This window comes from Sebastes umbrosus, chromosome 16, assembly GCF_015220745.1.
Source record: "Sebastes umbrosus isolate fSebUmb1 chromosome 16, fSebUmb1.pri, whole genome shotgun sequence".
Classification (NCBI taxonomy): domain Eukaryota; kingdom Metazoa; phylum Chordata; class Actinopteri; order Perciformes; family Sebastidae; genus Sebastes; species Sebastes umbrosus.
The window spans coordinates 16,426,055-16,543,579 of NC_051284.1; the positions used below are offsets into that span (position 1 = coordinate 16,426,055).

The 117,525-nt window shown below is 38.4% G+C and overlaps 5 protein-coding genes and 1 long non-coding RNA gene across 11 annotated transcripts; 3 read left to right on the forward strand and 3 right to left on the reverse strand.

The window, feature by feature from the left end:
• Positions 1-9,211: 9,211 nt before the first annotated feature.
• grhl1 (grainyhead-like transcription factor 1) lies at positions 9,212-27,244 on the reverse strand. Of its 3 annotated transcripts, none has more exons than XM_037747419.1 (16): positions 27,073-27,244; positions 24,093-24,282; positions 23,098-23,171; positions 22,179-22,309; positions 21,854-22,089; positions 21,250-21,332; positions 20,789-20,942; positions 20,578-20,689; positions 20,397-20,491; positions 17,870-18,113; positions 16,119-16,246; positions 13,962-13,990; positions 13,660-13,745; positions 12,108-12,193; positions 11,547-11,611; positions 9,212-10,617 (listed from the first exon to the last, which is right to left on the reverse strand). In XM_037747419.1, exons 1-16 carry the CDS (start codon positions 27,090-27,092, stop codon positions 10,503-10,505), a joined length of 1,848 nt encoding a protein of 615 aa, XP_037603347.1. In that variant the 5' UTR covers positions 27,093-27,244; the 3' UTR covers positions 9,212-10,502. The 3 variants fall into 3 exon arrangements, with proteins under 3 accessions (XP_037603347.1, XP_037603345.1, XP_037603348.1); XM_037747417.1 differs by having other exon boundaries at positions 13,962-13,993; XM_037747420.1 differs by lacking the exon at positions 27,073-27,244 and adding an exon at positions 26,527-26,977 and having other exon boundaries at positions 13,962-13,993.
• A 15,452-nt stretch (positions 27,245-42,696) lies between these two features.
• On the forward strand, positions 42,697-64,302 carry LOC119504343. The gene is made up of 3 exons (XR_005210544.1): positions 42,697-42,707; positions 60,245-60,252; positions 64,172-64,302. It is a non-coding gene; the product is annotated as an uncharacterized LOC119504343 (long non-coding RNA).
• A 1,590-nt stretch (positions 64,303-65,892) lies between these two features.
• Positions 65,893-75,974, forward strand: LOC119474292 (14-3-3 protein beta/alpha-1-like). Of its 2 annotated transcripts, none has more exons than XM_037746234.1 (6): positions 65,893-66,047; positions 67,792-68,204; positions 71,889-72,012; positions 73,448-73,608; positions 73,700-73,795; positions 74,919-75,974. In XM_037746234.1, the coding sequence occupies exons 2-6, from the start codon at positions 67,911-67,913 to the stop codon at positions 74,982-74,984; spliced, it is 741 nt and encodes a 246-aa protein (XP_037602162.1). In that variant the 5' UTR covers positions 65,893-66,047; positions 67,792-67,910; the 3' UTR covers positions 74,985-75,974. The 2 variants fall into 2 exon arrangements, with proteins under 2 accessions (XP_037602162.1, XP_037602163.1); XM_037746235.1 differs by having other exon boundaries at positions 66,023-66,043.
• Positions 75,975-77,706: 1,732 nt separating this feature from the next.
• On the forward strand, positions 77,707-97,597 carry LOC119474360 (disintegrin and metalloproteinase domain-containing protein 17-like). 2 transcript variants are annotated; one of them, XM_037746357.1, is made up of 20 exons: positions 77,707-78,012; positions 79,664-79,796; positions 81,689-81,822; positions 82,154-82,242; positions 83,945-84,134; positions 86,529-86,659; positions 87,362-87,448; positions 88,695-88,817; positions 89,303-89,447; positions 89,532-89,623; positions 90,031-90,183; positions 91,732-91,931; positions 92,068-92,171; positions 92,315-92,449; positions 92,660-92,790; positions 93,096-93,174; positions 93,384-93,472; positions 93,651-93,710; positions 94,671-94,707; positions 95,635-97,597. In XM_037746357.1, the coding sequence occupies exons 1-20, from the start codon at positions 77,907-77,909 to the stop codon at positions 96,018-96,020; spliced, it is 2,604 nt and encodes an 867-aa protein (XP_037602285.1). In that variant the 5' UTR covers positions 77,707-77,906; the 3' UTR covers positions 96,021-97,597. The 2 variants fall into 2 exon arrangements, with proteins under 2 accessions (XP_037602285.1, XP_037602286.1); XM_037746358.1 differs by lacking the exon at positions 94,671-94,707 and having other exon boundaries at positions 77,711-78,012.
• A 9-nt stretch (positions 97,598-97,606) lies between these two features.
• Positions 97,607-104,429, reverse strand: iah1 (isoamyl acetate hydrolyzing esterase 1 (putative)). Its single transcript, XM_037746360.1, has 6 exons — positions 104,215-104,429; positions 104,055-104,107; positions 103,704-103,864; positions 98,524-98,685; positions 98,288-98,409; positions 97,607-97,979 (listed from the first exon to the last, which is right to left on the reverse strand). Exons 1-6 carry the CDS (start codon positions 104,275-104,277, stop codon positions 97,803-97,805), a joined length of 738 nt encoding a protein of 245 aa, XP_037602288.1. The 5' UTR covers positions 104,278-104,429; the 3' UTR covers positions 97,607-97,802.
• Positions 104,430-105,842: 1,413 nt separating this feature from the next.
• On the reverse strand, positions 105,843-115,302 carry senp2 (SUMO specific peptidase 2). Of its 2 annotated transcripts, none has more exons than XM_037746944.1 (17): positions 114,885-115,302; positions 112,817-112,878; positions 112,611-112,723; positions 112,215-112,281; positions 112,020-112,101; positions 111,727-111,901; positions 110,423-110,529; positions 110,243-110,325; positions 109,908-109,956; positions 108,992-109,067; positions 108,729-108,872; positions 108,511-108,642; positions 107,685-107,909; positions 107,350-107,429; positions 107,156-107,234; positions 106,975-107,070; positions 105,843-106,862 (listed from the first exon to the last, which is right to left on the reverse strand). In XM_037746944.1, exons 1-17 carry the CDS (start codon positions 115,037-115,039, stop codon positions 106,800-106,802), a joined length of 1,788 nt encoding a protein of 595 aa, XP_037602872.1. In that variant the 5' UTR covers positions 115,040-115,302; the 3' UTR covers positions 105,843-106,799. The 2 variants fall into 2 exon arrangements, with proteins under 2 accessions (XP_037602872.1, XP_037602871.1); XM_037746943.1 differs by having other exon boundaries at positions 108,729-108,875; positions 114,885-115,301.
• Between the last annotated feature and the right edge of the window lie 2,223 nt (positions 115,303-117,525).

Consider the following 117,525-nt stretch of genomic DNA (forward strand, 5'->3'; position numbering starts at 1 on the left):
TAACAAGGCCTGGTTGTTACATAACATTTGATTATGTTTTAGGCAATTAGAAATTGACATATTCCCCTTGATTGATAGCATATAACATCTTGTTGCCAATGTAAAGTTCGATCCAAAGAAACCTCAAGCCTCAAGCTGTATTGTCAAAGCGAGGGAAAAGTCATTTGTACCACCTTTCCCACAATCCTTGAATGCAACACCAGTGTCCAGATAAAGCAGGGGTTTCTGTCTTGTTTTTAGAGCTGTTTGTGCAACTTTCTCACAGAAAAAGCAGACAAACAAGTGCTTAAATGTCATCACCTTCAAATTTCATAGCATAAACACATAGTCACCAAGCTACAAAGTGAGTAAAAAAGCTTTGTTTTATGCATGTTATCATTGTAGCCCATAACCACACATAATAATGTAGCATTATCCCTTCAAAAGTTTCAATGTTGTGGTTTCGCAGCAAACAAGATCACCAATTCAACTTTATAAATGAGGTAATAATATAACTTGTGTACCCCACTCTTGGTCATGATCTTGACACTTGTTTTGTCTGTGGGTGTTGCCACTACGGGGTGGAGACGACCTCAATGCCCCTTTATATATATATGGGATACATTAGATTTTTGATTTATATTATTAACACTACATTTGCAGACAAATTAGTTTTCATAGGCATTCATTCGGTGCAGAGAAAGAGGATGTTGTGGTTTGTTCTCCTGATACTAAATACATTCTTTAACTTTACATACAGGTAATGTATGTTGGGCTGTTTTTTCCTGTAGCCTATTGTCTGACAATTTCTATGAGATCATTCCCACAACCAGAAGTACATGTAAGAGAATTCAAATGGGTCTTGACCTACATATGCCGTTATATCACCAACTGCATTTAGACAAAGAGGAAACGTGTCAGAAGCATAGTTCAGAAGACCCGGTGAACTCTGGAAGCCATGATAGGAAAAAGAGCTCCAAGCAGAATTTGGATGTATTACCAAATCAATATAACCGAGATGCTTTGTAGGTCATTTTCATGAGCAGATCTTTCATATATTGTGTTTCTGATATTTCCTGCTCTTATATAAACAAAACTAATATGACCACACTTTCACACTTTGTGTGAAATTGGTAAATAGGTGTTTGTTTGCAGCTCGCTTTCAGCAGAAGGGAGTGTGTAGCAGGTGTGTTGGCCCGGCCCTGGCGGTGCCTGGCTGCTAACGGAGGCAGCGCCTCAGTATGACTCACATAAGCATGACCTCAGGGGGCAATGAGGGCTTGGAACTGTGGCAGTGTAGCTGCAGTGCCAGCAGTTAGTGAGAAGGGAGGGGTTACGAGGAAAACGAGTTAGCACACCGGCATGACAGGCAGCCGGGCCGTAAGCACAGCAGCCTGTTTGTGATATAAGTGGGGCAGGCCGCTTCAACTTAGTTAGGGAATCTGGAGGAAAGGTTACGCTGGCCCTATCTGGGCCTCCACATGCACAACTCCCCTGTCCGGCCAACTCCCCCAACTCAGGAACTCCAGGAGCGAACTCAAAAGGGGGGAGTTGCCCCAGCAGGGTTAAATATAACACCCAGGGGCTATATTTCAGCTCTGACAGGCTGCCATAGGCCGTGTCATCTAGACATGAGTGTTATTTCCACATGAAGTATAAATTTAAGACGTTGTCATATAGACTACATGTTTGACCATAATCAACATAACTATTGACGTTAATGATATTAATTTGAAAATATCCGTCAGATTGATCCTGAGAGGAGTAACATGACATCTTGAGTTCATGAATTCACAAGTTGTTTTGCATTCATGTAAGAGCACACATTTTAGTCTCAACTCATTTTTGGACCATCTAAACTCACATTGAGGACTGAAAATGCACGGCATGTTTGCAAAGACTTTGATCAAATGTTATAAGAGAGCTGTCGAGGTGCGCAGTACTTTGATGAGATTATTTATGTCTGGTTTTATGTTACATATAATTCATATTTAAAGCTAAAAGCTTCAGTATCCCCAAAAAAATCCCTCTTTATTTTATTTATTATTTATCATTTTATGCATTTGTTAGGACAGCAATCAAGGGTTGCTGCAGAGCCAAACTGTATTTGTGAGAGTATTGTTGAAGATAATATAGTAGCACTTGGCTCATTATGCTTCTGAATTGCTTTTTTCTTTATTAGAACTTTACAAGGTTTGGTGATAAGATTTTAAACGCACACACTGCCAGTGCTATATAAATATCCAGAATGCTTTGTGAGCTCAGTTGAATTTGTGGAAAACATTTGTCAGTCAGTGGCTCCTCCTCACTACAAGCTGGCATCTGGGTGAAAGGACACAGCAAGCAAAGAGATCCCAAGCTGTGTAGAAAACCTCTAAAGAAGGATCATTCATCTTTTTTTCCTGCCTTCCTTTTGCCCCTTTTTTTTGTTGCCTTCTTTGATTGCTTTTATTAAAATTTCAGATCGATGCAAATACTGGACAGGAAACGGAAAAGAATAGGAAAACTCTTACTCTGCTCTATGTATAAGTGAAAGATGTGATGGAGGAGCACATAACATAAAAAAGACAATGGTTTACTATTATGAAAAACTATTACAGACGTCTGCTGTTCAGACACACCATGTTATGCAAAACAATAATGACAAGTCAAAGCATGTGGATGTCATGTTTGACATTCAGTCTATAATTTATGCATGGGAGGAGTCAAACAGTCACGGTTATGTGAAAGTGAAGTATAACTGCAGGAGTAAAGTGCATGGTAAACATTTTAATGGAAAACTTCAGCTTCAAATGGAAATCCCATCTTTAATTATACTCACTTCATTGTTTAAACCCATTTCAGCCTTTACTTCAGCTCCTAAATGTTAACACATAGTAGTTCAATAGTTTGATCGTTGATTGTCAATGAGTTCACAAGTTTCACGAGTTTCATGAGCAGTGAATGACGGCTGCTGTAGAGTCTCCTCGGCTCTGATTGGTTGTTTTCCTCCGGTCTGTGAAATCTTGCAGATGCCGTTATGAGCACCGGAGGACACAGAGGAACAGGATTTTTTTTTCAGATTACATTTCTCATGCATTACTGTCAAATATTTTGTTTTGTATCATATTTGCTCCAGCTTACCAACTTTAGCTTTAAAGTGTGGAGGTTTAGGCTTTCATCAAGGGGTTAATAGATCATGTCATTTTAATTTTGCTGAGAGCAATCCCTTTAATACTGAACTGGTTTATAGAATGCCTCTGATTCTTAAAGGTCCCATATTGTAAAAAAGGTGCTATAGGTGCTATATAAATACTGTGAAAGTATCAAAACGCTCAATATACGGAGAAATACACACAGCCAATATTCAGAAATTGTGCATTTGAAACAAGCTGTCAGGATTTCTGCCTATTCGTGATGTCACAAATATACAATATTTAGACCATTACACGGTTTTAAACGTAAACATTCTAAATGTGTCCCAGTTTATTCCTGGTTGCGGTCTATGTGAATGACATCAGCTGACAGGAAGTAAACATGGACCCAAACTGTTGCCAGGCAACGTAATTCTGTTGCAATTTCGTTGAAATGCACTAAAACGGAGCGTTTCAGACAGAGGGTAAAAACAGGTGTATTCAAGCAGACAGTACGAGGAAAATAAAGTTGTTTTTAACATTACAGCATGTAAACATGTTCTAGTAGAAACACAAAATACAAGTATGAACCTGAAAATGAGCACAATATGGGACCTTTAAATATGGACAAACTGTGGCGTGGCTTCTGTGAAATACACTGAAAGTAGCATGATAATGTGAATCTCATTGAAATTCTGTCTCAGTACTTTGAAAGAACAGAAAAATAAAACTTTGAAAACACAACAAAAACCCACTGTTCAATGTCTAAATGCTATCCAGTGGTACAAAAATCACACCCACTCTGTCTGGCAGAGGTGTGACAAAAACTTTAATTTGCTGTTCCTGATAAAAAAAATTGCTAGCCTTCTGTACTTTTGTAGTACATTTTGTGTTAAATTGATTTCAAAATACGTCACCATCAGTTATTGCTGGAACAAAACAGAGATTTTTGATCAATGAAATAACATATTTGTGCAAGTGTGTGTGTAATATATAACCACAGATTGCTTTGTCTGAAGCCATCTCTTATAGTCAACACTGCACTGAAGGATGCTTTGTGTACCACACACACACCACGCACGGCCCCACCCACTCTCCTCCTACACATTAGATTGGAGCTACAACAGGGATTCCTCTACAAGCACCTGGCTCCTGATTGGTCGGAATGGGATTCTAAAGCCAATCTGTTGCTATGAGACACTGACTTGTGTGCTGCCAGCTCGCTTTCTGTTGTCCTGGCAACATGAGGAACAGGAGGCAGGGTTGCGGGCACCCTGGAGGAGCTCCCCTGGAGACGGTCTGAGCATGTGCGGTGCCTAATGATGAAGCATTGGAAATCTGGGATATTATTAAATAATACACTTTGAATAAATTTCTGTCTGGTTGTCTGGCTGCAAGGAAAATGATATTTTTCTGCGATGGTTCGCCATTATAATGCTTTATGAAAGAAGCACATACTGTTCTATTCATCATCTCCTTTCAGAGACCTACAGTAGTAGCCTATATTGAACTGTAATCCTTTTTTTTTGTCATACTCTATGAAGTGTTTTTAATTCCTTCAAACATATCATTCACAAGACTGCTTTTATTCACAGATGGAGACTTGAAACCTACTGAACTTTTTTCCGTGTTCAGCAGTTCTACTTAATTCCATCAGACAAAAGATCACTCAGCTAATTTTGTTGTATTGAGCTGTGTTACGACTCGCCTCGTTAGCGGATGGAAAAAACGACATAAAACCAGATGGAATTGGTAAAATAAAGTTATTTATAGAGCCTGTGGGTGCTGTTCAAATCAAATGGACTCTATGGGTAATAATCTCCTCCAATCACATGCAAGCGTTCACCCACTGAGATTTGCATAAACATAGCCGGCCAATCAGGAAAAAGGAAATTAAAAATTATAACAAACTGTAAACAATAAATCAGCACACAAGAGAAGGGGCTAAGTAGGAAACAAGTGTAAATGTCCAGTAGTTTGATGCTTTATTTCACCAGACAAAATATAACATACATATGTGGTTAAAAGTCAACGGATGCGCCCCCAGATTATTGTACTGCCCAAATTATAACTCGACCATTTGGCCTTCAATATTTAAGTGTATTAATTGTGTGCTTGGGTATATGCACAATAATATTCAATAGGCAAACAGACGAAGGTTTGCGGTGGTAACCTAATGGCATTTATTAACTGGCTAATTAGTCTGAGTTATTTTTTTTAATTTAAATATAATCGTATATATAATATATTTTATTTTATTTATATTTTTCTAAGTCTGCCACATGCAGTAGGCTACTGTACATTTTGCTTTATTGAGATGGAACAGAGCACTAATGGCTTTGACGGGTTTGGTGCTTGAATAAAACTGTGTTGGAGAAGATGATTCTTGGAGAAAATGTAAGACACTTCATTCATGCAGCACTGTCAAAATTAAATCACATTAATTTATTTCTCATTTGAGTGCTTCTGCATCAGAAACTGGTCTTTTAGTGTGAACTTGGAAGGAGATATTATCATGTTTATCTGCACTCCAGCCTGATAGCAGATATGGAACAGGACAAATCTCAGAGGTAACTTGAGAAGGATTACAGAGCTGAAGGAGGAATGTGTTTGGTTTTCTCAAAGTGCGAAACTAGAGCTGTGGCTATAGAGCTGCACTTGGGATGTTTGAACAGCACCAAAGTAGGTCACTTGTGGTCTGGTCTGCCAAGAGTACACTATACTGTCATAAGAGTGTGCAATTTAAGAGGGCAGAACCCAAAATGGTGCAACATTTAGCCTCAGAAAAAGTCAATTTTGACTGAATATACTATAGCTCAGTTACCATGTGAGGTTCTTTATAAGTAGTAGTCTCAGTGAGACATGATATCATGTAACGCCATCAAGAATGCAGAGCAAAAACGCCTATACTCATGAAAAACATCATTTACCGGCAGTTTGAATGATGAATCAACTTCCTCTGAATCTGCATGGTATTGCCACATATACTATATGTACATTTACACTTTGCAACTCTGCTCCAGTTATGTGACATGAGATAACAGCGAGTCAAGTAGTTCATGGAAGCTGAATTCTCAGTGTTGGGTTGTTTTTTCCTGCTGAAAATCACTGAATGGTGAAATGCAAAAAAATCTCTGAAGTGCAGATTAAGATCTCCTATTTTACCAGATGTTACCCTAAAATATTGAAACTCACTGGACTCGTGTTAGTTGTGTTTTAAAAATAAACAATAATGACATGGTATAGATTGTGTACTTTTAAACTAGGTTGCAAGACAGGAAAGTAGTTTGAAAAATCATTACTGTAATTGCAATCACAAAAGCAAAATACAATAAAATCTGCACATTATTTTAAATGCATACAAATTTTCAGTCATTAATCTTGCAAGGCAAACTCAACTAAAATGCTGTTTTGGTAAAGGAGATTGTGCTTCAACAATTCATGGTGGAGAGCTAGACCCAAAGTCAAATACGGATAGAAATGTGATAGGGTAGCAAATCCCAGATTTCAAAGTCAAGGAGGACAAAATACTAACATTTCATTTGTTAAAATTGGCTCACATCATATGATGTGAAGATGAATTTGTGATGTGAGCCACAATTGAAATGTTGGTATTTTTTTTAAATACTGCTTCTGTTTATAGGTATTCCAGTTATTAGCCCCAGTGCAAAGCATCTGTGCCGACACAAGATCACACTCGAGGGTTTTGTAGTCTGATGGCATAGGGACTACAAAAATGGAGGAAATTGGATAAGATATGAAGATAAGGGAAACACATTTGAATATTACAAACAATTTCCATGCTCTATACACAACAATGCAATGAAAAACACCAGACAGATATTGTCATACCTTAAAAAATACCATCACTCACATGTAAGTCCAAATAAAAAAATGTATCCAGACGAAACAGCAAACATGCAGGCAAATTAGCAGAGAACAGTAGAGATTCAATGTTTGGACATATTATTCTGTACCTTCTATTCTGTTGTTAGAAAGTGTTTCATGTCCGCCTTTATCCTGATCCCATCTGGTCGTCCTCCTGAAACCCATCACTCCAAATATGCTCCTGATGGGGTGGCGGGATACTTCACTTCACTTCACTTCACTTCTTGACACGGTGTATGACAATGAGGAGCTCAAGGTGACAATGTATCATGGACATGAACACAGGAGGCGGCAATGTTGGAAAGTCTTTCATGTCTGCCTACATCCCTTATGAGCTCTGAGAGCAGCCACCAGCTCACCTGTGCCTATAGTTGCCTCTGAACAGCACAGGTGAGCCCAATCTGAACACTCAATCAGTACTCCTATTGACCTGCTACCAGCCAGACCTGACCCCCAGCATTCAAGTGCATCTTCTAAAATGAAGCTTATGTGGAAGTTCAGTCAGGAAGACTCTGGTTTGACTCTCATTCATTCACATATATCTCTGTCTCTCTTTCCCCCTGGGCTCCTACTCTATCAGCTGATTATGGATGGTTCACTCGTAGTAACCAACCAGATCTGGCCACGATCTCCCTAAACCAATCACATCGTTGCTGTCAAAAGTTTAAAACTGTTCTCCTCTCTGCTGCTGTCAGTTGTCATTACAGCACAAACCGATGCGACCCTCCTCCCACCCCATCACCTCCAGCCTTCATCATATCAGTGCAATCCTGCTCCACTTCCTTAATCGGATCTTCAGCAATTCCCTTCACTACCACCACCACCACCACCACCAGGGCCATATACCTATTCTTAGTCCAACCACGACGTCACTTCAACCTTAATACGTCACAATGGGTCTAAATCACCAGAGTCTTTTCTCTATTCATAATTTTGTGCTCTATGTAATAAATTAGAGTCTCCTGATTGAAGTGAGTTGTGCTTCATGCCTTTGTGTTCACTTTATGACTGCCCATGTTTAACTGGTATATTGTTTGATTAGACATTATCTGGATTTCAGTTAATCATGATTGTATTGAGCAAATGCATGTGCAAGGCAGTTTATGTCATGCATCGTCCTTTGTTTATGTATTAATGCAGATAAACCACTTGCTGAGGTTGAAGGGGAAAGTCCTCTAAATAAAGTCTGTCTCTCTCTCTCTCTCTCTCCGTGATTCTGGTGGCCTCACATCCATTGTCTAAATGTCGCCACTTTGGTCACCTTAACAGTAACATTTGACTGTTAATAGGAAAATATGATGGAAAACAAAGAGAAACAATAGTTCTGAGTTTCCTCCTTCATACAGAGGACCGGAGATTTGTGGGTTTAACGAGGACATCTCAGGAACAAACCAAGAGAATGAGAGAGACGGTAAAAGAGAGACAGACCAGATGGCCCTTGCACTAAAAGGCAACGGGGCAGCATGGCAACGTTGGCGTGGCCAGTTGGTTAAATAATAACTAAATGAGTCCTCTGAGGCCTTTCTGTACCTGCACACCTGAAGCTTTAGAGAGTGTCATGTGTGCTACATCATGAGTCCAACATGTGACAGTTAGTCGACAGTTTATTTTTTATATTATATATATATTTAATATATTTTTTAATATTTATATACAATTATTAGACAGTTAATAAACACATAGCCAACTTGTGCCTGTTACACTGTAACTGTCACTTCTAAAAGTAAGGGCAATGTGATATGTTATATTTGCTGTGCTTTGAGCTAAATGCAAACACACCATCAGAGTCATTAGGATGTCTGTATGAACATTTTATGGCAATCCATCTAATAGTAATGATTGACTGTAGAACAGTGTAATGTAATGTGTCTAAAATAACAAATACTACTTTAACCAAAGGGTGTATGCAGGAATTTGTGGCCAGCAGGTTTCCGACAGAGCACCAGGCTATCCTATCATGCCTGTTTCCTGCGCATAAGGTTAGGGTTGATGCCCAGACATCTGTTCTTGTGGGCAGACAAAAAAAACTGGCATATGCACAGTTCATCTCTGTTACAGCTCAACACATCAACCAGACTATTATTTAATTAAACCATTTCGTATTCATAGGTTACAAGTCTGGTTGTAAAATGGACAGTCTGTACAGGCTATATGTGTGAAAAGGAATAGAATAGGTCGAACAGCAGGCTTACGACAGAACACCAGGTAGAAAAAGTCTCCGACAACCGAAACAGAAGCTACTGGAGAGCCTTTATTGGGCACTTTGTGCATCAAATCCTTTACACAAAAAAAACATGTAAATAACTTTTTTACCCTTGACATGTAATGTTAGAATAACTTCATATAAAAAGGGAAAAAAAACATTATATTAATAGGAATAATAAAAATTTGGATATATATGGTAATAAAAAAAAAAAACAATGACCCACATCCATCTCTTAATAAATATATACACAATAAGTATTGAGATACAAAAGGAGGGATCATAAAGATCCGTTATTTCAGTGGATATATACAAAAATATTTCCATTTAAAAAAAAAAAAAAAAGTTTTATCAGATAATATGTATATCGGCCTGCTGTAGTTATGGCAATAGAGGAGTTTTTTTTTCTATATATGTCTGAACCTAAATATCATATTGCACTTCCAAAGCAGCCTGCGTGGACCGTACTAGACATTCATTGACCTATTTCATCAACATTAAGAAAACTACTCTACAGGGGAAGGGTAGCTGCGTTTTAACAGTATTATCAATATATTTAGTGATTATTTAATACTTACAAAGAGGCCATTATTTATATTGATCTGATGAAACCACATATTTAAAACTCATTTCATTCACAAACAACATGTATCCTATGCTAAAAAAAACAAACATTTACATTATTCTACCCTAATTGTATGATGGTTGAAGAGAGTTTTACACACTAAATACTGCCATGTTGTTTAGTATTAATACGCAGAACCACTGGGGCTCCATCAAAAGATTTGCTGTCTTCATTTTGTGCGTGAAATACCCAACTTTACAGATTGTAATCATCAGTGCTATGGCTTTAGGAAGGGAAAGACGAGCCGTTTCTCCTCATAAAAAGAAACACTGCTGCTTGCATAGCGTGAGGTATAGCAGCACCACAAATGCTCTGCACAAACATTTACAAAAGTAGGCACTATTATCTGAGGTGCAACTTAATGAATACAAAATAAAGGCGTCACAACAATCAAACCTGTCCTCACTTGTTGATTAGTATGCACAAAAAAAAAGTTTTTTTAAAATTAATCAAAATGTATAACTTACATATCTAATCAACATTGTGGTCTATTAAGAGCTATGGCTTTTCTTTTCTTTTAAATACCTCTTGTGGGACTTTTAAAATCTGTTTGACATTAATACAGCACAACAGACGACATGATGTAAGTCCACAATCACTGCATAGCTAGACATGTAAACCACTACTCCTGACGGCTCTGTTTTATTCGTCCTCCATCCCTCTGGTCTGGGTGATGTCACCTACTCTTGTCCAATCAGATTTCAGTGAGGGTGAGTTTGTACATGCCGCCCATCTCCTCCATGGTGATCTGGAAGGTGTCTTCGTTGGAGTAGTGTTTGATGATGTTGTCATCCATGTGGACTAGGATCCTATTATAAGACAGATATGGGTGTTAGTGACCTGTTTATTTCATCTAAATGCCAAAAAAAATCCTTTAAAGGTCCCATTTTGTAAAAAGTGAGATTTTCATGTCTTTTTTATTATAAAGCGGGCTTGAATGCTATATAAATACTGTGAAAGTTATCACTCGATCCATGGAGAAATACACACAGAAAACTGTAAGAAACTGTGCTTTTGAAACATTAGCATTAGGATTTCTGTAATTTTGTGATGTCACAAATTTACAATATATATAGTTTTGAATGTAAACACTCTAGATGTGTCCCAGTTTATTTCCGGTTGCAGAGTATGTTAATGACATCAGCTGAAGTAAGTATTGGTAACTTCTTTAACACTAGACCATGGGAAAAAGTTGAATCATGCACTTCTAGGGACTTTTACTTTGGAAAAATGTTTGATTTTGAAGTAAAATATATCAGTCATTGTCAGGAATTATTTTTTATTTTCCAGCAACCCAAAAATCAAAGAATAAAAACATTTCCCTCATAAATTAGTGGTATTTTCCTTTTAATTTATAAGGGACATGCAATGTTTTATACTTCTGGTGAATATAATCCAATCAATGATATTTCCATATATGTATTAGTCCCTTTGTTAACACCTTATTTTGAAAACCGGACGTAGTCACATGTGTATACTTACGCTAATTTCGCCAAGTCTCTAGTAAATAAAAGCGGTAACTTCCTTCTACCTCCACAAAGACTCAAATGAAGCAAATATATAGATTCTGGCATTAAAAAAATCTATTTCAAAATTAAAAAAATATATATATATATTGCGATACATAAGTGAATTGATTTTTTTCCCACTCCTAATATACATTTGATTATTTGTTAATGTCAGGTTTGGTCCTTCACAAATTTCAGACATAGTGTAGTGCAGTATTGCTAATACTCACCCTTTCTTGCACTTCTTATAGACTTTTCCAACCTTGTCCAAAGGTAATTCGTACTTCTCTGAAATCTGGTTAAAACACAAATAAATCAATGTTAAATTATTGAAAGAAACATAGAAGTTTGAACACTTGTTATAGCTCATCAACTCCACTGTTGGTTCTCCATAATCACTGTACATGACCCTTGAACCCTATAGTAACCTGCCTCCTTCTATTCTTCTATTACTCTTTGCAGTTTACACACCCTTTTCCCACAGTCTCCTCTCCCCAGGACGCCTCCACTTCCTCTTTAACACAACTTTTTCTCCCATCCCTCCCCTCCATTACCGACTTTATCGTCCCACTGTGTCCCTTTTTAATCCACACACACCCCTTCTCTCTTTCTCAATTGTACTCATTCCTCCCTGTATTATTCCTGGGTCCCATCACAGCTTATTTAAACCTGCCATAGTTGCTTGAACACACAGAGAGAACTTGGTCTCAATGCACGGAACGAGACCACCAAACAGAAACATGAAGTGCAATACCATTCACTACCGGTGCAATGAACCGGGGACAACTTACAGCTTCCACCAGGCCTTTCAGCGTGGGATTCTTCAGCATGAGCGCATCAAACACCTCCTCCGTCTCTTTGCGCACGTACAGCAGGACTGTGTGGTGAAAAGAGAAAGTAGAGACGGGATGGCGTCAAAGCAAATCGCGTATGCTCGTGGGTCGGACACAAAAAAAACAAACACGAAATCTGGCCTCAGACAAAAGTCACTGGCAGGCGTGAAGCGTGCATTTGCGTCAGTCTGACTGCTGGTTTCGTTCATTTGTGTGGGTTTGTGGCTTTACTGCATCCCTGTCTCGATTTCGAAGCAGCAAAGCTCAAGCATATGTTTAATCTATTAGTAAATTTGAAGATGTACTATAAAACGTCGCAGGATATTTTACATAAACACCCCTCTCTGCCAGACTTCATCCAGACTCAAAGAAATGGCGCTGGGCCCAGACAAAGCATACTCATCATACATGGACAGACCCACCTCTCATTCACAACCCTCTCAAAATAGATCTCGCTCTAAATAGATTTTCTCTTATTGTTTTGCAGGAGCTTGTTTGTTTCATAATACTACAGTACATATAGGCCACAGTTCGTTGTGGTCTGGAGCTGCCGCGGATAACTTTGTTTCACCGACGTCATTTCAAGGAGGCTGTTCAGCAGCACGCTGGCAGATTGGCAGTCCTCTCTTTCGCTCAAACATCAACATGATTCCTTCCAAACCATCGCACGACTGCCAATTTTCTAACTGGAAAACACATGACAGCTGTCGTGGAAAGATTATAAAAACTTCACCTAAACATTCAACTGGATTTAGTTTGATTTAAAGACAATTTAAGGTGACAAATTGGCTTCATTTTGGATTCATAACACCTACATCAGAGGTCATGGCTACTTAAGACCACCAAAGACTGATTTTAGATTTGGAGATTGTTCAGTTGAATGACTTTTAGAGGCCCGAGGAGGTGAAAGTATGCAGTACTTCACAAAAAAGCAAAAATTAGAGATTAAAATATACATTGTTTTGTGCAACAAGAGCATCTGGTGACGCCTTGACACCTCACTGTGGTTCACTGATTGGTTTGGTCTGCATTTGATCAGGTCAATCTGTAGATGCTTTCCAGACTAAAATCCTGCGGCACAAACGCATCTTGCAAGATCTAGTCTGGCTTTGTGCAGCTGTTGACTAATATGCAGGTGTAAAGCAAAGCCCAAAACTTTCCCCTTCTGGATATAACAAATCGTAAAGCTTTTATTTACATATTTTATGACTGGAATAAGCTTGCTGTGTGCCTATGAATAGGATATAGGGTAAAGGGCATAGACTTGTTTGCATGAGTGTGTGCACGTAGTTATCAGTGGTATTTTGTTGGGTCAGTGGAGGCCTCGGACTCGTGTGTCTGTTTTGAATGACCTGGAATAATCACATGGCCCAGAGAGTGTGTGTGTGTGTGGTTGCCTTCCGGGGGCGACCACAGCAACACACTTTAACACATTGATTTGTCCCCTGAGAAGAGCATAACTCACCCGATCAGCACGTGAACAGTCAACACATTAAACACACACAAGTACCTTTCTTTGGTTCCTCTCCTCTCGCCATCTTGTTTGGAGGCGAACCGAACTCATCATCACTGAAGGGTAATCTCTTCATGCCCGAGCTGCAGTGGCCACACACACACACACACAAATCATAGGTTAACAACCAGCTAACAGGCTGTAAAACTCACATGTATGCACACAAAGACCCCACAGGCATTTCCTAGAAACAACAGATGTAGCTCTGTATTTCTTTTTACTGGGAAGGTGCCAAAGGTTGTCTCGGTTCACTTTAAAAGCGAGTGTGAAAAGAGCAAGTATGAAATCAGTGAGCTCACCTGTCCTCTGCATCTTCTGTCGGGAAAGGCTGCTGAGGAAACAGAGACAGGGATTGTAACTCATATGGAAGGTAAAAACTAAAAAACAACCAACTATATATAGTATCATGACTTTGAATTGGGAAATTGAAATTGGGTCCTCAATATTTAAGGCAAAACCTGACATTAAGATGCAGTTAAATATGATATTAACATATATCATGTTTAAAATGTACTACTTTACAACTGCTGCAGTACTAACCGGCTTAATCAGTCAGCCAGGTCAAAAGTAAAATCAACAGCTAAGTCCAAACTTTTTCCTATGTTGACCCATTTATTCTTCCTTTATCATTGTGAACTGAGCCTGCTCAACCCAAACCAGCTACTCAGCTGCGTAGTTATAATATGTGGAGCAAAGCTAGTAGCTAGTAGTTGCTATGGCATCGTCTTTTTAGGTAATAGGCAAAGTTTTTATTTAAAAAAATACAGTTATGGTGCAGGTACACTGCAGTAATAAGATGTAAGTTGCTAGGTGTAGGCTGTGTTCTGTTATACCGTAAATACCGTGCATGAAACCCCTTCAACCAATTCATTATTTTAAACCTGCAGTAGGCAGAATATATTCGACATCATTGGGCAAAAATACCATAATAACCTTTCAGCATATTGTAATTTAAGTGTTCTGAGAGAAAACTAGGCTTCTGCACCTCCTCATGGCTCTGTTTTCAGGCTTTAAAAAATCTTGTAGTGCACTGTTCAGCTGTAAAATGAGAATGTTTGCTCCAGCTGGTGGGCGGTGCTTGGTATTTCCTCAACAGATCTCAACCTGGCTGCCGGGTCACAAACTTTCTCATTTTACAGTTAAACAGTGCATTACAAGATGATCCTGAAAACATTTGAGTCCAGAAATAGACATTACAGTAACAGAATATTGATGTATATTTGATCACCGCTGCCTAGTTTGACCGTTTGATCGGAGTTCACGAGTGATTGACAGCTGCTCAGAGACGACAGGCTCCAGCTCGGCTCTGATTGATTGTTTTCCTCCGGTCTTTGAAATCCTGCAGATGCCGATAGGAGCACCGGAGGACACCGGAGGACACCGGAGGACACCGGAGGACACAGAGGAACATGTTTGTTTTTTCAGATTACCTGTCTCATGCCCTACTGTCAGGATATAGTGACCGTTTTTTTTTTTAAAATAACCTTTTTTAATCACATTTGCTCCATTTCTACCCACTGCTGCTTTAAATAATGCATCAAAAATATGTTGCTGCCTCTTTTTTAATTCTTGGAAAGCTGCTGTTTTATTGGAGCCTTTTTGCTCTGCGGATGTATTGATCGCAGGCGTTGCTGTTAATAGAATTCTATACTGAGCGGGAACCCAGAGTTTATCAGAAACTGATAGCAGTTCAGTCAGGTTCAATGTCATCGGCTACACCAAAAATAACCTCCTGTCCCTCCCTCGGCCTCGCTGGTAGCAAAGTAAACTCAGTTAGAGTGAGAGAAAGGGAGAAAGAGTACTTTTTTTACTCAGCTCATAATGTGACCAGCAGGGGGCACTCAAAGGTCATAAGTAGTCATTTTCACTCTAAATAAAGCAGCTACATGTCGAAGAAAACATGAAATCAGCTGCTGTGTGCAGGCCATGTGTACATGCAAGCACAATTGATGTGTTCATTCTGACTGGAAGAAGCAAAGCTCAGAGTCCAGCCACAGAGAAGATAAAAACCTGACAAACTGCATGCATGCTTAAAAGTGGGTCCGCTAAAGTCTGCCACATCTACACATCATTAACAAAACCGCAGTCCTCTCTCCCTCTTTAAATCTACCTCTTTATTTTCCTCTGAGCAAGTTGGCAGTACAGGTAGTATCTTCTGAAACCCCCGGTTTGTTTTGAGTCACTGGTAAATGATTCATCCTCTGAGTAAGCAGCCTGAAATAAAGCCATCGGTACGTAGGATTCCTATCAGAGTTCAAAACCAGAACTCACTGTTCCTGCCAACTGGCAAGCGAGCAGGTCACTTTGACCCAGCTGGTTGATGAGTGGTTGAAAGCAGAAAGGAAAACGGACCATGTAAGATGCTACGAATTGTTACGCAACTGTAGCAAAACAACATGTTCATGCCAAGAAAGGGCATTGTTGATCCGAGTTTTGTGTCTGTGACTGGCACTCACGTGGCGCTGGAAGGTAGAGAAGTGGAGGTCAGGAATGAAAAGGACAGGCTGGGTCTCGTGGTCGTTCATCATCTTGAAGATGGTCACATCGTTGCGTTTCTGGAGGATGGGAACTTTGACATCCACATCTGGGAGGAAAAGACACAACAGGGAACAGTTTAGTCTATAATTAAGTGTCCATTAAGTGTCTATTAATGCGGGAGGACATCTTCAAAGTCTTTAAAGGGGACCTTTTATGCTTTTGTGCTTTTAACCTTTCCTTTAGTGTGTTATATAGTTTGATGTGCATGTAAAATGTCTGCAAAGTTACAAAGCCCAAAGTCCAGGCCAAAGGGAATTACTCTCCCCCACAGAAACACTGCTCCTGAACTGCCTGAAACGCCTCGCTTCAGGTCCCGCCTTTTTTTCCGTAACGTGATGATGTCACAATTATTTGCATAAGGAGTGGGGGGTATGAGAAAAGTAGAGCGTTTTTTGAAGATTAAAGCATATAAACATGTTCTAGTAGAAACCCCAAATAGATGTATGCACCTGAAAATAAGCATAATAGGTCCTTGTTATGGCCACTTGGGGGCAGCACAACACTGATATAGTATCACCTTATAAGGTTGTTACAGCAAAAAGTTGGCAAACACAGAGTAACCTGCACATCTGGGCACATGTAAGCCCAATATTCACGCTATTTTTAGCTGAGTTTTGGTTTCTAGTAACTCCTGAAGGAAATATCTGACTCTTTAGCTGCTAAATGCTTCACTATGTTCACTAGCAAGTCGCTAATTTTGCCTTTGTTGCAAGTGTTGTGGGTGGGTTCATCACTACGAGCGTCCACTTTCACATTACACAGGCATTAATTTCACCCATTGTTAATATAAAAATATTGATTACTGCAGCTTTAAGCCAAAGAAAAGATCATCTTTTGACACTGATATAGGTGATGTGGGGTGAGAAAGAGGCCAAGTGTAGTATTTTTTTCATCTGTAAAGAAGTGTAACCGGTTGTATTAGTACATCAAATAATCTAGATCAAATAACAGTAGTTTTAGTGTAAGCTGAAATATTCATAACAATTGTGCATTTTGCGATAAAAGCAACAGATGTAGGTTTATATGTTATGAAAAGATATAGATATCGGGGTACTGCAAATTTGGTCCCTGAGGGCCATGGCAGCTGTTTTTAAAATTTTTTTATTAATGGTCTGTTCATTATTCGGTGTGAATTTGGATGCTTGCTCGGTTTAGCTCACCCTATACTTACCTGGTCAGGTAGGTGAGGCTGAGAAGATAAAAAAAAGATAAATGCACTGATGGAAAGCTGAAGATCTTGCCGTTCTATAGATTGTACAGCCTCTATTGGTTGTCATTCTATCATGAAGGCAAGAGGGTGAAGTTTGACCCTGTAGTGACCTTCATGCTCCTTTTATTTGGTTTTCACGATTTTATCAGGTTCTAAAAAAGCACCTTTAAAAAATATAGAGGAAAAAAAGTATGCCTGTGATCTTCTGACATCTGATCTAATCAGCTTGAACACACCTTGGAAATCATCAAGAGTCTTTAAATCCGTTTTCTGCAACATTTAGGAAGCACCTATTTGCCACGGCCCCCAGGGGCCAAATCTGCAGCGCCCCGATATCTATATCTTTTCATAACATATAAATCTGTGCCAAATTTGTTGATTTTATCGTAAAATGCAGAAATGCACAATGCTCGTGCTTGTTATACAAATGAAAGTACTCCTATGTAGTAAGTGACTCACAGGCCAGGCCGGGGTTGAGCTCGGCGACCTTCCCTTTCCTGCGGGACTGCTTCCTCTCCTCGTCACGGATCTTCCTCTCGGCTCCCTTGTCGCAGAAGACTTTGATCTGGCAGAAGGCGCGGTGGATGGGCTTGTTGCTGCGGTTGTTGTAGCTGTAGGTGTCGATCTGCAGGTTCAGAGGGAGACCCTTCACGCCCTTCTGGGAGGAGAAGTCGGTGCTCAGACAGTTGACGGAGATGAAGATCTGAGGAGGGGAGGAAGGAGGAACAGTTGTGTTTAAAGAACAGAGGAAATCTTCATCTGTACAGAGTTGGAGAAACAAACATAAAAAACATCTACTTCTGTCTGAAACACTGAAGGCCTTTCTGCAGTTCAGTCCTCAGACTCCACTCAGTGTTCTGTGTTGCCCTCTACTGGCCAACTCCACTAATCACATATTCTTTCTAACGTGGAGATGCTCCTTTGTCCTCCTGGTGCTTGTATTGAAAACAGGTTATCATTGTGTCAACAAAACACATGTTTGGAAGCACCTACCAGAGAGGAACCAAGGGGAATTCAATATAAATATTATTAAAAGGTAGAAAAAAAGGTACCTTTGTGAATGTATTTGTGTATTCATGTATTTTAGTTTTAGTAATCAGACTTTATCATGAAGCTGAATGTGCTAATCTCATTTATGTCTGTCAAGTTGGAATAAAATCACTTAACATGAAAATAGACTGTATTATAGTTTTATTTCTCACATTTTTCTGCTGTGTTTATTTGTATAAATAGTATGACCGTATTTCCTACAACCTTGAAGTGTTCTATGATAATATTCACAATGATTATCAGTAAAGATTTGTATATTTTTAAATGCAATTGTTCTTGTATTTTGAGTTTCTGGCAACGTTATACTGAGCAGAAAATAGAAATCTTCATAGTCATAACATCAGTAAACTGCCCCAGAGCAGGTAAACATAAGGGAGGGGCTGTCTTTTTTAAACACACCGCAAATACATATGCTGCAGAGCAATCACCCCGGGGGCAAGCCACACACACACACACACAGACATCTTCATCTGTTCTCCAACATCGCATTGATGAGATGCTCAAACAACGCGGCAGGGTGGTGCTTCCAAAAACACACACATGAACACACAAGGATGAACATCCTATAGACACAGGCCTCGAGTCATGAGACAGTTAGACCCACATCCTGGTGTGTGTGTGTGTGTGTGTCTTTATTTAAGTTGTAGCCTACAGAGAGAAAGATGGTGAAGATGAGCCGTGGCGCCATGTTGTCTGTTCGTCTGTTTAGCTTGTCAGTCGTCCTCCATCTCAGGCTGACAGTGGATCAGTGCCAGAGAGCGCTGACATGAGGGTCAACAACAAATGAAAAATGGAAGTGGAAGAGAGGACAGGAGCTCCTCCTTTCAACCACCTCTCCTACCCGTTGAGCAGGATTTGTATTTGTTAACGGTCCGATCCGGTCCTCGCCCCCCCTGCTGAGTTTCCTCATTCCTGCACTCTTTGTTGCACCTGTCTGACGTGCAGAAATACCTTAACACGCCGCATCACAATAGGGGTGACAGGCAGGTTAAACGAGTCAAGAAAACTCAAGCCTCCATGTCTCTACGCAACAAGACTAAAACACACCATGTGACGGCATCCTCGCTCTTCTATTTAGACTTCTATTCTCTAACGACTGTTTTGTCGGATCACTATGAACAAAGCCGCTGATGATCACCGACAAAGAGGCGTCAACACCTGAAACCTTTAATTCTGGTCTGCGGCAGAAACCAGACAAGACCTTAAAAAAAAGGGAGTCTATTTTGGGGCTTAAGGTTTTAAGTGTGTTGATGTGAAAAGTTCAACACTCATATTGAGAGTTCAAGACAAGGAAGTACATGGAAACACACTGTTCTCATATGAATGATGTTAGAAGCAGCCTTGTGATTGGAAGATGGTGTCAATCAGTTAGAGAGGCGAAGTCACGCCCCTTCCCCCCTATGGGACCTTATTTCGGAAAAAATATGAACAGTAGTCGAATATTTTTTTGATCCCGTATGAGTTGCACCATGAATCACACGTAGGGTTTTTTACGGTAACGACCGTAACGTTACATACTTTTTCCGAAATAACGTTTTGCAAATCGCATACATACTTTTTCCTTTTCCTTTTACTGCAGCTGCCCTTACAAAGCACGTACTGTTGCATGCAATATGCATACAATTGGGACATACTAATTTGTCATAACATTGTGCCCTTGACCTTTGACTCTCTTATATTTGCAGAGGATTAGGGGTCAGAATAGCCAGACAAGCATGCTGGCTTGTATACTGCAAAATGTGACCAGATGTACTGTAGTAGGACATCCTGGTATTCTTTAGGCATACTGTATTTGACATACTATGTATTGGGACACGTTTTTCTGGCATACTAAATAGCATGGTAGTACAGAAGGTCCCATGGTAGTCCACCAGAAGTGGCGGTACTTCGCCTCTCTATCTGTGAAGCTGTGTGTGAGTCTCCCTTATTGTCTTACTTTGGCCTCCTCATTGGTGTCCCAGGTGAAGGAAATGGCGTTGTAGGAAATCTCCTCAATGTTGCCAATGGTGTTGAAGCTCTCCTTGTAGTCAGCTGTGACAATAAAACAAGAGTTTGGTGACTAATAGCAAAAGAGTGAGGAGGACAGCTGAGCCAATCACAAAAAAAATGTATCTTACCAATGTCCAGACACCTCTGTTTGGCAGTGTGCTGTCTGGAGTGCCAGTACTTCCAGTGCTTCAGCTGATCATCTCTGCACTTCTCCTCTCCAAACACCACCATCACTACACTCTGGCAATGGATTAACACACACAGAATATGTTATAATGATAATTTAGCATGTGATTTGTGCCAATAATCCTATGTTGTTGCTTGTTTTTTCTTTCTTACCCTGACTTTGGTGATGGGTTGCTGTATTCCTTTGTTGTCGGCCTCCCTGAGAGTGATCGGGTAAAACTGGCCCTTGTTGAGGTACGTCATCGTCCCGTCACCTGTCTTCTGACGCAGAGACTTGGACGCCTCGAGAGTGTACTCAAAGTTATTCCTGAAGTAGCAGCAGAATAAAGTAAATGTGATGAAAATGCACAACTTTTTGTAAAAACTGGATAATAAATAGCATCCAAATGCATAATGGTGCACATTTTGTTTATCCAGCTAAATCGCGACCTCAAAATCAGTGTGCGGGGTGCCAGATAACGCCGCCCGTGTGTGCAGACTCTCGTCTTTCACACGGAGGGGAGTCTGGTGTCTCCCCTGTGACTGCCATGAATGAGGCCATGAATGAGGCCATTCTGCGGCGTAGTGTTAAAAAGCTGAATGGTGGACGGTGGGCAGGCGGCAGCGCGACTTACCCCGGCACGGTGTTAAAGTGAGTGTAGTCCTCAGGCGTCATGGAGGACATACGTAACTGGAGATCCCCTGGGAAGGAAAACACCTGCAGCGCACAAAGAAAACAGATAGATAGAGTGTGAAGTGAGGCTCAGCAACGAGAGGATATTAAACAGCTACTTCCAATAATTAATAAATGGATCTCTTTCTTCCATCACTTATATGTAGATTTTATTAATCTGTTCTTCCTCTTCATCCCCATTTCTTTCAGTTCAAATGGCTCTTCCCTCACCCCCTCCTGTACAGGGGTTTTGTTAGGTTACTCTATTCTAAGGTAATTCCCCTCCAGGTTAAATAGAAAAAGAGGAGAGAGAAAGGGCTTTGGCTATTGTAGGAGAAAAGTACAGCACTTTATTGTGTTGGTGAGACAATGGGATAATAACACACTGGCCGCTATTTTGGCATGTTCAAATAAAACCAGGGAAGGCTGAGCCCACCGCTGGCTCCATGGGATCAGGTGAATATCCTATTGTGTGATGGGAGAGATCTGAGAGGAGAGGAGAGGGGGGGGGCAGTTGTAGGGAGAGCATTAGCGGGGTTTAGAAAGAGGGGGATCGAAACACACACCTCATGGGAACCGTCCTTGTAGCTCTCGGAGAAGGTGGAGTCGGGGGGCGTGCGGGACTGGGTGCTTGGGCTGAACTGGACCCCGTTGTGGGTGAGCTGGCGGTCAAAGACGCCCACGTGGCCGTCGGTTTCGGCACAGTTGTTTGGCACGGTCACCGAGAAGCCGTGGGTGGGCACCTCGGTCTTGACTGGCGGGTAGTTTGGCACGGCGGCGATGGAAACGGTGACTGTCGTGTCTGAGTGGACAGAAAATCAGCAAACTGATAATCAGGTTTTCTGTTTTTGAGCTGCTCGTGTCTGTTTCTGTTGTTGAATGTGAACAGACCTGGTGAGGGGAAATGGGACCTCTTGTCCTGGGCCAGCTGAATATTGAAGGGCCCCTTGAGGACCTGGATCCGGCTCTCCATACCGCCCTCCTGAAGCTGAGCTATGGAGTGTCCGGCCTGGATCTGGTGTCTGCAACAAAGAATATATAGTATTTAAAGTGTTATATGAAATATTGTGAAACCAAAACTCATATTCTAATTTATTCAGTAGTTTTTACTCATATTTGTACTTATTTTTAGTTGTTATTTTACTGGTTTTAACTTTTACTTTTGTGTTTTTTTTCCTGTTTTGTATGTGTTCATTTGTGTTTTAAATTTGATGTTTTCACTGCTGTGCAACCAATGTATTTATTACCCTTAGATAACCAAGACGTACACATTAATCTTGGATTTAGATACTACATTTTGTTTAAAAGGACAGCTCTCTCAAATTCATTTATTTTATCCTCCTTTGAGGTTTTAAAGCTTTATCTGTTATTTTTATGACACGTATGACTGTTTTATTAACTCTTTTTGTGTCACTTGGTCGTGTGATTGTCTGACTGTGAATGTTTTTTTTTACTCTCTCGAAAAATTAGATCTCGGTGAGATCACCTGATGAAATAATGTTGAGTTTTAACTTTAAGAACAAATCTAGTGTTTTAGACTCCTAAATTGTGTTCAAGCTACAAAAACAAGGCTGTTTTTCTTCCTGAAAAGACGTTGTGGAGAAACAAAGTTCTCCTCCACAGATGTGTGTAAACAAATTTTAATTAATGAGGCTACTATCTGATATATATGCAAACGTGCACACAAAATTCAGAGAATGTGAAGGAGCTCGAATCTCTCCGTTCCCTCCATGCCGTGGTTCCCCTCAGCTTTCCGTGCTCTTAATTTTTTTTAAAGGGGGGCTGGTATTAGGAGAGGGCTGTTGCTTACCTTTTGTTGGGATCCACATCACAGACCAGGGATTCTGGCTTGCTCTGGGTTATTGTTCTCTTGTCCCTGGGCACCTGTATGGGAGGGTAAACACAGCCGCTCAGCATCTGACCACATCACATCCAACAAGCCGGGTCATCCTGCTGTCTATAGATCAGTTACACATGAGACATAAGCACTGCCTCACAGATGTTGCCTCATGGTCGGATGTCAGTGTGGCGAAAGCTCATGTAAGGTAAAGCCTGTAAGGATTTGGTAGCTGACACAAAAAAGATTTTGGCCTTTTGATTGCTTCCAGATCCACCGCGAATTCATGACAAAAGAGCTCAGAAAGTTGGAGAATAGGGCTGTGTATTGGCAAGAATCTGGCAATATCATACGTATCATGATACAGGGGTAACGATTCAATATATTGTAATACTGTAAGCAAGGCGATATATTGCATTTTTTCAAATTTAATTATAGGAAAACTGTATAAAGAACAGCCAGAAATACACTATTTAGAAAAGGCAAAAATAACACATTTATATTGCAAGCAAAAGAATGCATGTTTTTTTGTCCCAAACTGCATATGATTATCATAAAGTGGGCATGTCTGTAAAGGGGAGACTCGTGGGTACCCATAGAACCCATTTTCATTCACATATCTGGAGGTCAGAGATCAAGGGACCCCTTTGAAAATGGCCATGCCAGTTTTTCCTCGCCAAAATTTGGAGCATTTTTTACCCTCCTACACAAAAAGCTATAGTATGACATGTTTGTTACTGATGGATTCCTTAGGTTTTATAGTGTCATATGATGCCATCTTCACTCTACCTTTAAAAAAGATCGAATAGCGGCCGTGCCTGATGGCGGGCCATCAGATTTTTAAGAGGTTAATTAAAAATCGATAGGGTTTTGTAGAATCGATACAGTATCGCAAAACATAATATATCGCGATACTCAAGTGTATCGATATTTTCTTACACCCCTAATTCCTACGGTTTTCCTGTTACCTTGTAGTAGTCGTAGAGCAGACCGAGAGCTGCGGCGCTGTCCTCGTCTCCGTTTATGCTCATCATGGCCTTGGTGGCTGCCGTCAGCGGGTTCTCCAGAAAGGATTTCCAGGCTTCATCTTCTGTGGTGAAGGAGCGACGCTGGCCTCCATAGCCCGGCTCGTTCTGGAGAACCAGGACCGCACGCTTACTGCGAGGAGACAGAGTTTCATAAGTTAAACATGTACAAACCAGTTATTAAAGATGTTAAAGGTCTTATTGATAACATTTTAAAGTATATCAATCATTAAAAAAAATATATACATCCACACAGCCTTTAGAAAAGTGCCGAATAAAAGTATGGCTTTTCCTGAAAAAAATTATTCTGATTTATGACTTTTTGGCGGGTCCAAAATTAATGTTTTGTTTATCTCTGTGGAAGATATCTGACGTTTGGCTCCCACTTCTAACAAGGTTTGTGAGCCAATAGTAAGACGACGTTGGTATCACGTAGCATCTCTGGGTCGTCATTTATGGTGCCTTCAAATGGGGTCGTGTTTACCGTGTTCACGAGAAGAGTCCGTATGTCCGAGTTCACAAGTTGTGACGTGTTTGTTGACGTTGTCAGAAATGGCGGAGGCCATGGAAATTAATGTATTGTAATTTTAAACGTATATTGTTTTTCTTCGTAATTTACAATATGTCTGAGGAAAATGTTGATATTCCCAACGGCATAATATTTCTCCTCTGTCATTATGCATTTGCATTTCCTGCATTATGTTACCCACTTACTAGCTTGCTAAATTGTTAGCCTCTGTGGCTTCTAGACGCCGACAGTAACATTAATATTGTTGTTGCTTATCAGCGGTGTTCTCACGACTTAACCACTTGAACGCCAAGCATATCGTGTACACGACTTCCCGTGTTGTAAACACAAGCTCATGAGTTTCATTTGAAGGCACCATTAGTGTGGAAAAAGCGGATAAATGGCTGAGATTGACGGTGAGTGCCTGGCAACGACTTGTTGTGAAGTGAATACAATGAAACAAAGGAGGGATAATGCGACATCTAGTGGCTGAATGTAATCAATAGCACCTTTAATGCTTTCTTTCCATGCATTTAAAAGTCTTTATCACATGATCTTTCAGTTGTCAATGACTGAAGACATTACTTGAAGTACGGACTGTACGCATGTTTAAACGAGCAGGATTAATTAATATTCTCTTCACCTGACTTCATACGAGCTCACAAAGCCAAGACCTGCAATCACAACTTGGTTCAGAACAGACAAACAGGTTATAAGAGTGAGAGATCGACCGCGTAGGTGTTCTCTATCTGCAAGACCTGTTGTTCGAGCTTTTCAACGATTATGCAACAAATCTCTTCCATCGAACCGAGCGAGCGTGGCTCTACAGGCTCGTCCGGTGCGACAACTCTGGTTCGGGAGCTTCTCATTGGCTGAGAAGCTGACCGCAAGTGACGCAGCTGACCCGGCCACATTCCAGCGCCAGTTTTAGTGTGTTAGTGTTTGTGAATCACGAGTTTTTAATTCAAAGTCTTTCTCCTCCTCTTACTCTTCCAATCGCGTGATGCCTTTAGAGTCATTGCTTTGTAAACAGAACTGAGTTGTACCAATAAGAACACACCAGCTTGTGCTTCTATGTGCTTGTTATAATGGTCTTAATGTGTTAATTTAAGCTCCTTGAACTCAGGTTAACACCTTACATTACATCACAACAAGTGCAGTTTCAATAAGTGAGAAACATTTCAACACTGAACTCATTTACAGTAAATTGTAATGTTGTCATCTTACATTAAGTTAGACTTGTTAAGCCTGTCGACACGATTAAAACAAAGTTATTAAAGTTTCATCTAGATCATTAGCTTTTCTATGCAGACTAAATCCTTTCTGCTTGATTTTGTAAGCAATTATGAGAAAGTGTAAACGGACTGGCTCAGTTTCCATGTCGAGTATCTACAACAAATACAGCTTACTTTTTCCTCTCAATGGTCCGAGCAAAGTGATAATTAGTAATCCTATATCTAATTGTTCTATTCATAAAAGGGGCAACCTGATAAGATCCAGTATTTACTGGCAATAAAACTCTAAGGTAATCCATTAACAAAACAACAACAAAGTTTCAGAGAAAATTATAGATTTGCAGCATGAATTCACTTTTAATGTACAAGAGCATTAAAAAGCACTTTTAGATAAGTTTGCATGTATAGTCGCTAATTTTTGACAACCAAAACATTAAGAGTAAAATCCATTAAATCCTCATATGGCCCCTGTGCTTGTCAGGCTTACTGTCTGTGTTAGTAAAGTCGAGCCAACGCCTAGCAGGTGTTCAGTTTCACTCCCCTCAAAAACTCTCCTTGTCATTGCCCTCAAAAACAAAACATACAGAATATAGCCTATATAAGCATGAAAAATATTCATCTTTTTTGATCTTACATGATTATAAAACCATCTGCAGAGTTTCTTTATAGCTGACAGCTCCTCTGCTGCAGGTCCGTGTTTATCCGTTGAACAAACATTATTAAGACTATCCACATAACTGTTAGAGCTTAAAGCAAAATCAAACACTAAACCGCCCCATTTCTATCACGGGACTGTTTTTCTTATTCTAGCAGAGAGAAGCGCTTCTGCTCGCACGACAGGTGGAGGGAGATACACCTGTACAGGCTGCAACATGACAGGTGAACTAGAAAAACAGTTACATCATGGGAAACTAGGAGATACAATCCAAGTCGAGTCTTAAAGTGAACTTTAAGAAAGAAAAAAAAACAGAGAGAGCTATGATAAATAAAAAATAATAAATATAGGCTATGAGAAATAGAATATGAGGCTGCAGGTCAGAAGTGGACCACAGCTTTTAAAATCCACCTGTGCCACAAAAAAAGCATAAAAGTCCCCAAATAAAGTATTTAGAGTTAGTATTACAAGCTTATAGTGTGTGGTGCTCGCAGTGCCTGTGAGGGGAGAGTCAGGACAACTTACTTGTCATGCTCCTGTGACATCTCGGTCGGTCGAACTGGACTTTCTAGTTGGTACTGAAAATCCGATCCGTCTTCTTTACCTGTGGTAGAAACTCCTGGATGAGGGCCGCGGCAACAAACAAGGTGTCCTCTACTGAGAGAAACGGGTTTTGTCGGCTTTTCTCGCTTTATTGGGGCAATGCAGAGAAATTAAGGCCGGTTTTACCTGTGACAGGCGCGCGGATTGGATTACAGGTGGACGGGTGGGCGTGGCCTCGCTGTCAATTAGCCGGCTGTGATTGGCTCTCCTGGTGGAACCTACCTGAGCTGCTGTGGAGGGACTCAGGGCTGAGAGACAGAGGAGGGGCAGGGTAGCTCAACAGCTGTGATTTTATCAGAGGAATAGGGAAAGAAATATGTGTTCAAATACTTCATTTATTTTCTTTTTAAAGTGATTAAAGGTAAAAAAAAAAGAAAAAAAAAAGATGATTAAAAGACAAAAATGATAAAACACTGGAGGATTATAATTGAATCACAGCTGATAAATTCATTTAGAATACATTTTTTTGGGGCAGTGCTGCATTATCAGTGGTGGAGGAGTACTTAGATCTTTTACTTCAGTAAAAGTACTAATACCACAGTGTAAAAATACTCTGTTACAAGTAAAAGTACTGCATTCAACATTCTACTTAAGTAAAAGTATAAAAGTAAAAGTACTCATTATGCAGAGCATGCATTTCATAAAATAAATGTAATTACATAATAATAACAATAACAATGAAAGACAGGGATTTCAAAATGAATACATAGGTAAATAGATAAATGGAATTATATAAATCTAGATTAAATAAAATGAATAAATAAATACCTTAAAATAATATATACATATATGTAAATAATAACAATAATAATTATATATTATACAAATATATATTTTATATATATATATATATATATATATATAATGAGTTGGCTACTTTTACTTTTGGTACTTTACATATATTTTGATGCTAAAACTTTTGTACTTTTACAAAAGTAAAATGTTGAATGCAGTACTTTTACTTGTAACAGTGTTATTACATTGGGATATTACTACTTTTAATGAGGTAAAAGATCGGAGTACTTCTTCCACCATTCCATCACTGGATTATAATTATTGATGCATTCATGTGTTCATCACTAATAAATCGCTGGTAAAGGTGGAGCTAATTTCAACTACTTTATACAATAATAATAATAATAATAATAATAATAATAATAATAATAATAATAATAATAACTTTATTTATATAGTACTTTTCAAAAATAAGTTACAAAGTGCTTTACAACGACATAATAAGCAACACAAATTAACAGGTAATAATAAATAAAAATAGAGTTGATACAGCAAAAATGACAAGCAAGGTATGAAATACTAAAACCCAGCAACAAGTAGAATAACAGCAGAAGAATAATCAATATAGAGAAAGCAATTTTGAAAAAGTGTGTTTTTTAAAGAGATACATATACTGCTGGGAAGCTTAACCTATACACCATAATTATTAGTTGATTAATAATCTAAATCTGTAAAGTAAATAATGTTGTCAAATGAATGTAGTGGAGTAAAAAGTACAATGTTGGATTCTAAAATGTAGTGCAGTAGAAGTATAAATTAGCATAAAATGGAAATACTCATGTAAAGTACCTCAAAATTGTACTTAAGTACAGTACTTGAGTAAATAGCACCACTGAGCATTATGTTCAGTAATATATATGTAATGTTGATTGATGAAATGTTATTTGCGTCCTGCTGTCCAACGGGAATCAAACTTTAAAAAAAACTCATGGGTATCTACAGGTATTACTGTAATACCAATACTCTCTTTTACCCTATAAACTTCACTGCATGGAGCTCATTTTAATCATTTCAATGTAGGTGAGGCTAAAAATGACTAATGACATAGACAAAGAAGTTCAGCATCATTAGTTGGGTGCCCACATGAACATTAAAACAGGTTTTACCTGCTGTGGCCATTAAGAAATCCCTCTCTAACAGGTTTCTAATGTTAAAGATGGGGGGGGGGGGGGGACCCACAGAGCATGTCCTAACTTCAGTAGTCTGACTTAGACAAATCAAGAGAGTATCTTCTATAGTTTCAGTCTTTTTAGTACAAAATTCAGAGACAGACTTTGAAAAATTGTGTACCAATACTTTAACGTCATGGCCAATACTGAGTCTGCTTAAAAACGTCAGTATCAGAACAGATATCTTTCTAACCAAGACCATGAATATGTTTTAGAGATTTACAGTGTCTGTGGTGGTACTACTGACTGTACAGTGACCTCATTACTTTTAATTGCTAGAAAAAAATGGAAATCTGAACATCTATAATTGCATCCAGTCCAACATCTCCTGATACAGATCCTATGATATGGTTGAAAGCTCCAGAACAGAGAGTTTTCCATTAAATGGACCTTGTGGAGAGACTGTTTTCTCAACGCCTGATTTAATAGTTTCAAAACATGTTGCAGGACCGCTTGAGTTTCATGAGAATCATGAACACATATGTTTTTTAGAAATGTTTATCTTTAACTTGATATGTCCGTTTACATCGTTGAGTATTTTGTGAGAAAAATCTACTTCTATCTATAAAATGAAGTAAAATATAATGTAAAAGTTGGAAAATGTAGTTCCTCCATTACATTCATGGAAGAGACTGAATCCTAAATCTTGTTTCATTTTGTGATGCAAACTGACAAAATTTAGGATAACATTTCCCGCAACCTGGCTTTGAGTCAACCTTTATCCTCATTTTATGAAGAAATACTCCCACCTGTGTCACTGTTACAGGATGATGACACAGGTAGTTGTTTACATTCTCCTGGAGGAACGATTACCATCAGCCTGCACCGCCGCAGGTAAGAAAACAGGCAAATTAGTCTCCCAAAACCTCCAGAGTCATCAAAAGAGTGCAAATGAAGCAATTAGCATGCAACCAAATCAAGGGGTTAACGGTTAACATCTAATCTGCAGCATCCTGGAGCAAGTAGCATGAAACAGGAGCAAATTACTGTCAATGTGGGGTTTCATAAAACGGGGAGTTTTTCTATGGAAGTCTGGTATGGAACACATAAACAATTAGTTTGCCTATCTATAGTATATCAGCTGTGAGCATACTGTATTTGCATTGCTTCTACTTTTCATAACTGGCTGTGATGATTGTGATAAAAATAAAAATTTACAATCAAACCTTAAAACCTCAAAACAGGAGATGAAAAGAAACACCCTGAGTGAAAACAAACAGCTTTGTTAGAGACAGTGGGAGCTTAAAAGATGCTATCAGCAATATTCAAAGTTTCTCCCTACAAACACACACTGAGACAGAAACTAACAGTAATACCCCCTCCCCCCCTCTACACACACACACACACACACACACACACGCACACACCAACACACACTGACTCAACCTCCTGCTCCTGGATCCTGGTTTATTGTTTATTTATCCCAGTGGAAAGACACCTGCTTCTCCTGGAGCTTGTTTGTGTTTGCACTGAGGACGTGGGATAATACAGTGAGGGAGGGATATGAGGATGCGTGTGTGTGTGTGTGTGTGAGGCTTGGGAATATGTGCCCGGGCTGCTGATGGTGGGTCTGACTCGATGCTGACTTGACAAAGAGTCGAGAGGAACAAACCATGAGGGGGAAAACAGACAAACGAGAAAGAGTATGGATCAAAGCGCGGGGTCAAGCCTGAGAATAGATCTCCTGGGTTATTCTCGGGAAGTAAAAAGAAGCAGATTTTCACACATCCTGGAGTAAAAAGTACAAATACAACAATGTAAAAATACTCCATTACAAGTGGAAGTCATTGCATTCAAAATCCTACTTAAGTAAAAGTTCAGAATTATCAGCAAAATGTAACTGAAATGCTAAAAGTAAAAGTACTCGTTCTGCAGACAAATGTCCCTTGTGACTGATATATGACATCATTAGACTGTTAGTACTGAGGCAGCAGAGCTAATCCCTTACCAAAAGAGGTTTATTCAAGTGTGCTATTAGTATACTTCTTTTTAACTTAAAATAAGAGTATACTTTCAGTTTACTTTTTATGTACCTGTCAGAGATATAATTAACAAAAGTATACATAAGGATACTTTGTTCATACTGACAAGTATACAGAAAAGTCTACGATTTTTAATTAAGCTTTTAAAAATCCGCCGGGCCGCTGTCAGGCCCAGCTAGTAATCAATCTTTTTGGAAGTTGCAGCGGGCTAAGGAATCCATTGATACCAACCATGTCTTACTAGCTCGTCACGAAGGAGGCTAAATAATGTTCTAAACGAGGAAAAACTGGCATGGCCAATCTCAAAGGGGTCCCTTGACCTCTGACCTCAAGATATGTGAATGAAAATGGGTTCTATGGGTACCCACGAGTCTCCCCTTTACAGACATGCCCACTTTATGATAATCACATGCAGTTTGGGGCCAGTCATAATCAAGTCAGCATACTGACACACTGACAGCTGTTGTTGTCTGTCGGGCTGCAATTTGCCATGTTATGATTTGAGCATATTTTTTTTATGCTAAATGCAGTACCTGTGAGGGTTTCTGGATAATATTTGTCATATTTTATGTTGTTAATTGATTTCCAATAATAAATATATACATACATTTGCATAAAGCAGCATATTTACCCACTCCTGTGTTGATAAGAGTATTAAATACTTGACAGATCTCCCTTTCAGATACATTTTGAATTTGCGATTAATCACGATTAACTATTGAGTATCATGTGATCGATCACGATTAAATATTTTAAGAGATTGACAGCCTAAATGCAGCTCATGTCTTTCTTTTGTTTTTTATTGTGAAACACTGTGACGTCTGACCCAGAAAGGTGAACAACTTAACTCCCTTTACTAACAAAATCACCCTAAAAACATGCCAAAAGAGAAAGAAAAGGGCCAGCTTAATAACTCCGGTCTTGAAGAGAGAGAAGATCCACTTTGGTTTCAAAGGAACTCATTTGCATGTTTGTTTTTTGCTATAATTAAAGTCTTCTCTCCAACAGAAGGGAACCCACACCCAGACCAGGCTTGCTGTAGACTAATAAAGGAATATCTTAGTTGCTGGTGTTCAACGGCCCGAGGCAAAGAGATGATCTCATGACTGTTTGGAAGAGAGACACAAGCATACAGCGAGAAATGGAAAGGCGCTGCATAAAACACAGACAAATGGACATCCAGTGCAGCCTGGATGCAACATGAAGCCGATCCCAACAGTTTCCAACGACTCAAACCCTCCAAGAAGCTTTTTGTCATCTGTGGCAATTTGCTGAGTGGGATTCAACCCCCCTCGTCCTCTCTCCCGTCTCTCTTTTCCACCTCCCTATTCCTAGAAGACAGTTGGTTTTTAACGCCGTCCCGCCTCACTCCAGGCACCTATAACCGGGATGGAAATAAGATGCAAATCCATCCCCACTTTTCTAGCATGTGAGCACTTGTCTGAGCCGAGAGCGCTTGTAACTGTAATGAGGTCTGTTTTGAGTCACTCTGGACAGTCAGCGTGGAGTTGGGTGAAGCTTGCTGTTGTTGGGTAAACAGCTGAAGGGCCTTTATGAACAATGAAACAGTGTCGTAATGTGTTTGAAGATCATTATCATGTTGTCGGTTGTTGTCTCACTATTAACAGACATCGTATAGTATGTGCACACTCGGCAGTTGAGGTTTGAAATGGTGTGTATGAATATTATATTTACATCTGCTCAACTCCACCTGGGTGACAGACGAGTTGGATCCACACACATTATTTTATTGACTTTGTGGGAGCGCCATTTGCTCCCGTGCAACTAATTACTTGTGGTTTTCCTTGTGCTGATGTAACAGCCTCATCATCACACTCTCTCCATGGTCGTGATGTTTTCAGGTGTTTTGCTGAGGCCGGGGTTAGATGGTATCACACGGTTCCCACTGATGACAGTAAAAACAGTCATACTGAGGGCATGGCAGACCCGCATGCTGCTCACACACACACACACACACACAAAGGAGGAAACAGGCCAGTACTTTTTTCCAGGTGTTATTCTGGGATTCTGGGATTCTTGATGGAGTGTTTGTGTGTGTTTTGCTTCACAACACTGCTGATGTTTTAGCCCTGAGCCGTGGATGTTACTGACCATTAAGTCCGTTATTAAAGGGACCGTTACTATTCACACATGGTGCAAATAACTTAACCCTCCTGTTGTCTTCCCGTCGACCATGCCACTTTTGTCTTCCCGGGTCAAAATTGACCTGGTCTGGTTTGACTTGTTTTTAAAGCATACATTATAAATTATCACCCAATTCTGTATTAAACATTTTTGGCCAACTTCATTCCAACTCATTACCACAAGTTTTACACTTTTTTTGGGAATTCATGGTCAATAAACCTAATTTATATGAAATTAAACCTAATTTTTTAGGAAAAAATGCAGAAATTATGAATTATTTGGACTATACTCAAAAGCTTAGTCAGAATATTACAAATATTATAATATAAAAAAAATGTTTAATGATAGTGTGACAGTGTGTTTTTTGCAAAGACCATAAGGGAACCATCCATGTAATTTGGGGCAAATTAGGTGAAAGACATCCATATTTATGAAAAACGTTTAAAATCTGACCCGAAGACAACAGGAGGGTTAATTATTAAACTCACTACTAGTTGATTAATCGGTGAGTCGACTGACAGAATCTGTCAAATCTATCAATTTGCTATTATTTTTGATAACTGATTGATCGTTTGAGTAATTTGTCAAGCAAAAACACAAAACATTCGGTCATTCCAGCTTCTCCATTGTCCTTTTTTAGTTGTTTTTTTTCTATCACTGAAAATTGAATATTGGACCGCAAAACAAGCAATACAAAGATATTTTATTGACCAAATAAATAATGGCAGATTAATGAAGTTATTGGTGATTGCAGTTCTTATAATTTGTCATCATGGGCCTAGCATAGCAGATCAATAATTCAATCAGATCTATATCATTTTCATCTGGATAATGATTCCTTCATCAATTAGGTAGGGTTAGGGTCAAACCACTTAAAACTGTGTTGAAATAAAAAGTCTTAAAATTGTTATGCAATATGTTATTGTAAAAATACAGATACAATAAATTCTAAATGATTTTCTTAATCTCCCCTTGCAGGGAAATGTCTCCTGGATAACGAGCAGCAGTACAAAAGATATAAAAACACCACCTGAAACACATGGTAGCATTGCTTATAACATACTGTCTCATTTTAAGTTTAGAAGAAGTATACTAATAGCACACTTGAATAAGCTTTTTTTTTGGTAAGGGCATGCTAACTGTTTTACAGTCAGTTATACGTGTGCGGTGAGTTGAGGTGTGAGGAATGCAGGCAAACAGAACACACGACATTCCTGTGCGGTCGCTTCAACGCACTATTTTAGGACTCGCATCCATGGGAAATCATTTCACCTTCTTGTCACAGAAACATAAGTGTCGAAACAGAAATCTTCAAGTGTCCCTGCAGAAAAGGCAAAAAAAAAAACAGCTCACTGTTATCAGTTTTGGATCCCACTCTCCAGTTTAGATGCTATCAGATACAAAACCATGACACTATTGTTAGTGGTGAGTAGGTGTGATTGTGTAAATCAACCTGTGACATCCTGATCAGATGAGATCTCAGACACAAGTGGTGGTTTGTCTGGATCTGCTTGAATGTCTGGATGTGTACAACCTTCACACGTCTCATGAGATCAGTTTTCAGTCTCTTTCAGAGTTGATCAATCATCCAGTTTAATCAAACAAAATGCTTTTTTTCTTTTTGTTGAGAATTGCTCAACCTTGACTCATTGCGGTGTTCTGATTTCAGAAACATACAGACAACAATGTGTGCCTTATTTATATACATCACACAGGAGCTGAACAGAGCGGTGGAGGAGTTTATGGATGGGACCAGTGAGGTGACTGAAGGCGGGTATTGTTGAAGAAAGCGTGGGAGACTGCCAAACAAGCTCTGCCACTTGTCACCTGGTTTAGCCTCCCAATCTGCCCAGTCCAGTTTTCTTTCTGCTGCTGTGATTGATTCTAACTCAACCACAATCACAGCCTCCACGCTTATTACTGCACTGAGGAAGTCAAATCTTATACTCAAGTGAAAGTAGCAAAACCACAATGTGAATATATATATATATCTACAAAGTTTTTAACAGACATTAACATTTGTACTCACTTACTTTTACTGCTTACGTCTGTATTATCAGCAAAATGTACTTAAAGGTTTGATTGATTACATGTTTATATAGATGAATAATAAAAATTAAAAAGAGCTTTTAAAAAAGGTGCCAAAAAAAAGTATGGCTTTTCAAAAAAATAAAAAAATAAATAAAGATTATGATTGTGAATTAATCATGTAAAAAATTGTGACAGGTCCAAAATGAATGTTTTGTTATCAATGTTATCAATAGCACCTTTGAAGGTATTATTGATAACATTTTTATGTAGATGAATATTTAAAAATAATAATAATAATAATAATAATAATAATAATAATAATAATAATAATAATAATAACAATAATAATACATCCACAGAGGTTTTAGAAAGGTGTAGAAAAAAAGTATGGCTTTTCCAAAAATTAATTATTATCATTGTGAATGAATCATTCTAAAAATGTTGGTGGGTCCAAAATAAATGTTTTGTTATGAGTGTTATCAATAGCACCTTTAAAGGTCTTATTGATAACATTTTTATTTAGATGAATAATTTAAAATAATAATACATCCACAGCGCTTTTAGAAAGGTGTCGAATAAAAGTATGGCTTTTCCTAAAAAACAATATTGAATTAATCATTTTAAAGATTTTGGCGGGTCAAAAATGGATGTTTTATTTTCAGTTGTATCAATAGCACCTTTAACATATAACAAAGAAAAACAGCTGTCAGCGTTTTATTTCTGATTATTATTGGACTGATGCATTAACATGTACGCAGCATTTTAATGTCGAAGCACATTGAGGTGGAAGTAATTCTTTTTGGAAAAACTTTTTTTTAAAGATGTGTTTGCCTTATTTTATAAGAAAATATATATAAATATATATAAAAATGTGCATATGTCATATTAAAGGTTTTTAAAAGCTTGATATGCAAAGTGACTAGCTGTAGCTGTTAAAGAAATGTGAAGGAGTGAAAAGTACATTTGTCTTTGGAAGGAGACAGTTACATAAAATGGAAATATTCTGGCAACCACTGCATGGACTACATGTTGTCACACTGCAGAGAGGAGCCATACAAAGAATACTCTATCGAAAAGTAAAAGGGAGAGAAACTGTTATGAGACTTCATGTCACCTTCATGTACTCAGGCACGTGTATGTTCTCTCTCACACACTTGCGTGACACACTCAGAGTCACACCATTCAGCAGAGAGGAATCCTTCCTGAACAGATTTGCTGTCAAACCTGAAATGTGTCTTCAGGAGGAAGAAGGAAACAAAAACAGAACCGAACTTGTTTCTGGAAGATGTACTCATCATTATCTAAACAACAGGTCGACATTAACAGTCATTATGATGCGGCTGGATGTTTTTATGTGGCTTCAGTGTAATATCTCTGAGATAAATTATGTCTTTTTATTTAGCTCTCAAAATGACACAATGTGTAAACACCTGATGCATAAAAACTACATATCATGTGTGATGTTTAAATTCACTGAGGGGATCTTTGCACGGACGTGATGCAGTTCCTTTTTCTGCCTGCTGGTAGAGACGTTGCATCATGGTCAAAGTGTCATTAGGTCTTCTTTCTGTTTCACTGTTTCCCCCTAAACACGTCCCACAGAGGAGACGACAGTACAACCAGAACTTTGTAAGGAGGAACCCTTATCAAAAAAAAAAAGTTTATTCAAGTGTGCTATTAGTATACTTCTTTTAAACTGAAAATAAGAGAGTATACTTTCAGTTTACTTACTTATCAGAGATATACTTAACAAAAGTATACTTAAGTATACTTGGCTTATACTGACAAGTATACAGAGAAGTCTAAGTATACTTGGCTTATGCTTACTTTTTGATAGAGTAGCCTATTAAAGTGTGTGAGAGTTGGAGGCATGCTTGAAAAACTAATCTTCACTAATTTCCATCACAAAACATCAAGTCCAACAGCAAAAGGAGACTGAGAGTATACTTTAAAGTGTACTTTCATAAACTAAAACCTATAAGTTCACTTGTGGTATAGTTTACTTCATAGTATAGCATGCTTTACAAAATACAACTTAGATGTAAACTAGTTGTGCACTCAAAGATTACTATTCTTCTTACTTAAAGTACACTTAAAAGTATACTTTTATAAACTAAAAGTGGGCCAATTTAGTCCCAAGAAGTATCTAAGTAGTACACTTACAAGTATGCTACTAGTACATTTGATATTAGTATACTTACTACATAAAGTATACTTGAACTTTACTTAAGTTTACTTCATAATAATAACTTGAAGTGCTTTTTTCGTAAGGGACATTTGTCTTTAAGCTGTTATTTGAATGGCCCTTTTAACAGTTTTATTATGCAATGTATAGTTTTACGTTGTTTTTATACATCTATGGTTATTTATATCTGATGTTTTGGTAATCTGAGTTGGTTGCTTATATATCAATTTCAATCTCAACTTTATTTTTGCTCCCGGAGGGCAATTGGTTCCACAGCAATACGTACAATACATGAAAGAACATAGACATACAGTACAGTAAAGGGAAAGAGAGGCATCCTGAATACAAGAAGTCCAACAACAGTAGTCACTGGTGTCTGACTCACGTTTCCACAGCCTGCAAAAAAAGCACATCAGCAATAAAAATCTAAAAAATTTGGAAATTCTTATCATATAAAATAGATGGAATAAATTAAAATAGAATAAATAGCGGCAGACCATATAAACACAAATAAAGAGTAAAGTGGGATCATTTGAATTTTTAATCTTCAAACCTTTAAAAGTCATTTATTTTGTAATTATAAGAGGTCAAATCCTCATATAGATTTGCATCTATAGCAACTTCTCCCTATTTTTACTACAATAAGAAAAAGTTTGACACAAGTAAGATGAGATTTTACACATAAAAAGTGACAAACTACTTTTTCCTCATCAGTGTCAAGATGAGAACAGAGCAGTGAAGAACAAGTGACATAGGAGAAGTTTCACTCAGGGATTATCGATTTGATTTATCACACCGACATGCTCACACACACACACAGTCTCAGATTGTATTTCTCTGTTGAGGTACAGTAAGCAGGATCTCAGAGGGCATGTATAAACCTGCAGGAGTTTCTGTTGTCTTCCAGCCAACCGTTTTCTTTTTGGCGATTACTGCCATCTTCATATTGTGAAGGAGCTGCTGCAGTGAAACTCATTTGTGCTCTCCGCCTGTTTAACCTGTAACATACAGAAAAGCAACACCGAGCAGGGCCCTGCCTCGCCCTGAACGGGAGGGGTTTTGAGGAATCCTTGAGAAACCCAAAAAGAAGAGGTTGGAGGCAGGCGACAAGACAGATAAATAACAAATGTATGTCAGGCCTCGACAGAGAGTGGGAGAGCTCAGATGAGTTTCACTTGAACCAGGGCCAAACCTCTGAGCCTGAGGGGGCTGAGAAGCAACGAAGATTGGGATGATATTCCTCAACACATCACATTTATAGAGAAATATAAAGCTGATTACCCTTACAAAAAAGAAGTTTATTCAAGTGTACTGTTAGTATACTTCTTTTAAACTTAGAATAAGAAAGTATACTTTCAGTTTAGATGTACTTATCAGAGATACACTTAACACAATTATACTTAAGTATACCTGGCTCATACTGACAAGTATACAGAAAAGTCTAAGTATACTTGTCTTATACTTAAAAGTATACAGAAAAGTCTAAGTATACTTGGCTCATACTGACAAGTATACAGAAATGTCTAGGTATACTTGGCTTATACTGACATGTATAGAGAAAAGGCTAAGTACCCTTGGCTCAAACTGACAAGTATACAGAAAAGTCTAAGTATACTTGGCTCAAACTGACAAGTATACAGAAAAGTCTAAGTACACTTGGCTCATACTGACAAGTATACAGAAAAGTCTAAGTATACTTGCCTTATACTGACAAGTATACAGAAAAGTCTAAGTATACTTGGCTTATACTGACATGTATAGAGAAAAGTCTAAGTACCCTTGGCTCAAACTGACAAGTATACAGAAAAGTCCAAGTATACTTGTCTTATACTTAAAAGTTAACAGAAAAAATTGGTTAAGTCTTATAAGTTCACTTAAAGAAAACTAACAAGTATACTTGCAGTAAAATCTATTAAACTAGTAGTTTACAGAGAGTATACTTTGAAGTAAATAATAAATATTTCAGTATTAACTTATGACCTAAGTATTTCTCAAATTATTATTTTGTCATTGCAAATATTATTCATTCTAAAAAAACATGATCGTTAATCTCAAACCAAATTGTTTTTACAATCTTTATAATCTATGTGGTTGATAAACAATTTGATTGCATCAGTGAAATTGCTGTAATCTCGACTGTTTGTGTAAACATCACGTGTTAATGTGTGAACAGAGAGTAGAGGTCAGAGGGAGTGTGAAACTGCTGCTGCTAAAACAACTTCCTTACATGGATGATCATCAGACCAGTCAAACCAGCAACACCTCGGTCGTCCTCGGTCCATCCCAGGGTGGAGCAGAGAAATCACTGCGGTTGACAAACAGGGTTAGGCCAACCGTCACCTTTGTTTTTGTCTTTTTTTATAATGCAGGTCAGGGTTTCAATCTGTGTGCTGTCGAGATTTATTCCTGTGACACATGTATGTAAACACACACACACATGCACGGAAGGACACAACTGCATGTTCTCACATCTTTCATTTAGAATATTCTTCACGTTTGTGTCTTTTGAACTCTCCAAATTACACTGAAATTATCAGTCTTAGTAATCATGCAGTAGAATTTAGCGCTACTGTAATAATGCCACTGTTTTGGCTGAAACAAGAACAGAGTGCATTACAATGGTCACGATGAGAGGAAGAGGTGTAGTTTGACTAGTCTGTATGATGTGTAACTGAACATGTCACTTGAAGCTGAAGTAGGTAGAATCAGAGCAAATATGATTGAAAAAAGTTGTTTTTTATAAAGAAAGTTTGTGACCCGGCAGCGATGTTGAGATCAGTTGAGGAAATACCTATAACTTTCTCATTTTTACAGCTAAACAGTACACCACAAGATGTTTCTGAAAACATTTGAGGAGAGAAATAGGCATTACAGTAACAGAATATTGATTCGTATTTGATCAGTGCTGCCTAGTTTGACCGTTTGACAGCTGCCTCCGTTGAATGAACAGCCAATAGGAACGCTCTCTCTCTCTCTGAAATGACCTGTGATATAGATATAGATTTTTTAAAGCCTAAAAACAGAGCCATGAGGAGGTGCAGAAGTCTAGTTTTCTCTCAGGACACTTGAATTACAATGTGCTGAAAGGTTTTTATGGATTGTTTTGCTCAATGATGCCAAAAACATTCTGCCTACTGCAGGTTTAAATACAATAAATGCACTATGAACAGAACATTGTGTTTTTATGAAGTACACTTCTAGCACACTTTAGAGTCACCTGATTTTAGGAACAAAGCGTCAGTGTAATCACTCCCTGTCTGCACTAATACAACACAACAGCACCACCTCTGTCAGTGCAGTAGTGTCCGCTACAGGCCAGAAGAGGGCAGCATTTGATCACATTTATGTGAAATCAACATGCAGCAATCAAACCCACTCCTCTTCACTCCTGCTTTAAAAAGAATCAGGTTGTATAACATTGATCTTTTTTCAAAGATCTGTTCCAACGCGTCCACTGTCCTTTTCTGCCTTCATCCAAGAAAGCGTCACACACACATACACACACATGTGCACTGCCTCATAGCCTACAACACACAACTAATGAGTACGTACTCTCAGCCTGACCCCTCTATTTTTATGCAAATGTAATCCTGTAGGGACAGTGTGTAGATGCTCTTGTCTATGTAAATTAATAGCGGGCTGTAACTGACGCTGCAGATAAAAGACAGTTTTTGATATATATAAGGCCTCTTAGCTGGGAGGCCTCCCTCTTATTAGGAATAATGCTCACACACACATGCATGACTCTTTGTCTCTTTCCTTTCTGCTCTCCTGTCTCCCTCTCTCTCTCTCTCATGAATATTTCACCATTTTCATTCCCCTGTTGAGTTGTGCTCTCTTGCTGGCTGCTTCTCTCTCTAACCCCCTCTTCCTCTCTCATCTTCTTCTCCCCTCCTTTTCCTCTTTCTTTCATCCTGATGAGTGCGAGGAGGAGGGGGGGTTTGGTATTGATTCGGTCGTGTCCTGCTCAAAGGAAAAAACAAAAACAGAATGTATTCTCACAGATTGAACAGGAGGGCGAAGGAGCTGCCTAAATAACCCAGGGGTCTGTATCCTGAATCCTCGTTCGGATATTTTGAAAATGATTTCTGCCACAATTAAGCATCTATTTAAGGGGAAACGCACCCTGTGTGTGCTGCATGTATCCAAACATGTAGTATGACATATATATGATGGAGGATGGACAGATACTCCACTCCATACAGGAGAGGAAACAGGAAACAGGATATCAAGACGGGAAGTGCAGCTACCACATCATCCCTCCCACTCCTCTTCCTCCTTCTCCTCCTCCTCCTCCTCACCACACAGATGCTCCCATGCACCTAACCCTCCCTCCCAATTCCCTGCACTTGTAAAAACGTTGGCGTGCCGCTGGTAACCATGGAAACCGCAGCCTGCTCAAAAATGTACTCATAAGAATCACGCAGTGGGGAAAAAAAAGGGGACTATCCCACCCACTGTAGAGGAAAAGAGGCTGCATTCATCACCATGACGACGGCGATGCAGGGTGTTGATGTGATGGACTTTACTGTACACACAACAAGTCGAGTCCAAGAATAACATCTCCTCTGGTTTCTCCTGTTCTCACAGCACACACGGATGTACTATAAACACAATCAGAGTGACAAGTGTTCAAGAAAAGCAATGGCTTTAACAGCAAGAAAGAAAGATGTGAAAATGATATGGTGGCAACTAATGGTTATTTTCATTGTTAATTTATTATCTTCTTGATTAATCGATTAGTTGTTTGGTCTATAAAATGTCAGAATATGGTGAAAAATGTCGACCAAAGCCCAAGATGACGTCCTCTAATGTCTTGTTTTGTCCACAACTCAAAGATATTCAGTTTACTGTCATAGAGGAGTAAAGAAACCAGAAAATATTCACATTTCAGAAGCTGAAATCAGAGAATTTTTACTTTTTTTTTTCTTACTCAAACCGATTATCAAAATAGTAGGCGATTAATTTAATAGTTGATTAATCATTGCAGCTCTAAATGATGCATTAATATCTGTTGCGTTTGTATTTTCCATGTAACAATGTTTATTTGTATCATCACTGTTAAATAAACAAATTCAACCAATAAACAAACTTCTCATAATAGGCTTAATAAATAACCAAATTATAATAATAATAACTTAACAATACCCACTTTCTCGTGTCTTTTTCTCCTTCTGTATCCAGTTGTGTTTAACAGAAAACTCTGGTCCACTAGCTTTTTCTGGAGCTTCTCATTCAGGGTCTTCCTCTGTGGACGCAGTTGTCATGGACAACGTGGACAATCTCCATGACAACTGAACTAAGAAAGACTGTGAGACCCAAGAGACAAGGTGGATCATCTACAGTTAAGTTTTATTAGGGCGTCCCGGTAGCCCAGTGGCTAAGACTCATACCATATAATTCCATCTGTGTTGCCTGCCATCTCACTATCTACCTACTACTTGTATCTACTAAACTTTAAAATCTATTTCTATTATTCCAAGTCCAGAACATGAGAAAAACACTCCACAAAAAAAAACATTTGTGTTTTTTTTTTGTTTGTTTGTGAATTTTGGAAAAGTGCTTCCTAATTGACATTCATTATCTCCCACCGGTTGTCCCAATCATCCAATCAGGACACACCTGTGACCTGCTGATTTCAACCCTGATAAAGACTTGCCAAGGTTAAAACTGGATGTTTTTTAATTGTTTCATGAGCAAACTCCTTTTCCTCTACACGTAAGTGCCTGTTTTCCCTTTTGTACATGTTTGAAAATGTATATTACTGTATATTATTGCAAGCATACTTGGCTTATGCTTACTTTTTGATAGAGTAGCCTATTAAAGTGTGTGAGAGTTGAAGGCATGCAAGAAAAACTAATTTTCACTAATTTTCATCACAAAAAATCAAGTCAAACAGCAAAAGGAGCAAGTCTCTTTATGTAATACATAAATCATTGGCTAAGTACTCTTAGTTAAAGAAAATGTACAAGTATACCTGCAGTAAAATCTATTAAACTAGTAGTTTACTGAGAGTATACTTTAAAGTGTACTTTCATAAACTAAAACATGGGTTACACATATACCAAACACTTGTGGTATAGTTTACTTCATAGTATATCATGCTTTACAAAATAGAATTTAGATGTAAACTAGTTGTGCACTCAAAGATTACCATTCTTACACTTAAAGTAAACTTAAAAATACATTTTATAAACTAATAAGTGGGCCAATTTAGTCCCAAGAAGTATTGAAGTAGTACACTTACAAGTATACTACTAGTACAGTGATATATAGTGTTACTTACTATATAAAGTGGGAAATATACGTGCTTTACTTAAGTTTCCTTCATAATAACTTGAAGTACTTTTTCATAAGGGACGTTTGTCTTTAAGCTGTTATTTGAATGGTTCTTTTAACAATTTCAATATGCAATGTATAGTTTTATGTTGTTTTTATCCATCTATGGTTATTTATTTCTGATGTTTTGGTAATCTGAGTTGGCTGTTTATCAATTAATCTCAATCTCAACTTTATTTTTGTCCTCAGAGGGCAATTGGTTCCACAGAAAGGCGTACAATACACAAAACAAACATACAGTACAGTATACAGTAAGTTTAACTTCATAATACTAATTTGAAGTATACTACTTTTCCATAAGGGTACCCTCCTATCTGGGTTTCTGTCTGGTTTCTGTCACTGTGTCTACTGGTGCACCCTGCGGCCCAGTTATCAGCCCAGTTAACGCCCTGGGACAGCTGTCATTGTGGAATGTAAACAGTCACATCAAGACTCACTGTTAACACCAGAAGCCACCGTGCTGACACAGACTCAGCCTTTATTCTGTCATTCTTCCTTTGTGTGTGCGTGTAGTACCAGGTGTCGGCCAGATTACTGACCATTCGGCTGGGTGACACACTCTGTTGGCATCCTCCCTCCGTCTGCCCCCCCAAATCCTGTCTGTCTCCGTCTGCGTTTGACTCTCTTCATCTGCCTCTCTCTGTGTGTTGTATGCACCACATGACCTCACTGCCAGGAGATCACACAGGGATGCCAGCGAGCATGTCAATCTGTTTTTTACTGCACTCGGTCTCCATGGCAACAGTCAAAGTCGTGGAGTGGGAGAGAGAAAAAGAGAGAGAGAGAGAGAGGCAGGTTTGTAGAGATAAATCAAGAGAGGATGCAGCTACTACACTCACTCCACAGTAACACTCAGTTACCAGTTTATTAGGTACACAAAAGCCCTGCAATAAATCCTACCTTCATATAATGTTCAATTTCCTAAGTGTTGATTCAACTAGTTAGTGTAGAGCATCCCTTTCCAAAAAGAAGATTATTCAAGTGTGCTATTAGTATACTTCTTTTAAACTTAAAATAAGAGAGTATGCTTTCAGTTTACTTGTTATGTGCTTATTAGAGATACACTTAACAAAATTATACTTAAGTATACTTGGCTTATACCAACAAGTACACAGAAAAGTCTAAATGTTCTTGGCAAGTAGAAAAGTCCAAGTATACTTGGCTTATACTGAAAAGTTTACAGAAAAGTATATTTGGCTTAGTACTATAAGTTCACTTAAAGAAAACTAAAAGTATATTTGCAGTAAAAACTAGCAATTTATGGAGAGTATACTTTAAAGTGTACTTTCATAAACTAAAAAGTGGGCTACAAGTATATAACTAGTAAACTAACAGTATACGTCCAAGTTCACTTAGTTGCAGTACAAAATACAACTTGGATGAAAACTAGTTGTGTACTCAAAGTTTACGACTCTTACATTTAAAGTATACTTAAGTGTATACTTTTATAAACTAAAAAGTGGGCCAATTTAGTCCCAAGAAGTATTCAAGTATTACACTTACAAGTATACTACTAGTACATTGATATTGGTATACTTATTACATAAAGTATACATGGGATTATACTTGAACTATACTTAAGTTTACTTCATAAAATAAACTTGAAGTAAAATTAACTGACTTATTAACTGAATTATCTTGACACTAGGCCTATTTGACATATAACCACTGTCCCAACTCGTCCCATAGTGACGCTTTGTCAGACCTCTCGTCGTCACTTTTCGGTCGCAGTAAACGCGTACTTAATGTTGTGAATTAAACAAAAACACTTGCTTAGGTTTACGCAACAAAACCACTATAGTTAGGTTTGGGGAAAAAACAACATGGTTGGGCTTAAAATATCTACGTTTTTTACACTGCAAATGTGACCTGACGTTGTGAGCACGGTACACGAACAAACAGTAGATGGTGAAGTGAAACTAACGCAGAGGACACAAACAGCGGTCTCCTGGATGAAAGCCTTGTGTTTGGTGGGCCCATCCACCTCCTCCTCCCGCCCGCACAGTGTGTGTCGTTTCGCTCTTTAAACTATGTCTCCACAGCACTTTACCTGTGTGTTTACTGTTGCCGCGGATTGGTTTACATCATAGTTAATGGAAAAGCCTGGTGCGTCTCCTAACGCCACGAAAGGGTACCTTGTGGGTATCGACTGTGACAAAGCACCGGTATTTGACGCACTGGTAATAAGAATGGCTGGTATCACTGGTGTAGAGGATGCAGGTTGAGGTGCTGTAAATGTACTGAACAAAATATTAACAAACAAAATATTCAAATTAAAAATATTTAAATATTTAAAAAGTATCAAAATTAATTATACATATAAATAAAATTAAAATATTTAAATTAAAATGTACTGAACAAAATATTAACAAACAAAATATTAAAATTAAAAATATAAAAAAATATATCACAATTAATTATGCATATAAATACAATTTTAAATATTTAAATTAAAATGTAGTGAACAAAATATTAAAAACACCTCTCTGTGTAATCTAAAACAGTTTCAACAAAAGTATCTATTTTTAGGGGGATATTTTCAGGAAAAAAAAAAGATTAGAAAAATGGGATAAAAAATGTAAATGTGACTTGATTCCTGCATAAATGTTTTTTAAATACATTATAATAATAAATATTATAATAATGATGTTTAGTATGTAGGCTACAGAGTAAAAAGATATAGTGGACAGCAGAAGAGGACACAACATTTGACAGAGGAGAGGAATTTGGTGCAAATTAGACCTATTTCCAAAGCTCTCTGCTGCATCATCACAGAGCAGGGTCACCTTGGGTGAGGAGAGGAGGAGGAGAGGAGGAGGAGCGGAGGAGGAGGAGGAGGAGAAGAGGAGGAATAAATAGAAAGGAGAGCAGAGTGCTCGTCATCAGAGCAGAACGTGACCTGAGGCCTGAACACAGATTGAAGCCTCCCTCCGTCTCTCTCTCCTCTGCCGTCTGTGCTTCTCAGCCTTTTAGCCAGATCACCTCAGTGAAACAAAGCCGTCGTGTCGACAGTTTTGCGCCTGTGGAAGAAAATAATTGATAACAAGAGTAAAAGCTGAAGACCATGCAGATCTCCATCTGCGTGACGCTGATAGTGTTGCATAATCAGTTCGGTGCAGACAAAAGCCTAAAGCCTACTGCTACGCCTGTCATACACTGCAGTGCTGTATATATGTTTTTAAAAATAAGAATTATTAAAATATCTAAAGATGTAGTCTGATGCAGCACATACAGTAACAAAGCACCAAACATCTTATCAGATTTTCCATATCTGGGTCATAAATCACTTCCTGTTGAAGCATATGTGTCGGGAAGGCAGTGTGGCAGTGCTTCCTCCAGGGATATCCTTTGTGTGTTTATAGCCACAGGATATTTGTACCGGTTCTGGCTCCATGCCTGTTCCTAATATAGCATGTAGCATATTAAATCAATAGAAATAGCGAATGATGAGAACATTTTAGCCCACTTCAGCCACTAATTCATCATTGTTTTATCTGAACACAGTGGTGTTTGAACGTATACTTACAGGATATCTTCTCTGTTTTCAATTCTCTTCTGCAAAGCCATTGTTTTTAAATGACAATGGAAAGCGTGGGCAGGCGGCTCACATTGCTATGGTGACAAGACAGCAGCAGGAGGTAAGAGAGTGGGAATCTGTAACATGAGAGGAGAGAGAGAGAGCAGATCAATTGATAGAATGATGGAAATAAAAGCATAGACATAGAGATAAAGGGGCTCGTGATACAGCGCAGGCAAAGATATCATCTCTAATGGAAGTGCAATGTTGTAGAGGAAATGTCAGCAGCTCAATGGTATCTAGAGCAAACACTTGAGGTGAAGGGCCTTAGTATGATGGAGGCCTGTGTGGCATTCAAATACACCCCCGTACAAATACACACATACATGCAAAAGCCCAAAGAAATAGTTCGACATTTTGGGGAATATGCTTATTTGCATTCTTGCTGAGAGTTTGAAGATCAGGGGGCGATTCCAGGATTTTTTAAATGAGGTGTCATCAGAAATAAATACTGCTTTGAAAATTGTCTTAGAAAGGCTCTTGTGCATTTCCTTGTGCCCTAATGGTGGTGTAGAAACACCTAGAATTGCCCTGGTGTTGTAGCCCAATGCCATTGGGAGGGACAATCATATTTCAGGGGGATACCCCGTTTGAAACGCCCCTGGAGAAGATAGATACTGTCCTCATGTTTATACGCTAAATAGGCTCTTTTCACAGCAGCCATTGTGACATGTTACAGTAAACACAGGCAGGGCCGCCTCTAGCCCATTTGGTGCCCTCAGAGAAATTTGAATGGCAGTGGCGCCGCTCTAGGGTTAGGGTTTGAACCCTAACACTAGTTCTGTGTTTAAGGCATAAATTATGATTTTTATTTTCATAAATAACTGTATTTATCATAAAAAAATAAAGCAATTGGTCCCCGATATTGTTGTGTTTAGTTAGATTCACTATAATTTACACTTTTATTAACAAATAAGTGCGACCGGGCAGATGTAAAAAGTGTGAGAAAGAGAGTTACAGGGGTGAAATGTGTGTTTCTTTCTTTCTTAATTTATTTTTTCATTTGTTACCTCAATGCAGAAAATGAGGAAGGGCGGCCATATTCTTAAAAAATATATTTTATTATTTATTTTTTTTAGAGGGCGACCTGTGTCCCCCAGAAGGCAGTGTCCTACAGGCAACCGCCTATATGGCCTATGACTTAAGCCAGCCCTGAACACAGGTGTAATCGATAAAATGAATTATGGTTCCCTTCTATTTAGTTTTTCAAAAAAATTACTTTCTCCCGCACACACTTTTCTCTGCTTTATTAGTCAACGTTTCGGTCGACAAGGACCTTCATCAGGACATTAAGGTGATAAAATGGTGGTGTGTGTTCTTTTAAACACCACCAAATCATGTGATTGGTTGAGGAAGTGACATCATCACATATCCATTGCACCATGAAAAAAAAAAAAACAGGAAGAGAAGAGAAGAAAAATACCTGTCAAACAAAGAACATCAAACATACATCACCATTGAAGGAAGATACTATTCCCTTCTACTTAGTGTCACAGCCATTGAGCCAGTATGCACAATACCAGGGCGCAAGCCCACCTAAATGGAACAGGGCCATAATTAATGTTATTAATTACACCTGTATTAACCGTTTACCCTGCAATGACATGTCAAAATGACTGGTTCTGTTTAAAGGTGACAAAATCCACCTAACTGCACCTCTAAAGCTCACTCTGTTTAATTTGAACAAAAACTGAAATGTAAAAACAATATGTTATGGTTTACAGCTGGTTACGTACCTGACTATTTCCAAGTGTTGTTTTTACACTTTGGTTTTTGTACGATATAAACAAGCAAGATAAAAAACGTTAATTTATGAGCTTTAGACTAAGTGGACTTTGGACAGAGCCAGGCTAGCTGTTTCCCCCTACTTTCAGTGTTTGTGCTAAACTAAGCTTAGGCTGCTCTTCTCATCTGACTTTCGGCAAGAAAGCGAAAAACTAGTAATGATATGTGTACAGTACATACTCAAGTGTGACATATACTTGTTAATCTCTTCTCTTTTACTTTTTCGTCATCATTATTTTCAGTAAAATAAGCCAACAGAATTAACCGTCTTTTCTGTCATTTCCGTGTTAAAGCTGACCTGTTTTACCTGCTGTGTGTCTCATACATTCTGCTATAAACTGCATCCCCCAGTCACTCTTCCTCTTCCAATTCCTCTTCCTCATTCTCTATATATATCTCTATTAGGGCTGCAGTCTGACCCGGCTAGCTGTTGCTAAGTTTATCTCTGTGCCAATCTGTGCCCCAGAGGCATGCAGAGGCAACCCAGAAAAGACAGAGTGCACTGTCAGTTAGAATAATCAGGAGAGGGAGGGAGGAGGGGATGAAAACTCACGATGGCCTGTTCTGCTTTATACGACCCGCGAGCTGTAATCTACTGCAGAACAAGGGTGGGCGAGCATGTGCATGTAAGCGAGTGGTTTTGTGAGTGTGTGGGTGTGTGTGTGAGAAACCATCTCAAAAATATTAGCTGCAAATGATAGCAGCACGGATGCTTTTGAATCATTAGAAATGAGCTCGGTGCCCTAGCTGTTTTCCTGGTGACCTTTCTGCTGCTGTTTGCCTGCAAAGCTCTTGAATCAGCCACTTAATAATTAACACCAACCCCCCCAAACCATTTCATGTGGTCCATGTTAATCATGCCGTGGTTACAGGAGCACTGTGTGAATGTTGGGTTGATCAGCTTACTAGGTTTGCTGCAGCTCGGTACATGTAGATTATATGCACATTCCCGAAAACAGGTTACAATATTTTGTTTTCTCTATAGAGTGCTCCAGGGATGATGTGTTTTTTGTAGGCCAACCAGGAAGTTAGAATCGCCCTGGTTCCCTCGACAAAAAGCCAATGGGATTTTTCCATTGAGTTTTGGATTATTGCAGGAAATAAACTCTGTGGCGAACACACGTTTATGATACTTACACGTTTTATTCTGTAAAATAATCTCCACAAATGAACACCACTTTTATGATATTTGAAGTGTAAATGCAATCGCCAGAAGTAAAAAGCTAACGTTAGGCTATAAATGAACTACACCACAGTGGCATCAGCGTGAGTATACACAACGAGGCTGTAAAGGCGGATGAGTCGAGTAGTGACGTTTAGTAGTCTCATTTAGCCACTTGTTAGCAACCGCCTTTTTAAAGACATATAAAAGCTTCAAAATTCACGAATGGGATATTTACTGACGTATACAAAACGTTTCTTAAGCTTGTGTTAACCACAGACCTTATTTCAAGCATCTAACTAAAAACCCCTTCAAACCCACTGACTTCCAGACAAGGGAACTGGAAGTGCCAAAATGCAAACTTATTTCCAGGTTTTAATACTCATTCACTCTATTATGAAACTCTCTAAGCCTTGACTTGACTAACAGCTGCAGGACATTGTGGGCGTATGTGTGAATGTGCCTGATTTTCTTTTTACATTATGTGTGCTTAAACTAATATTTACAATGCTTAAGTTGGTTCAGTGCCATGCCCTTACAAAAAAGAAGTATACTTCAAGTTTATTTTATGAAGTAAACTGAAGTATAGTTCAAGTATAATCCAAAGTATACTTAAAGAAATAAGTATACTAATATCAATGTACTAGTAGTAGTATACTTGTAAGTGTACTACTTCTTGGGACTAAATTGGCACATTTTTTAGCTTATAAAAGTATACCTTTAAGTATACTTTAAATATAAGAGTAGTAAACTTTTAGTATACAACTAGTTTTCATCCAAGTTGTATTTTCTACTGGAACTATAATATGGACTATACTACAAGTAAACTTATATGTATACTGTTAGTTTAATATATACTTATAGCACACTTTTTAGTTTGTGAAAGTACACTAAAGTATGCTCTCCGTAAACTACTAGTTTAATAGTTTTATTGCAAATATACTTGTAAGTCTTTAAGTGAACTTATAGTACTTAGCCAAATCTAATTTTCTGTAAAGTTTCAGTATAATCCAAGTACACTTGGACTTTTCTGTATACTTGCCAAGTACACTTAGACTTTTCTGTATACTTGTCGGTATAAGTCAAGTATACTGAAGTATAATTTTAGTGTACCTCTGATAAGCAAATAATAAGTAAACTGAAAGCATACTCTCTTATTTTAAGTTTAAAGAAGTATACTAATAGCACACTTGAATATACTTCTTTTTTCATAAGGGAAGTGTCAACAAATTACAATGAGGGTGGGCCCCCCAAACCACATCCTGCTTAGGGCCCCCAGAAGTCTAGGGCCGGTCCTGAGGATACATCCTGCCCAGAACAGCACAGCAAATGCTCTATACTGTTTTAACTGGTGCACTGGATACTCCAAACCTATTATTCAATATATTGATCTAAAGTGAGGCATGCTTGTGAATAATTGAGTTTGTGACCTCTGTGCAGTGAGCTGATATCACATCATCACTCTGGGTCTGGAGCCAATTGCCCCACTGCACTGGAAAAGCCCCTCTGGCCAGGAGGACCGGAAGCTCTCAGCGCTGCTGGCGGTGTGATGTAGTAGCTCACAGATAGGGGACCTTTGGCTGAGGCCTTTTAGAGGTAACACCGCACTGCAGCAGGGCGTTGCTCTTTCTTTTCTTTTTCTTTTTTACCTTTTGAAAAGGGATTGTGCAACATGTCCCTTCTTATTGCATACCAAAGTCTTTCAAGTCATCACCGAGGTTGAAAGTGTTTCTGGAGGAGGATATGAAGTTGACCTTGTTGGTGTTGTCTTTAAAGTCTTTAAATGTCGTTTTCCTCAAGAAAGTGAAGAAATCCTTCTAGTTTAGTAGGACACTTTAAAATGTTCAGTTTTGTGGTCAATGCCTTTTATGATGGGGCAGCATTCATTACAGGTTTGGAGGAAAGAACCACAGGTTCAAAACATACTAGTTTGAAGGTTATCCTCTGGTGTTTTTAGCAGTCTAAAAGTGCTCCACAGAACAATTAAAAGGTCTTTTGTGCCCACAGCAGTGAAACTTTTGAATGACGTGTGATACTTGCTTGTTTCCTGAGGTAGGGGCTTGTGTTTTTAACATCATTTCTATACGGTTTCATCACATGTGTATTGTTTTTTACGGATGGCCTCTGAGCGAGGTGAACAGCCTTAACATGGTTTTGCACCGTTACCGCAGTCTTGAAAGGGAGGAGATAGATTAATGTTTGTCCATTAGGCATCTCCATTTATTTGGTTTTATAGTAATCATATTTTTTTGTCAAAGTTGCCTTACTTGAAATGTTTCAAGAATCATAAATCGTTTTTAAGACTTCAGTTTATTGTTTCACAGTCGCACATAAATGTAACTATAAAATCACATTACTCCATTACTTGTCTTTGATTTAGCTGCGGGAGCTTTCTCATCGGGCATGTTGAAGCACAGTCAGGGCAGTGTCTATTTGCCTACCGGCCCAGTGGTTGAGCCCTGCCCTCTGATGACTCATAAAACACCAACACAAAAAACACAACACAACAACAACAAAAGATACATCCGTACAGGCTTCTACACTTTGCAATTAATCCCATGTCTTGGTCATACTGTTGCTATTTTGTTTGTCACAAGCAAATCCCTGCATTTATTAGTCTTAAACTGCTAATCTGGGCTGCAGCCAGACAAGGGACACGTTGCAGGGCATGACTGTGAGAGATACAACAGCATGCCACTCACCTCACCTTTTAGTAAGCCAGAGGGTGTGGCCGAAAAAAACTGCTCTAGTAACTTTCCATTTCAACTCACCTAACCACAGAGGAGGAAGGGCGAGGCTTATATGACAGCTAGACTGCATGGTTGCGCAAAGGGTAGTTTTATTGTCTGAACATAATCACGTACACCTCCTTAATAACACCAACTTGGCAAATTGTTTGTGTGTAACATTTCGGGGGATCTATTAGCAAATATCAAATATAATATTCATAACTATGTTTTCTTTAGTGTATATTCACCCGAAGTTAAGAATCGTTTTGTTTTTGTTAACTTAAAATGAGCCGTTTATATCTACATAGGGAGCGAGTCCTCTTCACGGAGTCTGTCATGTTGCTCTGCCATGTTTCTACAGTAACCCAGAACGGACAAACCAAACACTGACTCTAGAGAGAGCCTTTCAAGTGTTTACGTTACGGGAAAGTTCTCTGACACACTTGTGAAACTGCGGTAATGTGAGCTTTGAGTTCAAAACCGTGGTACCACCAGCCGCCGTCTGACTTTCGTTGCTCCAAAAGTAGTGTTATTTGGTAAGGATGGCCTCTGAGCGAGGTGAATGGCCTTAACACGGTTTTGCACCGTTACCGCGGTCTTGAAAGGGAGGAGATAGATCTATGTATGTCCGTTACAATTCCAGGCATCTCCATTTATTTGGTTTTATAGTAATAATATTTTTCATTTACATATTGTACAGAAATTATTGGAAATCAATAATGGATGCCTGGAACAGCAGACGTAATGCATCCAAATCACTAAAAAACAGCAGCAGAGTTTGCAAAATAGTTCATTGTAATGTAAAATATAGATGATTTGTAGTAAATGTGCTAAAAACACTCACACTGGTATGATCATTTAAAGGTACAGTGTGTAGGATTTGGCAGCATCTAGTGGTGTGGTTGCAGATTGCAACCAACTGAGTAACCCTCCACTCACTCCTTCCTTTCTAGGACTACAGTAACGTGAGTCGCCGAGTGCAAATCCGTGGTAACGCCGTTCGCCTCGCTCAGAGGCCATCCTTACCATAATAACACTACTTTGGGAGCAACAGAAGTCAGACAGCGGCTGGCGGTACCACGGTTTTGGACTCTGTGGCTCACATTACCGCAGTTTCACAAGCGTTTCGGAGAACTACGGTGGCCTTCAGGTAACGTAAAAACACAAAAGGCTCTCTCTAGAGCCAGAGTGGTTGTCCGTTCTGTGCTACAGTAGAAACATGGTGGAGCAACATGGCGGACTCTTTAAGAGGACCGGCTCCCTATGAAGATAAACGGCTCATTCTTAAGCTAAGCACAACAATTCTTAGTTTCAGGTGATTATACGCTAATGAAAACATAGTTCATAGTTCCATTTCTGCTAATAGATCTCCCAAAATGTTACACGCTGTTCCTTTAAGAATAAAAACACATATTCGCTAGCACTATTTAAAGTCACTCTCAGATAATGCAGAACCAGATCACTCAAGGGATTAAATATAATGTTAAATGTGTACATAAATTGCTTTTATGCACAGGCTCTGCTTCCTACCACTGTTAGAAAATGCCCTCCTACCAGCACACCGACGCCTCTCCCCTCAAGAGACGCTTGTCCTTATCATGTGCACTTCCTGGGAGAGAGCCTTCCCTCTCATTTTACAGCCTCCTTCCTTCATTCTTGGCTGCATTCCTGTGCATAGTTGGCTGCGTCTCATCTCTGCAGGTCGACACAGGCGTCCGTCAGCCCTCATGTCTGATCTACCTGACAACGTGACTGATGGTATTTGGGTGTGTACCTTGCAAAGCAAGGAGCAACAGTCCTTACTAGATAAAAGTATGTTCTTTCCAGTGGTGATATTGCATGTGTGTTAATGGAGAAAGGCGAAGCAAAGCAAAAATATATATAGCGGGGAAAGGAGGGAATGAAAATGAAACAATGCCATAGAGACAGATGGCAAATGAAAGAGAGATAGGAGCACTTCAGCCTACTCCTATCACTGCTTCATTTGGCTGAATCTCTGGTACTGTAGCACCCTTGGTGGGAGTATTGGAAGCCCACTTGTTGTGTAACACCTTTTCCCTCCTCCACACTATCACCAAACTGTGCTACAACAAGGTTGAATCACAACAGCTTTCATCTTCCAGTGTGGGATATTTCAAGTTTTTTTATGCTGTTTTCATGCTTCCCCCTCTCCCCACTTCCCCACTCACTGTAGAAAAAAAAAAAGTATACTCATACTGACAAGTATACAGAAAAGTCCAAGTATACTTGGCTTATAGGTCTACTTCTACTTCATCTTTTGATCAAGGTATACTTGAGAAAAGTATAATTAAGTATTCTTGCCTTATAGGCCTACAGAAAGATATACGTGTAGTTGTGCTTACTTTTTGATAGAGTAGCCTATTAAAGTGTGTTAGTGATCCCAATTTATTGCCTACTCACAGAAGTGATTTCGACATGTATGTAGTTGCTTGAAGAAACCTGCTGCCCAGCTTTAATACACATGACTCATCTGGCACTGTATGACAAGTGTGAAGAGACCATATTGGATGTCCTCATGTCTTTCCCAATGTACAAAACTCCTTTCTTTGAAAACCTGTACTGCCGTAACAGACGTGTGGCCCTATTTTCATCTTTTTGGAAAACTGGAATCAAAATATTGTGTATGCTTACATATCCTAGAGATGGACTCATTTCTTTTAACCCCTCTTGTCCTCCTTTTTCAAGTTTATGATTTCTTGAGTGTGTGAAAATGAGAATAAATCTAACAATAACCCCAATAGAAATGATTAAAACTCAGTTCATTATCATAAATGTTTCTTATTTTCATAATAACATTATAGTTTTATAGGACTTTTAATTTCATAATGGTATTTTCCCCAATAACACTTGTATTTCATGAAAGACCAAACATACTGTACGTATTAATGTTACATAAAGCTGCTGCACACAAGGCTAATGACATTGCTAGAGAGCGATCATGCTTCCGGAGGAGCCTCATTGATTTTTCTGTTCTGATCTGCTCTTCGTCGACCTCGACAATAGTTCTCTGTAGTGCTGAGTTGGAGATTGGCTTCCCTGCATGTCTACCTTCAAGATTAATGGAGACAGTGATAAAACAGCCTCTACATCAGCATCTAATTGTAACTTCACTCTATTCAGCAATGACCTGTATTGGACCAGGCCAATCACACCACAGCTGACTTAGCCAGTATGATTACACCACATAAATCCTCAATAATTTACTGTTTTCCTGACATTTCATCCACTGCAGCGGGAACTCAAAAGCATTTGTTTTAATGACAACCTTTATCATATTAGATCCTACATTTTCCATCTGTCCTTCACTTTCTTTCAAGCCCCACCCCCCACCCCCCACTTCAGTTAGTATGACATGTTTTCTGGTTCATATGGAGCAGCTCGACAGAGAGGCACAATATCCAGCCAGAGTGTCCCTCGCTCAGGGCTCTCCTGCAGCCAACTGCCGCTCTGCAGCAGCGAGGTGGAAGGGTGTTTGGCGGCCGCAGCTTCCAGGCTGGAAGTGCTGCATGTGTGTGTGTGGGTGGGGGGGGAGGGAGGGAGCCACGTTAATTTAGATGTTTCGGTCACGCTTGTTAAAAGAAAAGGACGTGGAGAGTCAGCTCTGAACAAACAGCATGATTTTCTGCCAGGGACAAGCCAGTGCATATGTGTGTCTGAACATGTTTGACTGTCGAGCGTCCACGGAAAGGCTGAGTCAGTCAGGAGAAACGCAGTCAGAGAGATGGCAGGGAGAACTGGTGGTGAGCAGACTCCATATGTTGTGAAAGCAGAGGAGTTGGGAAAGGAGACAAATACCACAGAGGACGCTGTCTGAAGGGTTTTGCATCTCCTCAATAAACGACAGGTTACAAGTCTGTGCAGAACATATACCATAGTAAAGGTTTCCTGTCTCATTTCCTCCAAATCACAGAATTCAGGATTGTCTTTCAACAATATCCACATCAGATTTTTTCAAAATATTATCTCAGAAGCAGCTTCATAAGAGTCATGATGATCGTACCGATCTTTATGCAAGGTGGAGTCTTGACTTATGTGTGCAATGCATTTAGCCATTGGATCATTTATTATCTGCAAAAGTCTTCGCTCTTTACAAATATTCTTTCCAAACATTTCCAAAATGACATGTTGTCATGGTCCAAGCAGTCAAGGCACAAGGAAACGCTGGTTTTAAGTTCAAAAGCTGGGTTGATTTTCCCCAAAAAACGTTCAACAAAACACACAACTGCAGACAACTAAATTAACAGAGTTATAGGGCCCCTAAAAGAGGTCAACAAAACATAACGCTACTGAAAAAACAACATGTTAACTCAACTAACAAACCTAACGGAATGAGACCTGAGGGAAATACTGTACACTGTATATAACGGATAGGATATATATATGCACTTCGGTGTTGTGAATCTCTACAGCGATGTGCACTTTAGTGAGCGCAGGTGATGTATTATTCATACAAGCAGTCAAAGAAAGAGAATGTAACCTGCATACCAAGCTAACTAATATACACACACACACACACACACACACACACACACACACACAGTAGTTTATGCAGTACATTTTTCATATAGGCTTTAGCACATAACCTCTGTTTAAAGAGCAATGGATGCGAATGTGCAGAAGCTGATTTCCAGTGTGAGGACAGATAAAGTGAGAGGAAGCTCAGCACATCAGCGCCTCTGAAATCTGCACAAGCTACGAGGGGGGAAAAGCACATTGACTTTACTGAAATGCAGGAGGAGAGTCTGAATCCTACATGATAATTCAGTGACATTCTCTGTTGGATTTAATTAGAGCCTAGATCCTATTGAAATCCTGGTGTGTGCTTGCATCTGTGCATGTATGTGTCTGTGTGTGTGTGAGTAAGAGAGTGAAAGAGTGTTTTAATTACCTCTAATTAGAGCCAAGAGATGGGCTGTGAACTGGAGCACAGAGGCCTGATTGCCATGAGGCGACCTCCCACCACTGTGCAGTGCGGAGTGGAGACCACCTTCGACTCTCACAGTCAGTCATTTGACAGTCACAAGCTACTAAATAAACACAATGAGGTTTCCAGAAAAACAAGCAATCACACCTACAGTTGTCACTGAATTCATCCAAACTACATATTCTAATCAGTTTCTGCATTAAGTCAAGTCGATTTTATTTGTATATCCCAAAATCAAAAATTTTCCTCAGGGGGCTTTACAATCTGTACAGGATACGACACCCTTTGTCCTTTACAGTGCGACCCTCTCATCGGATAAGGAAACCTCCCCCCTCAAAAAAAAACGTTTAACAGGGAAAACAGAAAAAATTGAAGAAACCTCAGGAAGAGCAAGCAGAAGTTTTTCAAACCTAATATTCTGGCTGCTCCACATCTCAGATGAAACAATGTGAACCTGAGCTGTATAAGCTGCCACGCAGCTGGCTAATATTCACACAAGCTGCTCAAAACTAGAGCTGACGCCATGGGATTTCCCAACCTATTAACCATTACTATTTATAGCCATCTGGCCTACTGTGGACAAGAGACTCTTCATCTAAGAGCGCCATGTCTGATGACAGAAATAAATGTCTTAGTTCTTCGCCTATGGAGTGTAAGTGGTAATTCAAATATAGACTTTACAGTTGAGGGAGATGACCGAAAGTCAAAATGCATTTTTCACTGAAGATATTGAAATTGGAAAGACACTTTATTCAGAATAGCTACATTACATCTAGATATTTCCCCTTGATGCAGGTGCTTATAAAATATGTATGGATTCTTTAAGTGACTCTGTAAAGGCAAGAAAATGCAGTTTGACCGTAAACAGGATGTTAAGCTTAAGGTTGTTTCCTGTTGAGAGCAATAAAAGCTGTCGTAATGTATCCTGCTGGCTGTAAAAGAGGGTCCTTGTGCACCGTTTATTTATGATGCAGCACATGATCAGATGCTGAATCTAACTCTTGATCAGCTCTTTACAGAAAACAGTTGTATGTCTTGTCCCAACCGGAGCGGATGCATTTGCTGTGAAATGACTGAAAAAAAATTCAGAAAACATACAACATTGGCTTTATCTTTTGCAAATAATAACACAACAAACACAAAAAGTCAACCCTGAATCTAAAGTGCCACGCATTAATTCACAACTTTCAAAACATGTTTGGATTGGAGATGAACGTTTCAACGCCATCTGCGTCTTCATCAGAGTCAAGTAAATATATAAATAGCAGTTTCAGTGACAACATCCATGTATCTATATAAAAAATAATTTAGTAAGAATAATAATAGTAATAAATAACGATAAAGATAAATACATCCAACATCCAAATATCATAACTATCTTAATAACACTCTCTAATGAGGAGCTACTGTCAGTAGTGGGAGAGTGAGCTATACAATCAGATTATGAATAGATAAAAAAAAAAAGACATAAATAAGGGGATATAAAACATCCCTACCCTAGATAATGATGTCATCTCCTATCTCTCCCATTCAGAGATAAGGTTTATCATATGATGGATGCCTACGTCTCTTTCTAACGTAAATAGCTTCTGGTGAGAATCACAGTTATTATGATAAAGAAGGTGAACTCTTTCTTACCTGTATTATAGTCTCTAAATAATGAATTGTAAAAGTGACCTAGATTACACTGTGATTCAGTTTGAATGTTTCTTTAAATCACTTGTGACTCCTCACTGCCAACAAGTCACCAGACCGCATCAGACAGCTGGCTTCACCATTGGGGAGTCGGTCAGTGCAAGAGCAGGCCTGCAGTCAACCGTGAAGAGGAAAGGAGTCAAAAAGTAAATAAGGAAATAGAACAACAGCTTTTTTTAAATTACTTTTTCCTTCATAATCATTCCTATTAGCCTGTAGTCTGGGAATAAAAGAGGCAACTTGTTTTATAAGGATTTAATCCTGTTTGGCTAAAAGTTAAAGCTCCTACTAGTTTGACTGGCGTCAGTGAGGAATGGTAACTAATGCATCTGTGGTTGTTACCGTGGGGATGCACAGTATGACTAAGCACACAGTGATACAAGCAGTCACCAGTATCGGAGAACTGAGACTGTATTTTATTATTTGTATGGCATGATAACCCCCGTGACATATACAGTAATTTATCTGAAATAGTTTTTTCTACATCATCACATAACGTATATTGGCATCTTGCCATCATATGGAACAAAGCAACTGAGTGAGAGCTGTTGCCAGGTAGAAAGGTTTCAGCTGAAACCAAGCGTTACGTAAGCCCACGCCTTTTCATGACCTCAGGCAGCTTGTCACTCTGCCTTCTTCTGTGACTGAGAGGTATGAAGCAAAGGTGGAGATCAAGCAAGCACAAAGGTCAGAGTGAGGTGGGGTGAATTGTGTAAGAGAAGGAAGAGGCATACAAAAGATCTTTTGAGGAGGGCGGCTGTTGGCAAACAAGATTTGAATAGAAACTGACACAATCATGCTACCTGATGTTTGAGCCACTGCACAGTCAATGAGTGAGTTATTAGAGAGGACGGCCGTATACACAAGTTGGGCTGTTTGACACATCGACATATAGTCAGTCCTTTAACGCACATAGAAGGAACATCTGTTCTATTTGCAGCAACACAAATTAAAAGTTATGTCTGGTGATATCCTCCGGGTTCTCCGGTTTCCTCCCACAGTCCAAAGACGTGCAGGTCAGGTTAATTGTTGATTCTAATTTTCCCATAGGTGTGAATGTGAGCGTGAATGGTTGTCTGTGTCTATGTGTCAATAGACCCTGACTAGGATAAGCAGTTACAGATAATGGATGTATGGATGTCTGGTGATATCCTGTATTGAAACCTCCCATGAAAAGACCAAAACCAACAATGAATTGCTCATACTAACAAGCAGTATCTGTGAACCAAAACCCTGATAGAGCTTTTTCCTCTAGAGATCCATTGTCCCAAAATATTTTTAAAAAATGTTAAAGTTGCTTTATTACAATGAACATGGGCACAGTAGCTGACGAAACAATCTCATCTCAGCTGATTTGGCGCTTTCAATCATACCACATGATCTTTGTCAGCAAATTGTCATACATGTTAAAATTCCCATTTTTTTCTGAGCACCTTAATTAAAGGTACCATATTTTGTTCATTTACAGGTTCACACTTGTATTTTATGTTTCTACTAGAACATGTTTACGTACATTACTGTAACGTTCAAAACACATTTTATTTTCATCATACTTACTGCCTTAATATGCCGGTATTTACCCTTTGTCTGAAACTCTTTTTTTAGCACATTTCAGCGGAATTGCAACGGAATTGTTATGTTGCTAGGCAACAGCTTAGGTCCATGTTTACTTCCTGTAAGCTGATCATTCACATCTGAAATGTCATACTATGCACTACATACCCAATAAGTGTTCAACACATTCTTGTGTGAATAAACAGTATGTATCTTTTCGAACACACTGAGCAGTAATTTACGTGGTCACTTCCTTGCCGGTTAGAGACGTGTAACCATGGTAACCCGTGCCAACCTCATGTGACCCAAACGACAGTTTGTGAGAATCAAAGTCTGAATTAACTTAAGATATATATTAGGTGAAATCCAAATACTTACAGTTAAATTGAAGCGTTAATGAGGTTACAAAGCTGTCTGTCAACGTCTGTTATGAACGTTGTCGTTACTGCCGCATTGCATTGTGGGATATTTATGCTGCTGTAGTGTCCAGCGTTGCATACTGTAATATTTCAGCAGAAATAGTATGCATTCGCGTACTATTGGTTTCATACTAAGGTTTCGGACATACTAAAATATCTCACATACTGTTTTAGCGTATTAAATAGCATGTTAGCGTGGAGTTTTGGACGCAACCTGTATATTTGTGACGATACTCTCACAGTATTTATACAGCACTTAAACCTGCTTTATTATAAAGCACTTTTTACAATATGGGACCTTTAAGGAGATAGTGTCCCTGTTGGCTTTAAGGTTGAGTTGAGGAACAACAGTTGATTAAACAATCTCAAGGTTCATTTTGTGACTGTTGTGGAGCTTTTGATCAAATCACATTATACATGACTTTGCTCAGTTGTCATAGTATTGACATGAACCATATATTTGTTTTGGGCAGAGAGCCAGATTAGGGTCATGAGATTGCTGAAAATAAGAAAAACACAGAATAATGTCATCCTCATCCATCAAAAGCAAAATGACTGGCATACCAGCATGTGTGAGTCAAACCTTGTCTGCTCACCTATTGTCAAAAAGTTTCAGGTCGAATTTCAGTAGGGGGACATTCCTGAGTGGAAACTGATCCTTCTCAGGATGTATGGAGGCCATTTTCATCCCCTACACACAGTGGGACACCGCCCCTCACTGAGATACCTGCAGTGTGCTCATCTTTATGACTATCCCTGTAAGATATGCTCAGGGTTGCTAAGTCTGCTTATTATAAGGAGACGTTGGGCTTGTTTTCCTGACAAGTGGCTTACAAATATTGGTAGCCGCAGGTTGCGTTATTTTTGGGCTTGTTTCTGAAGTGTAGTCGCCCACCACTCAGAGTGTTTCTCACTAACAATGCCAGGTACTAAGTGAGCGAAATATGGCAAAAAGTACCATAAAGACTGGGAAAAAGAGGGTGGACTTCAAGATTAGATTCAATCTCAAGTCGGGGAGGATTCAAAGACAGTTTGCCGTTTTTTGTAACTGTGATATCGGAGCACATCATGCTGATGCTGATTTGCAAAAATTAGTTACCTAGTTGACAAGAAAAATGTAAAGTTACAAGCTAAAAATGGATGCAAAAATGAAATGAAATGCATGCAATCCAACATAAATTCATACATATATATGAAGTGATCAAGTAGCCGCCTCTCTCTCTCTCTCTCATATTGATGTAGGTAGGTAAGGTTGCTCATTTGGGCTTTTTTTTGGGGGGGGGATGGGGGAGTTGCTTCTTTTGTGCTTGTTTCTATAGACCTGGCTGCTTGTTTCTCTCACGAGATCTGGCAACACTGAATATGCAAGTTGAACCAGACATGACAGCGTTACTTAAAATGATGGGATCGATGATAACACTGGGAGACAATCCACAGACCCTTCTTTGTAAAGTATATATACACCGTGTTGACTATTAAACTACAATGTGGACTGAAAAGAGGATGAGAAATGGCACACAAAAAGCAAGAGCAATCTTTTGGTGCATAAGGACATTGGATTATGACTAGTTGAAGTAATTTATTGATTACCATATTTATGCCCACCACGCATTAGAGGCCGATTTTAGGCCCAGTTTAGATCTTTCAATAAACAAGGCTGGATTACCAACTGTGCAAAGCAGGCAAAGATTTACTTTATGCCCTGTCTTGAAGAGGCTACTTGAGTCAAAATCTAGTTTCAAGACCTTTTTCAGTTTTGTGGTTCTGTGTTGAATATGCTATCACTAAGGGTGCTCTCACATCAGGGCCCAAATCCGAGTACACTTGACCCCAAAGTCCAGTTCGTTTGATTAGTGTGAACGCTCCGTACCGGTACACGGGCACAGTTCGTCGATCCATACTCGAGTCCACTTGAAAAGGTGGTCTGGAGTACGGCTCATGTGTACTCGGGTACGGTTCGCATCAGGTGTGAAAGCCAACTGTACCGAAACACGGAAGTGGACTGCTATTTAACGTAAGTAACGTTAGCAGTCAGCGAGGGCAGGATTTCTTCAGCGCTGTCGGTCTCCTCCGATCATCTGTATATGCGCCATAAAGCAGAGGGTCTTTAAAATATAGACAGTAGTATAGGCGATGGGGTTGGGCAATGTTTGTTATTTTATTTAGCTAATTCAATGGTCTGTCTCCAAATCACAGAGGCTATCTGATGCATTTTCATTTGAAAATCAAACCAATACAATCAGCACTACAGGAGCTCTGTAAAACAATCCAGCTGGTTAGAACAATATCCTTCAGAGGAGTGGTCAAACTGGAAAGGTGTTTAAATTCTCACCATGCCACAGACTTTTAAATCAAACATGACAAAAAATGTGTTCCGTCAACAGCGACAAGGTTTTGAGTCATGCAATTTTTGTGCGATTCTAATGAATTTATTTTGTCCTCTGGAGGAGGACGATTGGATAAAACAGTTTTCATTAACATTATCCTTCAAATGTACAGTATGGCCCAGAGAGAGAGACAGCAGGGGGAAACAAAGTGTAGATCTGGCATATTTTCACGTCAAACTCTATGAAATAACAGTTTATTTTGACCAAACCAGAGTTGGTGATTGTTGGAAAGACTAACGACGACGGTTTTGGTGAATTTGAATGAAGTGTTTCAGCCGGTCTCATCATAAACAAATACATGTGGATGATGACGCAAGTTTATTCGGGTACGGAACAACTTTACTAATGTGAACGCTGAACGGCGGGGGAGTGGGGAGTGGGGGGGAAATCGTACTCGGGCATGGTATGAATCAATCGTACTAAATATGAAAACGCCCTATATTGTTTTTTTTTAATAAAATTACCACACAGCAAGTCTGGGGCCAGGCATAGCATATAAAAACTGTACACGCAGAGAGTGATAGGAACCAGGGGTTAGTGGGGGCCCAATAACTCAACTTTGACACCAGGGCAACCTATCAGGTAAATACGGCCATGCCAAATTCAAAATAAAATGGGAAAAAAAGTTCGGAAACTTGTGCTTGGTGGATTATTTCTCTGTTGTTACAATGCTTATTGGCATTGTATTTTACATCGTTGGAAAGCATGTGATCATGAGTGATCAGCATATGTTAGTGCACATATCCGTAACAGTAGATTTGCAGTATTAACAGTAGATTTACAGTATTATTGTACTAACAGTAGATTAACAGTATTACAGTAGATTTACAGTATTATTGTACTAACAGTAGATTTACAGTATAACAGTAGATTTACAGTATTACAGTAGATTTACAGTATTACAGTAGATGTACAGTATTACAGTAGATTTACAGTATTATTGTACTAACAGTAGATTTACAGTATTATTGTACTAACAGTAGATTCACAGTATTGCAGTAGATTTACAGTATTATTGTACTAACAGTAGATTCACAGTATTACAGTAGATTTACAGTATTATTGTACTAACAGTAGATTTACAGTATTATTGTACTAACAGTAGATTCACAGTGTTACAGTAGATTTACAGTATTACAGTAGATTTACAGTATTATTGTACTAACAGTAGATTCACAGTATTACAGTAGATTTACAGTATTATTGTACTAACAGTAGATTCACAGTATTACAGTAGATTTACAGTATTATTGTACTAACAGTAGATTCACAGTGTTATAGTAGATTTACAGTATTATTGTACTAACAGTAGATTCACAGTGTTACAGTAGATTCACAGTATTACAGTAGATTTACAGTATTATTGTACTAACAGTAGATTCACAGTATTACAGTAGATTCACAGTGTTTTAGTAGATTTACAGTATTATTGTACTAACAGTAGATTCACAGTGTTATAGTAGATTTACAGTATTATTGTACTAACAGTAGATTTACAGTATTACAGTATCCATTGTTGGTTTTGGTGTTTCCATGTGATTTGTTGACAATAAGTAAAATATAAAATATCACCAGATAAATCCTTGAATAAACATTAGAGAAAGATCTAGTGAGAGTGCCACACCCGCCTACAGAGCCTACAGCGTGTGTGAAAGCAGGGGCAGTGATTGGACGAGCAATCACCATGGCAATGCGATGACGTCTTCATCCCTTGCTCTAATTGGAGGAAACCCCGTGGCCCCAGCCCGCTGCAGTGTTCCGGTCTGTCAAACTATCCCCCCTCTGAAGCACCGCCCCTTTCTCCCCTGCACTAAACACCCATTGGTTAAAACCCTGTCGATCAAGTGGGAGTACGACATATGATTGGCCAGTCGACATTCTTAGAGGAACAGGCCCCTTTTGCCGTTTAGTTGTATTGTCGCTCGGGCTGTTCTTTGCCTTTCTGACCAACCTCTCAAATCGGATCAATTTGTGGAGCAGATTTTGGACCTCCAGTAGGTCAGAATACTTTTATTTTCACTTTCATTTGAAGTATTTGATTGCTGATTGACTGCCAAACTGGTACATTGTGGTCTGCTTTAGTGTATTTGTATGAGTAGCGCTTAACGTGATGTTGTCTTTTATAGAAAGGAGTGGCCGTTGAAGCTAAAGCTATCCTGTTAGCTCGCTACTAGCTTGTTAGCTAGCCTGTTAGCTTGCAGCAGACAGCTTTGTGGCGGGTTGCTGTGCGGAACAGGGCTGTGCCAGCAGAGATCTATGCTTCAGAGGCAGTTAAGAGCTTATTCATTGTTTCACACTGTAGTTTATTAGTAAGTATGTAACATAATGTTACTGGGGTTTTTGTAATTAAATGGGATAGTTTAAGGACACGTGTTTTTTCTCGCTTTAAGCATTTTAATGACTGCTGTTACCTAACATTAGATGATGACACTTTTTCAGCTCAGGCTAGATGCATGTCATAATGATCGGCGGATGTATTGTGCATTCAGGTTATAGTTTTATACTAATTATATCTGGGAATATCCTGGGAAATGTCGCACCCAGTTCATAATACTGCAAATGCAATGGGCTTTCATCAGTGTGGGCCATAGGCTCGGTCACCATTGTGTTACCTTGTACCAGAGATCTATGCTTCCGAGGCAGTTAAGAGCTTATTCCTAGTAATTTAGGAGTAAGTATGTAACGTAATGTTAATGGTGAAAGCGGGGTTTTTGTAATTAAAGATGATAGTTTAAGGACACGTGTTTTTTTTTCTCGCTTTTAAGCATTTTAATGACTGCTGTTACCTAACATTAGATGGTGCAACTGTTTCATCTCATACCAGGCTGGATGCATGTCATATAGCTAATGATCGACGGGCTATTATAGCACAACAGTTATAGATTTATACTAATTTTATCTGGGAATATCCTCTAATTGAAGGTGATAGTTTAAGGACACGTTTTTTTTCTCCTCGCTTTAAGCGTTTTAATGACTGCTGTTATCCAACGTTAGATGGTGCCACTTTTCCAGCTCATACCAGGCTGGATGCATGTCATAATGACTCTAGGCTATTGTGCATTCTTGTTATATTTTTATACTAATGTATTTGGGAATATCCTGGGAATGTCGCACACAGACAACCCAGTTCATAATACTGCAAATACAAGGGCTTTCATGAGTGGGCTATAGGCATTTTAATGACTGCTGTTACCTAACGTTAGATGGTGCCACTTTTTCAGCTCAAACCAGGCTGGATGCATGCCATATAATGATTATTATGCACTTTAGTTATAGTTTTTATGCTAATTTTATCTGGGAATATCCTGGGAAATGTCGCCACAGACACCCAGTTCATAATACTGCAAATGCAAGGGGCTTTCATCAGTGAGTGGGCCATAGGCTCAGTCACCATTGTGTTACCTTGTTCGGCGATAGTGACTTAACATACATTTATATAAATGGAAATCTTCAAGATTATTACTTAAAAGAATCACCTCACAGCTAATTGTAGTGTTGTTATTTGAATTGATAATGAGGGTTTAGTCCATGCGTGGAAAAATACATCAATTCCTAACATGTAAAGGTGCTCACACATAACCAGTCAGGCTTTAATCCAGCAACACTGTTTGTGCTTTCTTGTCAGTACTGGTGACTGAAATCAGAGCTTTATGTGAAAGCACTGAGAGGAAGGCTACCCCTCTTCTTGTCTATTCACTCCAGTTATAGTTTTATACTAATTTTATCCACTCTTTTTCCACAGCTTGTAACGTTGCCGTGGGGGAATAACCACACAGCTACACCCCATTCTTCAACCTCAACAGTGCTTGATTGTCACCCCGGATTTCCAGTTTATCTGTCCCCAATACAATAATAAAAACCATGGAAAAAGGGGATCTTATTTCGAGGGCCAAGTTGGCCGAGCAGGCTGAGCGTTACGACGACATGGCAGAGTGCATGAAGGAGGTAACGGAGAAGGGAGACGAGCTGTCTAACGAGGAGAGGAACCTGCTGTCCGTCGCCTACAAAAACGTGGTTGGGGCGAGGCGCTCCGCATGGAGGGTGTTGTCCAGTATCAACACGAAGGCTGAGGGGTCTGACAAGAAGCAGGAGATGGTCAAGGAGTATCAGAAGACTGTGGAAAAGGAGCTGCAAGATATCTGCGGCACGGTTCTGGTAAGTATCCCATTTTTTCACCCCAATTTTTAAGTCTTCAGAATGGATCTTTGTATGTGAGATGGAGACTACCTTCCTGGAAAAAAGTACTCTAAAAGCAGAGCTATAATTTTATATATGTATATATAGAGTGGTTGAAGTGGTTTTATTGTATTAAAATAAATGTCTGGTGTAGCTTAGCTATTTAAGGATACACTTAGAAATTGGTGGAAGAAACTAAATTTGCTCAACTTGAAGTATAACATGAGTTTTTCACAGCTGTCTGTCTTCATGACACATCTGTAGTAACACAATTTAAAGTGACACATTTAGTTCAATGTTGTGTGTCAAAAATGGCATCTGCCCTGTTTCCTGTGAGCTCCTCTGTTGTATAAATGTGGCCGGAGAGGACAAGGAAGTGTTATGTAGTCCTCCCACTGCCTTTTGGGAATCTGGATTTAGAACAATGGGCTTGAAACCATGTGAGGGCGTGAACTGACAAAATGTCATAGTGACTACACCAGCAAGGTGTGTCTGAATGGGTGGAGAGAGAGAACTCGGGACACACACACCGGAAAGATACGCTCTGTGCTCTGTAAAGCTCTGCTATGTTCAGTATCCATGTAGTCCCATCTGGCAGATAGAAGCCTGATGTGGTTAGCCAAGTGCAAGAATTTACATGCCTAAACGAATCATACACTCCCTAAAGCCCAGTTTGTACAGATCATCAAAAATGACACCCTCCTGCAGACCTACTCATTGAAACCAATGAGGCTGTGCTTGACAGTTGAGCTAAATGCATTCTCAGACATAACTCCACATTTAAAGGCTTATCTTAATACTGGGGGAGGGGGACGGCATACTTTAACCTCTTGTTTAATCTAATGCAACAGCACAGATTGGTGCTTTGCATTATTTCAGGCCTGCCTTGATAATGGATCAGAGGAGATCTGGGTGGAACGGTATCCGTAAGATTGAGATAATTTCTACAAAGCTACAGGGCCCATTAATTTTCAGCTAGCTTTCCATATGTGTACATGAGAATATGCACTTGCACAGCTGTGACTCAGCTTTCAGCATCTCTGCTAGTGAGTGTTGACTGAGGGTTTGTCAGCAGAGGAGGGTGTGTCAGTCCTCAGGCCGTAACTTGTCTGCGGACGTCTGATAGGTTAGCTATGCACCCACAAAGGCAGAAGCGCAGGAGATTGCAATAGACAAGTGAGCTGCTTGTGTTCTCTCTGTCTTGATTTCCTGCATAGCAGACTGTGAAACCAGACGATCTCGTTTGGACGCAGCAGGGGCTTGGAGATGTTTGGGCTTCAGTTTCCACACAGGATGTGAATGTAGGGCTTGTACACCAGACTGGATGCCAGCTGAGCAAATTCTATTAATTCTTCTTCAGAACATGACACTGTAGACTGCACCTTGACATCTGAAGCATCGTAATAGATAAAATATAAAAAAAATGTGAAGTGGGTTCCTCCAACTGGATTTCCACCCTAGGCTCTTCTGGTGTTCTAGGGGTGTGACATTTCAAAATTAAACTCTTGTCAAAGTTGTCATACAGAATGCCACATGTTCTTCTTGTTCAGTCATCATCGTGTCTGATTTATCACATTTGCTGAGTTTAAATTTACAACCTCGAAGATCTGTTTCATTCTCTTTGGCGGCACATATGGCGATAATCGGGAATTGCAGGTGTGTTTTGGGATCTCACCTCCCAGAGATCCAAACAGTGTCGTCTTTCCTGGGAATGTCGCCACAGACACCCAGATCATAATACTGCAAATGCAAGGGCTTTCATCAGTGGACCATAGGCTCAGTCACCATTGTGTTACCTTGTTCGGCGATAGTGACTTAACAGACATTTATATAAATGAAAATCTTCAAGATTATTACTTAAAAAAAATCTTAAAAAAACAAGAACCACCCCACAGCTAATTGTAGTGTTGCTATTTGAATTGATAATGAGGGTTTAGTCCATGCACGGAAAAATACATCAATTTCTAACATGTAAAGGCGCTCACACATAACCAGTCACGCTTTAATCCAGCAACACTGTTTGTGCTTTCTTGTCAGTACTGGTGACTGAAATCAGAGCTTTGTGTGAAAGCACTGAGAGGGAGGCTACCCCTCTTCTTGTCTATTGTGCAGAGCATGCAGTGAAAGAGGAATGCTTTGCACTTGAGACATGCGCGTGTTTCGGCTGAGCCAATCTTTGTGTCAGTAAATGACTTGGGAGTGGCTGCTGTGGTGGGTTTGGCTCAGACAAGGGCAGCTTCTTTCTCACCAGGGTTTGGAAGGGAAAGCTTTTTCCTTCGACTTAAAAATAAAAAAATATATATATATATATATATATATATATATATATATATATATATATATATATATATATATATATATATATATTTAAGTTAAAGGCTAAAAGGACGTTTATATCTGTTCTAACCACCATATTGCCTCTCAGTCAGGACTGTCGTTAGGGTCGAGGTATTGACAAGCATTTTCATTCTGAGTGATCTGTTAATCTATTCTCTAAATCTTTTAATTTGAGCAAAAACCACGGTTTCACTGACACAGATTAGCCCTGGTAATCTTCCCAAGTCCATTCAGAGACGGATCCTAGAGTGTAATCACAGGATGTGATTTGTTTTATATTTTAGCTATGTTACCACTTATTTATTACTATTTTGTTGAATCCTGTCACTGTTCTAAGCAACTATGCATTTTCAGCTGAAAAGGACAGACTTAATTAATTTGTTAACAATCTAAAGGTTGTTAAAATTAGTATTTAATTAAACTGCTATATTTTGTGTAAAGTTTAAAGCATGTGCGAGTGATGTAAAAGTAAGCAGCAGTTAGAGTAGTAAACTCATCATTGAACATCTAAGCTAAAACTTTCTCCTAGCTGTTACCTTTGATCATATTTCTGCACTATATAGACTAGATGGAGGCAGATCCTGCTTACCGGCCAGAGATGGAGCTGCCTTTTGGTTTTTACATGAACGTGCTGTAAGCATGGTCCTTTTTTGAACTCTTGCGGTTTTAAGTAATAATTGGGAGTATGACACAACACTGACAACGCTTGTATCTTACCCTAGACTTTCAGAATTGAGTAACTTCTTTTCAGTAGGGAATGAAAGAGCTTGGCCTCGTCTTTTAAAATCAGCAATAAGACTGGTGTCAGCAATAAGACAATCTTTACTATACAGTGCTGACAGGAAGAGAGGGCTTATAGAAAGAGTGTGGAATCTGGGGCAGAAGACAGTTGGGGACACACTAGAGGCCTGGCCTGGTTGTGGACAAATTTGGAGAGAGTTAAGCTGAAACTGACACAGAGCAAAATGTCTCTTCTAAATGACACTGGATGAGATGTAGCAGAACTGTACTCGTTAACCATTGAGCTGAGCAGCTATGAAGGGCGAAGGGAATAGTGCTCTCTGGTGGATGGAGGCTAATGGGACACTTGCAGTGGGTGAGCCCCACCTATTTTTAATGTTGTAACATGCAATGTGGATGTGTTTGTTTTCTCACTTTAATGTGTACCCATTGTGGCACCATAGGTAACTATTCTCTAAATATAGCGTGCCTGTTTCCGTGAATGCTTTTGTTTAATATCATCCTTCAGATTTGGCTTTTCTTCTGTCAGTCAATTGTCACAGTGTGCAGAGTCTTACTGTTCAGTATTTGCTTCTGTCTTCACAGGTATTGCTGGACGAGCATTTAATTCCAAACTCCAAACAGGCCGAGAGCAAAGTCTTCTATCTAAAGATGAAGGGGGACTACTATAGATACCTTGCTGAAGTTGCCGATGGAGATGAGAGAAAAAGTGAGTTCACAGTTGTACTATTTATTTTATTTTAGAAAGGCATTTCATCCTGGAAGAAAGGCCTTCATGTTAAATTTGAGTGATTGCTTTTTTTGTTTGTTACTACTTTACTCCTCTTTATTTGTACTGTATGTTGTAGTGGGGAGTCTTTGTGATGTCCAGTTGTCTTTTTTCATTTGCATGTAAAAGCTAAAATACCCCCCACCCCTATCTTTTTTAAAAATCTGGGCCTTTTTACACTCCAAATGGGAATGTGTCAGATTTTGTCTCAGAGCTAAAAGCTGGAAATGACGTCAAGTAGGACAATGCGTCATGGCTGTGTGACCACAGGGCCCCACCTCATAGGAGGGTGTAACAGGAGTGTGTGGCAGCAAATTGGCCTCCAGCTTTCCTACATGGAAAAAATGTGTAGTGACAGAATTTCTTCCCCACCTGCCGCCCTCTGTTCTCTTATTAGCAAAGTGTATTTCAGATCCAATTAAGAAAATTGGTGTGCTGATACAGACATTTTGCATGGGCATGTCTTTCAGTATTCTACTAATATTGGTTGTGAGCTGGTATTCACGAGTTCTTTGCTTCAGTTAATGTCTGAATGAACATTAAATTATCACCATGGTCTATGCTGACTGATTGTCATTGGGCCACATTGATTCCCAATATTCCACTTAAACCCCAAAAAACACATGAGCTTTCTAGTAAACAAACACAACGTGCACCCCTTCCCCCCTCTACTTAAATTTGATCTCCTTCATGTTGCCGGTGTTATGTCACCAGCCTCAGCTCAGCAGATGCGCACGGCCTGTCAGACACCAGCGGCTCCATTAGTCCGTTTATATACAAACATAATATTATGTTAATCACATTGTCATATTGGTTATTACTAATGCAAGACAAGCTGGATTTAGCGTTTTGATGCCGTCAATACCTGTTGCAGATGTCGGCTACTTTTTAATTTGCCAGAACATGTCATGATGACAAGTGCTGGTTCAACCGGTTGGCAAATCAAATCAGTGTAAACTTGTAGACCGGACCGGAAAAAACGGAAATCGACCCAACTCTACCTTCGTCTCGATAGAAAATGCGTTTGGGACGCAGTAAACTCACTATTGACGTGTTTAGGGGACGCACCATATTTTTTCCCTGATAATTCTACTTAACACAAATCCGTGTGGAAATCGGCAGGACGAGAGCTAGTTAACTTTAGCTGTTAGCAGCCAGTATCAGCACAATCCTGCACGGAGCTACAGGCTAATGTTAACAAGAGGTGCCATTGATTTACATCATGATACCTTGTTAGTATCGAAGATGCAATGTTTGGACAAATTTTGGTAAGATTAAACTTTAAAAAGATGTTGCTTTAAGTGGACTTGTATTTCAACCTTGACATACATACATTAACTATTATATTATGTTTGATTTCTTCCTCTGTCTCCAGAGATCATTGTGAACTCACAGCAAGCATACCAGGAAGCGTTTGATTGCAGCCTGGACATGGACTCCACACATCCCATCCGCTTGGGCTTGGCGCTTAACTTCTCCGTCTTCTATTACGAGATCCTCAACGATCCCAAAAAAGCCTGCGAATTGGCTAAAAAGGTCTGCAGACTTTCTTACAAAAATCGGTCACTTTCCCATGTCTGCAGTTGTACTTTGTTGCAAGTGTTAACATTTTCCTTTTTGCTCACAGGCATTTGATGATGCCATTGCTGAGCTCGACCAGCTAAATGAGGAGTCCTACAAAGACAGCACTCTTATCATGCAACTCCTCAGAGACAACCTGACAGTAAGTGTTCTGTTCTCACGTGGCACAAAAATTATCTTCACTGTGTAATAAATATTGTTATGGTGCCTCAATATCTGTCTTATGGTCTTAGTATGCTTCAAACAAACTAATTTATTGAAATGGCCTCACTTGAAGGCTTAAAGCCTGCTGTCACAGTAAGGGTTGAGGCGTGACGAACCGTACAAATTGGTATAACGGTGCACACTTCCGGACAGTCTCTCCCCAGAGGCTTTCATTAGGATTAGTACGGTAATGAGAGACCTGGAATAGTCATGTACCTGAAATCCCAAAAGATTTTGGAAAAGTTGATCACACCTCCAGGATTTGACGCAAAGAATATACTGGGTGAGGTGAACTTGAGTAGATTCGTCATTGCCGCTGCGCAGACGCAGACCCTTTCATTGAGGATGCTGTGTGCTAAACAACTTTCCTCGAAAGTCAGTACATTTTGGACATGAAAATAGGGTTAGAGTCTTGGAAAAGTCTTTGGCCAAAATGTGTATGAACCCTGATTCATGGTCTTGCCAGAAAGAGAAGCTCATATCCTACTGCCATTTTCAGATTGCCTGTTGCGGAAAGTCACCCCCTCCTCCCCGCCGATTTCGCTGTTGAAAAAGGGGTTTCAAATTTGACAACCTAATCAGCACTTCGTTTGAAGAATACCAAGCCTCAGTATTTATTTAGTGTCAAGTGACCAAATTTCTTTGTAGGCAGGATTTATTTAAAAGGGGAGTTTTAATATTTGCACTTCGAATTAGGGCTGAAAGATTTTGAAAAAAGATCTAATTGCGATTATTTTGACTGATATTATTGCCATATTGCATTTTGATTAATTGTTTCAAATTTCTACAATGTTGGGTTAAATTACAGAAAGTGCCTCTACAAAGTACGGCTAAAGGTTTTTGAAAACGTGTGAATGAGAGCTCAGATTTTTTATTAGTACATTTGCACAAATTGCTGATCATATTTTTACAGCCATTATGGGATTGTGCGTATACCGACGGATAGAAAGTCAATTTTAATAATCTCTATAACTCATCAAAATTCAGAAATAGTGAAGGAGTCTGGATATTTGGCTGTATTCCACTGTATGTTTAACGAATACCTGCGTTTCTCTCCTCAGTTATGGACATCAGACAACGCTAATGAAGAGTGCGAAGGTGACGCAGTCCCAGAAAGTGAGAAATAAAATAAAAAACGCAAGCTCTCGATGTTGGGGTCATCTCCAAAAACAACAAAAGGAAGAAAAAAAAAAAACTTTTTACACATCCTTCATTCCTTATTGCTCCACTCAAACATTCTACCAATGAAACCCAATGCTGAAAAGGGTCATGTAAGGAAATAATTAAAAAAAATCATTCTTTTCACAATGTAGATTTGAACAACTGGTGAAAAGAGAAACCCTCCATTCCTTTGGTTTGTGTTTGTCCTGGCCTTCCCATTTGTGCAGTTTCAGCTGTAGAAAAGTGATTGATAGCTTGACATGGTATCAGACTTCTAACTCAATTTAGAGGCAATCAAATTTAAGTCCCATTGTTGAACAACTGGAAGCATAAATCCCATCAATTGAGCCTGTTTGGATTTTCTCCAATAAGAAATGTTGGATATAAAAACTAGTTTCCCCCTTAGCTTTTTTAAATGTCTGTCTCTTACCTGGTACGGTTACAGCAGCTGAAGTCCAACTTCAAACAGATGGAATTTTCATACTGCAGGGAAAGCTAGTGCACTTTACATGCTGGCAACAAATATTATAATACAGCCAAGTAGTGCCAATTGGTTTAACCCTCACTTTCTGCCCTGGTTATGATGCCACTCTTTCACTGAAGCATGCCTGTTGTTTGGGGAGGGGAAAAATGGTGGGGCTTGTCTGACCAAATGCAGGGACCTTTTTAATGGGAAGAAGACAATTCTGTCATGCATGTCTCTTGAGATAGTACACTGGAATGGGAACAAATGCTGTACCACACACAAGTCCAAGTGTCAAGTTTAGTAATTTTCAATGCAGGTTTGTACACATCCGACAAGTGGGTGATTTGTTAGTCTGTCCAGTGATTGTCATTAGAGATTTGGACCACTATTGTTTTGCTATTCATTCAATTGTAGTCCCCAAAAGCCTTGTGGAACTGTTTGAATCCCTATGTATCAGCTATGTTAACAATAAAACATTTTATAAACCAAACCCAAGTTTGTCTTTCTGTTTATTTTATTTGCTCAATAATGTACTTGGATGTTTGTAAATTCCCTGTATCTGTTCTTGCTTTTTACCTTTAAGTTAAATGTCTCTGACAACCTTAGACAGGGTGAGATTTCATTTATTTTCGAATTTAACTACATAATTGTAAGGGAATGCAACTTGATTTAACAATTTTGTTTATGCCATTCTGCTAATGTTTGTTTTTCTGTTAAATCTCAGAGAGGAAAGTTAAGATTTACAAAATGTCCTACTGGCTTTCCATAACCTGAACTGAAATTGCAGGTTGATAATTGAGAGCAGCTATGCTTAATGATGGTTATAAAATAAAGGGGGAAAATGCTATGAGGAAATCTGATATGTTGATTAAGTAATTATAGTTGAATACACAAATGACTCTTTAGGACTAAAATATTTGACACATTATTTATGTTGACTATATCAAGTAAAATGTATTATATAAAAGATTTAACCAACTGTAATGGTCATTTTTCATACTCAAAATCAAAGAAATTGAGAAGCAATGAGTGGTTTTAATTTTAATCAATCCTTGGCAGTGGTGGAATTTACTAAAGTACATTCATTTAAGTACTAGTACAATTTTTTGTTCAACGTCTTTTTATTGGTATTCTGTACAAAATCCAATAAATCACAGAAATAGTTGTATAAACAAATTATACCTCCCCATCTCTATAACAATATTACTGCACCATTAAATAAGCAGAATTAATTTCATAAACAATTACATTTATACATATAAATGAATTAAATCCAATAGAAACATAAATGAAACATATACAAAAAAAAGGAAAGGACCAAAATCAGAAAAAGAAAAGTAAATTAAAAATAATATTAAAAAATAAAAAAAGTACTAGTACAATTTTGAGGTTCTTTACTTGAGTATTTCTAGTTTATGCTACTTTATACCATTACTCTATTATATTTCAGAGGAAAATATTGTACTTTTTAACTCTATGTAACAGCGGTAGACAATATAAACTGTAAAATATTGTAACATTATTATTATTATTATTATTATATTATGTAATATCAAATATTAAACTGCCCACCTCCACCAATTAAAGCGTCAATCCTTTATCATGTCTTCCCAAGCAAAATCAATCCTTGGCAGTGGTGGAATGTACTAAAGTACATTTATTTAAGTACTAGTACAGGTTCTTTACTTGAGTATTTCTAGTTTATGCTACTTTATACCATTACAAAAAAAAATATATTGTATTTTTTACTATATGCAACAGCTGTAGACAATATAAATTGTAAAATATTATTGCATTATTATTATTACATTATTGTTGTTGTTATTATTATATTATTACTATTATTATTACATTATTATTATGATTACATTATTATTGTTATTATATTATTATATTATATTATTATTATTATTATTATTATTACATTGTTATTATTACATTATTATTATTATTATTATTATTATTATTATTATTATTATTGTTATTATTATTATTATTATTATTATTATTATTATTATTATTATGTAATATAAAATATTAAACTTCCCACCTCCACCAATTAAAGCATCCATCCTTTATCACCTCTTCCCAAGCAAGTGTGCTAAATGTGGATGTTTTCCACTCGGTGCACTTCCGGGTAGCTCTCAAGGCCTATATAAAGGAGGCTAGGACCCGCGTCATATCTCCCGCGTCATATCTCCAGGGTACTACACATGCGCAGTAAAATCTGATCTGAGCCAATAGCAACTCACGACCGCAGCTCCAGCCATACTGCGCATGCGTCATACTCCACTTCTATAGACCGTGTCCTTACCTCTTTTAATGAGCCTTAGCTACTAGCTAGCTATTCAGTTGTACATACCTTTACATCAGACAAACCGACAACTTGTGACAATGACAGCAACAGCATAACTGACTGAAAATGAGGAGCATACTGTTAATTGTCTTTCTGGCTCCTTGTTGGATCAACGGTGCCGTTAAGTCGAGAGTTATTACGGAAGAAAACCACGAAGAGAACCCGGAGTTCGGTGAGTAACTTAGCAACCATGCTAACGTTAGCTCTAATGCTAACTAACTGTCTTATGAACTATGAGCGTTAACGGTGGTTATTGTAACTTACTGCTATTTATGTTTTGTTTATTTACTTTGTTTGTGTCCTGTTAAAGTGTTATAAAGTGTTTAATGTTAGGCACTGAGTCCTGGTTAGCTGCTAGCCTGAATAAAACCATGTCACCAGGCTAGAGAGGATTGTAGTAAACTAGTATTTATTTTATTGTCCTTTATTTAACCTGGTTAGTCCCATTGAGACTCTTTTAGATGTAATGTAAACAGAGGTAATTGCACTTGTAAAATAGGTAGAGTAGATGTAATAAATAAATATAAACAGAAGTGTTACACTAAAGTATAAAATTAAAAAAATAGATGTAATGTAAACAGAGGTAATTGCACTTGTAAAATAGGTAGGGTAGATTCAATAAATAAATATAAATAGAAGTGTTACACTAGAAGTATAAAATATAAAAATAGATGTAATGTAAACAGAGGTAATTGCACTTGTAAAATAGGTAAGGTAGATTCAATAAATAAATATAAATAGAAGTGTTACACTAGAAGTATAAAATATAAAAATAGATGTAATGTAAACAGAGGTAATTACACTTGTAAAATAGGTAGAGTAGATGTAATAAATAAATATAAACAGAAGTGTTACACAAAAGTATAAAATTTAAAAAATAGATGTAATGGAAACAGAGGTAATTGCACTTGTAAAATAGGTAGGGTAGATTCAATAAATAAATATAAATAGAAGTGTTACACTAAAAGTATAAAATTTAAAAAATAGATGTAATGTAAACAGAGGTAATTTCACTTGTAAAATAGGTAAGGTAGATTCAATAAATAAATATAAATAGAAGTGTTACACTAGAAGTATAAAATATAAAAATAGATGTAATGTAAACAGAGGTAATTACACTTGTAAAATAGGTAGAGTAGATGTAATAAATAAATATAAACAGAAGTGTTACACAAAAGTATAAAATTTAAAAATAGATGTAATGTAAACAGAGGTATTTGCACTTGTAAAATAGGGAGGGGAGATGTAATAAATAAATATAAACAGAAGTGTTACACTAGAAGTATATAAAATATAAAAATAGATGTAATGTAAACAGAGGTAATTGCACTTGTAAAATAGGTAGGGTAGATGTGATAAATACAATTTAAACAAAGTTGCACTTGAGGTGTATTTTGCGTCAAGGATATATTGCACAGATAAATTTATTCACATTCAGTGTATTAATATTGCACAGATTTATTTTTTTTGGCCAAGAAAGCAGCAAGACAGTTATAGTGAAAGTTACAAGACAACACATAAATTAACAACAATATAAAACTTGCTCATACAAAACACTTGCACACAGACAACCTTGACTGCAGCGATTTCACCAGAGACCTTAAACTCATTCAAGGTAACTTAAGTTTTGAAGATCAGATTGTACATTATTCCAAGCAGTAGGTGCCGAAAACCTAAAAGCTTTCTTTCCAAATTCAGTCCGTACTTTGGGAACAACAAATTGCCAAATGTCCATAAAACTATTATTGGTGATTTAAATGAACAAACAGCAGTTTCTGCTTGGTGGTGTGTTTGACCATTGTTGTCTCTCCAATGTCTTCCAGATGCTCTGAACGCCATCCTGTCAGATTTTGAGGTGCTGCCATTGTCAGGCCTCCAGTTGCACTCTGTAAGGAAGAGGGACATCCACACCGAGTCCCACCTCGAGCGCCTGGTGAGCTTCAGAGCCCTGCACAGGTACAGCAGCACACTCACCTCTGACATAAGCTCACCTCAAAAGTAAAGTAGTTTTGATCTATCTGTGGAGTGATTATGCAGGATAGGTTCACATCTTTTGAAGTCTGTATTAAAATAAAAACTCACATGCCCATGCACATATTGAAAAAGGTATTGGTTTGCTGTAATCATTCCTGTTGTCCATACTGGGCCGTGAAGAGATCCCTTCTTAGCGGATGTCCATTGTAAAGGCCCAACTCACCTTACAAGTTGATTTCAATTCAATTCAATTCAATTTATCTTTATATAGCATCAAATCATAACAGAAGTTATCTCGAGACGCTTTATATATAAAGCAAGTAAATTAATCTGAGATTTCGAGAATGAAGTCATAATATTAAGAGAATAAAGTCATAAGTTTAAGAGAAAAAAAGTCGTAATGTTATGATAATAAAGTCAGTGGTTTACGAGAAAAAAGTTGTAATATTATGAGAATAAAGTCATAAGTTTAAAAGAAAAATAGCCGTAGTGTTATGAGATTAAAGTCATATTATAAAGTAGTAATTTTACGTGTTATTTTCTTTTTTTCTCGTAAAGTTATGACTTTATTCTTGTAATATTATGACTTTTTTTCTCGTAAAGTAATGACTTTATTCTCGTAATATTACAACTTTTTTTCATGTGAAGTTATGACTTTATTCTCGTAATATTACGACTTTTTTCTCGTTAAGTTATGACTTTATTCTCGTAATGTTACGACTTTTTTCTTGTAAAGTTATGACCTTATTCTGGAAATCTCTCATTTTTTTTCCCTCAATGTGGCCCTAATACTCCGTAGTACATTTGCACTTTGGCCCTCACTGCATTAGACTTATATACTATATACTTAGACTATAAACTGTGTTACCTTCATCACAATGCTCAAATGTTTTGTGGCTTTTTTTTTGTTGTTGCCTGAAATGGCTCTTTTGATAGTAAAGGTTACTGACCCCTGCATTAGGTGAATTAAATTGATCTTTACACACGCTATGAGTACGCACACTAGAGGAGCAGTCCACACACTGGTTTGCAAGTTTTAAGATGTAATCCGTTAGTGGGTTCAGATGCCTGTTCACAAATCATGATTGTTTTGGTTCTAGCGCGATCTCTCTCTCTATTTATCCTTCCAGAACACAACTACAGAGTAAGGGAATAAGAGAAATACATTAAAGATTGGGGAGAGGGAAGAAAGCAAAAAAAGCAAAACTAAACGAGGACCTAAATATCTTTACTTGGGACTGTATTTCATTATGAGAACTTGCTAAAGAGAAAAATACACAAAATCCCCAGTTCTGTATGATGCAAATATGCTCTCCCAAGTTCAGACGATAGCCAGTGCTAATATGATGCTTCAGCAGTTAGTCTGAGGAAGTGGGTATTTTCTCCCTCTCTGTTTTACTCTCTGTCCTCTGCAACTTTGAGTAAATCTTTTACTAAAACAACTGTAACTTTGGAAGATACCCGCTTGATGAATTGCTGAAGAGTCATATTAGCCTCAGCTGATCTTTGGGATGCACAGAACAAGGACTGTGGGTTTTATCCCCCTTCACTTACATTGAAGTCAGGCTATGAAGGGATCGCTTTACAGCCAGTATGGCCAGGACATATAATTATATTTACAGCGACCAATAACTCCAACAAAGTATTGAGACAGACTTGAAAAAAATGTTAACTTTAAATATCATTGATCAGACTACAACATGTGATCAAATGAAAAGACATTATCCTCAAAGTATTTTCTCACCGTTTCTCTTTTTTGTGGCGGTAAATAGGCTCAACACTAAATTCCATGTGACTCCTCACAGTATTGACAGCCATGCATCAAAAAATGTTTGTGTTGATGTAGATATCGTGTGTCGCTTTCTTTTTTTCAGAAATTTCAAGCTTTACTTGACCACCAACACGGACCTTTTCACTGACAACTTTAAAGCTGTGTTTGTTGATAAACATGGGACGGAGGAGAACTACGATGTTCATCTTCAGACCTATTTCACTGGACATCTTGTTGGTGAGTGTTATTCTAGGATTAGGGATTCACCAATGTTTTTTTTAAATAAGATTTTTTCCCCCTGATCCTACATTTCAAGTAAAGCTAAACAGACAAATTATTGATCTTTAAGACCTTAAACTGAGAAATTATGATCAAATAATTGCCACTATTTGCCAAATATGAGCAATAACTAATGTTGGGCTGATGCAGATACTGCTTCGTTAAGATGAAACTGGCTGACAGGACTGTATGTTCATTTATCAGTGTACCTTTTACTTGATAGATTACTGGATTTAGTCTGCATATGTCAATCTTTTAATAAAAGTTACCTTATTTGTATTGTTTGCAGGAGAGGAGAATTCACGTGTGCAGGCACACATAGAAGGAGATGAGTTTTCTGCTCACATTCTAACTGATGAAGCAGAGTACAACGTAGAGGTAAGAAGTGGCTGTAAAATCATCTTGTCTGTGTAGAATCCAAATTCAGGAAGGTACCGTTTAACCTTCGGACATTTTATCCAAGGCTTTATTTGACTTAAGTTCGACAGTAGAGACGCCACACTGTTGAAGAATGTGATGGTCTTATCAGCATTACCAAAGCCACAAAGAAATCAAGAAAAAAGGGACTCATATGCTGAATGCTCCCAAAAACATTAATTGAATATAGTGCTATAGTGCTGTACTCTAAATCTGGGAAGCTTTTCAGTGTGTGGGCACCTTTTACTTGATATGGCTTGTCAGCATAAAAAAATGACTACTCAAGCACATTTTTTCTCAGTATTTTTCTTCCTTTTTTTTGAGTGACATTCTGTGTAATTGTCTCTTATACTCTGTAATCTTGTATGTACCATTGATTTTCATTCATATTAGTATAATAACTTGAGCTTTCTATCTCTGACAATACCAGTCCAACATCCACCTGTAGTAGCTGATGTAAAAAATGCTAGAGTAGGAGAGGCAGTTTTGTGCCTCGTAGCCCAGTTTATCTCAAGATGAGGGTTTTTCTACCACAACTATAGAGTAGGTATGTAAAAAAAAAAGTATACAGTGCATTTTGTAAGTATTTTGACAGTGACACATTTGCTCTGCCCTGGTTCTGAAATGAAACAATTACAGTGAGGGTAAAGTACTGAGCTTAATTTTGATTTTTGGTTGTACTGTAGCTCTGTCATTGTTCTACTGCACTGTTTGGGGGGAAGGGGGGAAAGACTGACAATATGTAAAGAAAAAAAGGGCTTCTATTCCTACATTGTTCAATTAATGTGGATGTGAACACCCTTAAGGGAACCTTACAGCTAAAAGTCAGCACTTCAATCTCAGTTGTTGTTGTTTCAATTTAAATCCAAAGTACAGGATGTTAAAACAAGACTACACTGTACATTAAAGGGATAGTTTGGGTGTTTTGAAGTGGGGTTGTATGAGGTACTTATTCATAGTCAGTGTATTCCCTGCAGTAGATGACGGTCGGCACGCCCCAGTTTGGAGAAGCAGATAGGAGTTACTGTATGGAACCAAAGCAATGTACTGCTGTGGACGGGGCCTGCAGCAAAATGTATTTTGACACCTAAAAGAAAGGCTCACCAAAAAAAATCATTATCAGTTTAAGTGTACGCTATATTTTAAAGAAATTTCACCAATTTACCTTGCAGCCAGACTGCCTTTTTACGACGGGGAACTGAAGCCGTTGTATCCATCTATGCTCTCACAAAAGCCACCAGACTCCATTGAAAAACCGGTCCTGTCCACAGCAGTACATTGCTTTGCTTCCGTGCGGCAACTCCTCTCTGTTTCTCTAAACTAGGGGCGTGTCAACTGTCATCTACTGTAGGTAATACACTGACTATGGATAAGTACCCCATACAACCCCACTACAAAACACCCGAACTATCCCTTTAATGTCAGTGAAGAAAAATGTAATGTCTACATTGCAATGGTCAGTGACATGGCATTCTTTTTAAATGCCCTATGTCACTTCACTTCCTTTCTGTCTTTTTTCTTGTTGTCATTCATCACCTATATCTTCACATTTTCGTTCTCTCTTTTGTTGCACATTTTTCTCCCAGACTCTCTTCTCCTCGTGACCCTTTCTGACTCCTCTGTTTTGTTCTCTAATGCCACCTGTCTTTCTCTGGCCATCCAGCCCCTGTGGAGGTTTGTAGATTCCCCAGCTGATGGCAGGTTGCTGGTTTATCGCTCAGAGAACATCAGGAATCTGAGCCGCATCCTCTCTCCAAAAGTGTGTGGTTACATCCACGCAGAGGCTAAGGACCTGCTGCCACAGACTGCCAGGAGTGATTGGGTTTGGCAGGAGGAGGCGGACCAGGAAAAGGGTGAGCTCTGCCGTCTGTTTCCCTCACCAGGGGGGGAGAGTCTTGCAAATGTGTGTGATCATATTCGTAGTGGAAATGTGTAGGATGAGAATGGAGTATAATGCAGTGGAGCCTAGACTCTGTGCTCTTGGTAACAAGTAGACAAAGAGTAGGAGGATAACAAATGTTTAAGGTGGATAGAGGGAAGGAGGAGGCCGTAGTTTAGGGATGCACCGATCCGACTTTTTCAGTCACGATACCGATCGCGATACCTGGGCTTTCAGTATCGGGCGATACTGAGTACCGATCTGATACCAGTGTTTAATTAATCAGCTGTATGCTTCACTGCGTGGAAGTGACTGGGATCATTCTTTTAAGGCAACATCAGGCTTGACTTAAACATTTCTTTCCCAACTTTGTAAAACAGAATGTGACAAGTAAATACATAGATATGAATTTATTTAATTGTTCTTTATTATTAAAAATCGTACACCACCAACTTGGTATCAACCTTCAAAATTAACAGGACTTACAATTGAAATGAAAACCTTTTTAATGCAGCAACAAATTAGTCAAAAATTAGACAGGAATTAAAATTACAGTATATAATGTATATGGCATATAAACATAGAGCTGAATTGAATAGATCGGCCCCATTGCCACTGATATCCAATCCAGCTATTTGACTCAATATCGGCTCGATATCCAATCCTAGTATCGGTATCGGTGCATCCCTACTGTAGTTGTGAGACAAAGGAGGTGGGTGTTAGATTCTGTAACAGTCACTTTTAATAAAAGCCTTTTTATCTGTAAAACCTAGCCTAAGTTATGCACATACACACTGCTGACAAGTGGGTTTTATGTAACAACCAAATGCCTTTTGATTCTTTTGTGCTGCTTTGGAAATGTAAAGCATATAGCAGTGATAGTGTGCCAGAGAGATCTAAAACACCTCTCACTGGCTGCTGGTTGAAAGCACTCATTGGGGATATGAGTTGAGGTGAAGGTTATTATGGAGGAGGCATTAAAATTCATGGAGGCTCTGCTGCCCAATGAGATGATTCTGAGTCGTCACTGGTCTCCCACTGCTTGTTGTGGAAGCCAGGGTAGCGCACACCCACACATCTGAAAGAGTGTACAGCCAAGTGTATGATGTAATGCTCAAATGGGATGTCTTCCTGTTGTCCTTTTCTGTTATTCTTCAGCTACTCATTGTTTGAAGTGTTTTAGGTTGTATGAAGTTATGTGGCGTCTCCTGATTTCTTCTTATGCTTTTCTGTGGCAGTCAAATAAAACAGATCTTTACCTCCAGCTGTTAATGTGAGGATAAGCTGCTTAATTTATTTGTAAACTACAAAATTATAAATTTGAAGTCCTCACCATGGTCTCTGGAAAATTTTGATGGGAATTGTTGATTATTTTATACTCCAGTGGTTCTCAAACTGAGGGGCATAGATTGGGCTGCAACTGCAACAGTTATTTTCATTGTCGAACTAATCTGTTGATAATTTTTTTATTATTAATTGATTAGTTGTTGGGTTTATAAAATGTCAGAAAATGGTGAAAAATGTCAATCAGTGTTTCCCAAAGCCCAAGATGACGTCCTCAAATGTCTTGTTTTGTCCACAACTCAAAGATATTCAGTTTACCGTCATATATATAAAATATTCACATTAAAGAAGCTGGAGCTTTTGACTTTTTTTGTCTTAAAAAATTACTCAAACTGATTATTATCGATTATTAAGATAGTTTGCAATTAATTTAATAGTTGACAACTAATCGATTAATCGTTGCAGCTCTAGGCGTAGAGCCATTGCAGGGGGGGATTAAAATGTTAAATGAACCTGAAATGACCTTGTATTTAGGTTTACAGTCATTTTAGTGGGAGAAATTTGCGTTAGAGTTAAACTTACTATTTTCAAAAACATTTATGTAATGTTTTTTCACATATTATTTCAGTGAAATTTAACTTGGCTCGTTTTTGTATACATTCGACGACCATAATCAATTTTTATAATATTTGATTGAACCCAACATTATGTGGTTTAACGTGTGAAATTGTCTTTAGTTTTACTGTAGTTGTATACACAGTAGACCCCATCTATACCTACTACTAAAAAGATAAACTGCTATTTAATTCTGGCTTGGAGAAGAGAAGCAGCGATTAATCAGTTCACAGGCAAACAAAAAAGAAGATGTGCTGCTAAATGTGAAAATTAGGGCAATTAAGAATGGGATACTAGAGCATGGCCTTATTGTTTAACTTCATGATGTATCTATCTTTATGCAAGTTTACCCTTGACTGTTTTAATATGACAATACTTAAAAAAAACCTGATGGCTAAAACTGTGAACATTTTTCTCTCTCTACCCCGTACTTGGCTCTCTCACTGCTCCTGCTGCTTCTTCCTCGTAGGGTATTACCACAGAGAGAAGAGACAGACCCACGATCACAAGAAGAATACCTGCCCCCTGTTGCTGGTTGCAGATTACCGTTTCTTTAAACACATGGGTCGCGGACAAGAGAGCGTCACTCTCAACTATCTGGTCAGTCTTTATGATGCTATGTACAAAAGTAGTGCAGAGAGAATTCACCATGTTAAGATTTAACTTGAACAGGGTTCCTGAACAGTATGGAAAAATATGGAGAAAAAAAAGAGGAGAGTATGGAAAAATAATTCTGTTACCAGACTATTGCCCCTATTCTGTTTTCTAAGATATAAAATTCAGAATTTCAAAAAAAAATATTGCCACCATGGCAAGGGTAGCGAACCCTTGCCGTAGTGGCCGTAGTTGGCCTGCTTTTCATCTGATTGGCTCAGTCATTTTCATCGTGAACGGGAGGAACTGCGACTAGTGTTCCAGCTCACCTCAGCTTGCCTGGCTGGTCTTGTTTTGATTCAATGAAGTGGCAACGTGCTGATACAAACTGAGGAGGTGTCATCCACTATGTCTTGAAGTGTCTTGAAGGTCTTCAGCTTCATCAGATTCCATTTTTACCACAAAAACTCTATTGGTGTTAAAATTACTGCCAAAATTTGTCGGCTTGCGTCCTACGGCCGCTCGCATAAAACACCTCTCCATGTGAAAGTCCCAGGATGTATTTCTGTCCCAGTCTGTCCGTGTTACTAAATGAGTGTATATATATATATATATATATAAATATATATATATATATATATATATATATATATAATAGAGTACGTTAATAATTCTTGCTATATAATTTTTTTGCTTCTCTCACTCCAGATTGAGCTGATTGATCGAGTTGATGACATTTATAGGAACACAACCTGGGATGATGAATTCAAAGGCTATGGGGTCCAGATCCATCAGGTGTGTTTGGCTGGCTGTGTGTTGATTCTTCATTATAATATGTTTCAAGTCTGACTTGTGGAACAATTTACGGCGTTTTAGCATCAGACATCACTGCTCCCAGCAGCAAGATAGCTTTGTTTTACATTGAGTCACTCCCGGAAGTGAAGCTGAGAATAACAGTGTCTCTCAGTGTGTTGAGAACAGCATTTATATGAGGAACTGAAAGCTTTTGTGTGTGCCCCGTGGGGTAATTTAATTTGTTCCACAGGCTTTGGGAATGAATGGAGACACTGTTTGTCATACTGTGAGTCCCGGGTTTTCTCACTGAAAAGATATGCATTCATTTAGCTGCTCAGTTATTTTCCAATTTTCTTCCCCATACATGTCAAGAAGAACTTGTAATGTGCCGCTTACAGCCCTAATACCTTTTTAGAAAACAAATTGTAGCTTGAAAAACAAACCCCAAAACATGACGCTGACTGATTAACAGTCACATGGTCTTCTACCTATGCATTAAAACTTAAGCTGGGTTTTCACCAACATTTTTCCAGGACTTTTAGTCCCTGGAACTACTTTTCAAGGAACTAAAAGGTTCCTTCAACACACTGTTTTCTGTGTTTCCACCTTGAAGATTAGGCAAATATGTCCGCTGACGTATGAAAAGGCAACATGACATGGGATGAGGGCTGCTGGTGGTCACAGCGGTAGACACACTCTGCAGCCTGCAGTTCAGTGTGCACGCCTGTTACATCAAAAAACACATTGGAAAAAAATAAACAGTTTTTGTCTCACTCAACGATATTTACTGCTGCATATATTTACTGATGCACGTTGGATGTTATGAATGAAATGTAGCGGAGGAAAATGAAACAGTGCCAAATTCCAGTACTTTCAGAAAGTAAAAAGGCCTCGAAAAATATCCCCGGAACTTAATTTACACCCTGGTGCCTGCGGTGGAAACGCAGCGAGTTCCTTAAAAGGTTCTTCTTTCCGTGGGAAAGTTCCTGCGATGGAAACAGGGTTTTTGTTAAAGCTATTACAGGTTCGGGGCCACTTTTGACAAACTATGTTGCTGTTCAATATAAAATAATTTATAATTCATTGGTGATTTGAGGGGCAAAATAAATCTAATGTGTGTTATGCATTTTAAATTCTAAACTATGAAATGTGTCACATAACATTAATTACACTAAGATTTGTTTACATTTTTTGAATACAATATGATGAATTGTTTGTAAATGGTGTCTTTGGTTAAAATTCTCAGATCATCATCAACAAGGAGCCTACAGAGCGTCCCCCTGAAGCTGGCCCCGGCTGGGTCCACTACAACATGAAGAACAGCCCTCAGAGAGGAAAGGAGGTCTGGGACGTGAAGAAACTTCTGGAGGTAAGAAAGAGAGAAAGATGTACATGAAAGGAAGGGAGGTTTGGGAAATTCAGTGGGTCTTTTTTTCAGTCAAAACCTTGAGACTGTACATTTAATTGTCAACCAACAGAATGTGAAATGTGTTCAAACAAATGTGCAATATGTCCAATCAAGGGCAACCTATTGAAGCTTATCACAAATAAATCAGGATGTGTTGGCCGATGAGTAACAAGAAATGCCAGTGTAAGAAGGTTGATTTTGGAAAACAAGTTGACAAGTTCATATGAAATGTCCCGCTCAAAATAAATCTTGCTCAAAAAACATAATGAAAATGATTTTTGCCATAACACTGCAGTTCATCCTCATGGTGTGAGAGTTGAGAAGTCTGGTTTAGATTTGATAAATGTGGATCTACAGTGTTGCGAGCCCTTGTGTGAAACAGGGAATGAAACTAACTTTGACAAATACAAATGTTGGTAGATAATAGATCTCCTTTTGTCCCTCAGCAATTCAGCTCAGACATAGCTGGCAACGCCTCCGTTGTGTGTCTGGCCCACCTGTTCACCTACCAGGATTTTGACGAGGGCACACTGGGGCTGGCCTATGTGGCCCCCTCAAAACCTCAAGCCCTGGGCGGCCTCTGCCCAAAACGTAAGGACACTATAATCTCTTTTAGTGGGCTTTTATGCAAAACAACAAAAACTGACATCTTTCTTTGATTTTGTACTTTTGTAGCGTACTACCCATCTAGCTCTGTAAAGAAGCCCAGTTACCTCAACACTGGCCTGACCAGCACCATGAACTATGGCAAAACCATCCTAACAAAGGTCTGTTTTATCTCCTTTTCAATCATTATCTTTGACAAAACTAATTACTGAGTGCACTCGGTTTTAGCCAGGATGTTATGCAACATGTCATCCTGCCAAGTGTGGTCTCGAAGTAGAGCAGACACACCCTTTTGTGTGGGTGTTATGAGTAATGATGTTAATGCGGTTGCATTTTGACACCTTGCTTGCTCCTCAGCACAGTTTTACAGTTAAGTTTCAAAACATAATTGTGAGCTGAGAGGAGGTTTTGGGATTTGTATCTGTAGCCTCTATGATAATATGCATGTTTTTTGTCAGTGAAATCAGTGTTATGAGAATGTGCATCAAGACGTAGTGTTAGTTTTGTTCTTGATTAATACAATAGTAAACTATATGTTCATAACTCTGGTGTGTTTGTGTCCCATCAGGAGGCAGATTTGGTGACCACTCACGAGCTGGGCCATAACTTCGGAGCAGAGCACGATCCTGACAACATCCCTTACTGTGCTCCCAGTGACGACCACGGCGGGAAGTTTGTCATGTACCCTATTGCTGTGAGCGGAGACCATTACAATAACAAGGTACCTTCTCAAATAGTGATCAAATGTGGTATTTATACTTCAACATACAGTAGGATACAACAGGCGCATTACCATTTAGTAACTGCTAGGTATATAAGAAATTATGCTGTGTTCATGAAGTGTGAATCAGAGTGTTGGATAAATGTGAGTCACAGTTGTTCCTGTGAAATATAATGACAGACAGTAAATGTACTGTACCTCCTCCGCCATTGGCCTTAACAGCTAATATGCATATGAGGTTTTTTTTTGCTGCAGTTTAAGGTGAAAGGTGCTGCTGTTTATCTGTTTATCTGTTGTGAAGCTAGACCTTCTTAAAGATATCTGCCACGGCCGAAACTAAATCTTGAATCACATTAGTATGCGACAATAAAATAGAATTAATCGATTCACCTATGTAATCGCGATTTTTTTTACGATTTTGAAATTGATTTATTAATGCCAGAATCAATATATTTGCTTCATTTGAGTTTATGCGGAGGTAGAAGGAAGCTTTTAATTTTATACTCTTTGTTATGGACGTCATATCCGTTCCGTATCTGTCAACCAAAACAAACCACAGTCTGCCACTGCGAGCCGAAACAAAAAGTAGAAAATGGAGGAGGTTGCAGGTGGCTACGACCTGCACCCTCTCATTTTAAATCCAAAGTGGTAAATGCTACACACATACAGTAAAGTATGGAAACACTTTGGGTTTCACACATTGCAGGAAAAGCAGAATTAGACATCATGGCTAAAGCTGCATGCTAACTCTGTCATGGACAGGAAACGTTATCATATTGCGGTAAGGTGTGGTCAAGCCAGCCGTCACTCTCATCTCAGTGGTGAAATTGGCCGACGCTGCAACTGTAGAGCACCCATATACTGACATTTATGTTAAATGCATTCAAACGGCCCCCGGTGGAGCTGACCATGGATGTATAAAGAGAACGGAGATGACGGGAGAGCTAGTGATGGACTTGGCGAAGTTAGCGGAAATATACACGAGTGACTACGTCCGTTTTTCAAAATAAGGTGTTAACAAAGGGAACTGTATATACAAAATATATGGAAATAAGATTGATTAGATCATATTCACTATAAGTATAAAACATTACATGTCCCTTATAAATGAAAAAGAAAATACCACTAATTTGTGAGGGAATTGTCTTCATTCTATGATTTTTGGGTTGCTGGATTTCTTTTTATAAATAATGCTCTGACTACTGAATCAAAGCATCTGAATCTCTGACTACATACATGCTGAATATCAAACATTTTAATGTATTCATTTTGATATTTTCCAAAGTAAAAGTCCCTAGAAGTGTATGATTCAACTTTTCCCCATGGTCTAGAAGTTAACAAAAATCGCAATAAATCCTAATATCGAATCGCAATTCTTGTAGAATTGCAATACTTAAAATACTTTCTTTTGCATCAGAAAGAGATTTAGATCTTATTATTCTAGTATTTTAGCTTCATGGCAGTCCTTTGTCACATCACCTTTCACAGTTGAGCAATAAAGCATTCACTCCTTAATATCTATCGTCTACTTCTCCTTCCGTCCTAAAGCGCTTCTCCGACTGCAGCAAGATCTCCGTAGGAAAGACGTTGCGTTTCAAGGCTCCCGTGTGCTTCAAGGAGAGGAACAGTAAGGTATGTGGGAACTCCAGAGTGGAGGAAGGGGAGGAGTGCGACCCCGGGCTACTCCACCTCAACAATGACCGTTGCTGCTCAGCCGACTGCAAATTCAAACGTAATGCACAGTGCAGGTATGAGATCGTAAACTTGAATATATTGTACAAAACACACTCAAACATTGGATTCATTTAATTTAAGATGGCAGACAATCTTTTTGGTACTAGTTTGAGTCACACATACATTCAAATGTCTCTGTTCTCTCCACAGCGACAGAAACAGCCCTTGCTGTATAAATTGCGTGTTTGAGCTTGCAGGAACAAGGTGCCAGGAACCCATTAATGCGACCTGTAAAGGCATATCAACCTGTACAGGTGAGTGCCTCCTGCTGGTCTAACACAAGAACTGCAGCGATCACTGGAAGGCTGTTTGCTGTGATGTTGAGTACCCATTTTAAATTGATAAATTATAAATACCTTGGAAAACTAGTTCTCTCTTCCTTTCCTTCACATGTTAGGCAACAGCAGTAAATGTCCACCTCCTGCAAACGCTGATGACAACACTGTGTGTGTTGACAACGGCCGGTGTCGAAATGGACATTGCAACCCGTTCTGTGAGGCCATGTACAGCCTTCAGTCCTGTGCCTGCAATGGTAAAGAGCAATGACTGTAATCCTTTCATTGATGTATTCACCAATATGTTGACAGTTATACACTAAGACGAATATAAACTCAGACACTAGACACTTGTTATATTTGAACTTCAGTTGAAACACAAGCTATGCTTTGACCTTTTTTCCTGACTTTTTGGGAGTTTTTCTTTTTCAACATATAAAAGAGTTAATTGCCTGTTCTGTTTGCAGAGACGGAGGACTCCTGTAAAGTGTGCTGCAGGGGAAAAGATGGCACATGCTCTCCCTTCATCCAGCACAATGGCAGTTTGCTTTTCCTTCGCAAAGGAAAACCCTGCACTGTGGGCTTCTGTGTCGAGGACGTGAGTCACCAAATCACTTTTTTTTCGACATAGTATGCTATGACTTTTTTTCGACATACTATACTATGACTTATATCTGACACTTTTCGACAAACTATACTATGACTTTTTTCGAAATACTATCCTATGACCTTTTTATGACTTTATGACTACCATGTTTCCCTCGTGTTTAGTATTTCGTTTTTTGTTCCCAAGACAGTCCAGCTCTGAAAGGTCTTGCAAAATTAAATAAATGTTACAATGAGTTGATTGATTTTTCTTTATTTGGTTGTTCAGAGAGTGTAAACGTTCTCTTGTTTCATCAGGGAAAGTGCATGAAGCAGGTGCAGGACGTGATTGAGAGGTTGTGGAATTTCATCGACAAACTGGACATCAACACATTTGGTAAGTTGGTTACAACAGGCCACTTTGAAATCGAATCAACCGTATGAGAATGTGTGAAAAGGTTCCCAAAGCAGACATCAGTATTTGGAAAGCCAGTCTTTTGTTTTACCGTTAATGTCGTTGCTGAGTCAAGATCTTGTCATTCTCCTTACCTTGGTCTTTCTGTTTTGTTGTCTCTACTACCATCCTAAATGCCACCTCTGCATCAGGGAAGTTCCTGGCTGATAACATAGTGGGCTCTGTTGTGGTGTTTTCACTCGTCTTCTGGATTCCTCTCAGTATCCTGGTTCACTGTGTGGTAAGAATCTGCTGCACATCAGTTTACACTAGTTCCCAGTATCTTTAGTGTGCCATTAACTGCTCCTTTTTGGATCCTGTTGCTTTTTGGTTGTAGATTTCTTTTTTACAGTGATGACTTTAATAATTTTACTTCGTCAAATATTGACAGTCCTGTCCTTTTGTGTTTCTTTCTGCAGGACAAACGACTTGACCAGCAGTATGAGGATAACACAAAGTCCTTCTACTACCCTCCAAGCGTAAGTCTCTCATCTCTTAAATGCCCATATATGATCCTGTGCACTAGCCTTGCTGCCACTCTAACCAAACTAACACAACCCCACATTGATTTTTTTAAACACTGACATCTTTAATATGGGAGGGAGAGGGGAGTACGAAGGCTGATTGTTCAGGTTCAGGCATTTGCCTGTTTTTTTCTGAATCTATGTCTAAATCCCTGCATCATCTGTCACCATTAAATTAGGTGGCTTTTGTGATCCTTTTTGAAAATCTAAATTGTATTTTTATTTAAAAGACATATCAATCAGCGTTTAGCTGTGAGGGTAGGAGTACAGTTAAAGTTAAAACAGTTCACTTGAGAAATCTTTGTATTTGTCTGTTATCTTTCCACTGGTTTGAAATGCCAGAGCTCCATTGGAAAAAGATGTTACACACTTTTTGTGCACCAATTAAGGCTTTATTTGAATTAAAATCTGATGACAGTTGCGGGGTTGTTTGCTTGTGCTGCGGGCAACCAAACCTGATCAAACCTCATGCACACAGTCCTGATAACGCAGATTAGCTGAGCGTTTGAGTGTTATACACTTGAAAATATCTAAGGATGTCTCTTTCAAAAACTTTGATTGTTGCTTATTTCATCATGAGTATTTGATGTTATTGGGGAAAAAAAGGTAAACTTTAAAACCAAGTTATCAGGGGCTTAAAGAAAAGCCGTTTGTGGCACCACAAGAGCGTAATGCCTTACTTTTTTAATTTGACATAGTATTTATTATCTCTTTGACATTCAGTATACAAAACAATCATACTCTTAAACCTAAAGACAGTCCTGACCGGCTTACAGTCTTGAAAATACAGGGGTGAGAGCAGAACACAAATGGATTCAGAATCCGTCACTGAAGTGTCGCTGCCAGGCTCAAGCTCTGAATGACCTGTCCATCACTCTTTGCCTTGGCCCCTTTCCATTCTCATTGGAACTGCAGCAGATGGTGGAAGTTTGTAGTAGAGCTCCCGCCATAGGTGAGTGCGTGTGCCATGGCTTGGTGTTGCGTTGCCAAATTGAGTCCATGATGATGCATGGTCAGCGGCCCACGTTTGGGATACTCCTGCAGTCACTTACTCCTTGATGTAATCACTGATCTGGTTGCACATTGCCAGCCCTCAAACTGTCTTTCACCGGAGAGAGACGAAGCGAGAGAGGCTCAAATTAAAGCTAGTTTTACTGTGACTGAATAGCTATGAGCGTGCTCCTCGTGCAGTTTTACCTGATCAGAAATTACCTCAAGAAAGCAAGATTGCAATTTAGGAGTATTCAAACAGAGAGAGGACTGAACAGGTTGCACCTTGTTGTCTTTTGTGAAATCAGATGCGGTAATGTTCTTTAGGTGGTTGTTGTTTTTATTTACCGTTTCTTTTTGTAATCGCTGTCTGCACTGGTTTTTTTTTTATTTGTTTTTTTAGGTTTTATTAGAACACATGGAGACTGAGGGTACATTCCTCTATGGACCTTTTTCATGGCTGACATTTTGACTTGTAGTAGCAGGAAAAAGCACAGGAGCAACTAATAACATTAATGATGGCTTAATTTCATTTAGGTGTGACAGTAAGTCCTGCAAGTGAGCCAGCATGCACAATGTCAGGGCCCATGTGCTCCTAAATGGACTGCAGACATTATTAATATTAGTTACACCTCTGTTTGACAACACAAAATGTCCACTATGAGAAATGTTTGTTTTACTCATTCCCAATTTTAAAGTGGGTATTCGGGATGATAATGGGATGGAGATAGCAGAGATTACTAAATTTCTCTTTAAGGCTTATTAACTATTTGATGATGTTAAACTATGAAGATTTGAGCAGAAGTGAGTAAAAAGGGAATGGATCCCTCCTCAGTCAGACGGTCAGCTTTGATGTGCTTCAGTCTCACATGTTTTTCTTGCTCTTCAGAGTCAAGAAATGCTCAACAACCTCGAGTCAGCATCCGTGCGCATCGTCAAGCCTCCTCAGCCTCCCTCCTCCTCCGCCGGCCGGACCGTGCCCTCCTCCCTGCCCCCGCAGCCTCCGCAGCAGAGCCAGGTCGCCGCGGCCAGCACCAGTACCCAGGCCCCCGACCCGAGCTGCGCCCCCACCCCGGACAGCGCAGGGGGGCCGCGGATGGCCACCATCCAGGAGGACACCAGCAGCGACTCTCACCTGGGAGAGGAGGGCCTGTCGGACGATTTCACAACCGCAGGAGCCTCCTCGTCGGCTACGAAATCCTCCTACGAGGATCTGACAGAGCAGAACCCGTCAGCCAGGGACCGGCGGCGCCTCAAGAGGCAGGATTGCGTTGACACAAAAGAGACAGAGTGCTGAAAGTAAATCACCTGTAGTTTTAAAGTTTAAAAGCACCAACACATACATACATGCAACCTGATATGTGTTTTAGGGAACAATCAAATACATACAGCGTCGTATGCATTTTTTTTCTAATCACAAATCACAGACAGTAACTGTTAAAGCATAGATGTTTTGCAGGTCAGATTTAGTGTTACAACTAAGGACATTTCAGGCAACACTAGATACATACACGAGTAGTCACAAATCCCTGTGACAAAGAAATAGAGTGAATTGATGTTTTTGTGTGCCTATGGAATAACGTGTGCCTTTTCTTAGTTAGCTAAGGGGGTCCTTGGCCAGATGAAGCCTTGGATAACCAAGTAGGTCTGTGGGAATAAATCTACCGCGGGCCAGTTGCCCAAACACATTATAGAGTTAAATTATTTTTGTCTTAAGCCAGTGGCTAAATAGTTTCTGAATTTGCAATTTTTTTTCAAGAACAAAAAAGATTTAAGCACAATTATATAGATCCCAAGGCTCTATGCAATTGTGTCCTCCCGTTAAAAAGCAAAGTGAGCTATGATTGTAGATTATAAATTTAAAAAAAGAAGCATCACGCTAACAGCCTCAGCCTTCCCCCTTTTCTCCCCTTAATGCTTGTGCACAAAGTACTGTCTTTTGTTCCACTAACAGATTAACAGGTGAATATTAAGCTACAAACGTTGACTTTAAAATGAGTTTTATTCTGAATCTGTGTGTCATAGCTGCAATGGAAAGTATTTTCACATCACTGGAGAATTTAAATAAGTTTTATACGTGTTCTTACTGTTCTGTGTGTCATTAATGGTTTCTTTAAGAAATGTGTATAATATTTCACTCCGTTGTACTTGGCATGCAACATTTGAGTACTGTGCAGGGCCGAGTGGTAGTCTCTCCAGTATTATACATATTTGTCCAGCTGTTGGAACTTTTAAAAGGTGCTAAATTCGATATCCAGAGCATTAATATAGCAGCACACAACTATTTGCTATGTAAAGATATAGAGGAGTAATGTCTACCTGACTTCGTTGACATAGCCGGGCCGGCCGCATGTGCTTTTAGTGCAAGGAAAATGCCAATCCCAATCCCGTATTGAGCACCTTTAAGTTCGAGAAGGTTATATCGTCTGTATGAAACAACATGGTGCCCTTTTCTGATATTGTGCCTAACCGTTCCGACTTCCAGTAGATGAACATGAATCTGGACAATCTTGATTTTAATTTTAAAAGAAACTTTCTGAGGTCTGATTTAGTTTTCTGTCCTTGTGCCAATGTGAGTTATGCACCTCTCTCTGTCATTTAATTCTCACTACTGTTACCTGCTGTGTCACATGTTCAAATTGTAAAATATGTATTTAATGTAGCTAACATTGACTTTACTGGCTTGATGTGAGCTGTTACACAACGAGCAGATGTCTTGTGTCATATATTCTGATGATGTGTATATTCGGAATGTTTCTATGTTCATAAAAGTCACCCGATGAGTTCCTTAAGTTTCTTGCTTGCATTACAATCTCAAAATAAAAATCGTTATTGTGCATTTTAAACATGAATACATGGTCTCGCATTTGACATACTGGCAAAAACCAAATCACAGCTTCTTTATTGTTTCATAGCAGGAATGCAGTCCAGTGTCAGGCTCTCAGTTCACCTGGAAATTTCCAATAAGTGCATAAAAAGGGAGTGCTGGTAGCTGTTGATCTCCCCAGAATATCCAGCTCCGTAAGATCTTGAAGATATTTTCCAAAGCTCTCTCCTTCACTGGTCACAGAGTAGACTGCTCTCGGGACTCTTGGTGTCAACGTCTCCCCAGTAAGGAAGGATGAAGGGCAGGTCGGCCACACGACTCTCCAACAGCCCCCACAGGTGCTGAGCCACAAACTGGTTTCCCTTCTGTGAGAGATGCAGCCCGTCAGACAGATAGACTGAGTAGTCCTGTGCAGCAGAGGACAAAACAGGAAGGCTTTAAATTATTCATTTAGAGGAAGATGATGGGGCATTGTGAAAAATCTCAATACTGCATCTGGTCACATTAACGTCAGTGTTTTCAGTTTCTCATATTGGGACAATTATAAGATTTGAAACATTTACAAACACCAATATTAACTGCATTTATCTAAAATCGTAAATGTCCATCAAACAAAAGAAGCTTACATTCTTCCTGCCCATTAAATTTATCAGCTGATTCAAAATTCTACAGTGGCCTCTGACAACACGCAGCAGCGACCCCAACAAGTACCCACCACTCCATCTTTCTGCATCAGCGTCCAGAGGTCCAGGACATCTGCACCACACTGACTGGCAGCCTGGACACACGCCTGCGCATACTGCCCCGCTGAAGAGTTGAAACGATTGAGAGGACATCCTGAAAAAAAAGGCACAAAGAAGCACTCGTGATCTTTGTAGGCATGGAGCATAAAATTGGTCTGTGTGACGATACAAGAACAAGAGAGAGGATACAATTGTGAATGAGTGTTACCTTTCAAAATGCACTCCTTCTCCCAGGCACGCTCATTAAGAGGTGGAGGGGTGATGAAGATAACTTTGCCTGCTGACACTCCAGCTGAAGCCAGATAGCTGGTGATCTCCTTCAGGTTCTCGGCGTACTCCTGCAGAGGGACGTGCTGTTGGGGGTTTTTATCTGCATGACATGAACGGATGAAAGGAGGAAAAATCATACAGACATTAGAAAAGGATGAATAATTATTTCTGACAATATTTTCTATGTTGTTTTCAATTTTGGACAATCACAAAAAGGCCTACGCCACTCATACAGTCACTGTATGACATCTGGAAACATTTAAAGGGGCAGAAGCTGACACATCCTGACTTTTAGTCATAGTATATAGTATGTCGAAAAAGTGAAAAAAAGTCAAAGTATAGTATGTCGAAAAAAAAGTTATAGTATAATACTGTGTCGAAAAAATTGAAAAAAGTCATAGTATAGTATGTCGAAAAGTGAAAAAAGGCATATTATAGTATGTCGTAAAAAACAGTCATAGTATAGTATTCCATAAAAATGCAATAAAAAGTCATAGTATAGTATGTGATAAAAATGTAATGGTATAGTGTATCATAAAATTGTCATAGTATGTCAGATAAATGTCATAGTATAGTATGTCAGACAAAATTCATAAAAATATCATAGTAAATGCTAAACACGGTTATTCTAAAAACGGGACAATGCACTTTCACATTCAGCTCTTACAATTGAAATGCCGTTTACTGAGACACATATCCGGTCGTTGAGAAAGAGCAATCAAGTGCAGATTGACAGAACTCCGGTCTGTGTACATTTTGATAGTTTGTTAATCGGATTAAATCCAAAGTGGCAGAAATCGTGATCTCACAGGAATACGTGAAATGACCACAACCTCTTAACAGCACATTACAATTACATTAGGTTTAGGGATCAAAACTATTTTAACTTTTAAGTTAAGTTTAGGAAAGAAAAGATCATGGTGTGGGTTAAGTATGTTTGTTACGTAACTTAACTTAGGCTGCATTCCCACCAGATCAGGCATTGCTTTTGTTGCATGTCATATCCCTCTCTCTCCCCTCCCTTCCTGTCTGCTCTACTGTACAGAGACAGATAGTAACACAGGCAAAGATGCAGCACAAAGAATCTTTAAAAAAGTCTAGTCTCCAAGCCCAAGGTTACAGTGATCACATAACTATCATTATTTACTCAAATTTAGGAGATAAGCTCCTCCTGAGGCACAGAGGACACAATTGTTTAACCAAACTGTATCATACTCCCAATGAGTAAACAAATATTCACGTGCAAAATATGTATGTATTTTGTACGACATCTGTGTTTCGACATACTATACTATGACTTTTTTCGACATACTACAATATGACTTTTTTCACTTTTTTCGACATACTATAATATGACTTTTTTCGACATACTATAATATGACTTTTTTCACTTTTTTCGACACACTATAATATGACTTTTGTTTCGACATACTATAATATGACTTTTTTTTTGACATACTATAATATGACTTTTTTTCAACATACTACACTATGACTTTTTTTTTCTCGTCATGTTATACTATCGCTTTTTTTTCACTTTTTCGACATACTATACCATGACTTTTTTGCCCCCTAAAGACTTTAAAAAAAGTCTAGTCTCCAAGCCCAAGGTTACATTGATCACATAACTATCATTATTTACTCAAACTAAGGAGATAAGCTCCTCCTCAGGCACAGAGGACACAATTGTTTAACCAAACTGTATCATACTCCCAATGAGTAAACAAATATTCACGTGCAAAATATGTATGTATTTTGTACGACATCTGTGTTTCGACATACTATACTATGACTTTTTTCACTTTTTTCGACATACTACAATATGACATTTTTCGACATACTATAATATGACTTTTTTCGACATACTACAATATGACTTTTTTCACTTTTTTCGACATACTATAATATGACTTTTTTCGACATACTATAATATGACTTTTTTCGACACACTATAATATGACTTTTTTCGACATACTACACTATGACTTTTTTTCAACATACTATACTATGACTTTTTTTTTCTCGTCATGTTATACTATAGCTTTTTTTTCACTTTTTCGACATACTATACCATGACTTTTTTGCCCCCTAAAGACTCTTTAAAAAAAGTCTAGTCTCCAAGCCCAAGGTTACATTGATCACATAACTATCATTATTTACTCAAACTAAGGAGATAAGCTCCTCCTCAGGCACGGAGGACACAATTGTTTAACCAAACTGTATAATACTCCCAATGAGTAAACAAATATTCACGTGCAAAATATGTTTGTATTTTGTACGACATCTGTGTTTCGACATACTATACTATGACTTTTTTCACTTTTTTCGACATACTACAATATGACTTTTTTCGACATACTACAATATGACTTTTTTCACTTTTTTCGACATACTATAATATGACTTTTTTCGACATACTATAATATGACTTTTTTCGACACACTATAATATGACTTTTTTCGACATACTACACTATGACTTTTTTTCAACATACTATACTATGACTTTTTTTTTTCTCGTCATGTTATACTATAGCTTTTTTTTCACTTTTTCGACATACTATACCATGACTTTTTTGCCCCCTAAAGACTCTTTAAAAAAAGTCTAGTCTCCAAGCCCAAGGTTACATTGATCACATAACTATCATTATTTACTCAAACTAAGGAGATAAGCTCCTCCTCAGGCACGGAGGACACAATTGTTTAACCAAACTGTATAATACTCCCAATGAGTAAACAAATATTCACGTGCAAAATATGTTTGTATTTTGCACGACATCTGTGTTTCGACATACTATACTATGACTTTTTTCGACATACTATAATATGACTTTTTTTCGACATACTATAATATGACTTTTTTCGACATACTATAATATGACTTTTTGTCGACATACTATAATATGACTTTTTTTCGACATACTATAATTTGACTTTTTTCGACATACTATAATATGACTTTTTTCGACACACTATAATATGACTTTTTTTCGACATACTACAATATGACTTTTTTCGACACACTATAATATGACTTTTTTTCGACATACTATAATATGACTTTTTTCGACATACTATAATATGACTTTTTTCGACACACTATAATATGACTTTTTTCGACATACTACACTATGACTTTTTTTCAACATACTATACTATGACTTTTTTTTTCTCGTCATGTTATACTATAGCTTTTTTTTTCACTTTTTCGACATACTATACCATGACTTTTTTGCCCCCTAAAGACTCTTTAAAAAAAATCTAGTCTCCAAGCCCAAGGTTACATTGATCACATAACTATCATTATTTACTCAAACTAAGGAGATAAGCTCCTCCTCAGGCACGGAGGACACAATTGTTTAACCAAACTGTATAATACTCCCAATGAGTAAACAAATATTCACGTGCAAAATATGTTTGTATTTTGCACGACATCTGTGTTTCGACATACTATACTATGACTTTTTTCGACATACTATAATATGACTTTTTTTCGACATACTATAATATGACTTTTTTCGACATACTATAATATGACTTTTTGTCGACATACTATAATATGACTTTTTTTCGACATACTATAATTTGACTTTTTTCGACATACTATAATATGACTTTTTTCGACACACTATAATATGACTTTTTTTCGACATACTACAATATGACTTTTTTCGACACACTATAATATGACTTTTTTTCGACATACTATAATATGACTTTTTTCGACATACTATAATATGACTTTTTTCGACACACTATAATATGACTTTTTTCGACATACTACACTATGACTTTTTTTCAACATACTATACTATGACTTTTTTTTTCTCGTCATGTTATACTATAGCTTTTTTTTTCACTTTTTCGACATACTATACCATGACTTTTTTGCCCCCTAAAGACTCTTTAAAAAAAATCTAGTCTCCAAGCCCAAGGTTACATTGATCACATAACTATCATTATTTACTCAAACTAAGGAGATAAGCTCCTCCTGAGGCACGGAGGACACAATTGTTTAACCAAACTGTATAATACTCCCAATGAGTAAACAAATATTCACGTGCAAAATATGTTTGTATTTTGCACGACATCTGTGTTTCGACATACTATACTATGACTTTTTTCGACATACTATAATATGACTTTTTTTCGACATACTATAATATGACTTTTTTCGACATACTATAATTTGACTTTTTTCGACATACTATAATATGACTTTTTTTCGACATACTATAATTTGACTTTTTTCGACATACTATAATATGACTTTTTTCGACACACTATAATATGACTTTTTTTCGACATACTACAATATGACTTTTTTCGACACACTATAATATGACTTTTTTTCGACATACTACAATATGACTTTTTTCGACACACTATAATATGACTTTTTTTCGACATACTATAATATGACTTTTTTTCGACATACTATAATATGACTTTTTTCGACATACTATACTATGACTTTTTTCGACATACTATAATTTGACTTTTTTCGACATACTATAATTTGACTTTTTTCGACATACTATAATATGACTTTTTTCGACATACTATAATTTGACTTTTTTCGACATACTATAATATGACTTTTTTCGACATACTATAATTTGACTTTTTTCGACATACTATAATTTGACTTTTTTCGACATACTATAATATGACTTTTTTCGACATACTATAATTTGACTTTTTTCGACATACTATAATTTGACTTTTTTCGACACACTATAATATGACTTTTTTCGACATACTATAATTTGACTTTTTTCGACACACTATAATATGACTTTTTTCGACATACTATAATGACTTTTTTCAGTTTTTTCGAAATATAACTTTGACTTTTTTTTTCACTTTTTCAACATACAATATTCTGACTTTTTTTCTACGTACTATACTATGACTAAAAGTCAGGATGTGTCAGCTTCTGCCCCTTTAAATGTTTTCAGATACCATACATCTGTGTACGACGTCTTTTGTAAGAAGAAAATAATTATAGAGATCTATACTTCTGAAATCAGACACAGAGAGTTTGCAGCAAAAATATGTATCACCACTAAACTTCTTAAACTGTCATTAGAGGGTTTATGTGTGTGTGACTCTGTACCTTCCAGTGAACAGTCGTTGGCTCCAAAGAAGACAGTGACAGCAGCTATGTTGTTGTTGTTGTCTGCTGAGTTTGGGCTGTTGTTGATGAGGCGAGGAAGAACTATCTTAGCCCATCTGGAGTTGTAGCCAGAGAATCCTCTGTTTACTACATCACACTTCCTACAAGGACACATATGTCAGATTCAGAGATTAGTGGAAAGCACACTATTTAGTTTGGTTGCTGTTGTGACTTGAATTCATTTTTAATTCATAACTCTAAACAGCTGTTACTAAAATACATAAGAAATTAGATGAGCACTTCCATTAAGGTTACAACAAATGAAGAACTGATATATAGGAAACTACTTACCTTGCTAGTTTGTCTGCAATTTCTGCACCAAAACCACTGGCTTGAAATGAAAACTGAAAGAATCAACAGCACAGTTAGCTACCAGCATGTATTATGCAAGCTGTATTATGCTGTTTTGCATAACACAACAGTCATTAAAGTGGATTTATTATGAGCTCACCTGTGTGATGGAGTCCCCAAATAAAATCACTTTAGGCCAAACTACTGTTTTGAAGTTAGGCATGATAACTGGCTGATAAAACCAAAACAAAGACCAAACTTTCTACTTCTCTTCTAAGTTTTAATGTTAGAGTTAGAACACATGGACGCTTCTTCTTCCTTCAGTTCTTCCTGTTCTTCTTCTTATTATTATTATTATTCGTCTTCTTCTTCTTCGTTGGAGTTTTTTATGGCGGTTTGCAAACAACTTCATGTTGCATTACTGCCACCAGCTGGTCTGGAGTGGATCAGGATTTTAACTAGTCACTAGTTTTACAGCTAAAGAAAATCCCACATGCAATCAGTATTATACAGTGTAGTACCACCAAGATTACTTCACACATCAATGATCTCCTCATGGTTGTACTACAACACTTAGTTTGGAAAAATATGCTTTTGCATAATTTTGGTGAATTTTTAATGGGATAAATATTCAATAACTTCAGTATTATAAAGTGTAGTGCCATCAAAATGTCTTAATTAGTTTAATAAGTATAATCAGGAAGAGACCATTGGTGTGTGAAGTGATTTTGGTGGTACTACACTGCATAATACTGAAGTTATTGAATATTTTGCCATTAAAAATTCAAAAGAATTATGCAATATAATGTTTTTTCTAAACTAAATGTTGTAGTACAACCATGAGGAGGTCATTGGTGTGTGAAGTAATTTTGATGGTACACATTACTTTTTTAAATTTAGATATTTAGCTAAATAATGCAGTTTTTGCATAGTAATTTAAAACATAAACAAAAAACATGTCATTATAACAGAAATGACAAACGTATACAAAAGGCACATGATCAAAATCAAAACTATGATTTATTGACTCACTATTGCATAGTTTGGATTTAATATCTTATCACTTTGACTTAGAAAAATCAAAATGTGGATTTATATCAATGAGGGTAGGCTAAATAAAAATGATCATAAAGCAAGATGTAAGCATTCTGCTCTTATCGTTTCCTGTTCTTGTTTTGATTGTCAGAATAAAAGCTGCAAACTTCGCCTAAAAAAAATGTTAGAAAATCGAAAGGCAGGCATAAAGTCCAAATAAATAGCTTAGAAATTACTAAGTATAATATTAATAATCGATTTGTTGAATGTTCCCCTCTACATTTTAGGCAAAAAATGCCATTTTGGGACATTTCAACATTTGTATTACACGCAATGTGTATATTACATGAACTACATGGAAGTTACTGAAGAAAAATCATGAATTTCCATAAAAATATTTATAAATATGTACGCTCCCAGGAGGTGCATGCAGATCTCGGCGGGCAGGCACAACACCGGCACTCTGGAGAAATATAGTTATACAATATAGAGATACACACTGGGGCATTGTATGAAATACAAATATGCACCTTTTACTGCAGGTTTATTGCCCCGTGTTTTAATGATTCTCAATAACTAATAGAATTTGTACTAGTTGCGTGTCTGCTCCCCAGTTTGCGTTACAATCCCTGATGTAGCAGACTACCAAGACTGTTTACATTTGTAATATAATATTGAGTAATATAAATTTTAGATCATGCCTTCCAGCTCCAGTTGAAGCAGGAGTCATTTAAGATATCAAACTCCAATTTAAAAAAAATGAAATACTTTATTACAGGGAGGAAAAAAAAAAGAAAAAGAAAATCACATTTTTAAAGCATGAACTCAAGCATGCATGTGTGTACAGTAGTTTGCTATGCAGTATACTATACTGTAAGTCAATGGATAGCCCTAAGTAGCCTCTTGCAATATGCTCATGTAAAAGAGTCACATATGAAACAGCGCCTTATGTTACATACGGGGAAACAACTATTAATGCTCCACTCGCGGAGGAAAAACAAACTATACACACTCCAAAAACACTTTCTCATCCAGTCAAGTCATAAATAATAACAAAACAAACATACTACAAGCGCTCAACCATGCATATTTTTTCACTGAAAAGGGGAATGGAAAGGAGGTATTTTCATTTTCATTGTCTATTTCACAGAGAGAGATCGAGTTTCATGATTAAATAGCATTTTAGTTGGTTTTCATCCACTCTGTTGATCATAACTGGGAAGGGATCAGCCAAATTACCCTAAAATGTCACTGCAACAATCTACTTCAACAAATTGTGAGTTGTGTGACACCAAGTAATTTCCCCAAATATACAAAAGCATGCTCTTCGTTGAGCTCAGTGTCAGAGGGCTGAAGGCACTTCAGGCAGAACTTCAAACAGAAGAACCAACAATCCAAAGTCAATAAAAAAGCCATTCAGTCAGTAGTGCCAAAACTTGTGTAACACATACACGTCTTCCATCCAGTCTCCAACTCCAACTCAGAGATTACAAAGTGACAATACGTCCCCGACAGAAAAAAGGGACTTTTAAGACTAATGTTATAATTTCTCCAGACCAGAACAGCTACACTGGGTTAGATTTCAGTCAGTTGAGTCCACTTCTTTGGCCCATTCATTTATTTTTTCTTCACCATGTAGTTACTGTACACAGATGTTGCTCCCATTGAGAGAGTCACTGTTAGGCGGTTGATTGAGATTGTTGCGATCCTCTATAGCAGCTTCTGATTGAGGATTTCCCAAATCATTAATTTCCTGAAGAGTGGCATGTGGCACTGTAGACAAAGAGGCAAATGTTACTTTCAGTGTTTATATTAAAAAAATGTTGTAGGAAATAAAATGAAACAAAAAAAGTGTTACTATAGTAGCGGAAAACAAAGTGTATACCTGTCTAAAGGTGAGAGGCCTTCCTTTTGCGATATAGTCAGCATATTTACAGGCAAAAACACCACAGTCACTGCCATTTCTCTGCTGGGGAATCTCCTATAGAGGCATGTGCATTAATCGAAAACATTAATCTCAGTAAAAAATAAAATATTCAATTTAGTGATGAATCACTTTGACTTACCTTCAAGCTTCCAATAGTCCATTTGGGGCTGTCAAGCTCTCTGCCTTTCTTTACTTTGTGCTCCTCTTTAAGGTAGAGTCTGGAAAATGAGCATATTGATGCCATTAATTGTGCAAGAATACAGGGAGAGATATGGAAAAAAGCAGTTAAAATGGCCAGATAACCAAAAGCATAAGAACACAATGAGGACTCACAGTAAAAGACTACAGATGTCATCGTGCCTCTGGCCCATCGAATCATATGACTTCACCGTCTTTGACTTGAAATCAATCACCTGGAATGAAAGAGAGAGGGAAGGAATAAGTTAAAATATATAGTATAATTACCCCCCTTGGATTTTTTTGTAACACTGAACCACAGTGGATGTAATTAGGATTTTTCACACTGATTGACATAAAGGAAATACTTAGAAGTGACAAATGGATTATCAAGAACTGCTCAAGCGTCTGCCAAGAATCTCCAACTAAAAAGGAGGAATGTGACATTGGGGAACAAACACACATCTGTAGTCATTGTGCTTCTGACTCACAGCCATTGCCCAGTGGACGCCCAGGTGCAGAGGGACCAGGATGAGGTCGTAGAGGAAGAGGTCGACAGCCTTGGTCCAGCGCTTCACAGCAGCGTGTCCTCCAGCCTGCCCGCCTCCTCCGCCCCGCAGCTTCGGGAAGAAGAAGGTGCTGAACGAGTAGATTTTTAATCCTGCTGCTTCACCGGAGCACCGCTCCATGACCAGAGACAGGTAGAAGTTCATCACCTTGGTAAACGAAACAGAGAAAACACAATATAATGCATGTTAAAAAATAGTTCTTAAATATGATATAAGACTTATTATCATCTCTTAGTTTTGATACAGTATGCTGCCAGTGACATAGATGACACAGAAAACAGTGTTTGGTACAGTATATTCATTGAATCCATCCTGTCAATCACAAGGTAGCCTTGCCCTAAAGCATGCCCTGCTTTATGGTCTATTTGACTCTAAATGGGACCATAATTTACTAAATGAACATCATGCTGTATTGAAGAAGACTTGAAACTAGAGATTGAGACCATAAACTCATGTTTACAATGTTTACTGAGGTAATAAATCAAGTGAGAAGTAGGCTCATTTTCTCATAGACTTCTATACAATCAGACTTCTTTTTGCAACGAGAGGAGTCGCCTCCTGCTGGCTATTAGAAAGAATGCAGGTTGAGGCACTTCAACATTGGCTTAACTTATCAGACCCTGAAGTTGCCCACCCTGTCGCTCTGTGTGTCTCCAAGGTTGCTTGTATTTCATAGAAATTAAATCTAAATTGGCATCCCAGATGTAATTAACTTAATCAAAACTGTCTCCACACTCTCAGTACATACCTCATCGTTGAGCCAGCCGCCTTCCTGCAGTGTGGCCAGGTCTCTCTGTGTGATGCGTAGCTTGAAAGCTGCGCTGAGAACAAGGTTGGGATCACTCTGAGCCAGAGCAAAACTCACCTCCGCTGCCATTTCCTACACACAAAGATGACAAATACATGAAACAAAAGATATTGCATGAAAGCTTTCTTCAACACACGCCACACTCCTCGCCATCTCACCTTGGTCAGCCTGGGTATGTCCTCATCGATGTGCCTTGTATGTGCAGAATGTGTGTCTGGGAGACTGACGGCAGGGGTTTCTCTGTCCACTAGATTGAGGCGAGTGGCAACTTCTGTAGAAAGGTCCAAATCTGCTGCCTGTTTCTGCTGCAACACAGGTCGACATAATAGACAGAAATAATACATTTCCCTTTTCCGCCCAGAATTATAACTTAATGGGGTGCTTTGACATGTCGTGAAATAGCGAGAGAAATTACAAATACCTTTGCACATCTAACAGGCTGTGTGTCCTCAAAGGCTCCACTGAACGTCTTACTAAAAGTCAAGCTGCTACTCCACCTGGAGATGAATCATATAGAAGTTAGTAACATAAGCAGAATGAATCGGTATACATGACACACGCATACGCTGCCGTTCAAAAGTTTGGAATCTCCTGCCACAAAATAGGGAACAGTCAGATGGCCGAGAGGACTGCTCTATATCTTTGAATGGTCTCTCATGTTTTTAGATTGTAGAAAGTCTTCTTTACAAATAGATGTTACTTTGTATGAAGGTTTTGTTTTGTACATGGAGAACAAAACGCTGTCTTATGGTTCAACCAGACTGACAATTGAAAGGACAGATAGAGACAAAGATCCCTCTGAGCAACAGTTCAGTAAGAATAGAAGAAAAGACCAGTCGTCGTTGAAAGAAGCTTAGCATCAATATATGTGCAGATTTAAATAAGAACAGGTTCCTGTTTCAGAGACAAGTGCTCAATAATGTCTTTAACAAGCTGATCTATTCTTCAAACTTCACAATAGAAATATAAGGTTAGTCTAGGAGGGTTAGCACTATTGGAATATCAGCTGAACATACTATAGACTGACAAATCACAGCTTAAACCTATTCAGTCTAACCACTGAGTAGACTGCAGAGGGCCGAAAGAAAACAGCTTCCCAAAATATTTAGAGCCCAAATGCACCGTTGTGGTTCAATAATGATCGAGAGTGACTTACGCTTTTCTGGACTAGAAAACGAATTCGAAATCGAAGGGTATTTGGGGGGAAATGAATATGGGGACATCGTCGACTAAATGGACCGAAGAAAAACATCAATAAAACAAATGCATCAATATAACAGGTGGTTCAAAACTTTTGAACAGCAGCGTATATATATACATAGACATACTACACTAACCTGTCCTTGGTTGCAGATGTATTTCTCCATGTAAACACACTTGGGGCAGCTGTGCAAAAAAAAGACAAGCGACAGTTGAGCAGGGTAGATTCATTAGAACATTTTTACTGATGTGGACACATTTCAATCTAGTTTGAATCAACTGGCTGTGTAATGTGAAAACTGGTCTGTTTATTCAAGGAATTGTTTAAATCCATTAAAAAAAAAAAAAAAGTAGGAAATAATTACAACTTAACTACAACTCTGAAATAAAAGCATCCCTTAAAACTACCCATCACAAACAAATACATTTACAGATTCAGATCAGTTATCAGTAAGGTGAACAGGCGTCTTACTTGTGTATCCCGACTTCCATGGCACCGATTCAAAGGCTTTTCCTGAAGCAACAGTTTTGTGATCAACCTGTGAAAGCGACTCACTGGGAGGAAAAGGAGAAGAGGATATGAGAGTAGCTAATGTCCTACGGTATGTTGTTAAATGGACCCTGATGACATGAATAATGGGGTTATACTCACTCTTGCGGTTTAGTTTGGTTGAAAGGTAGTGGTTGGCTTTTGCTGTATTTCTCGGTTACCATCTCCAGCAAACGCCTGTAGTGCTCCTTATTGTTCTGCTTTATGGTCTGAAGGAAGAACCCAAATATATGATAACTGACAGCCATGTGGTACAGAAAGCAGGATTAGTGATGAATGCAACTTAAAACTACATTAGTTACTCTAAATGCTGAAAGCGGTAAATGGGAGTAACTGGTTAAAACTTAATTAGACAGAAATCGTGTGAGTGAATTTTACTCCTTCGACTCCTTTGGTTTGAGTTCATTTAGAAACAGTGTTTGTCCACCAGAGAGCACTGACAAGTTTATTTTTACGCTGTAAAATGTCCCACTCATTATGTATTTTGGTCACCTTTTCTTCCGCTCAAAAAAAAAAAAAGGATCCGTATCAAAATTTTTTATGTATTTATGTTAAATAATAATATATACTATAAGTGGGTATATCATTATTGGATTTTTTAAACTTCCAAATATTGTTATCAATGCTGGCGTCAAAAATCGAGTATCAGACGGGATTTTAAAGACGTCCAGGTTCATAACAATTGTACAAACAATGACAGATTATCCAAAGTATCCTTATCCCAAAATATCCTCACAAATTTCTTAAACGCACTGACGCAACTAGGGACTTTTAGGCTGTAGCAGGCTCAGTTTTAAAGCTAAAGTGAAGATACTGGTATCATATGAAACTACAAAACATGTCATACTAGCTTGTCGCAAAGGAGGCTAAATAACGCTCCAAATTTACGCTAAATTTGGGCGAGGAAAAACTCTAATGGCGATTTTCAAATGGGTCTCTTGACCTCTGACCTCAAGATATGTGAATGAAAATGGGTTCTATGGGTACCCACGAGTCTCCTCTTTACAGTCATGCCCACTTTATGATAATGACATGAAGTTTGGGGCAAGTCATAGTCAAGTCAGCACACTGACACACTGACAGCTGTTATTGCCTGTTGGACTGCAAGTTGACATGTTATGATTTGAGCATATTTTTTATGCTAAGTGCAGTACCTGTGAGGGTTTCTGGACAATTTTTGTCACTGTTTTGTGTTGTTAATTGATTTACAATAATAAATATATACATACATTTGCATAAAGCAGCATATTTGCCCACTCCCATGTTGATAAGGCTATTAAATACTTAACACATCACCATTTAAGGTACATTTTGAACAGATAAATAATGTTGGATTAAACACGATTAAATATTTTAATCGATTGACAGCCCTACAAATAACAAATAATAATAATTGACTATTTTACCTCTTCCACGGTAAGACTGGGCTTGTAGCAGCGGTTGTATCCAAAGCCATTGCATGTTAGATCAGGGTTAGTGGTTCCCACCCTTGGAGCAGGTCTGGGGGGCAGCAGCTGGAGGGAGCCTCTCCTCTCCCTGTCCTTCCCCCTGTCGGGGAGCCCTGCAGACAGCCCTGCCGCACTGGATTCAAAAACATTATGTACATTAGCAAAGGAGCATTTTCAAAAGGTGATACAGCCCTGTGGGTATATATTTACAGCAAACTGGGAGAGCGAAAAGGAGCTGGACCGTGACTTGCCTGTATTTCCTCATTAAAGGAGGTGAGGAGCTCTGAAAGGGATTCTTCCCACTCCTCTCATTCACTCCACCTACTGGTTTATCTGTGGAGAAAACAACCAAATGACACTGGGGATAAGAGTGCGGATGAAATAAAAGGACATAAATACAGTCAACAGATCATTCTTCTCCTGCAGTAACAGCCGTCCTCACTTACTCATTCTCCACTCAGAACTGTTCAGCCACGAGGTGTGGAGCTCATCTATCCCCATCAGAGTAACGGGCTGGATCAAAACAGGAAATACAAGGTAATTCAAGATGGAGAATACAAATCACAAATGTAACGGCAGAGAATCAAACTTAAGCTGTGGTTATTTACTGTTCCTGATCTACTTGTCCAAACTCTACAAGATAAAACTGTTTTAAGCATTCAATGTAGTGTAACCGTCACATTGACTCAAACGCAACTTAATGAACCACTTGTGATCAGATCTTTCTTCCCCATTCACACTTTATATTACATTTAGGAATCTGCTCTGTGTGGATCAGACTGTAATTTCAATGTATCAAACTTCAAATGCACATGTGTGATGGAGGAAGTTGGAGCACAAACCTGCGTATCTTCATAATGTCTGGACTTCTCAAACCTGGTCTTCAGCGGGTTCCGCAGCCTGAGCAGACCCGCTACCCCGGCCACCGTCTTCTTCACAAAGTTAATCACTACATCTGACACACAGGACACCACAAATCAACAACGGGCTTCATTTGTGGGAGACTTTTGGAATTAATATCAAGATTTTTCTGTTTTCTTAAACAAACCTCGCCTCCGTCTTTTCACCTCTACCGGGTCACTCTGGCAAACACCGTCTGCGACATCAACACTGCAACAGGGAAAACAAAGTTTGAGATGGGTTATTCTAACAATATCAAATATCACAATATTCCCGACTCAATAACATAAATATCAACAATGAGATTCAATTTGTGCCTCTCTTACATTTTGATTAAGTTGACAAGTTGTTTAGATACACCTGCCTAAAATGTGTTCAGTCTAATACAACCGTTCTGTAATAAATCCTATTTTAATGAAGGCTATAATGATCACTTTGGGTCAATATTGTTTTAGAGAGGTGTTGATTCAACTTTATGGTCATTTAGGAGGCTGCAGTTTGTGGTGTTTCTACTCTTTAGTGTACTGGTATTGATATAAATGGGGTAGACAAAATATTTGGGCTGACACTAACAACTTTCTTTATCGAGTAATCTGCCAAGTTTGTCTGGGAAACTATGATTAAGTCCAAGGTGACATCTTCAAACATCTTGTCTTGTCTGAACAAAATTCAAAGATATTCAGTTTCAGTGATATAAAAACAGAGAAAAGCAGCAAATCCTCAATTTTGAGAGGCTTAAAACAGAGAATATTTGGTATTGTTGCTTAACAAATAATCTTAATGATTAGGCGATTAACTAAATAGTTGCCAATTATTTGGAAAGCGAGATAACTGGTTGCTCTGTGTATTCAACCATAAGGTAAAATGTGTCGGGTACTCTTGGAAAACGGGGGAAAGAAATCAGGATAGACAGGAAGGCAATCCAGGCACTCCAAAATACTAAAACAAGTGGCAACGAGGAAGGAAATATATTAAAAAGCCTTTATTGTAGCGGCTAAATCATGAAAAAAGCCAACATGTTTCGACCACTGTAGGTCTTGGTCAGGGCATTCAACAAACAAACAAAGTGGATTTGGCCTCACCTATTATTATATTGACAACCAATGGGAAGCAATCACATGATCACCACAATACTACAAAATATCATGGAGAAATAACAAAGAAACAAGTAATTTATATACATCATACATAGAATAATTGCCAATAATTTTTCTGCCAATATGAAATGTAATGTATTATTATACCTCACTGATATAAATAGGGGTGGCATACTATTAAAAACACCTCTCTCAATACAATGAAATTCAACTGTACCATAAACTACAGCCTCCTAAATTACCATGAAGTTGACTCAACACCTCTCAAAAACAGTTTGAACAAACATTATAACCTTCATAAAGGTTATAATGTATCGCAGTGCTGTTATATTAGTCTGCATTAGTATCAGCTAGGTGTAAAGGTGTGAAAGTGTACCTTGGGTTAACTAGCCCAAACATTACATTTAGGAGGCTGTTAGTACCTTTAATCATCCTGTAAACAAACTCATGTAAACTACTTTTTTGCTGCTTTTAGAAAAGCAGCAAATCTTCAAATTTGAGAGGCTTAAAACAGAGAATATTTGGTGTTTTTGATTAACAAATAATCATCATGATTAGGCAATTATTAGTTTTCTGCCAATATGTCAATCTCTCAATACAATTCAACTGAACCATGAACTACAGCCTCCTAAATGACCATGTAGTTGACTCAACACCTCTCTAAAACAGTTTGAACAAACATTATAACCTTCATAAAGGTTATAATTTATTGCAGTGCTGTTATATTAGTCTGCATTAGTATCAGCTAGGTGTAGAGGTGTGAAAGTGTACCATGGGTTAACTAGCCCAAACATTACATCTGGGAGGCTGTTAGTACCTTTAACGACCGCTCAGTTAACTGACCGTTAGTGTCATTTAACTGAACGTTAGTGTCAGTTAACTGAACGTTAGCTGATTAGATGACCGTTAACTGACCGTTAGTGTCCTTTAACTGAACGTTAGTGTCAGTTGGTTAACGTTAGCAGGTTAGATGATCGTTACAGGTTAAATAGCTTTAGATAACGTTTAATTACATCATCAAATAACCAAGGGGGTACAATGGTGTACCAAACAATTCAACTATTATTAGTGAACACATAGACAGAGTACATAAACAGTGTTTAATGTTGACCAACCGACCTCTGGTAGTTTCGTTTCGCCGGTCTGCTGCTGTGGTTCTCCCGCCGCTGGACCTCCTCCTCACTAACGTCTCCTCTCCCGGGCCACTCGGTGGGGTTTTGTCCCGTAACGGGCTCAAACAGCGACGAGAGTCCGTCAACTATCCATCCATACATCCCAGACAAATACGAGAAGAGTGTAGCGTGGTCTTCTGCGCGGTCCAGGACTATTTCACCACAGATAAAGACGTCAAACTACGGATCTACGACACACCAACCTGCCCGTTGGGTTAGCTTAGCTTAGCGTGTTAGCAACACTGTGCTGCGAAGGATGTGTCGGTCACGAACGAGCCGGTTCAAAGAGCCGGCACTTTTAAGTGAACGATAAGAAACGGCTCCCGTCCGAGAGCCGTTTCTTTTTTTATTTTTTCTTTAATTAAATCAAGGCAGAATGATAGGACGATCTTCTCCGCGCCACGGGCACTCCATTCACTGATGGTACGTGTCCACAGGCTTCGTGCTTTCCACGCTCCCCATTCATTGTCTATGTAAGCAGCCATGCAATGCATTCTGGTAGTGTGGCGGCGCGATTCGAGAAACGGAGCATCACAACGCCCGCTCCTCATTTGCATAAAGTTGAGGTCTAGTCTACTTTATGTAAATCACGGGCGTCCGACGCGACTCGCCGCCTCTCGAAACTCCTGAGAATCTTTTAAAATAAACGTTGTCGATCCAAAAAAAGACAGATTCAGCAACTGCATGGCTTATTTCTCACCTCAAATGTTTTCAGAAACACATTTCGGTGAACTATTTTATTGAAATAAGAGAAGAAAGTTTCCAAACGAGCCTCCATACTGTTTCCGGTTTGAAAGCTGGGAGCAGCAGCCAACGGAGTGAAAGCGTTCGTCCAATCAGGAGCATATTGCCTTGTGTCTAGTGACAGCCCACCGAGCGTCCAATGTTGGGTAGCGTTGCGTCCCCTCGCGATAAAAAACGCCACTGTGGACACGTACCATAAGAGTTTTTTTCTTTTTACTTAATTCAAGGCAGAATGATAGGATGATCTTCTCCGTGCCACGGGCACTCCATGCACTGACTATGACTGAACGTTGTGTTAATGACGTCCGTTCGACCAATCAGGTGATGAACAGACAAGGATCATACCATCAAGCAGGAAAGGGGCGGAGGTGCGCGGCGCACTGACAGTCTGCAGGTACAGAGCAGGAGGGAGAGGAGGAGAGAAAGAGAGAGGAGTGCGGTGCACGAATAGCAGACAAGATGAGTGACAGTCGGAAACGAAGCAGCATGTAAAATGATTGTATTCTGGAAATTATAAGGTTTAAAATAATTATATTGGATAAATTAAGTGATATATGTGCACACATACTTTCTCATAGGTCAAAACAGCGCTAAATTTGGCTGAATTATAAAAGGCAGAAGTGGTAAAAACGAAGAGCCGTTTGGGAGCCAAAAGAGCCGGCTCTTCTTGGTGAGCTGAGCCAAATGATCTGGCTCACTAAAAAGAGCCGAATTTCCCATCACTACTGTTCTGTTGAGATGCGAAAGGTTGTGCGTCATTCAGTGTTGATGTCTCACGTGGTGCGAACGATTTATACACCTACGGAAAATGAGTGGGCGGAGTTATGAAGTACATTTGGAAAGTGAGAGAAGAAATGGAGGAACTACTACAAGCGGCTTCTGCGGACTTCATAAACAAACGAACCCCTGACCGAGAGGGCAAAGAGCGTCAGAGGCAGATCAGCCTACTGGCTGCTGCTGATGAGCCGCTCAGATATCGATTATTTGTTACATAATAATGGTCAATATCCCAGTTACTACATCTCAGTGACTCCCAAGAAGACAAACATATAAAATAAATAATAAATTATAATAATAATAATAATAATAATAATAAATAATAAATAATAAATAATAAATAACACATAAATAATAATATATAACAAATAATAAATAATAAAAATACATAAATGATAATTAACAAATAACTAATAAAAAATACATTAATAATAAATAACAAATAATAAATAACAAATGATAAATAATACATAAATAATAATAAATAATAAATAATAGGGACAGGTATTTATTGTCTAGGAGTTGATTATGTTTAAATTAAGGAATCAAGAGTGTAATCAATTAAAACAAAAGTCAAGGGTCATTTCAGGAAAAACAAAAAGAAAATATTAAATTATTAAACAAAATGCTCGTTAAATCAAAATTATGATGGGTAAAAATGACTCAAAATGATAATAAATATATAGTAAATAAGCTTAGTAATAGTGTTTGATTCAAATCTGATTTATTTTTAGTTTAGAGGTTTGGAGTATGATTTCAATTTTGTATAATTTATTCTCATTATCTACTCCAGATCTTTCTCTTTGTCAGTGTTTTAGTTAATTTTGTAAAAAGGAAAGTTTAATGAAGAGGTAAAAATGAGACACCGAAGTATGGTTTACATTTTATATTTTGCAAGTGCCTTCATAATTTCAAGTTAATTGTAAAACATGTAAATTATTTGAAACTATCTCATAATTTTAGCAATGTAAATTATGATAGAAAGTCAAAATTCTGACTTACTATCTCATACATCTGACTTACCATGAGTATTTTTACTTTCATCATGTCTTTCGTGCATTTTCTTT

Excerpts from the sequence above, each read along its gene's own strand:
- grhl1 (XM_037747417.1), bottom strand. The coding sequence starts at position 27,092 with ATGTCACAGGAGCATGACAA. Across the intron at positions 16,247-17,869 it reads GCTCAACCCCGGCCTGGCCT|ATGTGGATGTCAAAGTTCCC; the intron begins GTGAGTCACTTA and ends TTTTCCTCCCAG. Across the intron at positions 11,612-12,107 it reads TGAAAGGCCTGGTGGAAGCT|ATTTCAGAGAAGTACGAATT; the intron begins GTAAGTTGTCCC and ends TGTTTTAACCAG.
- LOC119474292 (XM_037746234.1), top strand. The coding sequence starts at position 67,911 with ATGGAAAAAGGGGATCTTATTTCGAGGGCCAAGTTGGCCGAGCAGGCT. Across the intron at positions 68,205-71,888 it reads ATATCTGCGGCACGGTTCTG|GTATTGCTGGACGAGCATTT; the intron begins GTAAGTATCCCA and ends CTGTCTTCACAG. Across the intron at positions 73,609-73,699 it reads CCTGCGAATTGGCTAAAAAG|GCATTTGATGATGCCATTGC; the intron begins GTCTGCAGACTT and ends TTTTGCTCACAG.
- LOC119474360 (XM_037746357.1), top strand. The coding sequence starts at position 77,907 with ATGAGGAGCATACTGTTAATTGTCTTTCTGGCTCCTTGTTGGATCAAC. Across the intron at positions 81,823-82,153 it reads TTTCACTGGACATCTTGTTG|GAGAGGAGAATTCACGTGTG; the intron begins GTGAGTGTTATT and ends TATTGTTTGCAG. Across the intron at positions 82,243-83,944 it reads AAGCAGAGTACAACGTAGAG|CCCCTGTGGAGGTTTGTAGA; the intron begins GTAAGAAGTGGC and ends CTGGCCATCCAG.
- iah1 (XM_037746360.1), bottom strand. The coding sequence starts at position 104,277 with ATGCCTAACTTCAAAACAGTAGTTTGGCCTAAAGTGATTTTATTTGGG. Across the intron at positions 98,686-103,703 it reads CAACGACTGTTCACTGGAAG|ATAAAAACCCCCAACAGCAC; the intron begins GTACAGAGTCAC and ends CATGTCATGCAG. Across the intron at positions 97,980-98,287 it reads TGATGCAGAAAGATGGAGTG|GACTACTCAGTCTATCTGTC; the intron begins GTGGGTACTTGT and ends TCTGCTGCACAG.
- senp2 (XM_037746943.1), bottom strand. The coding sequence starts at position 115,039 with ATGTATGGATGGATAGTTGACGGACTCTCGTCGCTGTTTGAGCCCGTT. Across the intron at positions 109,068-109,907 it reads ACATCTGCAACCAAGGACAG|GTGGAGTAGCAGCTTGACTT; the intron begins GTTAGTGTAGTA and ends ATTCATCTCCAG. Across the intron at positions 107,071-107,155 it reads GGACTATTGGAAGCTTGAAG|GAGATTCCCCAGCAGAGAAA; the intron begins GTAAGTCAAAGT and ends ATGCCTCTATAG.